This window comes from Rhododendron vialii, chromosome 7a, assembly GCF_030253575.1.
Source record: "Rhododendron vialii isolate Sample 1 chromosome 7a, ASM3025357v1".
Taxonomy (NCBI): Eukaryota; Viridiplantae; Streptophyta; class Magnoliopsida; order Ericales; family Ericaceae; genus Rhododendron; species Rhododendron vialii.
In genome coordinates, this window is record NC_080563.1 from 40457149 (window position 1) to 40596670 (window position 139522).

The window sequence follows — 139522 nt, forward strand, 5'->3', positions numbered from 1 at the left end:
TAGGTCTAAAATATCAGATCATGCTTCAAAAAGTTGGTATTTGAAAGTGCACTTTGAAACCTCATTCTTCACTTGCAAGATGAGATGGCAAAATATACCCTTTTGATGATAAAATGTTGAAGTAGCTTTGTATAGTCTGTTGGCACAAAAGAAAAGCTATGGAGAATATAGTACGTGATAGTGATATGTTGAATTTGATTGATATGGCTGTACAAAAAGTTTGATTTTGTTCCTCCTTTTTCAAGGTGGGTGATATAACCTTAGAATGTGATTGATAAAGCGTCAGAGTTCACTAATACAATTGGATTTTTGGACGGTCTCATTCTAGAGTTATATTCACCCACATGTAAATTGAGTTAACAAAATCAAACTAATGAATAAACTTAGTAATGACTAATGAGTACCCTAAATATTGGTTAACAAAACTTGAAATACTTCTATATAGGTTTTACAGGCACTTACTTTTATAAATAAATAAAAAATGCAGCATTTTTTAAGGATGATTAACAATGGCCTTTGTGGCACTCAATTACCAAAATTCTTACTTCTTTTTTTTTTGGTGCTAGTTGTGATCTTGAAATTGCATTTATAATGGTTCTTTGTGAGTAGTGTGGATCAGAGATGGTTGCAGCACTTTGGATAACAGAGATATCAAGCCCATTCCTCCACTTGAGAGAGCTTCTCAAAGAGCTAGGTTACAAGGACACTGACCTCAATTTGGCAGCTGACGTATGTGTCCCATCTGTAAACTTCATACTTCTCAAAAGGCCTGTTTGTTTAACCGAATATATATGACGGATTCAGTCGAACCACTTATCTAAAAAGACCACATATTTGATGGTTGGTTAAGATTTTCACGGGCCCGATTAAGTGTACATCAGATATGCTCACAAAGTGGTGGATATATATCTCTTCTCTAATGGTCTCGTTAATCAAACAGGCTCAAACTAAACTATCTCCTTTCACTTAAATATGTAAACTTCAGGACTAGGTCTAAGCTAAATTTTGCTTTGGTTTTGCTTTTTGACAGGTATTATTTGCTATCATTTTCACATTTGCAAGGATGGTGGGTGGACCTTACGTCTCATTTGTGACTCTATCTGCTGACAATCCACTTCTAATAAAGGTAAACAGAGGTGTAGTAACATAAACACATATTTTCGCTCGGTAAAAGTCAGCTTTGTTTTGTTATTAATAGTCAGTGAGGTTTGAACCCCTGTCAAATGCATGAGAAAACACGGTGCCTACCATTTGGCTACCATTTCACTTACAATAGTAGTTCACATACTAGAATATAGATTTTGAATTTTCACCTTACGTGATAAAATCTGTGATTCGTACAGGCAATGGCACTGGGATTGCAGCTGGTGAGTGCTTTCTGGTTCTACAAGATTGCAAGGATGGTGAAGTACAAACTTGCAAAAAGGACTACATCCAAAGAGTTGGCCAAAGCTGAATAACACCAAAAATTGAACTAATATTCTGTAACATGATCAATTTAATTGAAGTATATAGCTTCATGAGGTTGTTTTTTTATTTTATCCTTCATTTTTCGGTAAATTGTACATCATATTAATGTTTCCATGAATATCCCAACGTAGGAGCTTTATTGGATGTATTGCAATGCAAGAAAACTGCCCTTGTCGAAAACAAATATCGACTCTCAAATTGAAAGCAAAAAACCAGTATAAGTTGTACATAATTCTCTTACACACAAAAGTATCTGCCAACACAATTCACAGGTTGAAAGAGCTAAGAAAATGCACTGCCCCTGCATCCATGGCTATTAGAAGAGAAAATCCTATACTCTAGTCTTTTCCAAAATCAGTATTGTAGTGAGCAGTCGATTCAAGCTTCTTTGCTTCATTCAGTTTCCGAACCGCCTAGATATGACAAGAAGAAGAAACCATGAATGTGTCAAACACCTCTTGAAATGAACGCTCAAGATAAATTAGGATTACATCGTCCTTGTTAGAGCATCTCCATTGTCAATGCCAAAGTTTAGCAGAGCAAAAGTGCAGCTCCAATGGTTGGGAAAGTTCCTTGCCAAAAATGTTTGAAAGTTCTTTTTCTAGAGCCAAATATGGGCTCTGGAAAACTTGCAAATCACCATCAATGCTTTTCAACCAACAGTAAAAAATGAGAAGTTGTGCCAAAATAGCATTGGATCAATGGAGCAGAATTCCTAACAAACAGTGTAGTGACACTGGCATAAACTAGTGGAGATTCTATCGTAGAAAAATTCCACGTGCACAGAAATAAGGACTCTACAGAGAAAGAGGAATTACCTTCATAAAGTCTTCATGAATGACATAGTCGCGTTCCGCACGGATTGCTGACATACCAGCCTCCGTGCACACATTACGAAGATCAGCACCATTGAACCCCTGATGTGAGGGAAGAAATAAGGTATGTGATGAGTGTAGGAAACTGCTAAAGCAGAAAAGCATTTTGTGACTCACCTCTGCAAGCTTTACAACGGCTTCATAGTCAATCTCACCATGCTTAGCGATTCCAGCAGCATGGATCTTGAGAATTTCCATCCTTGATTGTTCATTTGGCAATGGAATCTCTATCTTCCTGTCTAGACGACCAGGACGAAGAAGTGCAGGGTCAAGAACATCAGGTCGATTAGTTGCCATTATCATTTTCACCTATGACAGAGATTCGACACCTTCATATTGTTTTCCAGCTGATGGGAAATGTAAAATGTTCGTAGTAAAAAGATGCAAAACTAATCCAAATGCTGAATCCAAGCGAGATGACAATGGATTCTATGATTATTCTTGATGCTGGAACGTAAATGAAGGCCATCGAAAGCAGTGTTCTAAATGGCGCTTGGCGGTAGTAGGGCGGCGACCCACCTCCAAGCGCCTAGGCCGCCTAGGCGCCGCCGAGCAGTTTGGCGGTTTTTGTTTTTTATATTTTTCATGTTTTAGTGTATATTATGGTATTAATATATACTAAATAATATATACTAAAAGGACTTGGTGTGTAATTTACCATAACACACACACATATATATAATACTATATACATATTCGGTACACCATTTTCAGATCCAGAGAGGATCGAGAAACCCACCATCGTTGGTTCGCCTGCTTCACGCCGATCGTCGTCGCCGGTCACCGCCGATTGTCGTCTGGTATGTCTCGTCTCGTCTCTCTCTCTCTCTCTCTCTCTCTCTCTCTCATATCTCTCATATCTCTCTCTCTCGTCTCTCAATCACTATCTCTCTCGCGTCTCTCTCCCTCTCTTGTCTCTCTTTCTGCTCTCTCCCTCTGTCTCTCGTCTCTCGCGCTATCGTTTTGCCGCCAAGCTCCAGCTAGGCGGCTGCCAAGCTCCACCAAAGTCCGCCAAGGGTCCCTGGCTGCCGAACAAAACGCCAAGGGGGTAGTCGTGGCGCTGACCCTCCGCCTAGCGCCTAGGCAGCCGCCATTTAGAACACTGATTGAAAGAGTTCAAGAAGTAGGAAAAATTTTGCCAATTTACAGGGTCCATTCCTATCAAATGTATAGAACAACCATCAACTCATGCACACAATTTCGGAGCAGGAAAGAAAATTTAAAAATAAAAAGTTGCTTAATGAGCTTCGACCGTGAGCTACAATTAGAGCTTCTCAATTTCAATGACAGAAGGGGTGGTAAAGAAGGTTTCATATACTGGGCTCGAAGACTAGGTGAAACTGTTCATTTAACATTATCTTGCTCGGAGACCAAGTCTAGCAGCACTGCAACTTCTATGCAGATGTTATTTGGGATAGGCAAGATAAGAGACTAAACATCAGACACTTAAATGGGGAACACGACCAATTTAATTGAGAACTACTTTGATGCCAAAGTAATTGAGACTTCTACAAAGACTTTTGTGAATGAAATTCAGATTCAAGTTCTCACTATTGTTCTTCCTATTTATTTTAGGGTGTAGTTTTATTCCCATAGCTCATGACACGCAAGACTACATTTTCATTTTTTTGCCAGCTGTGAGGTGCAATAATCTGTTCTAAATTAGTAAATTTTAGATTTTTTTTGCAGGTTTCCACATTATTCTGAATATTATTTTGGTCTGGCATCAGATATCGCCGGCCAAATCCTTACCCAGCACATCTGAGAAACTTCAAACACCATAGAAAGAGAGGCACAATACCTTTCCGAGCTGATCAAATCCATCAAGCTGATTAAGTAGCTCCATCAGGGTTCTTTGAATCTCACGGTCAGCACTTGTTCCCTCACTGAAACGGCGTCCGCCAATTGCATCTATCTCATCCATGAAAATGATGCAGGGCTAAGCAAACAGAACAAACTATCAAAGTCACATTTTTTTTAAGGAATAAGATACCACAAAATGGAAATATTGTAATCATTACAGACTCTTACTTGGTGATCTCGTGCATATCCAAACATTTCTCTTATCAACCTAGCGCTTTCACCAATATATTTGTCAATTATGGCACTCGAAACAACCTAAAACCAGGTGATGTGTGAAGATACAGTTACCAAACCTAGAGGAACTAATCATATCAAATGGAAATACAACATCAATTGTCAAAGCACCATAGAAATTATCACCTTCAAAAAGTTAGCATCTATGTTGCTCGCAATAGCCCTAGCTAGTAATGTCTTGCCAGTCCCCGGGGGACCATAAAGAAGAACACCCTGGAACAGTTAAAGCTTTAAACACTTCCCAACCCAAAATTATATATCTGTGCAAGAACTAAATATCCCTCCCCTGTAGTGCTTGGGCTTAAAGTGGTGCAATGCGGGCCCTCGCAACATATATAACAAACAATAAAGAAGAATCACCTTGGGAGGTTTGATTCCAACTCTAAGGAAGAGCTCAGGATTCATGAGAGGTAACTCAATAGATTCCCTGAGTTCTCGAATTTGATCAGATAAACCACCCACGGCTGAGTAGCTGATGTTACCAGGATCTTCATGAAGCATATTATAAACAACAGGATCAACCTGCCAAGGGTAAAAAAAGATGACCACTTTCATCATAATTTGCTCAAAGAAGTGCATAACCAACTAAGTAGTACACATTGCCATAAATGACTGAAACTTCCAGGTAGCAATGCCTTTAGAAAAGATCAACCACAACTACTTACTTCTCGTGGAAGAGCACGCATGATTGTGAGTGTTGTCATATCAAGTACCACCCTTGTTCCAGAAGTCAGTTTCTCCTTGTCTACTTTACTGCGACAGCCAACTACATACCTGGGTCCACTGCTTGCTTTGACAATCACTAATCAAATCACAACCAACCAATTAATTCGCGGTCATGTTTAGATGGTTAAAGAAGTACTTTTTGAGCAGAAGTATGTAAAATTCCATCAGCATAGATGTGATGTTATCTTCGACTTTAATCAATTAAGAGCACATGAGATGATTAATGATCCCATTAATCGAGCAGCTCATACTTCAACAATAGTGTGTATATTGCTTAATGTGCACCGAGGTTAAGGTGCAATAACAATAGAAAAGTTCTCAGATGAAATCACAAGCGAATTCCAGCACAAAGAGAACTAGAATAACCAAAGAAATGCACAATTACATCGTTCATTGTCGAGAGGTCTAAGGACTTCCCCAATTATCTGCCCAACACTCTGAAGCGACTTCAAATCATCTTCTGTCTTGTTAAACTCTTTCTTCGAAGCTCTCAAGCTCTCCCTCACTGCATGTTAACCACAATTAGCAAGTTTCATAATTCTCTATGGCTGAAATCATTAAATTATCAAAGTAATATTAAGATTCTTAAACAGAGAGCAGAACTTCAAAACAACTAGGGGTATAAGCGAGCCGAGTCGAGCTTTACAATGTTCGAGCTCGGCTTGCTTAGTATTGAGGTGTTTGAGGCTGAGCTCAGTTTGTTTACCAAAAGAGCCTCTGTAAATGAGCCAAGTCGCTACAAACAAGCCAAGCTTTTAAAAACAAGCTGAGATACAACTAACTCGAGCTCGGCTTGCTCACTAAACAAGATCAAAACTCGAGCTCATTTACTAACGAGCCGAGGGGAGCCCATAACAAGTCGTGCCTCGAGCAGCTCACGAACAGCTCGGAGTAAGTGAGTGACCCTGAGAACAACAAATAATTCAAAGAATGCTGACTAACATTCTATTCACCACAAATTCGATACTAAAGACTGTATGCAAGACACAATCACTCCAACAACTTCTTCTACCCCTTTCTTTCCTTTTCTTCGAATAATTCAGTAAGAACCAAACGCAGCGTTTTAATGTGCACCAAAATTGAACAACTTTCTTTTCAATGATCGAAAGCTATATCAATTCGATCGTGTTAAAAGGCCAATGAAACCCTAGAGATGATCTTTAAAGGAAAGGTCGATTATTAAACTCGGGTTTGGCAATGGAGTAAGTGAGAAGGACCTGATTTGACTCTGGACTCGAGTTCTTTGTGCTGGAGGAGCTTCTTGCGATACTCTGCCACCGCTGCACGGCGGCGCACGGCGTCGTCCTCCGCTTCGCTCATCTGTGCAGGCTCGAAAAGAGTCAGAAATCAACTAACCATGGGTTTTTAACCGGGCGATAACGGGCTGGGCTAATTGGCAGGCCCGGCTATAGGACATGGGCCCAGGCCCATTCCAAGTTCTATTTGGAGTGAAAAGCCAATTCATCCTGGGCAAAGGCTTCAGCGGGGCAAGGGCTACAAATGAACTGAGCCGTTCGTAAACTGTTCGATACTTGATTCGGTAAAGGTTTATTCGAGTTTGATTTGGCTAATAAATGAGCCAAACCTGAACTTAAATTTTAGGCTCATTAACTTGAACCTGACAGTATTTGGCTCAATTAGGCTCGCGAACCCAGAGTCAGGCCTTGTGTTCTAATCATTGGCGGAGGGACATAGAAACAAAGGTGGGCAACCGACCCCATTGGCTGCCAACTTTTGATAGAGATAGATATAATTTTTACTAATTTGATCACACTTTAAAATTCTTTTTACCCCAGCCCATATAAGGATTTTGTACTTGGGAAAAAAAGGAGCCAAAATATAATCTCCACCCACAAAAATTCTCAAACGTAGCATTAGTTTGTTTGTTCCTCAAAACAAATCAAAAGTTTCGTACGTGAATTACACAATTCAAATTTCTGACCTTATTTATCAAAAATCTTGACTCCGTTGCTACAGGTTCTAATGATGCATGTGTAGCAGATCAGTCACTTTTAGGCGAGGAGTTTCTTGTCTTTTTATCCATCCATAGAATGTCGGTCCCAACATTGGCCTTGCTCGGAGTGTTGTAGACGTAGGAGGCCTGCTGTGTTTGTACATATTGTATACATGGTTGTTTTGTGTTGATCCTGCTATATTCCGTATCTCTTCCGAATGTCGGCAAGAGTGTTTACAAAACATCCAACTTTGCTTCAGCATTTAGGCCTAAATTTTGAAGCAAATTAAGTTTGATGTTTCATAAGCGTCATTACCGACATCCGGTTGAGCTGACTTTTTGTAGGGACGATAAACTAAATATTTAGAACAAAATGAGTGGCTCCGATCATCTTTTTAGGACTTGAGATGGATGCAAAACCCTATTGTGTGCATGTTTGTCTGTACTGAATACTGATATGCTTTCTGCTGGGAAAAAAACAAAACAAAACAATCCTAGGGCACGAAGCTACGTGACCCCCCCGTACAAAGACAAAGGAATATTCCATTGAATACAAGTAAAGCCTGGCTGTTCCCATGATCAGTCTTCTTGATATATATGCCTAGCTCCATGAACAGAACAGAACAGAACAGAACAGAAGAGAAGCAAGCCCTTAAATCAGATTCGACTTTGCCAATATAACACGTCCTCAAAGCTACAGTAATAGATTTGCGTTGAAAAACTCTTTGTTTGTGTTCGTTTTTTATTTTTAGTTTTGTTTTCTAATCATTATCCTATTTCTCTTTCAAATCATTACCTTATTTATCCAATTATTACTTTCTCGTCTCTTTCTATCTCTCTCTATTCATTACCTTATTTCTTTCTCTAACAACTATCAAAATTAAACTAAACTAAACTGCCAACAAAACAAAGCTTTATGTTTCTCTCTCCTCACACAAAATCCTGTAGTATATGCATGGCAAACAGCAAAAGGAGATTTTGATTGAAATTAAAGGCAAACATGGAGTTGTAAAAGACATACCACTACTCTCAATTATATAAATGTTGATCGGGAATTATTGGAGTACGGATGCATAATGCACAAAGGAAAGATTCTAGATTCTTTCTTTTTCACTCATGAATGAGATGACACCGTCATTTTTTGTATCTCTATAAGAGTTACTATACACGGCCAAAATTTTCTCCTCTTTTCCATAGACTGATGATCTATAGCTGTTCTCCTCTTCTCTCTCTCTAGATCTCTCTCTCTCTCTGATGATGATGATGATGATGATGTGTTCGTCCGGTCCTCCTCATTGGAGGCCAAAAAATTAAAGCACCTTTGTTTTTTTCATGATCGGCAAGAAAAGCACCTTTGTTGTTGTCGTGATACACGCCATGTTATTTATTCGCGAGATTACACCTAATCATGAGCAATATGGAGACACACTTTAATTTTGGAGACCAAATATCTATAAAAAAAGATGGCTCTCTCCAAACATACTCCCAAAAAATACAAAAAAATAAAAAATAGAAAGAATAAATTATAAAATCTCTCGTTAATATATGACATTCATTCTCCATTTTAGAGTTTTGGAGGTGGGTTAGAGTTGCTTTTAAACTTCTATAAATTCATGCTGCATTATTAGTGGTTTTCTAGACCTGATGATCATTTGTTCTCTTCCTCTTTTTTTCTTTTTTGGTAAAAGCACTCTCTCTCTCTCTCTCTCTCATCGGAGGCCGAGGTTCCTGTATTTGGCCCGGGCGGTTGAAAGAGTAAAGAATCTCCCTGGTTCAGATTCCTAATCTTTTAAGCTAGGGTTCTTGCTAATGCTAGTTATGATATTGTTTTAATTTTATAGTGTTATATTAAAGGGTGTTTACCGTGTTTTGGACTAATAATTAAGCCGGCTTATTTGATTTAACTTGGAATTGAGGATGGTGTTGTGCAGTAGTGTGCGCAGTACCGTGCTGCGCACCTTCAAGCCGTCAGATCTCATCTCGGCAATGAACGACTCTCAATCGTTGGTTGCTGAGATAAGATCCGAGCCATCAATTGCACGATCCGACGACTTAGAGGTACGCAATACGATGCTGTGCACCTCACTACACAGCACCAACCTGAAGTTCTTTGAGTCGTTACGTGGATGGATTATTTGTCTTCTTGTTTCCCTCTAATTTGGTCACACTTTTAAATCATAATGGTTTGTGACATTTTAAAATATTCGTTTGATAGAATTAATTGATATATCTATCATATGAGATTTGAATGCACATAAAATGAATTACTTTCTCCGTTCCAATTTGCTTGCATAGTATTTTATTTTGAGTTATTTCAAAATGTTCGTTCGCTTTCTAAAATTAGCCACAAAGCCAGACTTGGCAAAATACAAAATTTACCCTCTTCACTCCATTTTCAGTTTTGAAGTTGAATAAGTACTCATTTTCATTGTTAAAGGTTAGGCTTGAAAATTCGTACACCTTCAAAGGCTTTGACTCATTAAATTGGGGGGATTCTTCGTAGTGAGCAAACAACCTAAGTTAAATTGGGGGGATTCTTCGTAGTGAGCGAACAACCTAAGTTAAATTGGGGGGATTCTTCATAGTGAGCAAACAACCTAAGTTAAATTGGGGAGATTCTTCGTAGTGAGCAAGCAAATTAGGTTGGAGGGACGAATACTTAAAAATATAAACGTTTTTTATGCAGTTAGGGTAGAATGAGTAACAAACAATTACTAGAAAGTATGGAGTAAATATTAGGGTGAGTTTGGCCTAACTTTTTAGGGGTTTTTTGGAATGATTTTTTGTTGCTTTCTCTTAGCTTTTATAAGATTCGGATCAAATTTGTACACCGTATTTTTCATTTCGGCAAGAGGAATCAGGAAAGCATAAAAACACAGACAAAAGTTTAAAAAGTTCACATAATTGGGTCTTTTTTGTCGTCATATATAAACTGTTTTCAAAATATTATCTGTGTTTTTATACTTTCCAATTTGTCTCATTGAGATGAAAAATATGGTGTAAAAATCTAATCTGAATCTTACAAATATCAAAAAAAAAAACCAAAAAAACCGTGTCAAAAAAACTCTTGAAAAAGTAGATCAAACTCATCATTAACCTACTTTGTCAACAAAAATAAAAACAAGTGACATCAGTTTCATCCCCCCCTAATTCTTTGAGCTAATATAACTCAATCGTGGCAGGATCCCCAAGTTAAGGCCTACAGCCTACCTCTATATGTGGTTCTTAGCCCATTTAATTGTATCTCTTGCCTTTCAAGCTTAGAGGAGGTCTAGGGTTCGAGTCTATAGAGTAAGGTGTTGGTCCTCTTAGGTTTTTTGGGTTTCATCCATTTGTTCCTCTTAGATTTTTGGCCAAAAGTTTACTTGTTTCTCTTATTAAACCTAGGAAGTCAAAAATTACAAGAAGCCCAAAAAACCTAAGAGGAACAACTTGTCTATAACTTGTAGACAAACAAAGCCGAAAATTCCAAAAAAAAAAAAAAAAGCCCAACAAGCTCCTATGCTCCGCTAAGGAAATTTTGGGCTTCTTTAATTTTTTTTTTTTTTGGGTGATCGGAAATTATTAGGGCTTCTTTTGTTTTGTCGCAAAACGAACAAATCCGAAAAAAATTTAATCAGCCCAAAATCCCAAAAAGAAAAACCCTTAGCAAAACTTAACCTAAGTCCATTCATAGCCATTTGTAATCCTATTGTTATAGGAATTTGGTATACGTTTAGGCAAAATCTAGTTTCACCACTTGCTATTTCTTGATGACATAAAATGACAATGTTGATGGTAAATTTGGCACCAAAGACAGCATCGCCATTTTCCCACTATATTTCGAGCCATTTGATTTGCGTCAAAAAATTAGATGATGTTAATTAAATGGCCTGGATTTGAGATCGTGCCAAAATGGCAGTGAACTGGTGCACGACGTTGCTATTTTTTTAAAAAAAAAAATACCTTTCATACTGCTATTTTTGCACCGACAGATGAACTTAATCGTATATTGTACAAGAGAAACACTAATTAAAGAATTTAAAGTTAATCGTAATAGGAAATTCAATTCTAATGTGGGTGCGAAATGATACAAAAAATAATGAGTTTTCTGAAACTAGATTTCCGTCGATGGATACTTCAAGCAAACCCACTTCTCGAGTGATCAGCAGCGCGTACCCATACCCTAAAGATTTGAAGGTGGAGGAATTGGTTCCCGACAAGCTTCAATCGAATTTGAGCAACTACGTGGTGTGGAAGAAACAAATGTTGGACGACGTCATCGCCCATAGCGGCTTGCTCGGTTTCATCGACGGCACCGTTAGATGCCCGCCCGAGACCCACCCGGTGATCGCCGGTAACGTTCCAAACGCCGGCGGCACAATTCACAAATCTTCCATCGAAAGCAAACCCCCAAAACAAGGATCAACGGGGCACACCCGCGAAAAGAACAAACGACTCCCGAGGTACGTGGCATGGAAAAGGACGGACGAGCTGGTGCGGAAATGGATCATGAGTAGGCTCGCGAAGAGTATAAAGAACAAGCTTGGGCGATTCGAAACTGCTAAAGAGCTTTGGAAAGCTTTTCTACAACTGGGTACGCAAGATATATACTATCATGTTTTATTATGCAGGCAAAATGTAGAGCAAAATAAAATGAGATAGACTTTTTTACGGAGTAGCGCAATCTCAGTCATCCATTCACGCAATCAATGACTGCGATTCGTTTTCAATCATGACCGATTACAATTAACTTTTCCTCAGAAAAAATTTATTAAAATTTGGACCACTTAAAACACTTTTGGACAGTAGCGATTCACTTCCGTAAACTTTCTTTACAGAAAAGGATTAGCAGCATTCAAACTCCATTTTGCTTATTTCTAACGACATCTGCTTTCTTCTTCATTTTTTTGTTTATATAATTGGTAACAAACGAAAGTTGAAGACATGGAGATGGCGGAGCGAAAGAAGAGGATGAACAGTTATGGGTCACTTTACAAAGCCACAATCGAAGGCGATTGGGAAGCCGCCGACAAATTCCTAGAAAAAGAGCCGAATGCAGTGACGGCCCGCATTACATTCGGCTCGGAGACGCCGCTCATCGTGGCCGTTAAAGTTAAAGTGGCTAGCAGAATGCGTTTTGCGGAGAAATTAGTGGAGAGGATGTCGCCCGATGACCTCGCCCTCAGCGACCACAAAGGCCGGACGGCCCTGCACAGGGCCGCCGGAGCCGGCAACATCGAGGTGGCGAAGTTGCTAGTGGGGAAGAACTCACGTTTGCCCTATCTGGAGACCCATGTGAAAGATATGCCTCTATTCTACGCTGCTGGGCGTGGGGACAAGGAGATGGTTCGTTTTTTGATGCATGCCATGGATCTCAAACGGCTTAAGGGTGAACCAGGGTTCAGAGTTTTGTTCCAGCTCACAATTAATCAACTATACGGTGAGTCATTCATTTTACTGAGAAACTTTTGGGTACCGGGTGGATACCACGTGGCACCGTGCCCACGTGGTGCCCGAACAGTTTATTCAGATCTTTCAAAAGTGTGTTGGACGTTCCAGATTGAAACTTTTTGTCTCTTTTAACTCCATTGCTCTCTCTCCTCTTTCCCTTGCCAAATTCAGAGCCGTCCAAAACCGAAATAAACGACTCAGATGAGCCGAACGGGTATCACGTGGTACCCACCCGGCACCCAAAATTTCTCCATTTTACTAGCTAGTGTTTCATGTTTGGTGGTTAATTCAGTACTCATGACGAACTAAACTAAATGATGCTATTCTCTCAAATACTATATGGATTTTCTTAATACTTAAGTAGTTAAAAAACGAGTGAACATCACTGACACTCCCGAGGTTTCCCTCAAGTATAGTTGTCCCCTCCACGTTTGGGACATGATTTTTGACACCCTGAAGTTTGGTGCTGCATTTCAATTATACCCATCCGTAAGTCAATAGTTAGGCCAATTGTTAAAACTTATGTACTGCCCATTTCAACGATAAAAAACAAATGTGATTACACCATTTGGTGTACAACACACTGGATTGCATGGGACCTACTTTGGAGTCTCACTTAAATTATTGGAGTTGTTCAGTTTGTTTAAAATATATTTTTAAAAGCCATTGGAGAAGATTTGCTTAGTCGGATATCGGCAAGGGCTTTGACCAAAAATTGAATGACATACTTTGATTAAGTTTTTATCGATATCCGACTGATATCCGACTGAATTGATTTTTTACGAGGATTCCTAACAAAATATTGTAAAGAAATGGAAAAGTTTCGACTGAGCTAATTTCCCTAACAATATTTTGTTTAAAATATTTTATTTACACACAAAACGAAAAAATAAGTTAAGTTCACCATTTTAAGATGTGGAAGAAATTGAGTCATGAAATTGGTCTTTCGGTATGGAAGGAACCGCCCGTCTCGCTCGGGCTCGGGCTTTGATTGAATAAATTGAGCTTGGTTTGCTTGGGCCAAAGTTATTTTAATCTAGCCCAATTTAATTTTAGACGAACTGGCGTGGCTGTTTGGTTTAGAACCAAAAATCAGTGCGTGACTATTCGTGTGAACCAGTGTGTGATTCCGAACCATTGCATCAGTTTGTTTGGAACCGACACAACCCATTTCTTTTGTGACGCTTTGAACAAGTTTCGTACCCCTTGGGACAGATTCTTGGTTGCCTATAATACTTAGGCTGAGTTCTTCTGAACTTAACTTATTTCTTCGTTTTGTGTGTTTTGCTTGTTTTTTCAAAAATTTTGTTAGATTTACGTGATTTTTTTTAGATTAATAATCCGTCTCGACAAGAAGAATCTAAAAAGTATAAAATTATAACCGGAAAAAAAAAAAGTTGACTAAAGACCAAAAAAAAAAAGTACTACTAATTTACAAAATTGAATGACAGCAGTACACTATTCCCTTGGCTAACTCTTACTACTATTATCCCGAGTCCTACAGACATTGCTCTAGAAGTGCTTCAGAACAACCCTGCGTTGGCATCCTTCATTCCGAAGAAGGAAGAAGATCTCAAATTTCATGCTTTGACTGCATTGGCTGACAAGCCTTCTTCATTCGAAAGTGGAAACAACTACAACTTCTTGAAGAGATTCATCTATTCCCGTACGTTTGTCTCCTTCATCTCCTCTCTATATATCTACTTTCTCTGTGGCTGATTAATTTACAGAAATCCTATGTGTACCGACCAAAGTGTAGGGAAACCGTACCGACCGCCGCGCGCGGCCGTCTCCGGCCACCGGACGGCCGATCCGAGCCGTCCAAAAATTTTAAAAAAAAAAACCGAGGGGCCCAACGCGGGAATCAACGGCATCCGAGGTGTGTAAGGTGCTTGATCCGAGCACCCTTTTTTCGTGTATATACGCGAATATACATATATACACGAAAAAAGGGTGCTCGGATCAAGCACCTTACACACCTCGGATGCCGTTGATTCTTGCGCTGGGCCCCTCGGTTTTTTTTTTTAAAGTTTTTGGACGGCTCGGATCGGCCGTCCGGTGGCCGGAGACGGCCGTCCGGTGGCCGTCGGTACGGTTTCCCTACACTTTGGTCGGTGCAGCTAGCACTACTCATTAATTTATGTGTTTATATCTATTGCTGGCTCAAGTAGAGAGGAAAAAGCCCTGAAAAAACCACAGTAGGAGAACCAGCTCACGTGCGTCTCGACTTAGTGCGGATTGATCACCCCTTTATAACGTTTGGAAACTAGCACCTAACCTCCATTTGGAAAGTATTGGGAATTCGATCGGTCAAACCAACAACCACCCAACGCGCATGAAAGAATAATCCAGAACAAAAAAATAAGAACGCTTTTTAGCATACACAGTCCACACCAGTTTTCACTATGTATCGAATGAAGAAAGAGTATAAGTTACATTGGATACTGCGTATAGTAAGTGTTTATAACCAGAGTTTAAACCAAACCAAGCCAAGCCTTATGTCCTAATCAATTGAGGTTGGCTACATAAATCATTTTTCTCCGCTCTGTCAAGGGTCACCGAGCCTTATAACATAGGGTTTACATCACCAAATTTCTAATTACCGTAATACCCCTATTTAGCATTCGAGAGTGCAACCCCGAACCCTCAGCGAAGCACCACCGGAATTGAATTAGGCTTCACAAGCCCAAAAGAAATTGCAATAATTATGTTTCCAAAGTGCTCTTTTCTTCAACCAACTCTTTCAAAACCCTTCAACTATTGGAATTGTACTTGACTAGGATGTAACGTATTCTTGATCAAACCAAGCTAATTTGCAGTTGATAAATGATTAGTCTTTTACTCAGAAGTAAATGACTAATTCATCTTTGAACAATGTATTTACCATTTTTGCGCAAGATCTTGCAGCTGAACTTGGCACCAATAAGGTTATTAAGTTCAATGCGCTTCTGTGCATGGTCCTAAGTATTACGCTTACAGGAATGTCCACTGGCATGATTCGCCTAACAATTTTCGCTTTGCCATGAAGGTATGGAGCCGGAAGACATTGCAGATTACCGTCGTAGAGATCTGGATATAGAGGCTCCTACTAGCAACAATTTTGTTGCGGATAATGGTAAAGGGCTTGAGCTTCTAATCTCACTCCGTTCCTTTGAACTTTAGTTTTGTTATTCTTGAAATTAACATTAACCCATATGACAAAAATATGAGAATACAAAAATATCAAATCGGAAGACTAGAGGAGGAAGATCGCTTCGGTACAAAACGTGAAGGAATGGAAAATAGATTTCATGTTGTAGCATTTCCGATCGTAGAATGTTCAAGGAAAATTATTAGAAATCAAGAAAAAGATAAAAATGAAACAGCATGCTTAACAGAGCGTCCCTAGTCCCATATATACTTCTCAAGTTCTTTCCATTCCAACCTTCTTGCTTTCCATGGTTGTCATCAAAGAAGCTAAATTTAAATTCAGTCGTGCCATCATTCCTTTCAGGATTCATTTCCTTTGCATACTGCTTAATTATCCTCCTTTTACTTGTACGTTTTTTTATGATTTTGTTGTACAACAATAAGATTACGCTTTGTTCGCTTTTAAAAGAAGTTGTTTAACGCCATGTCAATCCCTCTGTCGTTATAGGAGGCTGGGGTTATGCAGTGAAGAAGAGATTGCATGGTATGTTTTGGAAAGTTGCTGGAAAAATCGGTAAGGATTCTTGATGAATTGCACGTATTCTACTTTGAGTAAGGCTTTCCTTAACCCGGAAGGGATCAACCTCGTAAGATATTGATCCGTGTGTCTTATAATGACATGCTTTCTTTAGCTCCTACCCGTTCAGTCGTAGCTGTCTGCCCTTGCTTGGCTTGCCTGCCTGGGAATTCCAGTTGATTAGAGTTCCCACTGGCTGGACGGGGAAATCGTTATTCATACGCTAGACTAGTATGCATTGTTTTGCTTACATTATAGTTAAACGATTTTGACAGACATCACAGGGCGATTGATCGAGCCCATCCGGGAGAAGAAATTGCTACACAGTCAAGCACTTGAACTTCTTCGATACCTTTGTGAGCAAGCTATAAAGTTAGATTTCTCAAACGCAAGCCGGATATTCCGGCTACCATTAGAACAAGCAACGTCGGTTGGAATTCATGAAATCGTTGAAGAGATTTTGAGATTGCACCCTTACGCAGTTTCTCTTGAAAACCATAAGAAGCAATTGATTTTCCAGCAGGCCATTGTGTACCGCCAAGAAAAGGTGTTCAATATCATATACCAACTTAAAGAGTACAGCGCCATCGTTCTATCGAAATGGGACACTGATGACAACAATGCTCTTCATTTGGCTGGGTATGTGGCGCCTCCACAACTACTCTACCGCAGAGCCGGTGCAGCTCTACAGATGCAGAGAGAATTGCAGTGGTTCAAGGTATTCTTTCTTTTCAAATGATGTAAAGATGACAAATCAAGGTATTCAAGGTATACTCTTGAGACAATATTCTACCGCGAAGGCTAGTTACGGATACTGGGTTTAAGATTAAAACTTTTCATTCAAGAAAATAGATGAGATTTTGTAACTTTAGGCTACCTGATTCATGCAGGAAGTTGAAACACTTGTCCTTTCAAAAACCAAAGAAGAGAGGAACAAGGAGGAAAAGACACCCGCGCAAGTGTTTAGCGATACGCACAAGGAGTTGGTGAAAGAAGGAGAGCGGTGGATGAAAGACAATGCAAGTTCATGCACAATCATAGCATCTCTCATTGCCACCGTGGTGTTTGCGGCTGCCATACAAGTACCGGGGGGAAACAACGACAACGGCCTCCCAATATTCAACCAAGAGGGAGCCTTCATAATCTTTGGCATAGCCAATGCGCTCGCTCTTTTCTCGTCCATTTCCTCCGTGATCATGTTCTTGTCCATCCTCACTTCTCCCTGCGCAGAAAGAGACTTTCTCTTCTCTTTACCCCATAAACTTATTATCGGCCTGATCACCCTCTTCCTCTCCATATTATTCACGATGGCGGCCTTCGGCGCCACACTCTATCTTGTGTTTGGAGGAAACAAGGGATGGATTCTTATTCCAGTAGTCGCATTGGGTTGTTTGCCTGTGACCTTGTTTGGGGCTTTGCAATTTCCTCTCCTTGTGGAGATGATGAAGTCCACGTACAGTTCAAGTATTTTTGATAAGCGAACTGGTCGTTTGCTCCTATAGCTAGGTTAGATATCAAAACTTGAGACTCTATAAACAAGTTAAGAATTTGGTGGCCTGAAGCAGCTGCAGTAACACTGAAAGAGGGCTTTTTACATTACTAGTGTAAAGCAATATCATGACCCGGAGGTCGCAGGTTTGAGTTGCGGAAACAGCCTATCCGATTGCCGGGATAAGATTGCGTACATCAACTCTTCCCCAGATTCCCGCAGTGACGGAAGCCTCGTGCACTGGGTTTATCCTTTTTAGTGTAAAGCAATATTATGATCGTGTTGTGTAATTGAGTACCTCAACCTTTAAGTGCTTTATTCTATTTGTATAATAATGCAGTTGGTTTTACGGCCCAATAAAGAAGATGCGGGCTTATAAGAATTGGGGAAGGCAAAAGCACTGTATAATTTTCCTCCCCTCACGTTTTCCACTTTTCCTCCTCCTGCCTTGGCCGCGTGTAACTTAGCCCCAAAACAACGTCATTTAGGGGCTGTAGTTTCCAGCCCTTTTTGGGCACTGCAGGGACTTGGCGTCCAATAACTAAAGCATCAACTGAATAACTCAATTGTCCATCGTTACTATCTGAGTCGAAATGCAGATTAACCCTTGCAACAAATAAGATTTTTCAACAAGAAGATATGCTACTTGCAACAAGAACCGGTAAGTCATAGAACACTTGATATAATTCACTTCATCCTCTATCTCTTGAACACTTATGTTTTTATCCTCTATCTTTTTTAATCTCAAAAATACCCTTATATGTCCCTATATATATTATATTGCACCGAAATTTGGGATTGAAAAATAAAACTTTCCGTCCCTGCGAAAGAACCGACGATCGGTCCCCACTGATTTCGCCATTGAATCCCAAAAAAATCGCTAATCAATCCCTAAAATTTCTCCACTCAATCCATTTGTAACCGATACCCCTTCCATTTGTAATTGATTTGGTCTCCATATTTTCCTAAAAACTCATAGAAAATCCAAACCATGTTCATCCTCCATTGGTGCGAATTCCCTCGCTGCTGCTCGCCGTCGCCTCTCTACTCGTCGCTCGCTGCAGCCTTTATTTTTCTCTTCTCGCGATCTGTTCTCGTCTTCACAATTTGTTCTTCTTTGATCCGACACATCTGCGAGCTCCTCCGCAGCTGGGGAAATGGTCTCTGACTTGGGATGCATGCTTCTGTGTATCAATTCTTATGTTTTCATGGATAAGAATTGTATTACGTGCTTCTGTGTTGGTGATAAAGTGGCCATGCATGTTTTATGAAATTGACATGATAAGTTGACCACGTTTTAGCTTTGTGGATTATAGGTATTGGCCAACCTGACATGGTAAAGTGACCATATTTTATGAAATTAACATGATAAATTGACCACATTTTTGAATGTATTGATCATATTAAAAGGCTCACATATTAACCAAAAAGGTTATATTTTTAATTGATCTTATTCCATGAAATATAGTTAAATTACCATCAAAATAGGTGTTATCGTGATCAGCGTTTTATGGTTAAATTACCATGTTGATTTCAATGTTTCATGACCATTCGTAATCTAGCTTGAAACCGATTTAATGAACATAACATAATCAATCATGTTAGAATTACCCAAAAAACATGAATTATGATTGTTTCGATGTGATTTAATTTGAAATATAAAAGTAATAGGATAAAAAAATAGAAGTAATCAATCATATTTAAATTTATCAAATCCTACTTAATTAGGAAAACAATCTAATCCAATCCCACTAAATTGGAAAAATAATCCATTTCAATCCCACTAAATTAGGAAAGCAATAAACATACTCCGTAATATATTTATATCGTAGTGAAAAGGGTAAGAAATGTAATTCACACACTAAGAGGATGAAAACATAAGCATAAAAAAAATAGTGAGATAAATTTTTACATGACATAGATAAAGAAGATAGATATTTAAATATTCCTAGTTTCAATTCGTCTTTAAACTCTGTATTTGCGCCCGATATTGCGGCCGAACTTGCCACCATGGTTGGTAGAATGAGGTTATTATATAAGTTCAATGCGCTAAAGTTCAATCCGTGTCGAATTCATGGATTAACCAATATCCGCTCTAATCTTGATATTAGAGCTGAATTCGCCACTCTATTTAGGAGATTTACGTACGTTACTAAGGTCAAATCAGTTATGCACCCACCTAGGCATGCATGATTAACCTTACAATTTTCGCTTTGCCGCAAAGGAATGGAGACAGAAAACATTGCAGGCTACCGTACTAGAGGGGATATAGATCAAGCTTCTCCTGCTCTACTGCTAGCAACAATTTTTGTGCTTGAGCAGCTAATGGTAAAGGCCCTCTACTAAAATACTTCCCAACCTAAGGATAGGAATAGCACCTGAACTTAAAAGCCTAAAGTTTCTGATACGAAAACAACTACTATTCATCTTTGAGCAATACCATACCATGGACACAACTTTATCCAGACACAAACTCCATTCAAAGCCGTTGGATGCACATGGGCCCGTGTATATCAAATGGCTTCAAGCACATTTGTGCTTTCAAGTTGTGTTTCTGGACTTCTTCTTTTTTTTTTTTATTGGAAGAAAACAACTGCTATTTCACCAACTCATTTTTAGAACAAGAGAGAGATTCTGGGATACATTGTACTAAAGAGTTGAAAAAATTGGACAAAATTTTCAAAAGAATGAATTACTAATGAACCACCATTGATGAAACATTGCACATGACACAATCAGTTCGATGCAAGCCCCAGCGCTAGCGCTGATAGAAGTTCCTTCCATGCCAACAAAGCAGAAGTAGAATCAGAAGATCGTGATAGCTGTTCCTTCCATGCCAACAAAGCAGAAGTAGAATCGAATGATCATAATATACGTGATCCGCAAGTTAGGGAAGGTTAAGAGTTGCTGTTTGACTTGCGCAAAACCTCTTTTAGAACCAATGCAATTCTATGCGACATGTGGTGTTCCACAAACCTTTCTTTCACCCTCTCATACCCCTTCTTTCCCATGGTCAGCCGCCTCTCAACATGGGTGGCCATTTTCACGATATTTTCTGCTAGTGGCGTTACACCCTCTTTCCCGGCTGGATGTAACCACCCGGTTGTTCCATTAACCACGATTTCCATTGTGCCTCCAGCAGCTGTACCCTGGTATGATCAGTATTTGCCAAATTAGTATTGCCATTGGGAAAATGAAAATGTCAAGTCAAAGAATATGCATGTGCTCTTGTGACTCCACACTAGTGGACCATACTTGTGCCTCTACGAAAGGATCAAACTGTTTCAGTGTGAAAACTTTTTTTGAACATCACAAGAGTTTAGAACATACCTCCATTGTAGGCTGAGGATTTCAGTAGACATTATTTGTAATCTTGTGACACTTACTGCACTTTATTATAAAAACTTTTTCTTTTTAGTGGAACTTACAAAATTCTCAAAAGTAACATGAAATGCTCATTGAGTCGGTGCCACCTTGTAATTAACACCATCATAACCTAGTACATTAAAAAAATACCACGAAAGTAAGTTTTTTGCCCTGTCGCATGCCATTAGACATGGAATAGACAAAATGCAGAACTAGATGTATAACCAACACCCATAACCGAGTTCATATGACCTAGTTCACATACTATGAAACATAAAATGTCAAGACCCTGGTCCCGTGAGGAATAAAACTACACAATACTAGACAAATCTATGTGGCCAACTCTCATCAAAATCAGTCCCCTCGTCAAGAAGCAATTTGAATTTAGGACCAACTGTATTGATGATTTGCCCTTTTTTCCCTTGGTCGTTCTATTGTCTCTTTTGTATTGGTCTAATTAATAACTCCAGAATTTATCAGAAATTTTGTAAAGGACTCACCAATACAGGCAGTTGAAAGGCCATAGCTTCAATGGTTATCCTCCCAAAGCACTCTCCCCGAGCCTAAACACAATTAAAGAGTTAAGCGTCGGCAGTGAAAAATGAACTGAAACATCTAAAGACTAAACTGGCGGCATGATTGCAAATATGCTTAAATATGGTTCCCAAATGCAGCACTTTATCATGCAAGAAACACATCTTACAAAAGATGAATATAGTTGCATTACAAATTTACTACATTAGAAAAAGTTGCAAGGTTTAAAGCACAAGTTCAACATCTCAACGGGTTTTCACCGTTTACATAGAAATAGAATAGCCCTTATATCAGGCTGGATTCCACGCTTTTAAACAAATCTCGTATTTTCAACAAGAAAATGGTAGAACTACCATGACTCAGATGACTCACATAACACAATGACCCTTTTGTCCTTAACAAATTCATCAAAGTTTTCAAATGAATGTAATTACTTCTGCCGGTTTATAGATCAAATCTCATTCTAAGAGCAGGCATGAGTAGATGACAGTATGACTTGAAGAGAAAGGCCAAGCAGTAATATAAGTTAAAAGGTAGATCACCCCTTCGGGATTAAGAGCTAGAAGTAAATGAAAATGAAAGAAAAGATTTACTGGTACTTATCAAAAAACACAGAAAGCATAACTAAGATAATACTCTCTATTGAATGCGAATTGATACCCTATATCAGCAGAAGTACCTGGGAGTTCTGGACAAGGACATCAATTGAAGCCAGATAAGGAGCTACATTTAGGGTTTTGTTGACAAAGTGAACACGATCTTGAATTTTCTTCTCTTCCACAAAGTTACGCAGTTCTGTTTCAAACTTGGTTTGAGCATTCATGTCACTTCCCACCACTATTGCATGCATTGATGGCACTTGTAGCTTCTTCTCTTGGATTAGCTGTAAGCTTTCATGGAAGGATCGGAGAAATAAATCCTGACCTTTCCCACGGGAAACACCTGCATTTACAAGGTGCCTAGGGTTTAGAAACCTCAAGACTCACATGAATTTTAAGCTCAATTGAGTTGGATTCATGGCACGGGTTTATCAAGATACAGAGACACAGAGTTGTAATACGAGCAGGATATAAACATGGCAAACAAGTAACCCTACTGTTCTACGCTTTCCTTCCATCACATCCAATTTAACCTTACTTAAATCAGAAAGCACTTCTGAAAACGTGTGTATTTTAAGAGAAAGATGGGTGCGGGACAATGAATAACACTTGCCTCACCAGATATACAAGGGCAGATATACGATGCAAACCAAATTGTAGAAGCTTCCTCTTGAAGGAAACTAGTTGAATTTTAGCCCAAACAAGCAATTGCAAAAAAGCAGGTCCTCGTAATTAGGTTTGAACTCGAACTAGCACAACTACCATGGCTACCCAAGACCAATTCAGTGAAAAGTGCAACACATTTCAGTAGTTAAGTGTGGCATACTATATTAGCTTAAAAATAGATGTAACATGTGAATGGACGAAAAATATCCTCTGATCAATAGGAAAAGCATACTATTGATGATTGCAAAGAGCAGATCTTCATTTCGCACTCCAAGGAATTCCCGGACATGCTCACGAAGAACACGTTTTGCCACGCTGGCTTCAGCTACTTCCATTAGTTCTTGGCTATTTCCAAGGTGCACAACATAGGTCTCAGGCATTTTAATCCTGCACCATGTAAAAGTGATGAAAATATTACGCACAGAGGATAGCCGGATGCTGCAATTAAGCAGTAAATAGCAACATAAACTCCCAGTAACTAAATTTAGGCTTCTGTCTTTCCTAATCTCCTAATAGAACTAAGGTTCATATATCGAAAAGCATAAAAGAGTTTGTTCCTTGGCAATCGGATAAAACTTCAGGAAATGTGGTCTGGAGTTCATATATCCAAGAGTCCGTCGGTTTCCAATGCGCCAACCTTCCTCATTACGGGTGGTGACAAAATTTGAGATTCAATAGCTATCTAACACCTAAAAATATCTTCGAAGTGGGGTGTGCCCCTTACAACTTCAAGCAGTAAAGTTTATTACAAGACACAACTGGAGCACCAATAGCTGTAGCTGCACTACACAAAGAATGCTTGTAAAAATACTAAATGGAAGACCATGAAAAACATACTGGCAAGTGGCACGTGCGACATGTTTAAGTTTGAACTTCATTTAACTTAAATGCACAATACATCATTGACAAGCTTGTGTTGAAGATTCTTCAGCAACATCACGTGCCTATCATCTTGTTCATTTATTATTCTAATTATCGTTTTCTTTATAAGTATATCATCTCATCTGGTTCATTTATATGCTCACCCAAAAGATGGGAAAAGCAAAAATTATTAGACATGTAGGATAGAAGCACTACACGCAGCTCTGATGCTGCAATTGGAGAATAGATTGTACGGAACACCTTTTTTTTGCACTAAATACAAGCAAATGAGGGTGGGGAAATAATCACAGGACCAGTCAGAAAACCCACAATGGCCAAGCACTACACATACATGATAAACCATAAAATTATCCATTCATGCAGCACACATCAAACAAAGTAACCTGAGGAAAACATGCACGATAATTCATCCAATTTTTGAGTGTCTTGGACATAATGCTGATAGAGAAAATCATGCCAACAGAGTAAACAACATGCCAGCATAGAAGGTATTATATCTAAAGGTGTAACAAGGATACCCTAAACGCTCCCAAGTCCGGTTCTTCCAATATTCTGCAGTGGTGTGTGAGTCAATCATGGCACCTGCAACAAAAGGGAGGTGCTTAACATACTCCGCTTTAAAGTAATGCCCTCGCATTTCATGAATCCACCATAAAACCTTGGGAAGGACACGAGGTACATTGTCCTTCAGAACCGCATCCAGCCATTTCCCAGCAACAGCAGTATTTAAAATGACCAAATCAGCTTTAAGAGATGTATCTATAGCTTTTTGACCCTTTGCAGAGATGACCTGAAAGAGGTTGGAACTTAAAATTAAAAGATTGATGCCTTAGCCGATGTGATGATTTTGCATGACTGCAGTTCATGGACAAACTTCTGCTCTCAATAATGTACATAATGTTGCAAGGACAAACATCTCCACATAACATTATCTGTAATCCTGGTTAGATTGTTAGAATTTGATTAATTTGGACAATATATTTAAAGAGCATTTGCTTCTATATCTTGTGAAAGGTTATAACTCGATTCGCTTTTTTTTTTTTTTGGAAATCGAATGCATTCTGGTATGACTTATGACTACCATTTGAAAAAATGAACATACAGTACCTGTACACCTCGGTCCAACATCTTATGCTCCAAATTGTAAACCACATCATCTGGTTCTGTTGGTTTCTGGTTAGTAATCCAAACAACTTCTGCACCAACACCTCGTAACAAGAATGCTAGCTCCATTAGTAATAAAGGTCCACCTGTGCAAAGATGCTTTCTGGTTAGAGCCTATTTCATATTTCAAATAAGTAAATGACATTATTGGGCTTTAGTCTAAACAGTAAAAGGATGTGAAAGGGGGCTGAGAGGACAGTTTATTTTTCAATCCACATTGGCCACAAATAGGAAGAGCTAAAATAATATGCTCACTTGGAAAACAACGCCTCATATGCCATCATGATTAGCATATGATAATGGACGAGAACTACTACTTATCTCCACCATTAATGCTTTGTAATAGTTTTAGAGAGAGATTTATAGGCAATCCCTGATAATAATAATAATAATAATAACAACAACAACAACAACAAAAACATAAATAACTTTGCTAGGAGTAGCCTGGCAAAGTCTCATTCTCGACATAACAACATGTTTCTCCCCACTGCATAGCCTCTATTGAACATGCGGAGAGATGTATGGACCCAGGATTCAACCTTGGGGATGGGAACGTATATAAGGTGCCGGTTTGTACTTTTCAAGTTAAATTTGGGGCGGTGGACATGTGGATAGCCCGTACAACTTCGTATGTGGAATGCTATTATAATGATATGTTTTACTAGAAATATCGTAGCATGATCAATTCTTGCAACAGAAAGCTCATGCATGGAGCACTCAAAGAATCAAAAAAAAATAGAAGAGTTATTACACAACTTACTTGGCCCCTTTTGCTTCTTGGAAAAATCAAAGAAAAGACTAGCAAAAATAAGAGGAAAAAATTACTGGTAGAACGTCTTTTTCACAAATGCAGAAAATCTTCCTAACATTTTCTCCTCCTCTCTCTTTCCTTCTTCCCTTTTTCACACAACTCTGAAACACAAAGACAACAATTAAGCAGATCCAAACTGCTTTAATGTAGGGCTGCAAACAAACCGAGCTGTTAGCGAGCAGCATGGAGCACGGCTCAGTAATTAACGAGCTGAGTTCGACCTCAAGTTATAAGAGCTCATTTATTAAACCATAGAGCTCGAACCGAAGATCATAATTGGCCTCAAGTTGGCCAAAGATCATAATTGGCAAAGTGTTCAAATCAGTGTAGATGCAAAGTTTGTTGCTACAGGATCATTTTAACACAGGCTCCCATCCTTCGAGCAATTTGATCTATGACTGCAGGTACCTGATGTATTACAATGGTGTCGTTCAACCGTGATTTTTGAGAGGCGAACAAATGGGCAGACATTTTCGCCAGGACAGCTCTTACCCGGCCATTCGGTTTTATTTTATTTAGTTCATCACCTTTCGGACCAAAGAAAAACTAGTTTATTTAGTTCAAAAGGAGAACTCAAATCGAACTAGTTTTGAACGAGCCCAACTCGACTAGTTTTGAATGAGCCCAACTCGGACAGTTTAAAGCTCGGCTCTTTTCACCTATTTGACCAAAGAAAGAAGAAAGCTCAAATCGAGCTCGAACTCAGCTGGTTTTGAACAAGCCCAACTCGGACAATTAAAAGCTCGGCTCTTTGTAGCCCTACTTTTAATCCCAAGATCCAAAAAAAAGGCGTGACCACAAGATCGTAATCCCCATTCAGTTAGCCCAGTTGGGCCACGTGAATAACTGTGCAATTGGCCGAGTCCGCTCGGCTCTTTGCAGCCCTACTTTTAATGCCAAGATCCAAAACAAAAGGGCGTGACCACAAGATCGTAATCCCCGTTCAGTTAGCCCAGTTGGGCCACGTGAATAACTGTGAAATTGGCCAAGACCACTTCGGTAGTGAATCCATAAGGGCTCCACACGCGTCTCAGCCCGTTCACACAAGTGTGAATCGGAATCACGCTCGAAGCTCACTCGTTTCCGAGCCCGCATCTCTGCGGATAAAGGCCCAGGGACTTTCCTGGGTCTGGTCCTAACCTAAGCCAGGCCATGACCCACTCACGTCGTCTTGTGGTCTGAGTTGTACATAACTCCTCCAACATCTCGTTTATAAAGAACACATCCTTGGCTTACGTTTCCGATGTGGGATACTAAACTGAGGGTTACTTTGGCCTTTTCTTTTTCTTTTTTTTTTCCCCTATTGGTTACTATTTGTTAAGCTTTTTTGGAATTACTTATCGTCTCGACGAAACAAAAGGTAAAAATTTGTGACTAAAGGTTCAAAAAAAGAATCTATAAAAGTATCAATAATCCAAAACAAACAGATTTTTTGGAATCCTTTTTGTTTTTTCAGAGTAGTAAAATACTGAATAATAGCAAATAAATTTCTATAATAACCAAATAAAAGGAATTTCTGTAATCAGATTAAGTTAAAAACTTTAACAATTTATTTGTCGCAGTTCTGTGGTTTATTTTACTTATTTTTATCTGGTTCATGACTAAAAAATAACCAAACAAAAAAAAAATGAAAATTCTACAAAGTTAAGAAAAAAAAATTTGAATAGTGACAAAACAAATATAATTTAATTAAAAATGTACGCCAAATCAGCGACGCGACGAGTGAAGTCGGTTTTTCACTTCTCCAACTCAATTTCTCTTCCCAAAAACAAAAATTCTACAACCACACTCAAAATCACACATCCAAATGCACATTCTCTCACAAAACACAAAGGTCCCACACACACTATGTGTGCAGTTTGTATGGAACCCTTATGTTTTGTAAGAGGGTTTGTATTTGGATGTGTAAATTTGGGTGTGGTTGATTATAGTAAGATTGATCAGAATATGTACTTACCAGAAAGGGAGAGCTCGTGAGAGACGAGAAGAACGAGCTTCGACTTCATGAAACCGAGCGGATTCGCGATTCTTTCCCCGACTCGATCGGCGACGCGAATCTGGTTTTTTTCGAGCGGAATGTGTGATGGATCAGAAGAGGATCTGACGAAGAAGACAATGGCGGTGGAGAGAGAGAAGAACATCAGTAACAGAAGAATCATGAGAGGCCATCTCTTCTTGTTCTTCTGGAACGGGATCGAGTTCGAGTGCTTCCCCATTGCTTTTTCTTCTTTCAATTATTGGTAACGATTCTTTGTTCTTGTTTACGAGCAACGGATTCGCCGACGAATTGCTGGTTGTACGAAGGGTTTTTTGGATCTGCAATTTGGAGCTAAATCTTACTTACAAGTTCGGAACAACTGTGAAAGTGGAATCCAAAGGAGCAATACGAAGACAAAAACAAACAAAAAACAACCGTCAACGTGTTTACCAGATATGCGTTTATTAAAAGGGAAATGATTTAAGTACAGATTTTTTTTTTCCGGTTAATGGACGGAAGAAATCATTTACATCATATATGAAATACTACAAAGTGTTGGTGCAAAAATCGTTGTAGCTGATGAAAGTGAATAAACAGAGATGCTTAAAGTAACATTTTATTATGTCGCTGTCCTCGTTGTAGCTGATGAAAGTATGCTTAAAGTAACATTTTACTATGTCGCTGTCCTCGTTGTAGCTGATGAAAGTGAATAAACAGAGATACTTAAAGTAACATTTTACTATGTCGCTGTCCTTAAGACGATATTTGCCCCCACCAATTCGATAGAATTCGGTGTGCACCGAGTTACAGAGAAGTCGCCTCTAAGATAAAATGCATAGATCGTGACCGTTGGCTAAAGATTACACCTCTTTGATTAAATGCAATAGTCATGTCTATTCATTCCACCCCAATGGTCACACCTTTTGGTCTGGTAATATCTATTCATTTAACTTGAATAGACACACTTTTTATGTTTAAATCCAATGTTCACGTCTATTCATTTAATCTGAATAGTCACGCCTCTTGGATTAAAACCGTTCACCAATATTTACATTTAATATCCATTAAATATTTTGAAAATGTTCCAACAATCCCCCACCATTTTCAAAATATTGACATTATATCATCAATGTGAGAGTACACGAGACAACCAAGCCTGACAACTCAACCAATACGAGAAATAAGCCTATTATAGGATAGAAATAAAGAATGAAATGAAAAGCTCATAGAGAAGAACACTCACACGCATGTGAGGGAAATCGAACTCCTTATGGGATGTTTCTTCTAACAAAAAAAGTTATGGATTACTTATTTTAATCTAAAAATGTCAAGTTATTTCTACTAAAAGGTTAAGATTTTTATGATTTCTAGGAAAAATGTTATGAACTCTATTATAAAAGTTACGAGTTTTTAGTATAAACGTTACGGTACACACTAAAATGTTATAAATGACCGATTCTCCAGGTAACTTTTTATGTGGTGGCACAATATAGACCACACAATAAATGTATATAATACACATTTTAAAAAACACCTACTTAAGGTGGTGTGTATTGAAGACTTCTCAGTTGTTGTTCTTGGGGAACAATGAATTTCATTCCTCGAAAGTTATACTACACTTACAGAATATCTATCCTATATTGGTTTAGAAAAATATACCCAATCCATGACACACAAAAATATGGTATTCTGTCATAAATTTTGATTAACTAAAAATTGACCCATCAAATAATAGGCTATGCTTTACTATATCTGTCTTTTTTATAATGAAAATATTATTTCCTAAATTGTTGGGACTTTCATCATTACTTGTTTACTACTACTATTTGTATTTTTCTCTAAAAGAAAACAGTTATTAGTAAAGACCAATGCGATACGCAAAAAATCGCATAGACGCACAAGCATCTAAATTCATGAATGACCCCATCAATATAACTTAACTTTCTAAAATCGCCACTACTTATTGGTAAGATACTATTAACAAATTCAAACCATTGCTTATCTAGATGTAGGACCAAGATTTTGAATTGTTTGGTCCGATCCAAATCCAAGACCGTAGAGGATCCAATCCCGAACCCAAATAACACTTCCAAGTTTAAATTTTATTTGCTCCCAAATTAAAGTACCAGGCTCACACCACACCAACTACAGGAAATACAAAATACCCACATAAAATTCACCTAATCTCCCCTCTTATCTAGCCAAATTATATCAGTTATTAATCTGACGACAATTCTTCCTAATTTCCCCATTAGAACCAGTGAGAGGGCTGATGTTCCCCATTTTAACCATAGAGTTAGCAAACTGCTCAAAGAAAACCCCCCCATTTCCTGCATACTCCTTCACCAGTTCCATGGTCTTTCCCACATTTCCAGTCAGAAGCACTTCATCTGAATTCAAGAGCCCTTGTCCCTGCAGTATGAGCTTGAAGTACGTGTTGTCGAATCTGATCGGAGAGGCGAGATCCAGGGGAGAGATGTTGTTGTCGCCGCCGATTCTTGGACAGGTGTTTTTCAGGCCATTGTAGTAGGTTCTCTCCAGCGTCGCGTCCGGTTGGTTGTTTCCGTTTTGGTTGTATAGCCTCTGCCTGAATGTCACACACCTTGCCACCCCTATGGTATGACTTCCTGCAATGAACAAAGTTTGAGCTGATTAAAAACCTTGTTTTTGTTTTCTGTGTTCTGTTTTTTTATTTCAAGAACGCGTTTAATAAAAAAATGTGCTTTCATTTCCAACAATCTGGAAACACATTCTCAAGATTATCAGATTTTAGGAAACAAGGAAAAAATGTTTTTTTACTGTTTTTGCTCTTCATGCATGGTTTAGACCCGGGGACCCTGTTGTCCCTTGCCGAAATGGACGACCCGGATAGGACAACAGGGTTGCTGAGTTCTTTAGACTAGAACTGTGTTTTCGTTTCCGAAAATAAGGCCACACCCCTGCTGAGATTGACAGGAAAATGTGTCTTGTTTCCGAAAATATGTTAACAGTTCTTAGAATCTCCAAAAGTGCAGTTTAAGTATGATAGTGCTTGTTTTGAAACCAAGTTTTGAGTTTTCATTCTCTACCCCTCCCCCAACCACCTCTGTTCGCCCACGCGAGCCAACGAAAACATCGAACCAAACGAACCCCTCGCTTATTTCCAAAACAAGTTCTCGAAAACCATTTGTTTCGCGATCCATACCAAACATCTCTTGCGTCTTTGTGGCACTGTTTTTGGAAACCTTGATGAAAACGAGTTTCTGTTTCTCGTAAACTGACAACGTTACCCATACTCACCTGAAAGTGCAACGAGGTCTGCTTCATTGAGGCCTTGGCGGTTGAAGAGTGCTATGAGGGTTTGTATGGTGGAATTAGGTGCAGGAATGTTAGCGTTTGAGGCACTCAGGCTCGCGGTTTTCGAATCCCTCCTTCCCAACGGCAGTTCCCAACTCGGACCGCCACTCTGTTCCACCAAATGTCAGACCATTTCAGCCATGAAAACATCAAAAATGTCTTGCAAAACAAATTAGTAAACAACCACCAAACAGAGCTGTTGTGAGTTGCTTACTAGCACGGTGGAACCTCGAGCGGACAGGGCCAGAACGTCGGCACAAGAGACTGTTTGAGGGCACGCTTGTTCGAGCTTGGCTTTGATATCATCAATCACGTCGAATCCTCTGACGGAATTGTTGTTTGGTCCTGATTTCTTTTCGCTCGCTATTGTCGCGCTATCGTCCAGCAAGATTGACGCGTCACAGCCCTGTAAAAACCAGAAATTGCATAGCCACATTTACTTAGAGCAACATGACTCATCCTCAAGAAAAGAAGAAGAAGAAATTCACTATATATGAATGAAGCTTTTTATTTAAACAAACTTCTCTTCTGATGGCAGTTTTAAAATTATGAGGCATGATAATAGCTGTTTGTGGGTTGAAATGAAAAGATTATTATTCACAAAATTTTCGTGTTCCGTATCCATGCACTTACTACTTTACGATCATGACTCGAAATTGTGTATTTTGAAATTTTCACCGCATCGGTGCGGTGGAAAATCCGTTAGCAATATTTATCACCCAAAAGACTTATTTTTGAGGGACCCTAAACCTATGTAATAATGTAAATGGACACTGTTTGTTATCCAAATTGATCCACTACCCCGAAATAATTAGTGTCAATTAAGCAACCTTGCCTACCAAAACATCTTGATCATGAAAAACACTTTTTGCAGTTTTAAAAAAAAGAAAAAGAAGAGAGAATGAAATGCACTTTTTGAAAAAGAGTTTTACTTCTTGTAATGAGAAAGAACATCTTTCGATAGTCCTTAATTAGTAGCATGAACAAGTGAAGTACTCCTACAAGAAAATTTTCAAGATTAATGAAATTTTTTTGCCGTTCAAAAAAAAAAAGAAAAATACAAAACCCCTTTATGTGTGTGTATAGATATAGTCTATAGATATATATAAGTTGTAGGACCTGCACAAAGCAGTCATGGAAGTGAAGCCTAAGCAAGGAGGCAGCCATTCTAGGCTCTCTACCAATGGCCTTCTCCAAAACAGACATGACAATGTCATTAGCTTGAGGGCAAGAGAACTCATAAAACTCTGGACAAAGACCGGAATACCCTCCCCCAAAACCGCCACCATGACTGGAGCCAGGATTGGGGCCAGGGAAAGCGAGGGTGGAAGTGGAAGAGAGAAAGGAAACAACCAAAATGACAGAAGAAACAACTTTGGAAAAAGCCATAGGTAGCTCGGAGAAGCTTTGGAATTTGGAACTTAGTCTTGTGATTGATTGGTCTATAGCTTGCCTCTTGCTTTTTATAAACAGAAAAAGGCACACATGTGTGTAAAGACTAAAAAGCCCATGTTATCTGAATCAACCACTCTCCCCACCAAATCCCCTTGGAAAGTGGTAACACCCAAAAAATGGAATATGAAAAGTTTTCTTGATAATGTAGATTATTCGGGCCAGCTCACGTGCATCTCGACAAATTTTTGAGAGACATTGACTAATTTTAAGGGACTAATGTCACCGTCTACTAGCGAAAACTCGATCAAATTCAAGACAAAACCTCTTAGAGACTGGTCCGCTAAATTGATATTATCGGAAAGGTTTCGAACCTAAAACCTTCGAAAAAAACAAAACTCCTACGTCTAGCATTGACCTCCACGTGAACCTTTGGGTTCATACTTCATATGGAACACCTAGAGCCATGACCATTTCCATTTCTAGTTTCATACACCCTTTTTGGAGAGAGAGAGAGAGAGAGAGAGATGTTTTGTGTTAGGTTTTCAACTGCTCCATGAGCAAATATGGGTGGGGATTGGTACATGTTGTTAACCATTTTCCTCTTTGCTTTTATTGCCTTTCTAAAAATTCGTTCTTCAAAAAACGCGTAATAAAGGTTTTGGGAAAGAAGTAAAAAAATCTCTAGGACTCTAGAATTTCTGGGTGATGTCTGATAATTGACACCTTCAAGAAGTTTAGGTAATGTTGTATGCAAAAATGACAATTTAGAAAGAGAAGTTTCCTAGGTGTACTGAAGGTCTAGGTAAGGTACACACAGTCTTAGGTAATTCGTGATTTAACTGGAAACACCTCAAAAGGTACACACAGTCTCGTTTTAATACGATAACCGACTATCTGCATTTGGTTTCTAGAAGGGGTGAAAAAGTCAATTTGTAGTAGTGAATAATTTGAGCTTGGCTTGAAAATATGACCGAGCTTTGTAAATATGCATTAACTTGGCCGAGATTATAGACTGTTCGGAGGTACTCTCATGTTTATACAATAACCAGCCGTATTCTACAAGTGGTGTAATAGTCAATTTGAGTAGTCAATAATTTAGTCTTAGCTTGAAATACAAATATACACTAGCTTGGCTTGGTTATCACTTGAGACAATTCGAAAGAAACTTTACTCAAGTTGATCAACCTGACCTAGCTTAATTTCTCTAACGATATCAAAGCAAGGAGTGAATACTGAATTAATCAAGCATAGTTTGAAAACTTAGAAAGCTTCAAAACAACGCGTCCGCTTGGTTTATTAATCAAACGAATGAAGGTCGAATGGGTTTTTATGAGCCGAACAAGAGTCAACCTTTAGCTTGGTTCGTTCAACTATGCTATTTTTCACTCAATTCTCCCACATGTCTCATTAGTAATCTATAACATTTGCACAAAATCATAAGCGTTCGATTCATCCTCAGGCCCCGTTCCGCTAAGGTGCTTATTTTAAATACTTATTTTCCGCTTTACAAGACAGATCATTCTCTCACAATACATCACATTTAATTCAAAAAATAAGTACTTATTTTTAGTTAGTGTTAAAAAAAACCCTGTTTAATTAAGAGAACTATGCCAAAAGGGAACAACAAAACTAGAGCGTGTCACTGGCTACAAGCCTACAACTCTCTGACATAACTTGAACAAATGACAAATGCTTAAATAGAAAGCCCATTGGGCAGACTGGTGATTTAAGGTCATTGGATTATGTATGCAACAAGAACTTGTTCTGAATTTCTCCCTCTGCCCTTTAAAAACAAGAAGAAGAAGAAGAAGAAGAATAGCTACCATTTTTGACCCAGCAGATGAAACGTCAAGAGGTTTAATGCTCATCCTATTGAAGCCTTTGAGAAAATGATCTTACTCCTTTATAGGAACTACTTTTTGCTTATTTCTTTAGCCTTTTTATTGGAGGGGGTTTTTGCTTTGTTGATCAAACACCAATAGTTTGTGTAGCGGACCGAATGATCGGACATGGGACGAGCCGGTGAAGAGGTTCATGTCGTCACAAGTCATGGGCCGAATGACCATCAATTGGGTTGGCACTGTCCCGCGTGCAAGGCTAGGCCGGGGATGTGAGCCAAGTCTGTGGAATTGCAGGCAGGAAGGCTGTCGTGGCACTCGGCAACGTCACGCGTGACGTCACACCCGCAAAGCCATTATGAGGACACGAGGTTAGCTTAGGCACAACGTGCTTGGAGACCAAGTAACTTTCTTTCTACAGCTATAAGCTGAAACCCTAAAAAGTTATAGTACGCCGCCAAATACATTGTCAAGTACTTTCTCGAAGAGACGAAGAGAGATTTATTTGGGTATCGGAGTGCCATCCTGCCAACTTCCGGCCTGTTAGCACTAACGAGTTGTTCGTTTTGCAATTAGCTCTCATGAAGAAACAAACCGACATAGCGTCCTAATCCTCACAACAGTGAACGGAAGAACGAACAACCTTTCACTTTGTTAACAATTTTCTTGTGGTGATGTTAATGCCGCGAACAAATTCATAATCGGTTCCACGCAAAAATCGAAAGATACAAAGTTAAGATTAAAAATAAATAAAAAAAAATTGCCTGTGAGAGAGAAAAGTGAAAGAAGTTTGAAGCACATTACTCAAACCCCTTAAAAAGATTAACATCAATTACTAGCATCATTTCAGCACAGATGGTTGATATCTAAATAAATTTGCTAAAACAGTTTCCTTTTGATGTGTACATAGACCAAGAAACAAGCAGCACCAATCACCATCTAGTCCATTCCTTGAAATTTTACTCTTCTCCATCCCCTTGGAGAGAACTGCTTGCTAACATTGGATCCGAGTCAGCCGAATCGTTGTCTGCAAACTCCTCCTTGTACATGTCTTCGATCATAGGCTTCCACAGCCGCACTCGAGCATTTATGAACCAATTTGAAACCTAAAAGACCCAGATCAAAGTCAAGCAAATTTTTGCCAAGAGAATCATATCAGAGCAGAGAATATATGAAGGGAATAGGAACTTTACTTGGTTCTTTGTTAGGCCTGTTTGTGATGCCAACATTAGCTTCTCAGAGTCGTTTGGATAACTGTTCAAATAACGGTCAATGAGTATAACCAATTAATGAGAAGAGAATTCCATACGCACCTCATATGGTTGAGGTTTAAGTGTCTTTGTGGAATCCATTTTGCAAATAAAGAGGACATTCAGATATATGAAACAAAAGATCATGTGGGTACATAATGGACTAATTAATTATGCCATTATAAAGAATAGAAACATAGTATAGAAATGATGCGCGTAATTCCTAATTCATCAGGGAATGCCTAAACAACCGTCTACTGGAAAGAGTATGCAGATGATATAGTACCGATACATAAATCAATTTCTGCAAACCGGTTAGCATTTGGTAACCAGTTGATACTATCAGATTATTTATTTGGATTCAATGACTAAGGAACAAGGTGCATATGATTTTTTTGCACCTTTTAAGTGTGGATTGACTATTCACTGAAATTCGACTATGGTGCTACAGACATCTCGAAAAGAAATGGTGTTGTAGAGCCATATTTGTGAGTATGCAGTGATTTTATGAGACGTCTGTATCTTCATTTGAGATTGTAATATGCGCATTCCATTAAATAGGTTTGAAGCACTTACGGGTGGAGAAAGTGTTCGAAAAGCCAAGACCGAAGGATAGTCACAGAAGTCTCAGGCAATCCCCTAATCGGTCTCCAGGCCTGCCTTTGGCCTTGCACCATTCCAAGCTGTTGAAGCGACAACCGGTTCTGTCTGGCTTCTTTGTCAAACAAGCTAAGTTGCGAAAAACCCGAATTGATTTTCGGAGAATCTTGGCAAAGTTTTTCCTTTGCAGCAATGATTTGAGATGTTATAGCATCCCTTAAGCTGCAGAAATGCCTGGACATGGCTTGAAGTGCTAGAGCAGTGTAAGACTTCCCTGCTCCTGCACCTGCTATCATCTCAAATGATGAAACCACTTCTTCCAATTGGTGATAATATTGCTCATATCTCCTCTCCACCTACAATTACACCCCCCATAAAAAGGGCATTCAACTAAGATATATTCAAAAGGTATCAAATTGACAACCAGAAATAAACCTTTTAAGAAATATGTTTGATTGACTTCTTTTGAAACTTGTTTTCAAGATTTTTTTTACGTAGTAGTAACTAATTTTTGGAGAACATTGTAAGATGAGATCTTTAAATTTTAAAAAACATGTCCACCAAATAATGAATGGATAAGAAAATGTCGATTGTTTTGGTTTTCAAAGACAGCTTCTGAGAGGTGTACTGCAAAACTAATTCTGAAAACTGAAACCACATTAGATAAATTTTCCTGGACCCACCTCCTCAAGCAAGGAAATAAGCTTCACAATTTTAGCTTTAAGTTCATGTCTGTCGCCAGACAACCCATCGCTGCACAACTCAGCTTTTAGTTCAGAACAAAGGCCGACTGAACCTCTCCTGCTATTTCGTGACAATCTTCTGATACATCTCTCATTCCTTAACTCTACCGCTTTCCCACCCACATTAGCTATTTCTTCAAGAAGAAACTGTGCTGGTTTTAGATACTTGGAGTTACCCACGAAAAATTCTGTTCCATAAGAGGCAGCTGAACAAGACTGATTCAATGAGGCCGAGGATGAAGCAAAAGGACTATTGTTACCCACAAAAGAAAAATCATCCGAAATTCGCTCCACTCTTGGATTACAAGCTTCCCGTGCTTCAGAAATGAAATAGCTTGGGCTTATGAGATTTGGATTTAAGGGTCTTTGTCTGAATTGGACTGAAGGGACAAGCATATCTGAATTGAGAGATAGGGAGAGCCTTTGGGCTTGTTGGTGATTAGTCTCATTGGATGCACCGAGAAGATCCATTAGGTGTCTAGTGTGGTCAAAATGTTGGTTTTCGAATTGGTTTTGACCAGTAATGGAATCGGAGATGATGAATTGGTGCAGCATACTTGAAGAATTAGGGGGTGAGTCCTTCGAAACCATAGTACTCAAAAAGTGTAAACTTGGAGTTTGTGTGAGAGGAGGCAAGAATTGGAGTTTTTAAGAAACAGGTATTTTGGAAAATGATCAATGGGCATGGGAATTATTACCTGAAATTATAAGCGAAACAAACAAGTATTGATGTTCAACCGAGGAAACTTTGGAGGGCTTCTAGAGATCGGAGGGAGAAACAAAAGGTGGAAAATGAAAATTGCAGTTAAGGGGTAGGGTGAAGAAATTAGAAAGGCGCAGAAAATGGGTTATTTTGGTAAGTAATCAAAGGGCTTCAAAAGCATTTAGCGAGAACTTGTAATGAGACAAACAAGCAATGATCTTCATCTAAAGAGGAGGGAAGGAGAAAGTAGAACAGAGCAAAATGGGTATTTTGGTAACTAGTGAAACAAACAAGGACTGATCTTCATCTAAAGAGGAGGAAGAAGGAAGGAAGCAAGAAAAAATGGGTATTTTGGCAAGTGGATTCAAAGGGCAAATAAACTTGAATTACTGAAGACTAGAAGGGAAGCAAAAGTACTGATGTGCAACTAATGCAACTGGAGTTGAAAGAAGTAGAGATTAGGGGAGGAAATGGTGAAAATGAATGCTTCAGTTATCAGATAAGGAACTGGAACCTGGAAATAAGACAATAGAGTTCTGCAAGTATTCAGGTATTCATTAGAAAGAAACAACGATCAGAACTAAAGATGTTTAATGTGTCAAATCATCATGTGCATTAAAGAGTCCAATGATAAGTCCATATCCAAATAATAAAACTCTTTGGCAACTAAGTACAAACACCTGATTGGTTTTAAGAACTTACAGAGATAGAGCAAAGCAAGCAAATCGCCCAATCTTTGTGTCTAAACAAACATACCTCAGCTTGATAACTACCCATGTGAAGAAGAAAGCTAAGTTTCTCTCTCTTTTTCTCTCTCTCTATCTCTATCTCTATCTCTATCTCTGTCTCTGTCTCTATATCGATCTCTATCTGGGCCTGGTGTGCATAAGCAGCAGGAAGCTATGAATCCTACAATCATAGGCCTCTGAAAACTCTTCATAGAAGCAAAAGGCCAAATTAAAATGCTTGAAAATGAAAGGGAAAAGAAATGGTCCCCCTTTTCACTCAGTACAAAAAAACAAGCAAAAGCATCAGCCCTTCAGCTTTAATGCCTACTGTTACTAATCTTTGGGACACTCAAAAAAGTACTCTCATCTCCTCTCTCTCTCTCTCTCTCTCTCTCTCTCTCTCTCTCCAATATCTATGCTAAATTGTTCTGCTGAAATGGGGTTTCCTGTAATCTGTAAAAGAAATGGAAAAGTGGCCTATCTTTTGCACACTCTCAGTTTTAAAGATTGTCTGGGAATATCCAACTTTTACCCTGATAGTTGGTGAAATTATACAAAATAGAAGTTGAAAGGACACTGAAACCACAATCTCTCAAGGGCAAGCATACATACACCAACTTATGAAATGGATTCTTTGGGTCATGCATGAGAGAGGGAATGGTTTTAAATCGTGGTACTATCAGACAATGAGAATAAGGTGTCGCGGTCATGAATTACTGAAAAATTTAACGATGATCCCATTAATTGTAACCCGAGCAGTGAATTGGATACGAAGCCATACGTGTATGGACATCAATGATGCATGTGGAATGTACGCACTTGTACATCAAGTCATAGAGATCACAAATTTTGTGTAGTGATTGCGAAATCCTTAAAATTATAACCCGCGAACAAGTTCTCTCTAATGCAGTTGATTTAGCCCTATATATTGCATGGGCTAGGTGTGGAGCCAAGATGTGTGACTAGTAGGGTCAAATATCTATAGCGGCCGGTGGGATTAGGTCTGTCTTGGCAACGTAAAGAACTAAATATTGTTGTTGTTATGGAATTTTGGGGGCTACGATTCACCTTGTTTGGTTTAAATTTTTGAAAATTATTTTTGATGTAATGAGTGAAGAGAGATAGAGAGAAAAAGGTATATCAAGTTTTTGAAAGTTATTTTTGATGTAATGAGTGAAGAGAGATAAAGAGAAAAAGGGTATTAAGAAACGTGTAGAGAGAAAAATGAGATGAAAATTGAACCAAACAAGGTGAATAAATTTAAAATTTTGAAACCTAAATGAAATTCCTCCCATGCCCATGGTGTGGAACTAATTGACCCCACATGGAGGAAACAAAACAGTTATATCGGAAGTTGACGGTTTTGGGTAGGGCTAAAAATTAGATATGGACTATAGAAGAATAGTACTATACTGCATTGTAGCAAAAGGATATTTGAAACTAGGAAAATGAGCATAGATATTACTCCTAGTATTGAACACATGGAGATATGTACGTAGCCGTTTGATGTTTGTGAGTCTCCTGTTCATTACGGCTGCAAATGATCCGAGCAGCTTGGCTCCATAAAAGAGCCAAGCTTGAGTTTTCGGCTCGTTCGGTAAATGAGCCGAGTGGAGCTTGGCTCTGCTCATTCGAAAAAAGCTCGGCTCGTTAAGGGAGGCTCGACTTGATAAAAATGGCTCGTTTAGTAAATAACTAAGTTCGGCTTGTTAAGGACACAGTTTCGAGCCGAGCTTTAGCTCAAGTTTTTAAATCGTTCGCAGCCCAAACATTCACTACGCGAGCTCATGCATCAAATGATTCCAAACACAATCATACCCATATATCTGTATTCGAGGGCTCTTAAAACATTGGCAATTTCTATGATTTTGTGTGCTGATGAGATTGATGTATTGATCCTGGGTGAGATTTGGGTAGGTTCGTTAAGATGCTTTAGTAATGATTACAGTACTATCTTTGTTCCTTTTGGCTCTCCTCCCCATTTCACACTCTGTTTTTTTGAACAGTTTCGTTGTCCTGGGCCCCCTCACTGATTAAAGTTACCTGCACTTCTGCACTGTGTGTACAGTTCCAGTAAATTTCAAACCGGAATTCTGTTTTTCTGAGGCCCCAAAGTCCCACGTCGGGAATTTGTGGAAGTAGTGAATAGTATATTAGGATTCGTGAACAATTACTGTCCGATCGTTACAATTTGTATCAGAGTATACGAGCCCGATGACGCGGTACAAAGTTAAATGCTACACTATGACCACCAAAGAAAAGTTGTTGGAACAATGCAACAAAGACCTTACATCATAAGGTGGGAAGGTGGGAAGATTGCGAGGCCCCAAAATCCCACATCGGGAATTTGTGAAAGTATTGAACAGTACTATTATATATAAAGATTCGTGAACTATCGTAAGAGTTAACAAATCAGCTGGCGCAAGTCGTTACAATTTTTCCCTTGCTCTCTCTTGTACTATTGCCTTTTGTACATTCACTTTCCCTCCCCATGAATCAAGAATATGGATGAAATTCGTACTCAAGAACATCTTGCTCAATCTTAAACGTGTAAACAAATACATTATTCATCCAAAAGGAGCATAGAAACGGCAGGCAAAGACTCGCATCACTTCAACAAAAACAGGTCCCACGACACGAAAATTAATTGTTACCAAATACGCGTTTTTTTGTCATAGCGGATGAAATTTTGTCATCGCGTGTTCCTTGATCATTGTTTTGCGCTAATTGCAATTTTAATCTGTAGCAAAAGTTTCCCATTTTGTCATAAATAATCACCAGGAAAAATTTCGCAAGGCGATGAAATAGTCAATCATCAAATACATTGCCAAATAGCACTATTTCTTTAAGTAGTTCAAGAACTCTCTTAGAACTCAATGATAAACCTTCATATTTCCAAACACCAACAAAGTAACACAGGAATCAAAACATGAAGTAATTGTCGACGAACTGTTTTAACAAAATACTGATAATAATAGAAGAGATGTAAATGAGTCATGACAGCGAAAGACCGAAAAAGGAAGTTGATTTATGACCTCATTACAAAAGAAAGTATCGACACAAAAAGATCTTGCCATTCTCCGGGCCACCAACCTCGTACACAAGAAATCTGCAAACAAAATGGAAGAAAAGCATCACCATGTTGTCAATATCAGTTTCCCAGCAGATGGTTAGTATCGAAGTCAAGTGCATAAACCAAGCTACCCCAATTCAGGAGGAAAAAAATGACTAATGAGGTACTATACTCGTATCTAAACTGAATTGGACCACAAATAAACACTAAGGAATAACCATGGGTTACCATTGACCACCTACCAAAACCAACCTCCCTCTTCCTAAAAACTCCCTTCCTAAAGAGCAATTTCGCACATCCAATTGGTTAATCCAATCCAAGCAATACAGGGCAAAAAACACAAAGCAATTCCAAAAGTCAACAATCAATTCCTGCCAGTGTTGAAGATTGGAGTTTTCTCATGTTTTTCACAAGAGGGAGGATTTTGGTCAAAGATCTTCAGAGGATTGGCTCAAAATCCCCTCCATCAGCTATGTTTGACGAAAGGAAGCTCTGGGATAAAGCTGCATTAATGAGGAAGAGTCTCAACGGGAATTCTCTTCTCTGGAGTGGCTGTGAACATGGGTTTTCTCCTCCCTATATTTACCCTAGTAGTTTGCTATTGTAAAGTAACACAGAGATCTGAGAGTTTGTGAGTTTGGGTGGGTATACACTGGGATTGGGTGAGAGTTTGTATATCCTCCAAATACAAATCAGCTGTCCGTGGAGTAGGCGATTTGCCGAACCACGTAAATCCGTTGTCTCTGTGTTCAATTGGGTGTGTGTGTTTCTTTGTGTGTTTTTGGTTTGATCCTTACGGCACAACAGCAAGAAATTTGCACAGCTCCTCATTCATAGTGTAATTGAGATGCAACATGCATCAGTCAAGCAACTAAACATTCGTGATCAAACGAACTTCATAATCAATTATTTACCAAAAAACTACAGAACAAATCAGTACTAAATCTTTTCGATCTAGACGCTACAAGAATTCGGGAAGACAAAACAAATAATAATAAAACAAAGTGGAATAATGCAAGAAACCCCGTGTTTTTTGCTTCAATCCTTCCCTTAACAACCCTCCTGTGGCTTTTGCTCTGAATCAAACTACAAGCAACTACATCAAAAACCTGACTCTCCCAGGGACAGTTGAATGAGCAACTGTCGCTCTTAATCAAAAGGATGGTCAGCTGAAACCTATTTCATGAAGTATGGAGGCATGCTATTGTTGGGGTATACACCCTTAGTGGGTGGGTGTAACCACAGGGGATCACTCCCCTTTGTGGTGTAAAAGTGCAAGTGTGCACTGTGTGTGTGTGCTGAGTGAGACAGTGAGAGAGCAGAGAGAGTTGAGCGGAGAGCTCCCCCAACGGGGGGGAGCGGGGCTCCTAGGAGATGCTCGGATATTCTGTCGGAGAGCACCGGAGTGAGGGAGAGAGAGGAGTGGGGAAGCCGGATTGTGGCTATCCCGGTGAGGTTTTTCATACTTGTATTTATGTGATTTATGTACATAGTGGAGTTTTCCTCGGATTTCTCGTTTGGGCTTGGTTTATTTTCGTGCTTGTGCTAGGAGGTGTGAATCGGGGTCGGGGTCTCGACCCAACAGCTATCTACTCAACTAATGCACACTCCAGAAGAGGGGAGGGATTTGTCTGCTTCTTGTCTAATGAAACTTGGTCACCCCAAAAAACTTCTTTTGAACGGCCTATTACAGTTTTTTCATCATGGTTAGTTGCTTGCAGCAGGAATACCAAAGGTCACCAAGGAATTGAGCTTCATCTATGTCAACTACATCCAACTTCCTACTATAGTCAGTACTTAGAGTTGGTGAATTATAGAAGATAGAACTACAAAGATACCATCACAGAAGAAACCGAAATTCTAGAAGAAAATTATGTTCATCTGACTGTCTAATACTATATTGATCGCACGACCACTTCTCCCTTTTTCTTCCGTGGAACTTTCTGTAATAAGAGACTGATAGGATGCAAGAGAAAAAGAATGCCTTCATGAAGGTACCTTTTACAGTCCAAAGAGGATATGGCTCTTTTGGCATTCAGGGCATAACATCCGAATATGGCTCTATCCTAACCATTAATTCGTGTCAAAAAATTCCTGGCCCTTGGGTTTAGAAGACATTTTTTAAAACCGTCCATCCTTATTATATAAGTGTTTATCTATAGTATCCAACTAGATCTAGTATTGATGAGGGAATTAAGCTTCATCAGTTTCTACTCAAGTCAAGATTAGCGCAAAAAGTTCCACTTATCCTTCTTCCCCTATATTTTACCAACCACCAAGTTAAAAAGGAATTCTAAGGAACAAAAAATAGATAACGTGATATGAAACGACAAGCTGTTCCTTGTGGTGCAATTTGTGGAGCCAATGAAAACAACAGGAATAATATAAAACTCAGTAGACTAACCAGCCCAGCAAGCTCTCCTTGAACTCTGAAAATGTTCAGTGTATCCATGATCCTAGCTGTCATTATTTACAGTTGCTTGTTAGACGCCAAAAGCTCATCTATCCAATTCTTTTGAGCTTGCCCTTTTCCTCTTTTTGTTCTTTCCAGGAAGCTGTAAGAAATGAAAATGCAGTCTTACAAATGTGAACTCATTCTTCATTGTAAATCAAACAACTCATTATAATCGAGAAGTAGAAGTGTTGAAGAGAAATTGAGGGAAAAAGAGAATTTATATGCTACTTGATTTCTAATCATTTCACAAAACCATTCATGGCATATGGTTAAGTAACACGGGGAACCACGTAAATACTGTCTTTTTGTGATTGTGGGCATACCTAGTAGATTACCTAGGGCACAACATCATCAACATAGAACAATTGGAGGCATTTTAGATAAGTACCTCTTTTGCATCATCTGATAAATAACCACCATCCTCAAATCTCCTTTTTTCCGGTAATGCATCCAGCAAGTCTGATATCCACAGAAGATGAAATACAAAATGAGATCAGCAATAGAAAAATATTTCAACGTCACTAATGCTGATTACTAATCAAGAAATTGCTATGAAAAAAAACAACGTAAATGGCATGGATAAACAATGCAACATGTTCAGCAAAGAAGGTATGATACGCCAATAGGCAATAACAATGAGATGTTACCTCTGTTGCCTTTCACTTCCCTTGGATCTTTCTTTTCCCTTGATATCCCAAACACATCATAGCAAAGGTCCCTCATGGAGGTAGCCACCTGCAATTTTTGTTGGATAAGTTCAGTTCTTACACAAAAGAAATCTTGGTGGGCAACAAATGACAATGCTCATAACGAAAGAGCATTTCTTACACTTGAAAATTCACATTCTGATGTACCACATAGCTCAATTAACTTCATCTTATCAACCTTGAGCTGTGAAAGAAGATAACAACTTAAGGTAAGTGCACTGCGTACAAAACTGAAACAATTCATTTCCCCCACAGCCCACATTTTGAGTCCCATGTGCAAGCACATTTGTGTGTGAGATAGAGAGAAGAAAGAGGTTTAGGCACCTTATGCTTCTTTGCACACAAGTAAAATGCCACAGCAGTAAATACAGGGCGAGTGAAGTCAGCACTAGCCCGACGGGTAGCTGGTAATGACTTAAGAAACTGGTCCTTGTACCTAGCAGATAAAATTTCATGATTTTTTTAACCACTGCAAGTAGCTGAGAAATCAAATTCCTAGAACAATAACACGATATTACACAACAAAAGGAGTTTTTTTATTTATCAGCAAAAAAAAAAAAAAGATTTCATTAATCTTTGAAAGAGATTACAAAGATAGCACACCAGCATACGCTACCCGAGACCCACACCCAAAGGAAAAGCAAGAAGCCAACCAAAACATCACACCCGAAAAAACAAGAAAACGCCAAAACAAAACACCAAGAACAAAGCACCCAGAGTCCAAGCACCCAGAGTCCAGACACCCCCTAAGCCCCAAAAACACCACACGAAATTAAAATTCCAAGGATAGAGATTCATCATCCACGAAGTCCTCATCATTCTCCCATTCCAACAACAAAAGAAGTTAAGGCCTATTGTTGAGTCTATGATTAAACATCCCCCGTGTTGTTTTGAATGCACAGTCGAATGCTTGTCTATAAAAGGCTAAACATAAGCAGCGATTGTTCTCATATGCAATTTGACAAACATAAACCAAGCATACATAAGAATGTGCATGACAACATTATCCGCATCAAATCAAAGTGCTCATTAAGCTCAAGGACAATGTGTCTTACTGAGATAAACCTCTCTGGACAAAAGGAATGAGTCGAACACATCCGAACCGAATGGCTAGTTCTCTGATATCAAGCTTGTTCCTACATAGTACGTCTCATCTTAGTCAAAAGGAAATAAGATCAACAAAATAAGACTAATTGAGATGATAAAGAACCTACTTGACACCAAGGCCATTCTGCATTGCATTGAAGGACCTGTTGTAGGCCTTCTCAGACATCCCACTTAACTTTATCGCGCTTTGTCGATCGACCATTACATCAAACCTTCAATCATCAGAACCAATTTCTCTTTAGTTATATACCATTTGTATTTACATAACCATATGTAATCGCCAGTGGTGGACACAAGGGGGTGCAAGGGTGCCCGGCCACAGCACAACTCTAAATACTCCAACTAATTATACTAATTTTTAAGGTTAATTTAGGATAGAATTTTCCCCTGCAAGTCCTTGGATTATAAAAAAAAACTCAAAAAAATATGAGTAATGGTACATATATGTTAGCTCCTAAAATTTCAAGCTATCAACCATTTTTCAGTTTGCGCGAATAGAATTAATCGCCGGCGACGAACATACATGCAATCTCATCTCTCCTCTAAATGTAGCAACTAATAATATACTGGTACACGGGTGTGGAATCTATTTTCTATTTGTTTTTGTTTTCTGACATACTTGTATGTCTTATCTTAAAGTATAAGGATGAGACTTTTGCAATCAATATAGAAATACATATGGTTTGAGCCCGCTAATTAAAAAATTTGTGTCCGTCACGAGTAACCGTAGTAATACAAGAAACGCGAATTTTATGAAAACATTGATTTGATACCTGGTAGCAGCGATTTCCAAGCAAATAACGGCCTTACAAATCTCTCCCTGCAAAATCACGAGCAACAATTTCACAATGAGAAATTCAGAATTGTTTACATAAAGCATTGCAAATTGTGAGAGAAGTAGAAAAGAGACGTACGATTCCGATGACGGAACAGTCGAATTGGATGTCGCAGAGGCGGCGGAGCTCGGCGGCCTTACGGATCACGGGCTTCGATTCCGAGAGGCCTAGCTTCTTGGCTATGTCTGTGACGTCCATGTTTTGGGGATCTCGGAATTGTCGTGTGGAGAGAGAGAGAGAGAGAGAGAGAGAGAGGTGGTTTGCATTTTAATGGCCTGAGAAAATGCGGGAAGTGTTGGCGGGAAGACGAAATGGAGTTTGGGTTTCCATTTCAGCTTTCATTTGCCGGGAAATTTTTTGGCGGCAAATAAAATGGTTAAACTTAAATTAAAAGGGTTTGACTTTTCCTTAAGAATATTTCTTTTCATAGAACTAATTACTGAGTTGCTTACAAAATATCATAGTGTATGTTTCAAATATTTTTACGGACGCTACGCCATTTTTCAGCGCATTGAGCAAATTTGTGCGGACTCCTCAAAATTTACGAGTGTCTGAGCACACGCGTGTAAAAATGTATTTCTTTAGAAATTTTCTTCTTCGATTGTGCTAAGCACCTAGATGGACTCACCAACACCATTTTGGTCTGACCTAACAATGATTCGGAAACCCAAAACACATTGGGAATGACTTGTTCGTTTTGGGTCTCAAAATCCATATGCACGATTCCCAATAAATTTTCTCTACATATCTCTCTCTACTCATTACTCACAAAATCCAAACCGAACAGGGTTGTTATTCTTGTAATGGAAGGATATCTAGTTTATTGGGTGGATAAATCCTGAATTCTCAGTGTATTTAACAAAAAAAAGTTTCATTCTCTTGGTATTATCTAGCTCTTTGGCTCAACTAGTCATTGTTATGGACAATCTCTCAATACGCATATAGTTGCAAACGAGTCGAGTCAAATCAAGTTTTAAAACATTCAAGGTTATTTATTAAGTTTTAGCTCGAGTTTCCAAAAGAAGTTTGATAAATTGAACTCGAGCTTGTTCACAAACTATAACGAGTCAAAATGTCATACATTTCTGCTTGCATACTGGTCAAAAACTGCAAATATTTTTAAAAAAAATCTCTATTCCCAAGAAATTTAAAAGTTTAGATTGTAAAACCGAAACATTAATACTGGTTACTCGAGCCTTTATCGAGTTTGGCTCAACGCCAGTTACCTCGTGCCTATATTTTCTGAAGCTGGTTGCTTATCGAGTAACGGATGGATACAAAAGCATGAGAACCTTAATACAAAAGAACACTAGTATTTTCTGAAGCTGGTTGCTTATCGAGTAACAGATGGCTCAATCCTAGGTTTGCGTATCTTCTGTACTTCATCCTTATTCTCCAGTCTTCGATTTCTAATTAGTACTAGTAGTTATAATGGTATCGGTGAAAGGCTGTGATCTGGCTACACTCTAATCTAACGGTCCACAATTCAGGGGGCATCGATGCTCCAAAACCAACGAGGGGCAACATAGAAAAACAGCATAATTTTGTTCTGCTTCTCCCCTTGGCATTTAAGTGCAACAATCCATGCTTTACTTCTCTATAGTGTCGACACCCCATTCTTTGCTGACGTGTATAAATCTGGATGAAAATGGACTGAAAAGGAGGGGGAATCCAAGGAGTTAGCAATAAATCAACTGGACCATGTCTAAATCCCACTTGCTCTGGGGTACCGCAACTCAAATCCATGTCAACTGTACAACCTGAAACAGATGAAACTATGCCTTAAACAAGCAGATAAATATATGGTTTTTCTCCACCAATGCCATCTGATAACAAAAGGGGTAGCATCGGAAAAAGAGAAAACGTAAAAACAGAAATTTGCTAACTTCGAACGAAAGTTCGTGAGACAAAAAATAAATGCATCAGAATTGGTTGCAATAATAAAAAGTCATACCAGCAACGAGTAATTACAGGATAATCTGCATCAATCTTCCTCCACATCAACTTGCTTCCCAAATTTCCGTAGTGCAAGTGAATATACCACTTTTCTTCTCACAGATGTTCCACTGGCTACCAACTTGACTGCCTTCAAGCACAATTAGGTTGCAGTCAACAATTATCAACGTTCATTAAGAAACTACAGAAAGATACAGTTACAATAAGCCCCAGTGACTTCTAAAGTTCTAATGATTGAGGCTTCACAAAAATGTGCTTTTGAAACAATAGCGCATAATACAATGAGTGCTAATGAGATCAAATTTCCCAAGTACTGCAGATTGTCTTTCATTTCAACACAAACTTTGTTCTAAAAAACAAACAAATTGTCAAAAATACATTTATTGAAAGTGTAAAAAGAAGCATGTATTGATGCATACCAAAAAACCAAACTATTTGCCCCTTGACGCATTTTTTCAATTGACAAGGTGGAATTAATCTTGTACTATATTCCCAGGAAACCGGTGAAGCTTGATGACACTATTAAGTTGAACACTGGAACAGCCCAGTGCCAGAGCTCAAGATCTCATTTCGTGTTGCCAGTAAAATATAACAAGAGGCCGACGTAAGGTTTGGCAAGAATGTCTTATCATTCTCCATTGGTTAATTGCTAAGCAGACCCAAAAGAAGAAAGTGAAAAGGATGCTGCATACAAGTAGACTAAACTAGCAGAGTCAAAAAGGGATTCTAACTCAACAAGCTTGATGAACCAATCCAATAAACCCATTTCCGATAAATTCCCATACGATTTCAACTCAGGAAAGGTTAAGCATGAGTACAGTCCGAGTAATAAATGCCCAACTTGAAGTACTAATTAAAAAACCTAATAGAACTCAGACTGTAATGGGGGTCAGTACCTTTTGAGATTCAAACCCAGTAGCTGCAAAGAAATCTCACATGCCCAAGTTTTTTTTAGACTGTACTGAGCTAAGTATCAGAAGTTGCTGGTGCCCCATGGGAACGTGAGACGGTAGTTACAGATATTTGAGCCAAGACTTTGGAGACTACCCTTTTGTTTGCGTGGTGTGTTCCTAGGACGTTTTGGTCCCTTAAAAGAGACATTTTGAAGCAGCTAATTGGGTTGCAAGGCTCTCAACAGAGGCAATTTGAACCCTTCCTGGGTTTCTTGCCCACCTGTGGATTTACTTTCTTTTCTTGATTGTTGCTCCCTTTGTGGGGTTGCAGCCTCTTGGCATATTTTCGAAATTCAAAAAAAGGCGATAACTTCCCGACCATTTTCATGATAAATCCTAACTGGACAGGCTGGAATGAAACTAGAATCAAATTTACATCAATTCCAATTCAGATTCACTAAAAGCTAAAACCACTTTTCCCGTCCCTTTCAAGCCTTCAGAGAATTATGCAAAAGATTGAAGATGGTAGTTACATTACATGCCAACCTAACCTCGTGAATACCCAACATGTAAGTTGCACGCACAGGCTGAATTGGAAGGAAAAAAAACTTTGTAAAGCAAAAAGAGAAGTTCGCTACCTCAGATAAGCTATGCCCTACAGAGATCAACTCTCTCAGTTCGTTCTCAAGTTGTGATTCAGATGGAGTTTCAACCACATTTGCTTTTCCTTCAATTAAGAAAGTGATTTCACCCTTTGGTTGGCGAGTTGAGAATGCCTCTTTTGCTCCTCCCAAAGTACCACGCCAAAACTAATGAGGCATCATCATCCACATTAGTAAACTGAAAATCATAAGAGAACAACTCCAGATATGCTACCAAAAACTACAGTCAAATATCTTGGAAATTCGAAATTGTGACAACCATAATATGAGGTAATGACTAACGGGGAAATTTTTAATGGAAAAGTGGGTATGAGTGGTGAGTGGGAGCACCCAACAACTGGGAAAGTGCACTCTCAATCAATGAGACATAACAGGCATGATAGCTGAATTTCTTAAAAAAAAAAGGTGAAGTACCAGGATTTGGAAGGCATAGAATAGAACACATCGAACCTCAAAGAAAAGGTAGGTATTGTCTATTGTGAGTTAATGCAAACCTACCTCTTCATGTATTTTTGTCATCTCTCGAGCAATAACGCATTGTCTGAAAATCAGAATAAACAGTCATAATTAGTCCAGTCTGTATGGAAATATAGGCAAGGAATAACTAATTCATTATGCTCTCCTATTTAAAATTCTCAGATGTGCAGGAAAAAAGGAAAAAAGAGAGCACATTGCATAAACTAAGTCATGACTGGAAATCACCAACGTGAAAAATCTTTATGACTGATTATTTTTCCTTATGAAAAGTAGGAAGGATTATTGTAAGAGGAGGCGACACAAGGATGCGAAGGACACCAAGATGAATGTCATGCAAAATGGTAAGAGTTAAGAAACAACATTGTAGCCTGTATAACACACAAGAACATAGCCTAGATAGACACATAGAAATCAATGTCAACATGACGCACATGGTTGACCACAGCTTCTGGTTCAAGCTTAACTCAAAAGGGTAGATACATCATATCTAACTTTAGGCATGTACATTTCTCACAGTACCAAGAGCTGTCATCATTTGCCAGTTTTCCGAGGGAACTAAAACCTTTTTCCATGTAACTAGAAGATGAAATACAACAGAATCAGTGAAAGAAGTCAATAAGATGAAAAACTCATAAGTTGACCAATCGACAAGATATAAACCCGAGTAATTACAGTATTATTGAAGTGATGTGTATATGCAAAGACAGTTTTGCTTCCAACAGTCCATAAAATTGAATGATACTAGGCTTAGCTCTATTTGCATCCGAAAATGGTAAATGCCTCTCAGCAAGGTATACCATTCTGTGGGTTAGACGGGAGGATGGATTCCTCCTCATCCAGGGGGGTCAATGTAACATGGAACACTCGGAAGATGCTCAAAATTACTATTTTAGGGGTTAATGTCTCAAACCTTTTGTGGGGTAATATCAGGTCAAGAAAGAATTATGGTGCAGAGAGTGTACTTTGGAAGACGTATTCGATACAACAGTAATCAAAAGGACTGCCATTCACTCACCCTATAACAAATTAACTGAGTTGAAGATATCATTAATCGTTACATGTTTTAGGAGACCATTTCAAGTTGAGATACCATAAAACATGATAACTCTAAACTACATATAGGAGGTTGCCTTTCTTTTCAGTTGACATATCACATGCATACACAAAAGGTACTCTTCTTATCATATGGAAACCACAAAACTTACCTCTGCTCACCGAAAGAAGAAGAAGCATCTTCAATGAATTGGCACAGCTTATGTGGAGGAACAAAGAATATCTGCGTTGCTGTTTCATTTGCGGCAACAATCAGCCTCTCTCTTCTTGATCCGGCGTGTTTAGGCAGAAACCCAACTGTACACAGCGAGCGAAACACATGATAGTAGGTACAAGTATACCATCTTATTGCAAGTACACTTCACAAACTTCCACAATAACGGTGGTGTATTCATGAGAAACTTACCGAATGTGAATTCATCAGTGGCCAAACCTGAGGCAGAAAGTCCCGCTACCAAAGCAGAAGGTCCAGGAATAGGAATAACAGGAATCTTTTCATTTACACATAGTTTTACCTGCATCAACATACCAAAGATATCATTCTTGCGTTCACCATAGCAGAAGGGCCAGGGATATGAAAACACGAACTTCACCTGCGATGAGATTCTATTGATATAATGCTCAACTACAAATCAAACAAATGTGAAAAATGAATTCATTCTTAATTAATATGTGCCCCTTTTGGACCTTTAGTGGATAATTAGTAAGCCATGTTGAGGTACTAGCACACTCTTAAGGCAAGAACTAGGCTAAGTACTTCCTTTTTCTTTCGATCTACATTACTAACTGGTGTAATTGTTACCCAATATGCAGACTACATAGTATTATGAGGTTTTCTATTTTTCAAACAACATGGTTAAGACCTAAACCAACGCAACATGAGAAAAAATCAGTCTGAACCAGCTTAGATTGAATTTGTTACTATATAGTATGTTCCTTTTGATTAACTTACAAGATCCTTTAAACAAAGAGTTTAGTTTTAAACAGAGCAGGCCATTCATAGGAGAGAGCCATACAAATGAACATTACACAGAACTTAACATGTGGAAAAAGGAGGAGATAAATAGAAAATTGAACTATGATTAAAAAATAATAATAACAGATTTAACTGATTAGGTAAATCAGTCCTATTTGTATGCCAGCTTAGTAGAGGATGAGGACCACACTTCTGTTCTTTTATTTTCAAACAACGAGAAAACTCAATACAATGACAGCAGGATGCATAAAATGCTCACCAATGCCATACCCGGATCACTGATGCCCGGAGTGCCTGCATCACTGATTTGAGCCACAATTTCCCCTTCTCTTAATTTCTTTAGAACTGCATGTTCTCTTTGCGACTCATTGAATTTATGAAAACTCAGCTGCATTATTTAAAGCATAAAATTATAAAGGATAGAGAAACAAGAATCAATTGTTTAATTACATCCCTAAAAGCTACCGCATGCTTACAAGTGGAGTTTTGATATTGTAATGCTGAAGCAAATTCCCTGAATGCCTTGTATCTTCAGAGAGTATCACATCGGCAGATTTTAACACACGCAGCGCTCTGCATAAATGAGTAAATGAAAGTTAGGAAAAATGAGCTTTCATTTTATATTTCAAATAATGAAAACATATTATTATGCACATATTGAGGTTCAACAATAAGTCAGTCTTGGTCTTAGTCAGGTACCGTAACGTAATGTCTTCAAGGTTTCCAATTGGAGTTCCCACCAGATACAAGCCAGGTTTCAAAGGGCTCTGCATATCAAGCGCGACACATATCAAAATAATATCCGTATAACCAGTACCAGTACAGCCAGAAGTTATCTAAAGTTGGATTCAATGGAACAGATTCCCCTGGGGACAAAATACTACCAAAAGGAAGTAAAGAACCGCATAAGTGACAAAAAGAAAAGAATCCCAATGTCTCTCTGATCCCACTACAGCTATGAACAAAGTAGAAGCTATGATCAAATTTTGACCAATATTACTGCAACCTATCCAAAATAATTTGTGAACCAAATATTTTCATAACTAGCCAAAATATAGTAACATGTCTTTGCGTCCGCAAACACCCATTTTAAGTACAAATACCACAAAGAAAACACACATTACACATCGAAGTATCGTCGAACCATAAAGATGATAGTACGTTAAGCATAAAATTCGAGACTACCCACAGGTCCGTAACTATACAAAATTTTACTTGTGGATGGTACAGAATTATTCGTAACTTCGTCAACAAAATTACTAAACATAAACAAACAGAAAAAAATACAGAACATAACTACGGTTCACACTGTGTATACCACAGCTTTCTCCTTATAATCATTGCAGAGCCAAATAAATACTTCTAAATCGAGTCCCACTAATGCTCTACGCTTCGAATCCATATTAACTACTTCGGCTTGTCTGTCTTGTGTTGACTTCTTCTTCTTCTTCTTCTTCTTCTTCTTCTTTTTGGTTTGGTTGTCATGAATGAACTGATGAATAATAACGTACAGGTAAATCGAGGCTCAGGTACGGTTCGAACTCGAACCAGCCTTTACCGAGCCTCGAGAACGCTCGGTTCATTTCTTTCAATCTTTTTTCCAGGAAATTAAAATCGGTGAATGTTAGTACCTGTTTTGAGGAATACTGGGGAACCGCTGGGTCAGTGAAATCGGTAGAGCTCTGAGAATTGGAACGGAAAGAGAGACAAGAAGTTCTAGGGTAAAGAAGAGTAGAGGCGGGGGTAGTGAAGACTGTGTTTGAGCGTTTGAACCGCCGTGGATGCGCTGTGGAGAGACAGAGAGAGAGCGACGATGCCATTGATGAGTGGAAGCGGCGTATCGTTAACATTGCTTCGCTCTTTTCGCGCTCTGGTTTGCGTCTGTTATTTTCTTTTTCTTTTCTTTTTTTGGGCAATAAGAATTTCATCAATCAGTTTCTGTAAATTCTACTGTATATTTTGCGAGATTGGTCCTTCAAACTTCAATAGGAAAGCATCTCCCCGTAGAGACTGCAGAGTGCGGAGCGGCCGGATCGGATCTTAATCGAATAATAGACGGTTCGGATTTATTTACATTCAAATTCGATCCGAACTATTTGTGCTGAGATGAAAGGTCAAATCGGTCGATCCGAACTATCTGTGCTGAGATGAAAGGTCAAATCGGTCGTTACGCATCCACTCGATAGCATCCCTAGAACTCACTCCTCAGTGTTAAGAGATAGAAAGAGATTAGATGTACCCTTGTCACATATGTTCTCAGTACACGATCCATCACTTTTCGCATAGATGTCCATGTTGTTTTACACACAAACTTGTAATATAAACCTCGAATTCATAATATTAGACTCCCTTTGGAACCCATGGAAATGAAAATTAAAAGAGAAAGAAAATGAGAGGAAAAATTTACTATTCACTACACTTAAAATTCTAATTTTCTTCACTCTTTCTCTTCCAACCAAACAATGAAAGGGAAAAAATTTTAATTTTCTTTTATTTTCCTTTCCTTTCCATGGGTTTGTTATGGAATTTTATCTTGATGTTATAAAATTTTCACCGAATGTTCATTCAAAGGGATTCTATGGGTGCCCGGCGTACACACCCAAATAGGGATGGTATCCTAGTACTGTCCTGTGTTTTTAACGAGTGATGATGAAGTAATATCTGGACCGTGAACATTAAAAATCGAAGCAAAAAAACTCTAGATGGATTAAACACAAAACACAGAATTTGATAGCACGTGAATGAGAGTGAACTAAAAGCTTCAGTTGTTACATGCTTGAGCAAGGGTCATGTAATGTTACGTGAAAGAGGGGGCATCACCACATTGAAGAAGGCTAGTGAATACACACTTTGTACCGGGCCTCACGCTGATGAGTGGTGAAAAAGAAGCATGTGGCAACGCAACAGTTGCCGAGGGGCATATAATTTTATGACCTGAGACTTCAAATGAAAAATGCACCATGCCAATGGTATCAAAAAAGAAAGAGGGAAAACAAGGCACCAGGGCTCAAACTTAACCATACTAACATAAATAGCAGTACACCAGTGACCAGCCTGATTTGGTGCTCATACATGTCCTCGGAAACATAATTTCCTAAATTTACAAATTACAAGTACACAAAGCAGGGCCACCGGCATTCCCGCCGTACGACAGCCACTGGATTTCTTAAAATGTTTTTTTTTTTTAACCAACAATAGTTAGGCCATTTGAAATGGAAACCTACTCTTCAAGTCCTATTTCTATGGAAATGAAAAGCAAGTTACACCCTTGTTGACAACCCACGCAGGAGGAGGTGTTTCAGGGTCTTGTGGCCATCATACATTCTCATAGCTAAACTTTATCATCATGGAACCACCATCTTGTCTCCTTGGGAGATCTGCCGTTCTTGCAGTTCTTCACATAGCGGTCATTGTCCGCAGGTCGTTGCTGCACAAGGATAGATGCCAAAAGCCATTGAGAAAACAACTTTTCCACAATTAGGTTGTGCTTAGATCATCGTTTTGTAGAGGGGTCGAAGAGGAAAACGAAAATGTAAAGGAGAAGACAAGAAAATAATGAACAGAGATGGCTAGAATTTATTATTTGGTTGCATACCGTCTTCCTTTTCCCCGGTAAATCTCTCCCAAGATCCAAAATCCAAACACAGCCGTGACTAAAAATTATCCATACACATATACACCACCTCCAGGCATTCACATTTATGATATCAAAGCATTAAACTGCAGTAACACAAAACATACCTTAACGGGGGAGCTTGACAACATGGAGAGAATGCTGATGCATATGGAACTTACAGTCATGGCTGGGGACCATGAATCGTACAAGATATCTGCAAAAGAACAGCCAGTGAAGTCAGTTCGAGCAATAGTGTCTATATTGCCTGATACCCTTGCTCTACTTAGGCAATGGAAAGACAAAAAATTGCACTCCAAGCCTCAACTAACACTGGTCCTGAAGTTTCTATTTCTTCTTCATTTCCTTTTTATTAACTTCTATGACAAATAACCAGTTTCAACAACTCCTTTCCTCCAGAATCAGGCAATCAACATGGAAGTTAAGTGGAAGGGCAGGGAAGAGAAGTTAAAGACAACCCTTGTAACCTGAATTAGCGACAAGCTTCATACATATGGGACTACGTAAGTCTATCTTTTTTTCCATTTCAAATAGAAGTTACTTATTGTTTAGAAAAATAGCATAATCTTAAAACATGTTCGCTTACCATAAATACACAGATAAATGGGTATCCAAGACAACCTAATGCTAAATGCAAATATCTACAACCAATGAGTTATTTAACAGATCGACTACGAGTTAATGGGTGAAACTGGTGTTCAAGCTTCATATAAGCACAAGGGTGTCTTCAACCACGAAGTCCCTAGTTGTTTGCCATTAAAAGGTTGACTTTCATTTATGTTGCACAGTTAATGGAAATTTGAATTAGTATACAGATGGCAAGAGCAAATGTCACATCAAATGAAGAAATGGAAGGGACCTAAAGAAAAACTTGATGAATGGTAGCTATTCTCCTTAATGAATTAGCCGCAACAAAAAAATATGGAACAGTACGGCAAGAAACGACAAAGGAGGAACAAAGAGAGAGAGAGAGAGAGAGAGCAATGTCCTTTCTAGGCCTTAATTCAAATAAAGGCTCCTGATATGCACTGCCATCAATAAACATTCAGAAATCTCTCGACAGACCCATCTCAATCTAAACATTCAACCTTTTAGCCAAGTAGCAGCAGTCAGCAAGGGATTCTACTGAGCCTTTTTTCATCAATAAAAGAAATGCTATGTGCCATTAATTTATCCTTCCCAATTTATTTCTATCAGGGACTAGTTGTTGTACCGTTGTAGTTGGTTGTCAACAAAGTCTAAGCAGATACCTTATGGCTTGCAATATGAAACTTTTTTAAAAGCTGAATAGCTCATATGAAATTTGCACCCCCATTGAAGCTAGTATTTCTCCCCTCTCTTCCTGCTCCTTGTATGTACTAGCATCCAAATAGATTATGTTTCTTTTGGGGTTTCACTTTTGACTTCTTTTGAATTTTAATATGAGGCGATAGCATTTCTCCCCTCTAATCTCTTCCTCACCATTGATACGTATTGGCAACTAACCAGATAAATTCTAGTTTGGGTTTCATTGTCCAGATTTTTAATAAACTGAGATTTTACCATAAAGTTGAGCTCCGGTTTGGGGCATAGAGAAAGAGTTCATGAAGCAAAAATTGGCCAGGAAATCTGGACGTCAGTGGGCCTGTGGCGTGGAAATGAGACATTCCAAAGCAAATAACGAGTATGGAAGGCATTGGAAAGTATGAAGCGAATCAAATGAACAAGTACACAAGGGGCTAACACTTTTGTGGGCTTGTAAACGTCCTACACATCAGTTAATACTAAAATTATTCCTGTATCTAACGTTTATCCTTTTTCCATAGAAAAGTTGTCTTTTTTTTTTTTTTAAAGAAAACAGAAGTATTCTTATTCTTCGGGATATCATAGATCTATAAGGTAAGTTGTGGAGAAGAAAAGAAGAACTTACAATATCCTAGATTCCAATATTCAAAAGAGAAAATAGTTCGGAATTTTGGCATTAGAGTATCTCTATTGCAGAATTTAAGGATGCAGTGTATCTTGAATGCCTCGTGTGGTTATCTATTACAGAGTATGCTATACTATAGAGCAGTGAAAGAACTGTCAGTAAATAAGGAAGAAAATACAATTCAATTTCTTCAACATAGCCATAACGATATGGAGAATAAGGGCATAACTCATCCAACATATCAGATTGGTAATGGAGAAATATCAGATTGGTAATGGAGAAAGGACCTTCTTGTGGTGGGATAATTGGCACCCTCTTGGTCCCTTATATGATCGATTTGGGGCTAGAGTGGTGCATAATGTTGGCAGATCTTTAAGGGCTAAGGTGGCTTCAATAGTGGAAAATGGGGCTTGGAGATGGCCCAGATTAAGAAACCCCCTTATTCAGACCATCATCTCTCACACTCAGAATTTGGTTCCACACCCTGAGATGGTGGATTCAGTAATTTGGGTGCCTCATCCTAGTGGTATTTTCACTATTAAGTCTGCTTCGGAAGCTATTCGGGAGAAATTCCCTATTCAGCCTCAGTTCAAGGTTATTTGGGGTAGTCATAATGTCCCTAGATGGTCTTTTATACTTTGGTTGGCAGCTCTTCACAGACTGAGTACTAAGGATAGATTGAGAAACTGGGGTATGGCTGTGGATGCTCTTTGCTGCCTCTGCCAGGATGAGGAGGAATCACATCATCATTTGTTCTTTGATTGTTCATATTCTACACGCGTTTGGCAGTACTTGGTGTCAAAGAATAGAGTGGCTGGCATTCCTAATAATATGGGAGATGTTCTTGATTGGTTGCAGGGCAATGTATCTTGGGATAGTTTCAGATTTGTTAGTTTGAAGTGTACATTGGCAGCTACTATTTATGGTCTTTGGCAGGAAAGAAACTTTCGTATTTTCTGTGCAAAGATGAAGGATCATACTCAGGTGGCAACAGATATAGCCAATGGGATTCGTACCTTTCCTTAGCTCCAGAAGGAATGTAAAACAATCCTCGCAAAATCGGAGTATTTGTGAGATATGGGGCTTGCCTCATAGGATCATGCAATCTGTATAGTTTTTTACAGTGTCTTCTTTGTTTTTGTTTTCTTGTTTAGAGCTGTTAAGTATGGTTGCCTGTATTGTTGTTTCTTGTAAGGAGATTCTATCCCTTATACTTTGTTTCTTGGTTTGAGCCTAATAAAATTTTGTGCACTTATCAAAAAAAAAAAACTCATCCAACATAACAGGATGATAGCATAAAGCTCATCCAACATAACAGGGTGATAGCATAAGCCTCATTCAACACGACCCATTTTAATTTACTTTCGATATCATTATAATCAATTATTATGTCAGTGCCAACCTGGAAAAGGTCCAACCTAAGTAACAGTAAGTAGACGGCAAAGCTTGGAGATAAAACTCTCATCCGCAAAGGCAGGCTTCTCATGCCAGGAAACCAAACTTCAACTGTTGGATGAACTTTTGCATGTAAGAAGATCTATGCTATTTGAATTCCTAACTCGCAATGGTCAACGTCCCATAGGCATCACTTATATGATATAAGCTCACCACAAAGGTAGGAACTTCTTCCACCACAACTATATATCTCAGCCCTCCCTTTTTCCTTCTTTGTGCGTTCAACTTAAAACAAATGGTTACACTCGTACTCTGTTGAACTTCTCCATCCCCTCATAAGTGCAAGAGTATTCTTTAATCCCATCACCTCACAAATGCGTGAGTACTCTTCAATCCTCAAGGTGTAAGGTGCTCATCCAGACCTATGCAGTAAAATATGCTGAGACACAACAGTGCACAACTTGTAAGTGCAGTGCTCTCTATTGATTTCCACACCGTGCACACTGAACCATTTGCCACAAAGTTAATAGCCATGTGATAATCGCTTAAGGCATTCAGAAGAGAAGGGCCATCAGTAGCAAATTACATGCCTATAGTCGTGCCTTTGACACAGACAGGAGGCTTGGGACAGTTGGACCAAAGAGTTTTAAGCACAACATATCATTTGATTCACATACTCCGAAGGAAAGTCAACGATCAATAACTTAAATTGATATGACAACCACAATTTGTAACTTTCATCAACAAAAAAGTATACACACGACTCGATTTCCAAGTAACTTGAAATGAGTGTTAGGTACTGAGACAAACCTAAACAAATATGTCCATTGCTATAAATGTGCGGGTGAAGTGGCGCCGGAGGAACAAAAATAACCTGCACAAAAAATGCAAAAGATCCCAAAATTAAGACCACAACATTTCGGAAACAATTTCGAACAACACATTAATGATCATAGCCAAGAAAATACAAACCAACAATGCAATCTAAAGAATTTACTTATTGCGATATTCGTAATGCAGAACCCCAATGGCAACCAGATACCTTAGCATATAAGTGCATTCATTCTTCCACTTTTTTGGAATATAACATAACATTCTGAAACTTTCCTTAATTTTTTCCTCATCAGAAGCCAAACCAAACTATGCCTCTGTCACAACCAATTGGGTCGGCGCCTCAGCCACATACATACATTTTCGCTGTTCTGCAACATCTAGGGCTATATAATCACTCACATTCACTAACAGCACCTAACTTAGTCACATAATCCTTCACTAGGACCCTCCATTTCCGCGCTCAATACTCACTCTGCGAGAGCGACGTGCTCTCAGTCATTGCTCTTGCGAATTTTAGTAATCTGGGATGTTTTCACAAGACACTTTCACACTCGCACTCATGCACTCGTGTTATGTGACTTAGGCACCAAACACAAGGACAAATAATAATAACCAAAAAGCACAAAAGTAATACCTGTGGGGCTTCCATAGGGTAATGCTCGGGAAAATCAACCTGAAGCTGATACGTCTCACCCGCATACAACGTCCCCGGCGCACCGTTGACTTCAATTACCCATCTATTACACCCAAAATCGAATTGAATAAAAACCAATCGGACAAAAATAATCTCCTAAATTGAAAAGAAAGGTCAAATCAATCGAAAGATTAAAAAATCGAGAAGACAAATTGAGAGTCTACCTTTGTAGATTATCAGTGACTTTGTGTTTGAAACCTGAGGGCGGATTCACCTGCCATTCCACGAGCTCCTTCTGGAGTCGATTGCAGGCGATCTTGCTCAGTGCCTGCACAGAATCTAGGGATTGTAAACGACGTCGCGTTCGTATGTGCACAAACAAACATCCAGATATACATATAGATAAAGCAGACACATATATATGGAGAGAGAGAGAGAGAGAGAGAGAGAGAGAGGAACCTTGCGAGAAGAAGCGGAGGAGCTGGTCATGGCAGAGAGAGAGAGAGAGAGAGAGAGAGAGATGTTTGAGAGAGCACCGACGGCGTTTGTCTGGTTTTAATACAGAGAATAATTCTTTACGCCGGAGAACATTTGTTTCTTCCAAATTAATTGTATTGCGTCCCGTTGTCATATTTTATTAATTAAGATAAGATTACTGTTTTGACACGTGTTGCAATGTAATTAATTTAAAGAAAATAAATATTTATACCGGCGGTATAAAGAATTTATTCTCTTTAATACAATGTGATGAATTACCACCCAAAAAAAACTATGGGTACGCGATTTAGTATACACCAAATGTAAATCGCATTGTGTGGGATCCATCTCGAGATTCTATATAAATTTTATGCAATTATTATTCAACCACAAATATTGTACACACTCACATCTTTTGGTGGGGCTCACACATACTGATATATGTGAACCCCGATATGAATAAGTTTGTGTAAATATTTATGATTATATAATGATTGAATTTCATATCCTCTAAATTTTTTTAAAATGTATTTTCAAAAATCTACGTAAAATATCAATTCAATCGGATAAATGGTTTAATAAATTTTTTGCCCAATTTTTTTCTCTTACAAGTATCCGGTTTCCGACTTAGCTAATTTTTTATAAAAAAAAATCATGTTAAGTGACTCCCATAATTTTTTTGAAACCCGACGTAAGTCCCACGCAATGCAGTGTGCAAATGGTGTATCCATGGAATTACTCTTTATTTTATTGGATGGGGGCAAATCTTTATTAATCCCCCAACCAGATACTTGCGTTTAGTCAAAGCAGGAAATGATCGGACGGTTTCTATTGCTTCGATTGGTGGTGGAGAGATGGCGCTGATATCGCGACACGCAGCGAATTTTCTAGGTTGTTCAACGCTACAATATGCGGCCACGTGTACAGCATATAGCACTCCCTTTAATGAATAATTAGAAGATGGAGTTTTTTGTTTTTCTTTTTTTTTAGGTATCCGGAAATTAATGCGAGTAATAAATAGGAAAAAAAATTGAGTAGAGAAGGTGCCCAATAACTCTTTTAACAAAAAAATGACCCAGGGCCTAGGGGCAAGCCACCCTCCAAAGTAAAATCAAGTGAGGCTTTTTATTCGTTTTTTATTTTTGTTCTATTTTGCTCCAAATCTTAACAATAATTGTAGAGCACACTATAATAGTACTAATGTAACACTAATACTTTGGCGATCATGTTGGATACCATGTAATGTATTGATTGAATGCGCCACATTTTGCGATGTAGAAACACATACTACTACCAATGTAACGTTGACGTTAATCAAAAAATATATATATGTAACGATGACGTATCACATGATATTTAAAACAATTGTCACCAAGCTTCAATTCCAGAGCCAAAGATCGTAGTTCTCGAACGAGCAATTGAAAAAATTCTAGAGCCCCCTTGTGGTCTCTATAACGTTACCCATAATATAAATCCAATTGGGGAATGGCGTTGTATAGTGGTGTGGGCAGCACCGTACTACGCACTTTCGAGCCGTTGAATCGTGCATCCGATAGCTCGAATCTCATCTCTGCAATAAAACGGCTTTTGATCGTTGGTTGGCGAGATGAGATCCGAGCCGTCAGATGCACGATCCGACGGTTTGGAGGTGTGCAGCACGGTGATGTGCACCTCACTGCACAGTACTAACCCGAAGATGCTCTGTTTGATTGCCAAAAGAGCTCAGGAAGGCCTGGGCTAAGGGGGCGTTTTCGGTAGTGAAAAGCTTGTAGATTTTTATTTGTAGTCAAGTAGTTATTAGGTGTTTCTGATAGTGAATAAAGTTATTGAGAAATGTAAAATTGTTTCCGGCGGTGAATAAATTGTTAATGGATTTGTAAGTAGAGTTACTGTAGCAAATTTTTTTTTTCTGACAACCTTTTTGTTAGTGAAAATGAGATTGTAAAATACTGAAACTTTTTTGTTAATAAAAACAAGATGGTAAAATGCATTAAGTTTTTAGCGTCTTTTGTTAGTGAAAACACTCCTAATTGTGGTTATGTATTCATTTGATTTCACAAATTAAAATATACGGAATTAGTAATCCTGGTAATTCCGAATATTTTAATCTGTGAAATCAAATGAATACATAACCAATCCTGGTAATCCTGTACATTCATGTGATTCTGTTGGACTATTTGTTCCGTCACTAAATTATATCCAATCCCATGTGTTTGACTAACGTAGGATTACCCGGACGCGGGGGCTCTGCTGCCCACCATGGGCAGCAGCTAAGGGTGATACCGGTCTGGTTTCGACCGGTTTGAGTGTATTTTTCGGTCGAAACCGAATATCCGGTTTGAAATTTTTTAAAACCGGAACCGGTTGAGATAAAACCAGTCCGGTTTCGACCGGCTCAACCGGTTTCGGTCCGGTTTATCCGGTTTTCATTCATGGGCCATATTTTTTGCTCAACACATCAAAAAATTCACAATTCAACTCATAAAATATCAACCAAAAATCTATAATTTAACCCCTTTTTTTGGGCCCAACAAAAAAGAATCAATTTTGAGCCCAATACATAAAAAAAAAATCCATAAAAACATAATTAAGCCCATAAAAATAGTTTTTATCTAATAAATATATTTATTAAACCAATATACACCACAAAATATCAACCAAAAACCCATAATTCAACTCCTCCCCTATGTTTTCATATATATATATATATATATATATATATATATATATATTATACATATATATAACGGTTTCGGTTTCAACCAGTTTTTAAAACACATAAACCGGATCGAAATTATTTTTCCGGTTTTTAAAATTTTATAAACCGGAACCGGATCGAAATTATTCAACCGGTTTAAAAAATCCGGTCCGGTCCGGTTTTTCCGGTTTCGATCGATTTTCCGGTTTCGAGTAACAGCCCTAGCAGCAGCCCCTACCCACACTCACACACGGCACCGTTTTATAAAGGAAAAAAAACCAACTCTTCCGCTTGCAATCTTATGGAGCAGAAACGTGATTATGAGAGTCCTAGAGTTAAAATTTAATTATGTCTCTTTAGAATAATATGATCAGAATAATAAGATCTTCACGTCAATTCAAACGGATTGAAAATTGGAGCACTTAATTTTTTAATTATATTTTTTAATATATAAATGATCTAAAAAATTAAGTGTGCCACTTTTTAATTCGTTTGAACAAGTACGAATATCTTATTATTCTAATCATATTATTCTAAAGAGATATAATTAACTTTTGTCTATAGAACTCTCATAATCACGTTTTTGATCTATAGGATCCTAAATAAAGAGCAGATACTTAATTATGAGAGTCTTAGAGACAAAAATTAATTATGATGCTTTAGAATAATATGATTAGAATAATAAGATATTCGTACTTGTTTAAACGAATTAAAAAGTGGCACACTTAATTTTTTAGACCGTTTATATATTAGTAAAAAATATGATTAAAAAATTAAGTGCTCCAATTTTCAATCTGTTTAAATTGACGTGAATATCTTATTATTCTGATCATATTATTCTAAAGAGACATAATTAAAATTTAACTCTAGGGCTCTCATAATCACGTTTCTGCTCTATAGGATTGCAAGTAGAAGAAATTTTTTTTTTTTTTCATTTGATAAAACGGTGCCGTGTGTGAGTGTGGGTAGGGGCTGTTGTCCACCAACGGTGCCGTGTGTGAGTGTGGGTAGGGGCTGCTGCCCATGATGGGCAGCAGAGCCCCGCGTCCCCATCTACCGTACTCCACCGCCTATTGATACATACATTAATCACGTCGATATGTCAAACATCAGAAAACACATCATCGCTATCTATTTCTCTTGGGTGAAATGAATATCAATCCATTGTGAGAAATTATTTTTCCAAATAAATGTGTTCCAATGTCATAGTAACCAAAATCCAAGTGACATGATTTGTAACGTGATGGACATTGTCGACAACCAAAACCCTTTTAGGAATTGGAGAGGATGCTCTCCCTTCTAGAGAGAGAGAGAGAGAGAGAGAGAGAGAGAGAGAGACCCAACACACTTGAGAAGATTTCATAAACCAGCATCAAGATAAAGTCAACACAACAATCTTCATACACGCCTTCAACCTTCATTTTATTAAAAGCCTGCTACTAAAACCATCCAGTGGTTCATGAACACAACTAAGATAAGGTAACACCAGCGGTTCATCTCTTCTCTAAAAGCATAAACAAAATCTAAGCAGTAGCAGTAACGGCAACCGGAGCAGCAGCGTGCTTGGCTACAGCCATCTGCAGTTCATCTTTCTTCGCACCCACAACCCTGTCCACTATCGTTCCTTCTTTCAGGAACACGAAAGTCGGCATGGCCTCCACCGCCCAATCCTCGGCAACAGACTACAGAGAGAAGATCAGTTTCTTGTCAGAAATTAAGATATGCATTTGTCAAACTACTCATTGCAATGGGAATGAAACCGAAGGAAGTAGCTTATATTTGATTACCTTCAATTCATCAACATCGATCTTGACGAACATGACATCAGGCATCTTCCTGGCCATCTCAGCCAGAATTGGAGCTATGAAGCGGCATGGTCCACACCATGAAGCTGTGAAATCCACCACCACCTGTCATCAAGAAGTTGGCAATTTCTTAGCGAAAAGCCGAATACATGTATGAAAGCATCACAGCATGTGTAATCTGGAAACTACAGTACATGAACAAAACGGAGCATAAACACATTCAAGTTCACAAAAACCACATCAAGCATCAACAAATGATAACCACGTTACTTCTCCAAATCCAAAAACAGAATAGCTGCATATTGTCTACAAGGTAAGGTAGCCAGTTGACAGAATACTAATCAAATTGCATTAGGATGCGAGTTCATTAAGTAAATCATGTTTGATTTCGCGAAATGCTGTAATCCACAACTTGCTCCATTTCAAATTAAATTCATGAGAGACGAAATGACTAAGAAGAGGAGGAAAAAACAAGTGTGAGAAGATTTTCCCAAGAGTATAACCCGTTCTTGTAGGAGGGAATGGCCAGCCGCAACAATCCTACCTCGGAAGGACCATAAGAGAACCTAGTCACCCTACCCGCCGGGACCAAAACTAGAACTAGAACCACCACAAGCTCTTGAACTTGGAATCCGCTTATCAGCCAATCCCACAGAGACTAGTGAGCCCCCTACGCTAAGCCACCACTCTTGGGGGTAAAACTAACCAACTCAAAACAGGTGAAATCACGCTTACCCGTACAAGGGACCTAGATTTGCATTGGCATCAAACTAAAACGATGTCGATGTCCATACAAAACTTTGTCCAGCTTTAATCGGCCCCCACTATTGGTTGGCTCCACAGATCAGCCAAGGTGTGCGCAAGCTGAATCCCAATCATTTACCAACAATAAAAAACAAAAGTTCGAGTCTTATACTCCTATATTTTCCAAAATCGAGAAGGATCCCACGAGTTTTCCCCCAACTCAACAAATTCACAATATTCCGGGCGTAATTCCATAAGGGTGACTAATTCGCAGGAACTCAGTTATAACGGAGGAAGAAACGAGATGGCAATCATTGGAGGTAAGGCCATAGTGAGCTCTGCTAGTAAGGTCGGCTGGCCTCCGCGGAATCTAAATAGGTGTTCCAATCACTCATATGCGTACAAAATCCCCAGATCCATATGTGCAAACACAACCAAACCCAACACCCAAATTTCTAAAACCCACAGAAGTATGACCATCTATTATTCCAATGAATCACACAGGCGACAGAACTAGAAATCCGATTGATAAGACCATATATAAACACAAATTATCGAGATAAACCCACAAAGAGATGAAAACAATCCATTATTATCACATGGAAAAACTAACGAAAGAACAATAGAAAATCGCAAACAAAAGACCATTAAATACAGAAAAAAAATTGACGAAACTGTTCAGAAATAAATAATTACCAATTGCTTGGATTCGTTTGCCTTCTGGAGCACTTCGTTCCACGCATCGACGGTGTGGCAACTGATTACCTCTCCCCCTGCTGAATCCATTTCTTGCAAATATTCTTAACCTTCGTTTCAAGATATACAAAAACCAAAACGATACTATCACAGAATAACGCTTGGAGAGAAATCCAACCCCATATTTATACCCGAACCTGGCGCGTCGGTTTACCCAAATGCACCGGCGTTTGCGGGATAATTACGAAAGCCAGCGCCAGCCATTTTGACTTTTGAGGACGTGGTTTTTGCTTTGGTTTCGTGGAACAAAAAACTTTAGCGTAATTGTAACGCGGCTTGGATACGGTGCGATGGGTTAGCATATGCCAAATGGTTGGGAAATAGAATTTCGGCTTTGGCACTTTCTTACTTTAGGATCGGATTCTCTCCGGTTGAAATTTGGATGGTCACTTTACTCTCGGTCACCTTCAGTGCTTTTACCGGTAAAAGTATGAAAACAAATTCGAATAATTTATCCGAGCAATGGATGGTTTGGATATGGATTGTCTCGTTCAGTCCAAATTAGAGACTCGAGAGGATCTAATTTCTTTATATTTATTCTCTCACTCAAAAATTATTTACTCTCTTCGTTCCATATTGAGATTTCACCATGAAAAGTCGTGTCATTTTTCAAATCAACTACTTCTGTGTATAATTTTTTGATTTTTTTTGCACTGTATTAAAGATTTACGGTGCGAAAATTTTTGAAAAATTATGTATGAAAGTAGTTAATTTTTTTATTTGAAAAGAGGTAAGAGAGAGAGAAAGTGAGACTGTCATTGTGGGACGGAAGTAGTAATAATTTATCCTTCAAATAACTAAACTTATACAATAGAACTCTTATATTGTTTTTTTTTTCCAATATATATTGTATACATTAGCGGGTGTCAGTGGAGGTATTAGTGGAGGTATTAGAGTTAGCATAGGAAAGTCCAGAGACTATACATGGCCCTGGCCCTTAAAGCCCCGCCCCTCGTGGGACTCGAACCTTGGTCACCACTAGGGGAGGGAGATGAGTTACCAACTTTATTAGAAGTGGTTCTTGAACTCTTATTTTGTTTGATCATGTGTTAAAACGACGATATGGGGCAACATCTCAAATATATTTTGAAAAAAAAAAGAAGAAGGTAGAACTATTATAATGATCCTATCATATGATGTGAGATCTACACGTACATAAAACTCAGTCGAATATGAGAGGAGGTCACAAATGACTGTTGCACCCAATTTTTTGTATGCTCGTCTCTTTTCGTATTTATTAGGCAGTGTTGCCTTTTTGGAGTAATTCATTGCATACCAAAATTGGTAGCATAATCCAAATGCATTTGCCTTTATTCCTTTTCAGCCAATATTCAAAGCAGCAAGCAAATAATCAAATTCAATAGCCAAATAATCTTGTTTATTCTTGATTTTAAAAGCAAATAAAATTATACGAACCTAACCTAAAGAGTAAAGAGTTAAGCAGTAAGGAGAGCGGAGGTAAGTGTCTTGTGCAAAAATGAATATTAGTAGTTCGACTCTAACTAAAAGCAAATTTGTCACGTCAACTTTCCTGTAACGAAAGCTTGTGCAATATAATAAAGGGCCGCAAACTTCTGTAGGTGGCCACAAACTATTGTTTTTGGCAGTAAATTATTGCTATTGGTCGCAAATTTTTGAACGTGGCCGTAGATTATTGTTCTTCGCCGCAAACTATGGCACATCTGGCCTCAAACTATTAATCTTGGCCGCAAGCTTTTGCACGTTGCTGCAAGCTATTGTTCTTGGCCGCAAATTTTTGCACGTGGCGGCAAACTATTGCTCTTGACCACAAACTTGTGCATGTGAATTTCGGGATACAATGCGGCCGCGCAACCTAACTATCTGTAGTTGTACCTGTTTTTTTTGCTATACGATATACATCGGCGAGGAATTATTGGGAAAGTTAGTGGGTTTGCAACTAAAAAGAGTTAAAGTCTATTCATAGAGTATAGGCTCGAGCCTCAAATTTTCCTGTTGAAAGCCAAAAGATACGGCCAGATGGTCTAGTTGCACATAATTTACAAAGGCATTTCCTGGAAAACGTCCTCAAACAAGGAACGTGTTATAATTGCACTAACGCTCCATTTAGTTTGCATTTTTTAATTGTGTTTTTTTTAATGTGGATTTCGACTAATGCATGTGTTAGAATCTGGACAAAGGATCCATTTAGTTTGCAACGTTTGATTAATTATTTATTATTTTGATAATTTCAGTAAACTCGTGCAAATCTCAACTATTCTTTCCAATTAATTAGTTGTTAGCATTTATTCATTGCAAATAAAAATACTAAATCCATAAAATAAAAAAAACTAATTATCAAAACAAGTTGTTTTAAGATGAATAAAATTAAGTTAAAAAAACAAAAACAAAGGTGAGTAAAATTGTTCACAAATTCTACAAACACACAACTTAAGACACAGCTCTAGGCACAACTGTGTCTGCGAAACTGTATTTTAAGTTGTGTTTGCAATTAATTGGATTAGCTCAGTTGGCCATGACTCTTGCATCTCATCAAGAAGTCAAGAGTTCGAATCTCCTCACCTCCTTGTGGATATTTTCTCCTTAGATGGACTTTCTTTTCTTTATTTGTTTCTTCGTTATAATGAACTTCATTTCTTGTATTGGTTAAGTTTTTGGGCTTCGTTGTCTCGTAGATTTTTCAGAATTAATGTAGTATCCCGGGTCGGTATTTTGTAATTTATAAAAACAATCACTTCTATCGATTGACCATTTTATTTTATTTTTTTTGTGTTTGTAGCATACTTGTTTTTTTTTTTTTAACAAAAGAGAGAAGATTTTATTAATCTGAAAGGCGGAAAAACGCCTAACCATCAGAGAGAGAGGAGCCCCAAAGGGGCAAGGTAGTTGTCCACAAACCGGACAAACTACAACAAGAAAGGGCTTTCTTTGCACAAGCATGTGCAGCCCTATTACAATCACATTTGACAAAACTTAAAATCACACAATTGAAATGAATCCTTCAAAGCTAAACAATCTTGTACCAAAACTGCAATATCAGAGGGTGGATTTTTTGACATGGAACAGCTTCGGACAATCGATTCCGCATCCGATTCAATAAGAACACGTCCTACATTCAGAGCAACACCCAAATTCATTCCATTTCTAATTGCCATAGCCTTCGCAAGCCGTGGAGAGGTGAGACCTTCATATGACTTAATAAAGATTCCCAAAATGGAGCCGCTCGCATTCCGAGCAATTGCTCCTGTGCCAATAGTGCTCGTTGCCTTTGATACCGCTGCATCAACATTAATTTTTATCATGCCTTCCTCGGGTCTCTTCCAAACCAAAGTCTCAGGATTAGAAGAAGCCACTTGAGTAGGGGAAGGCTTGACATTAGCCTCTAGAAACTCAAAAAAATCAGCTTGTGCCTTTCCATTAATTGCCTCCGCAGGCCAACTTGTACCATTAAACACCAAATCGTTTCGAGTTTTCTAGATCCACCAGCAATATGAAAGGCCAAGACCCAATGTTGAAAAGGGGAGATGAGCTAAACGGATACGATCGCAAATACAATGCCACCAGTCAGACATATGTCTACAGTTTTCAAGCTCCTCAGGTCTAAGACGAAAAGGTGAAAGAATCCACACTTTTGAAGCAAGATCACATCGGAACAACAAATGACAAATAGATTCCTCCGCATTTCCACACAGTGAGCAAATTGGATCAGAACGTACCTTCTTAGCGGTTAGGGCTGAGTTGGTTGCTAGAGCTTCATTGAAACACTTCCAAGCAAAAAATTTGATCTTTGGGTGGATAGGCAAGCCCCGTAACTTCTTCCAAATCAGTGCCATCACATTAGCAGAACTAGTTTGAGCTCCGTGATTATCCAGCTCATTGATCAAGCTCTCTTTTTCCAAGCAATAAGCAGATTTTACAGTGAATACACCATTTGGGGAGTAGTGCCATACTTTGCGATCCCTTCTTTGCGTGGTACTAATAGGCAAGGAAAGAATAACAGTTGCCTCTTCTTCATTGAAACTTTCTTTGATCAGCTGCATCTTCCAAGTCTTTGTGGAATTGTCAATAAGATCAGAAACATAAGTTATGGTGCTACTTCTTACCGAACTTGGGCTGACCTTGAAAGCTGGTGGTTTTGGTAGCCAAGGGTCCTCCCAAATTCGAATGTCTTTTCCTGAACAAACCTGCCACCTCCAACCTTTATTGAGTAACTCTCTAGCCCAACAAATGCTTCTCCAAGCCCACGATGCCTGGCTGCTTACACTTGCATTGCTCAAAATTGTTTGTTTCTTGCGTGAAAGCGGTGGGGCTCTAAACAGACCATGCCTACCGTGGATGGGCCTCCAACAAATTTTTGCGTTTGAAATCGTTTTGTTTTCTGAAGCCCGTAAAGCCAACTTAAGCCCCCGCCTAAATCCCACCTCTTTCCCCTCCACCCGTCGCGCGCGCGCTCTCTCTCTCTCTCTCTGATACTAAAAATGCTCGCTGTGGCATTTCCACAGTCAACTTGCACGCATCTCAATTTCAACCTCCAAAACGAGTCCTTAGCGTCGGTCTCATATCAATTACCCAACTGTCTTCTTCCCCAAAGGTACCAGTTTCCTATCCTGTTAATTTCTTCTGAATTCACTACCCCTTCTTTCTTTCAACTCGCTAATGAAATGATACTAGCCTCTGTTTGGATATACATGGATTGTCAGTCTCTATGTTTTCAATTTCAGCAAATAGATATGTTTAGAGCGGAAGATGAATTGGAGGTAGAAGACAGGGGTTGCTCCAGAATTTTAATTCAGCTGTGGCAAGAATGCGAAGAGATTTTTTTTAATATAAGAGCTATATGTAAAATGAACATATTTATTTTGGTTGAAAATTTATTGGGTATGGTTTATTTTATTCCCACAAATTTAACTATTTAAGCGACTTTTTATTTACTCTTGCTAAGCATGAATAATTCAGTGCCGACAATGTTAAAGTAAAATTAAATTATAGGTAATTAAAAAATTACATAATGTTACTGCATTTTTTTGAACCCAAGGGTTTGCTTGGACTGCCTCAAGCCATACTGCAGCCACCTCTGGTGGAAGAGATGTATTTTTTTAGGACCTTGTATAGGATTTCAAGTCACTATTATTAGATAGTTATTCTGGTTTCAGCTCCATCATGATAACACTACTGAATTCAATGTCGAAATTCGTATGTAAGCTATCAAATCTAAAATTAAGCTGTTCTCATTGGATAATAGTGTCAAATCCCTTATTTGAAATCCACAACTATTCAAACGGAGCCTTATACTTCTAATTGAAATGATGTTGAGAAGAATGTTATGTTGGGGACAGCTTGTTTGCAGTCCAAAGGTCGTGTGACCCCAACTGTCAAAAGTGTTTTCAATGGACCAGATTTGCTAAAAGTATCCTACAGGTGATAGACAAGTAGGATATTTATCTTACCTGTAGGGTACTTCCGCAGATCAAGACCATTGATTGTCAAGATTAATGACCGTGATTGAACAGAGACTTCTCTGCAGTGGGATTGGAGAGAAGCCGCGCCTTATTATGTTCTCCTATTTAGCATTTGAAGATGGAAATTTGTTTGCTGAAAAGGGCTAGTGCCAATAATTGTAGCTTTTTTTAGAAGAACGGTTTAGAATTTAACAGGAATGCTTTTGTAACTACATCCTTTTTTTTTTGAGAAACTTCTGTTACAACATCCGTAACATGTAGGATTTCAAATTACTCCTAATGTATATAACGTATGCATATATTCCACACCCATCGTGCTAAAGCTCTTAAACTCAATATCAAAATCCATATGTAAGCTATTCAAATTTAAATTTGCAATTTCCCAAACAATAATGATGCCTAATCCCTTCATCTAAACTCCACACGTAAAATTGAAACCCTCTAATGAACTTTTAATGTGGTGGAAGTAGAACGCCGTGGTTAATTCTTAATTCTTAAAGAAGCCCTTGTGTTTTATGCCACATTGTTTTCACGGTAATTTGTGATGTTTATGTTCTTGCTTTTTATGGTCAATCGAAAGAAGGATAATCCTACTTTGAGACATCTCATTATTTCAGGGTAATTCATAATGTTTATGTTCTTGTTTTCATAGTCCATCGAAAGAAGGATAATCTTTTACTTTCAGACATCTTTCCTCGACTATTTTGTTTGTGTGGTGTATGTTGTATTCATATTTGTAGTAATTTAACGTCGAAGCAATAGCTAATGTTATCTGGCATTGTTGTTTGACTCCTGTGATTGCATTTGCATTAACAGTCGGCCTTCTTCCTTACAGGTTTGATCAACATAGAGGCAGTTCCGGACGTTTCCAACTCTATACGCTCAAGTGCAAATTTGCCAGGGTCAAAGAACCTCCTTCCCCCAGCCTAGATACAGTGAAAAGGGAACCTCATAAGTATTTTGATCAAGTCACTATCACAGTTCGTTCTGGAGATGGAGGTCATGGCACCGTTCTTAGTTTGCCTAACCAAAAAACAACTTCAAAACCCCGAGGAAAGCTTGAAAAAGAAAAAGCAAGGAGGAAAAGTTTGTTCAAAAGGGATTTTGATGGGTCTCTTATCCTACCTATGGGTGGGCATGGGGGGGATGTTGTAATTTATGCAGATGAGGGGAAAGACACATTGTTGGAGTTTCACAAGAACAGCCGCTATAATGCAAAGCGTGGGGGAAACGTTAGTGCAATGGGAGTTTTAACATCCCAATTACAAAATGGGCTTGCAGCTCTGACACTGCGTATTCCAGTGCCTCTAGGTTTGTATGTTACAGACGTGAGTTATATAGATGCATCTTCCAGGATTCTGATCCATTTTGCAAGCAAACGAATAGATTGAGTACTGAAAATATTTATGGATGGGTGTTTCTTAAAGATAGGGGCGGAGCCAATATGTTGGCTTAGTAGGGTCAAAGTAACTGTTGTTTGACTCTTCCGCGTCTCTTTATTTTCTCTATTTTGTCCCTCTTTTTTTTTTCTTCTCCTTTTTTTTTTTCTTCATGCGTTCTTATTTGTAAAAGGTCAGAAAATATTGAAAATATGCAAAACATACATGCAGTCAGTGACTCTATTAACAGACAATGTAGACCTGGGAGAGGCAAACGTTAAAAATTTAGGATATAATTATGTTTTAAGAGTTAGACTATAGATAGAAATAGGACCTCTGCTAAGATTTTTCTCGGGCAAATTAGGAGGAGTTCTAACATCAGAGGTGAGCATATTTTTTAAAAGTTCCAAGTGAGGCAAAATTTTCAAATGAACTACAAACGACCTATAAAGTTATAATTTCATAGAGTTTAGTGGTCAATTGACCCCACTGGACATGTTTTAAAGATCTACTGATAGAAAGAACATTATCGGATGATCAAACTCAAGGTTGGATAGATTGGCAGGTACTGTTGTAAGACGTAAGCGTGGAAGCTTTATGGCTGACTTGGCACGCCCAGGTGACGAGATTCTTGTTGCAAGAGGCGGACAAGGAGGGGTGAGACATCTGTCTTCTTGAAAGTAGTGAAATGCTCTACATGTATCAACTATCTGCACTTTTACCTAATGAGTGGTGTTAGATAGGTCAAGGGTGTATTAGTGGTTTTTTTTTTGTCAAGAAAAGGTCAATTATTTGTTTACAAGGTTATTTTTGCTTGATTAAGAGGTGCTATTCACTATAAACTTTGGCAGGATTAGTATTACAGTTACTGCTTGTGGTTGGACCTGCATACTCAACGTTGAGCTTTTATTAGGTTAATCTTTTGCATGTTGCAGATTAGCTTGATAGAAATGCCAGTGCATGGAAGGAAACGAGTAACGAACTTAACCACAAATGTGATGAGAGATGAAAGTGACAAGGTAAGTGTAGATAATTGTTTCCAGCGAATGGTGGGGATTTTGCAATTCAAGTTTCATTTTCATTTGTTGATTTTGTTCGATTTATTATTGACAAATAGAACTTGGATTCCTGTCGTGGAGCCGAAAAATATTCTGCAAGTTGCTATTGATTGTGCGCGGCGTGCAATATAATGACCACATCTGAAATCAAATGATGAAGTAATCTACTATGGCATAATAATTCTTCTATTTACTTCATTTCCAAGTGTTCTTGAAACAACGACTTGGGGCTCTCAAACGCACATGATAATGATAGCAAAAAAGATTCTACATTTTCAATAATCAAATCATGAAGAACTGTATATTCCTGGGAAACGAAGAATGGGTTGGAAAATTTTCGCTATATAGCTTTAGAAACGACCGATGTTGGTCTGTGCCAGTTACTGGGGCAAGTAAACTGGATATGGACCAGTCTTTTCAATAATTTTCGCAAGGTGTCCTATGCCTTTCCCCACTGCACGAGGTGATGGCAGCGTGCCTAATTAAGGTGGTCTGATGGAGGTTTTTTTGCCATTCACAGTATTTTTATCGTTTGAGTGGTGTTATAGGATTGACAATCTATATTTCATGAGTTAGCAATGCACTTCCAATATGTTTCACGCACAGCTTGCTAGTTGAACAGTTCACATTCTCACTAAAAATGTTTTAAACGCTCTTGTACTCCTGTTCAACCTCCGTATAGATGTATATTTAGTGATACATATTTGTGCATTTATATACAAGGAAGATTGTCACTGATATAACAGTTTACCCATGCAAGTTAGCAATTGAATGTCAGATAAGATGGTGATTCATTGCAGGTTCTAACTTTTGGCCAGCAAGGGGAGGAGGTTAATTTGGAGTTAATCCTAAGAGTTGTTGCTGATGTTGGTCTAATTGTAAGTGTTTATTTCCTGTTCTCCTTTTCCTTTGCACATGTAGGTAAGTATTATCCAAATGTGTTCTATTAGTAATTGGTCTCGTAAAGAATCTTCATTTTCCTTTATATTGAATTGCTCAATTGCATTTTGTGGTGGAGGTATATTACCATTACTTAAGTTGCCTTCTTTTGACTTAGACGGTCTCTAATAGTAGTTATGCTTTCATACCTATGAGCAGTCCAAATTTCACTTGATGCCAACCTGCTTAAAGTGAACCTATCAGTCAACCTTTACTTTTGGATGTAAAGCCCTGGATTTGATTTGGGCCAAAAAGTTGGATGTTGTAGCCTTATAGCTTGCAAAACCTTGTGGTCAGGCCCCTTTAATGGACTCGTTAGAATCCCTAAAATGCCAGGGATAGTCTGATGTTTTTTCTTTCTCAATGAGCAAAAACTCTTCCCATGATACTTGTGTTGTCATTCAAGTAGAAGTTACCATTTTTTGATAGACTGGAAAACTATTACACAAGTTTGACTACTCGAGAGTTCTGGACCTTTATGTACTGTTTTCCCAGGGACTCCCAAATGCTGGGAAATCTACGTTATTGGCAGCAATAACGCTTGCAAAGCCTGATATTGCTGATTATCCCTTCACAACATTAATGCCAAACCTTGGACGCCTTGATGGTGACCCTAGTTTAGGGGCAGGGAAGTATTTTTCTGAAGCAACATTGGCAGATTTACCTGGTCTTATTGAAGGTGCTCATCTGGGGAAGGTATTGCAGATTTTGCATTATGCTCTGGCACTTATTTTAAGTATCTGATGCCTAACTTTGTCATCTACAGGGTCTTGGTCGCAATTTTTTGCGGCACTTGAGGAGGACTCGCTTGTTGGTGCATGTTGTTGATGCGGCTGCTGAGAATCCTATTGGTGACTACAGAACAGTAAGAGAAGTATGTTTTCTCCTGGCCACAAAACTTAATTCATGGTCTACACAAATATGTACTTTCTTATCAGAAAAAAGAAAGAAAAAGAAAAAAGGAAAGAGAGGCAACTCATTGGTCCCTTGCATAATTGGCCACATTGGGTTGTTCATGTCCTTTATGCTATCGAATTAGATTAAGACAAAAGTTAGGACCAGTGCTGAATGAATGTAGGTCTTCAGTTACACTGTCTTATTGTATGCATGCCTGGTATTTTCCGAATGTGAACTCTAGTTGTACAAAACTCTTTTTTTCATTGTTAATGTGTTTGAACTTTTAAAGCATTTTTGCCCCATTATGTCTGATTGATATAAAATTTCGGATCCCGCCGTTATCAAGTACTGAAATTTCGGATCCCGCCATTACCTTCTATGATCAACAAAAAGTCTTCTTCTAGTTTTTATTTTTTTGGGTTTAATTGCATGCAGATTTTTCTTTGCTATCCTTTAGGTTTCATCTCTCAAGGTGTATGAATTTTGATGTTGCAGGAATTGAGAATGTATAATCCTGAATATCTAGAACGACCATACATAGTTGTGCTAAATAAGATTGACATTCCTGAGGTGAGGTTTTAATTTCTTTTCGAGTCAAATGTTTTGGATTTGTGTTAATGTACTCAAACCTATCTAGAATTGTGTTCGTTCTGCGTTTTCATGGTAATCATGGTTGTAGGCAACAGATAGGCTTCCATCTTTGATTCAAGAAATATCAATAATTGGAACAGATGAGACAAGCTCTGGAGATGCAGTTCAAGCAGTATCAGCTGATGGGGATCATGCAGATGGTTCAGGATTCTCCGAGGAGGATAAGAAGGTAAAAGAAATTGAGGACTATCCACGCCCCTTTGCTGTTGTGGGTGCCAGTGTTTTGTAAGTTCCCTACTATCTTTTTATTCCTCGTGGTCCTTATTTACACTTTGGCATTTGTGTCTTCTTGAATTCAACTTTATAAAACCTGGATGGTGTTAAATTCCTTTGAAATATTTATTATTATTTTTTCTCGATTGATTGCTCTTACTATCCAAAATGGACATGTGTCCTTCGTGTCCTAAACCACCGATTTAATTATTTGGAGTAAAAAGCTAGAGCTTGTTTCTAATTATCAGCCGCTTGTTCAGACAAGCCTTCTCAACTTTAAGGTCTACCTGTTCAGCGATTGGTTTTACTACATTGAGTATGTGGGTCAAATGAATGCCCGAGTTGATTATATTTAGGTTCTGGTTTTGGAACCCAAATTCCGTTTAGTTTAATACGGTGATTTTTTGATGTTTTCTTTGCCAGAATCCATACATCCTTGTTTACCAACGGCACTATGTCTAACCAAATCCAATTCCCACCTGCTACAATTCTCAAAATATCTGATTTGCGTCTTTTCCTCTCAACTTAGTGAACACATCTTGGCACATTTAGCCAATTTCCACAACAGTTGCATGTTTTTTTTCTGGAAACAATGGTTGTTTATCCAAGCAATAAGTGAGAGTTCTATTATGACGTTTCTTGCAGGAAGGGTATCGGAACAAAAGAGATGTTGGAGGAAATACGGGCAGCCTTAAGAAAGTGTCGAGATTCCAATGAATGACTAGTACCATGAGAATTTTCAACAGTCATGATGATTAAAATACCTCTACTGAATCAAAATAGCAAGACCGTACAAAACTGAACTTACCATGTCATGATTTTGGAAGCATCGCTTCAACAATTTGCTGCGACAGTAGTGTCTACTCACTTGCCACTCCAGAGTTGCCGGATGGCTGAGCTAAACACAATGTTTGAGTTGTCGACAGGTTCCCTTCTCCATCTTATCTTGGCTCCTTGCTAATTTGATCTTTAATTTACCAGTTGGCTCCATTGAAAGTGTGATTTTGGCAGCCATGTGTAAAGCTGTTTTGTTTGATAATGAAAGGTTTGTTTATTTTCTTGTGACTGCATGTGCATAAGTGCAAAGTCTACATACGTGCATTTTTTTTTCCTGATCCACCCATGATGGCATACCTCCGTGCTAGTTTTTTGTCCAACGATAAGCATATTTGGCCGCATATCGACTCTTTTCCCTGAGTCATTTCCAATGGCCTCTCTAAATAGACTCCTATTGTGTGTCTTGGAAGTGAACACATAAGCATAAGTGGGGTCCTTTTCACGTGTTAGGACTTTGTTAATTTACAAGCAGGTGGGTACCCAATGCCTACATAAAATCTCAGTTCACTTTGCCAATTGCTTTATGACAAGGTAGAGGGCGGCTTAGAATTAACAAAGTACTTACCAAATGGACAAAGGTGAGAAAAGGCTATCATCATAGATAATGTATATTTTCTAGTTGAGCTAATTTTAGGAAAGAGAGCTTAAATCTAAGATGAACAGGGATGGATTGAAGGGAGGGAATTAGTTACAATATTTTTTTTTGGTGAGCAAAATAGAAATGCAGGCATGGTACTCGTTGCCTCTGCTAGCCCGTCATACCACGTCACTATTACCCCACCGCAAATGCGTCGGACTGAAGCTAATGTCTCACCATGGGTAGATGGTGTTGGGACTTAGGAATATGTTTAGCCGTCTATGAGAACTCGAATCTGGGCATTGTCTAATGAGTTACAGTGTTGGGTCAAGTTCGAGTTACACACACAACTTGAACAGGTTAGATTTTTCATGGTTTGGGCTGGAATGGTCAACCCAGGCCCAGAAAAGTAATGGCAAAGTTAATTTGGGCTTTAATTGGTAGTCTGTAGCGAGAATGAGACAATTTCTGGATCTGACTCGTGAGTTGCCACACCCCGAGTTGGCTGAAATCATGAGCTCACTGTTCTGTTCTGTTCTTTTCTGGTCTATTCTGTTCTCTCTCTCTCTCTATCTCTCAATTATTCAGTAGTCTTGGTGCACTGCCATGTGGTGTTCCACCCCCTTTTTCACCACACATTTGTAGGGGTTCAGTTAGTTGGGATCCGGATGGTGGTGGGGCTCTGGTTCCTTCATCCGTGGTTCCTAGCTCCGTCCGCTTGACCTGCAACAAGTCACTAGGGCTCAATGCAGCATAGTGACCCTCCGACGATCAAGTTAGATCTAGGGAAGATAATGTAGGTTTAGGGTTATGGTAGAATGATATACCTCTTTAGGTTAGAGTCTCTTTGCTTTCATAGACCTTGTTTTACTTGGTTCCCAAGTAGGCGCGTGAAGGGTATGCTCAGGTAACCGTCTCAGGTGACGTAAGAGATAAGACAGTTATGCAGCACATGGCTAGGTCACAGCTCAATGATTATCCTTTTGCAACCGTTTGGGATCCGTCGCAATATCTCCCTGGATGCGCCCTCGGGCTCCCCGGGACAGGGCTGCTCCCGAACCCTCCTCTGACAGGATGGAACCTGGCTTGATTATGCTCACTGAGCGATTCACCGAGGAGGCCTCAGGACGTCCGCGGGCTTCACTCTCATCATGGGCTCGGGGGGCCTGCCGGATCGCGCCTGGTGGCTTGCACCCTGGTGAATGGTCCGAGCCCCATTTCCGTGGCCACTACAATATTCATGTGGGGGTCCGTGTAATTTGTTCTGGTCTCCTGATAATGGGTGGTCAAAAAGAGTGTTGAGATGCCGCATGACGGTGCCTCAGGAGCACCCAATAAGTTTTCCCCTCTATCTCACACACTCACACCAGTGGTGTAGCTAGGAATATACATCAGTGGGGGCATTATAAAAACAAAATCTCCGACGATAGCCAACTCCCGACAGCATCCCACTGACCCATGACTTGATGGTCGTTAGTGATGCGGCGTGATTTTCGTGTTAGTTGTTACATCATGTTACAATGGAGAGTTTTCAAGTTTTGTAGTACTATTTTGTTCACCCATGCACTTAAACACTAGGTGAACATGTGCGTATTACTCTTCAATAAATTCACCGAATCTTTACTTTGATATGATTGCATACATTGATTTTGTGGAGCTTATTTGTGCAACAATTCAAACAAGTCATTCATATTTTAACAAGTATTTAATCTAATAACATGTGTCTTGCTTTAAATATTTGGTAAATTTAAATCACCAATTTCAAAAAAAGAAAAAAAAGAAAAGAGGTGCAGTGGGGGCAGGTGCCCTCAGTGGGAATAGGGTGGCTCCGCCACTGACTCCCACAGTGGAAGCCACAGTTCCGTTGTGTTCTGGTTTGGTCTATTCTGCTCTCTCTCTCTCTCTCTCTCTCTGTGAATTGTGGTAGCATGCAAAACCGTTCTGTCTGGACGTTACTAAATTCCAGGTATCCTAACCAAACTCAAATCAACGGACTTGGGAATTCCACGTACCAAGGAGGGAGCCTTGCAATCTGTGAAAGTGCGGACTTCTGGGAAGTCCCCAGTGTGAACGCTTATCCAGATTTCTCTCTCTGCCCCCACACTATGACATCACACATTCAGATAATCCGTCAGGTAGTCCAAAATTCAGGAGAGATATCATTCATTCCCCCTGGGATACTGCTCTAACCTTCATTTCTTGCCATCTAAGTTTGTGCAACCCTGCGGATCAAAAAAAAAAAAAAAAAGTTTGTGCAACCCGGGCCACGGGTTGGAAGTCACTGCGTCGTGTCGTATTCGAGTCGTCTCGTTTTGGACTAACTAGTCGACATGGAGAATCAAATGGTTGTCCTTCTTGTCTATCTCGAATTACGCGAGTTTAACTTGTATTCAATCTCGTTTAACTTGTGTTGTTAGGTCGTGTCATATTCACAGGTCTGGCCTAATATATTTGGGGCCCTAGGCCAAATCATTAAGTGAGGCCCTATGGCTTAGTTAAATAATGGGTAGTTGGCGGGAGGAATTGAACTCAGCCACATAATGTGGACTGAAGGTTCCTTGTCCACTAAACCAACTATAGTATTTGCACTAGTATTGTGAAATACTAATATATATATACACACACCTACCTACTCCTAATGGGACCTCTCTTTTTGGGGGCTCAGGCCCGGGCCTCTTGCTCAAAGGCCGGCCCTGCATATTAAGATTCATGTTCGTGCATGTGCAATCTCAAAAGTGTTTTAAAAAACATTCCAAACTATTCTAATGCGCGAGAGCGAGAATTGAAAAGCACGAAGGCAAAGCGAAAATTGAGAACGGGAGCGGAGAATGCGGCTAAGGATTAACGGATTATGTGACCAGCTAATTTGAACTTGTCCTTTCTTCCACCTGAGCTTCGCTTAAAAAAGTAAACAAGAAAACAAAAGGCGGCCTTAGGCAAGTGTGCATGGGGAGAAGACAACATAAAAGCCTTACCCCTTTGACACGATTAACAGGGTGGTTTTGCCAAGTAGATTCGAACCAACCCCCCCCAACGGACACGTATCCCCCCCCCCCCCCCCCCCGGTGAATTTGCTAAATAAAACCCCTTTCTCCTCCTCAATCCTCATGCTATAAAACTCAAAAACTGTTCATATTTCCTGGGGCTTATCACTATCTTAACCATTCCAAATTTCCAATCTCTCTTCCCCTGAAAAATCCAAAAAACAAAAAAAAAAAAAAACCAGAAACAGAAATGTTGAAATCTATGAAGAAACCAGCGCAGGCAACGTCGAGGAAAGGGTGCATGAGGGGGAAGGGGGGGCCGGAGAACTCTGCGTGCACTTTCAAGGGCGTCCGGCAGCGGACGTGGGGGAAGTGGGTGGCCGAGATCCGCGAGCCGAACCGGGGAGCCCGCCTCTGGCTCGGCACCTTCTACACGTCCCACGAGGCCGCCGTGGCCTACGACGCGGCCGCGCGCAAGCTGTACGGCCCCGACGCGAAGCTCAACCTGCCGGAGCTGTGCGGGAACCATCCCCAGTTCTCGATCCCTTCCGCGAATTTCCCCGTCAGCCACGTGAAGAAAGAATCGGGCGGGGACTCGCCGGAGAACCCCAGAAACGACCCTTTACTGGGGTTTTCCGACGAATCCGGCATGGAGAGAGTCGGGGAGAATGACGTGGGAATAATGGAGGGGTTGTGGGGGAACCTGAATGCGAATCTGCCGGAGTTCGACGATTCCTCTCTCTGGGCGGAGGCTATGGCGACGATGGATTTTCAGGCGGTGGACCCCGGGATCTTCGCCGGTAATTGCGAAGACGGCAAGGGGTTGGAAGCCATGCAGGACCCTTGGTGCTACTGAAGCTAGCTTTCCCATCATATCAGTGAATGGAAAAGGTATATATGTGTATTGTGTATATATATGTTGTGAATAATACACATATATATAGATAGATGCATATAGAATTAGAGTGAGTAGGGAAAAATAGGAAAAAAAGAGAGTAGGAGCAGAGATGATACCATATATAGCCTATGTGAAAGTGTATAAATATGTGGGTTTTGGCCACAAACGGAGGTGGGTTCTTTCTGGACTTCTGTTGTGGCTTTTGTTTCAATTTGGTGTGCTACTGCTAGTTGTTTTTTTTTTCTTTCAATTTTTCTCCTCTTATACTAGTATAAAATTCGAACTAATTAACCTAGAATGCATATGATTGATAGTATTTTTAGATTCCCCATGGCGGGCCCGATTGAAATCAGAGCAAGGCTGCGTTCCCCTAAACTTTTTTGTCTAAAGATTTTTTTTCTCGGTATTACTTACATTTCATGACTTTTTTTGAGCTTTTCGCTGTAATTTTTGGGATTATAATCATTTTTCTCGACGAGAGGAATTAGAAAAGAATAAAAACGTGGACCGATGTTGAAAAAAGTTCATATAAGACAAACACTTCAGGCAGAAAAGACAGCTATTTGGTATTCTTTTCTTCTTTAGTTGCTTTTGATCATATATTTTTTTATTTTTTAGACTCCTCTCGGTGAGACTACTGAGACAGATAATAAATCCAAAACATAAGACACGAATTTAACAAAAATTCAGAAAAATCGAACGAAACACAAAAAAACGTAAAAGAAAAAGGAAAAATCTAAAATCAGTTCACTGGGCTGACAATAAGAAGCGTGAATGTATATTAAAAAGTGTAAAAAAATATATAAAAATGTGTTTTTTTATTCTCTTATGTACTTATTGTCAACTCACTCGACTAACAATAGTAAGACGGAACGAAAAATTATGTTACAAGAATGCAACTTTAAGTCCAGTATGGAAACGTCTCACACTGTTACGGCGCATGCCATGAAATTCTGGAGATTGCGACAGACTTCACTGTCCACATCTAATATGAACCGTTCTACTCACACATACTACTTTTACACATACATTGCAAAGATTTTTTGTGGGGTTCATTATGGGGTCCCATAAAATGATCTGAGCCGTTCATTAATTTTAAAATATTTTTTTAAGAAACTTCGTGAAAAATCAGCTCAATCGGATACATGTGAGTGCTTGAACCAATCTTACAACTTTCATTCTCGGGAATTCTGAATGAAAAGTTGTAAGATTGGTTTAAGCATTTACCTGTATTCAATTGATCTAATTTTTTACGAGATTCCTTAAAAAAATATTTTAAAATTAATGAACGACTCGGATCATTTTGTAGGACCCCATAGTGGGTCCCACAAAAAAATCTGTCAGGAAGTGTTTATTTGGATGTTAGGGAAAATGGTCCCCATCCTTCCTTTTTTTGGATATATAGAAGAAAGTCAACCCGGCAATAAAGAGAGTGAGTTGGAAGCTAAAATCGAGTATGGCTTATTTACGGAGGTTCCGTGAATTCATTATTCACGGAGCTGCGTAATCTCGCTTATCTATTTTGGCTTTAGACGGTTCGGATTTAGATGAAGTTTTTTTGGGAACTCATTCCCGAAAATTTTTCAATAACATTTGAACAGTCCAAAACACTTTTGAATGATTGTGATACACTTTCGTAAACAACTGTTCACGGAACCCTCTGTTAAAAAGATTTTCTCAGCAAAAATCTCTCCCCAAGCGGGAAAACTAGCAAGTGTATGTGCATGTGTGTGTGAGAGAACATTTTCATGTGATTTCTTCGTTCATCGACGCTTTGTTCGAGTGTAGTAGCGGCCGGCTGCAGCATCGGAGACGTGGGTGTGCACTTTTAGTAGTAGTAGTATAAGATGGGTCTAAATGGGTATTATGGTCATTTTAGTGTACATATGTATTTTAATCATTTTAGTATATGCTAGTATGAATTGGGTTCATGGGCGGGTTGGGTTTGCTTTTAAATAAATGGGTTGAGTTGGGTATGGGTAATTAGACTCATAATTAATGGGTCTAAATGGGTCAATGACCCATTAAAGACCTAACCCATTTGCAACTAACCCATTTTGGCCTAAATCCGCCCATTTGACATCCCTAGATATGACGTCAAGTTCGATTATTTTTATGCATGTTTCTGTTCAAATTAACGTTCTCAGTTTAATTTGGTGGTTGATAATCACAACATCTCGACTCTTTTTTTGTCACAGCGAACGTTTCTCCCGTTTGCAACTCCACCAACTCCAAACCCGCCCAATTCAACCTTTGGAGAGTGTTTAACATCCACCGGTCTTAATGTTATAGTTTATGGCCCAGCGCTTCCTCAAACGAGGATGAGATGTCTCCTGCTAAGAGAAATCTTATAGTTTAGGGCCCAGCGCTTTGTCAAGCGAGGATGAGACGACTCCTGCTAGGAGAAATCTTGTAGTTTAGGGCCTAGCACTTTGTCAAGCGAGGATGAGATGACTCCCACATCACGCATGGATGCCAACCAAATAGTACTTGACACCTCCCAAGTCTGATGAGACGACTCCCTCTAAGAGAGTCCCGCATCACGCGCGGATGCCAACCAAATAGTACTTGACACGTCCTTGCACCAAGCTTGCTCAAGAAGCTAGCAAGGCAGACTTGCCCAACCCAGGTCCTTTGTCCAAGCCACACAACCGTGCATAGCAAAGCTGCCCGACTAAAGCGAACAAGCTTCCAATGATTACTGAGTCATTAAGGGTATCTCATACCATCGCGGGGTCTTACCTTGCCCTGCCTATTTTCGGGGGCATTCTTGATATCCACAATCAAATTCTTAGAAAGTGCGGTGGACGCCTATATATAAGAGTTTTCTCGTGTGTCTAAACTGATCTTTTCCAACTTTCGGTCCACAAAAGACTTGCAGTATCAATTATCAAATACGAAAGCACTTTCCTATTATTATTATTTTTTTGACGAACAAGATCATCGTATTTATATATATACGTATACATATATAAGAAAACATAGTAAAAGAAAACACACATTTAGTGCATAAATGTATACGATGAAAAACTAGATGGTGCATAAATGTGCTCCAGTACTATGCCGTATAATTGAGTATGTGACTGTCATCTATTTTGCCCTAGAAACCACTGGTCCACTAACCAGAGTCAACTCCATGTTTTCTATGTGAGCAGTTCTCTTAATTTATACGTAGTTACTGTAGTTCATAGTTAGATGTCGACCCTTGAACAGAATTTGGATACCCAAAATGAATATGCAGATAGACTACTATACATATTCTGTCGGGAATTGTTTTCAGCACGACATAGCTAGCCATTTGCAGATGAATCCATTGTACCTAGCTAGGAGCGTGAACGAGCCAAAACAGCTTTGTAGAGTTCGAACTCAACTTCTTTGTAAACGAGCCGAGCTCTTAACTAACCGAGCCTATACAAATTAGCCTAAAACTCGTGAGCAACTGAATAATTTCAAAACCTATTGGTATCTGGATCTATGCTTTGAATGACCGTGCAAATAGAATTATTCACGTTTTTATTACTACTAGTGGAAAAATTGAAAAAGTGTCACATTGTGGGTTCCATAACCATTCACATCATTTAAAAATGTAAAAAAAAAAAAAAAAAAGAAATTTATAAAGGAAAGGGCTTTACGGAAAGTGTAGTTGTTAATGATCATGTGGATATTTTATGGATCCTGAATGATTGATGCTAATATTCAACTATGGCATTTCGGGATCCGTTATAATTTTATTTGAAGCGAATTGATTTTTGCACTTCTGTTTTGCAGTATCATTTAATACTCTCTTTTTTTTCGTTTTTATTCATGGGAATTATTACATTATCCCTTGATATGTGAAAAAGTGAATTAATGATAGGGCTGGTAAGATGGTAATTTCACGTGAATAAAAACAACAAGAGGAGTGCTAATGGTAAAAAGAAGAGTGCGAAAATCACTACCCTATTTTAAAATTACCTAATTCTGCAAGTGTTCATGCATTTCGGATATCTCATGTACTCCCTTTTACTTTTCATATATGCTTAAATGTGCTTTTATAAATTTCAAATGACATCATGATTATCAACATCCAATTGCTAAGATTTAGGTCCCTTCTAGAGCACCGGTACACCCAACAATAATCGAAACCATTTATCTTATCAACCTCGGAAAGGAGGTCATCTGAATAAAAATCAGTTCAATTGGTTTTTCATAGCTCCATCAATGAATCATATTTGTAGTTATCGAGATATTAGTTTGTTATTTGTAAAAGTTTCTATCAACAGATGTTCGAAGAATACCTAGAGCTAGGGCGAAAGACGGCTTGAAGACTAATTTTGAATTTTTTTTTTTAAAGCTTTTGGTACAAGATTTTGAATTCTCTAAATAATGCAAAATTTGATTTTCAACGAGGCTCGCTCGATCGGGAAAAATTCCTTGCAAAGACATCAACGTACTCTGTGCAATGCAATACGATTATTCTCTGTGGGGCTGAGCTTTGCTTTCACTTACGACGCTTTCGCTTATGCCTATGAATCTTCTTTATGTAACAGTCGAACTTTTACATGTAGCAGTCGGACTTCTACATGACATTTTTAGGTTAATTTTCACAATAAATACATTCATGTTTTCTATAGATTAGTCACATTTTCACAATTATAATCACATCAGCTTTATGATAATACACATATTTTCTAGTGAAAAAACCCATCAAATTACCATATAAGAAAATTTAAAACCATAAGCAACATCCATTCCCCACCACTCAAATCAAAAGATAGTAAATATCATCACCATCTCATTCATCCCTCCCCCCATCTCTCTCTCTCATAACGCCCATTTCCTAGTGAGAGAAAGCCATTAAGAAAACCTAAAAAATGAACCTAGAAGATGAACTTAATTGATACAAACAAGCACTTATAGTCTTTTGGTATGCCAGCAAGCACTTATAGTTAAAAGTGGAATTTCAAAGGATTTGGTGGTCAAACATTTTCCGTTGACTGAGGGAGGAGAGGCTGAGCAAGGGACGACTTGATGTGGCTTGGTGCATGGTTGTTGCCGTGGTCCGAGGGGGACGGAATCGCAGCCTTCTGTGTTGCTGCCGCAAACTTTCTCTCTTCGTTTTTGCCCCAGAGGACGAAGTACAACCCAGTTATGATCAACACCGCGCCAATGATCCTGTGCATCGCAACACCAAACGATGATTCAATAAACTTTTTTTTTTTTTCCTGATCCGCAAATAATCCATTCAAATTACACACATCTATTTGTGTTTTGCCAAGTAAAAGAGTGAAGAAGGGGGCGATTAGGCGTAGACCGTAGCAACCATCCTCTTGGCATAACCATAGGGATTTTTGCCCCACAACGAAAACTCCCCGAAAGGCTGATACCCACAAGTACTCTGCCGCCCCTCCCGAGGTCGGAATAGGCAATAGGCGGATTATGGAATTAAAACGGGAGTGAGTGGGCGTCGGCACGCATTTGACTCAGAAGCTGCAGATTTTCCCACTCCCACCCTCATGAAGGAACTCTTCCAAAACTAACTCTTTGCTACCCTTTGCAAAGTGGGTTATTTGGATGAGGTCCTTGAACAAAAAATTGGTAAAGCATTTTTACAGGTAACGATGTAGCTATTGTGACTACGTGCAGAAACTCATGATTGATGAGAGAGAGAGAGAGAGAGAGAGAGAGAGAGAGAGAGAGAGTATATACATACCCCCCCAAGTAGAACTCTTCACCCAAAGCAAGGGAAGCCATAATGGCAACAACAAGGGTCTGAACAGGTTGATAAACAGCCACGAACACAGGGCCACCCCTGTCAATGCACCATATCTGTACAGCAAATGCTATCCCTGATGCCACCACTCCCTGCCATTTCATTTAATTCATTTTTATAAAATTGCATTAATGCATTATAATTATATTCCTTCCCCAAACATATACTATAATTCTCCATTATTATTAAGTAACAACAATTCATTATACACATGTACACATATATAGGAGTTACATATAGATGAACTTGTGAAAAAAGAAAAGAAAAAAGGAGCATATATGTGCATAGTTTTGTGGTCATAGATCTGACCGAACACAGATGTGTCAGTCTAACATAGTCTGATGTAAATAGACGGTACAAAAATAACGAGAGGCTCACGTGCATTAGACTGTTGAATAACACATGCGCATAAGTTTGTATATCCATATATCGTTGCTCAAAAGAATTTAAGAGGCGACTCGACTCTGTTATTATGTTAGTAGTCCCACTGCACCTTTTGGATAGATATATAAATCAGGTCTATTGTTTTTTTCCCTTTCAATTATAGAGATGTATAGTTGTGCTCCTGTATTTTGATTTTAATGGAGCTTTTTAAGCAGTTTTAAAATCCTGTTTACCTGTAAAGCAAAAGACACAGTATTGAGACCTCAAAATCTAGAACTACCCTAAAAAACTTTTGGAAGCACCACTATGAATCACATGATTCATGAACTGGCATGAACTCTCTCTCTCTCTCTCTCTCTCTCTCTCTCTCTCTCTCTCTCCAATCTGGCAATAGATCAAGTCCACTGGATTGGGAATACATCTAGGTCTTTCAAAGGTGATTGTCCATTCCGGACAAGAATGCCCTTGGAAAGTAGTATAGTCTATTGTTAATTTGGGCTAGACGTGTGACTTATCATGTCACCTTCGACAAAAGACTACCCTACGAGAGTTCAACCCCCCCAACACTTACCTATTAGGAGTATTTGTTTAATAATTGGAGTACTACACTACGTACACATTGGTTACTTACCTAACTTCTTTCCGTATATTCTGACTTCCTTTCAAATTTCTCCGCTCCATTTTTTTTTTTTTAAACAACCCTCCCATATTAGCTAGTTGGACAGAGGATGTTGCTGAGTAGCATTTCTACAAAGCGATCGATCCGGCTATTCATCTCGGATCGGATTAGTCATACACTTTGCTAATGTCGCTTATGAAATAACTCGTTGTGACAAATTTTAAAGAGTGCAATCCCTCACTTCACTTAGGATTGGCTAAAATTCAAGTTTTTAAAATGGGGTCCGTGCTTTTAAAATCGGCAGATTCACGTATTGTGTTAACCAATCACATATTATAGTAACAAAATTGCACTCAGTGTAAGGGTGAATCAGTAAATTAACACGGAAGAACGGGTTAACACTGAGTCCACTCACCGCGTAGAAGACACTCAAGAGCTCACCACCAGAGTGAATAAGCCAAGCCTGAGGGTCCCTCTCGAGGAACGCAGCTATAACCAGGAACTGTAGGACACCAAAGAAGCACTGGTAAGAGGTGAAAGAGAGCCGGGCCGGGTACTTCTTCAGGATCGGGGACTGCAAAACGAGCCACGCGGCCCACGACAAGCAGTGCCCGATCAAGAAGATGCAGCCCAGGGTCCAGTTCTTCCCACTGGCGTCTCCGAGTGAGAGCAGGATCGGTGAGTTGACTCGCTGTGACGGCGGGGTCGGGCTGTATATGGTGGGACCCTTGTAGAGGGTGATCACTGATGCTCCTACGACGCACAGGATCGTTCCCATTACTTTGGAAATCCCGTCTTTTCTATTTAATCGTACTTGTTCAATCCTGAAAAATGATAAGTTCACAAATAAGCATCCAATTTTTTGGCAATGGATGGAAAATGATTTGTAAAACGAAATATAATTATCGAAAATTATCCCTTCCGTTTTAGTAATTCTTTTGTTTATTTTTTTAGAATCGAATCAACAATCAGTTTTTCTTCATGAATAACTTTTAATGTTTTTTATCAACTAAAAGATGCCAATTAGTTTTTGAATATGAAAATTTTGAAATCATCTCGAGAACGAATAGAATGGAAAATATAGACAAGTTGTTAAGATGGACGGAACAATTAAATGAACAAATAATGTACAACGAAGGGTGTAAATCAGGAGAATCATCCAGGTACATATTAAAGGATCAATTCTTTAATTTGTTGCTTCTCACACAGATGATTCGAGCCGTTTATTAAATAGTGATGTTTTAGTTAGAAACAAAGACTAATCAAACGGCTACATTATTCCCTGTGAAAATTCGGTAGAAATATTCTGACTTTAAACATATATCTTTCATAAAAATATCCTTATTTCATAATTTTTTTTTTTAATATATAAAGAACCATTCAATAGAGTAATAATTAAAATACTATCTTGGCAGATTTTTTGATTATAAAATAAAAAAGTAAGGGCTGACAACCTAGCCACGTGATTCTAATTTCTAGTACAAAAACTGTCCATATCAAAAAATATAGTCCTAAGGTATTTTTGTACGGAATAATAAGATCTTTAGTGATCCTTTTGTTTCAAACTGATTGCGAACTACTAGTAGTATTTTTTGATAACCCAGTATCCGACCCAATAAACCGACTGATAGGAGGACTATCTCACCGAACCAATTGAGCCATGGTAAATTATAATTTCCAAAAAACCGTTATGCGTTTTCATTTTGCATGCGTTCTCAGTAAAAACTCAGATTATTTTTCATGAGGAGTAGGGCTTGCCTGAGTACTGCTGCCATGATAAAAGTGATAGCCGGAACAGAGTTCTGTATAGCTGAAGCAAAAGTTGGGGATGTGTGGTCTAATCCCAGCAAGTAGAATCCTTGATTTGCAGTTATTCTGTAGTTAATTCCCATAAAACCAAAATTAAAATTAGTTCCTATATAGTGAGAGATGAAATTACACCCGATTTTTCCTTGTCACTGTATCGGCCAATACTCTCCAGTATCACTGCATGACCGGGATTTTGAACTTCTGATACTGTTATTTGTCAATATATCGGCCAATACCCCTCGATATTGCCGCATCATTACCCATATGATAATACATATATACAAATATAGATGAGAACATACCCAACAACAGCAAGGAGGAAGAACTGGACAAGAAGAGAGAGCGTGAGCGGCGGCCTCTCCTTCCTGATCAAATAAGAACGAGAGACAACATAATGAGATTAGATGTTTGGGTCAAGAAACAGAGGATTCTATGTGCCTAATTTCTGATAGAATTGAGTACTATACTTTCTACAGCTCAACCAATGTGGGTAGTTCACTTAAAAACAGAAGAAAACTGAATATGGCTCTTTTGGAGCTGAGTGTCCTCTGATTTATTGCATTTTTGGACTTACTTTTCGAGGAAATAGGCAAAAGGCAAGAGGAGAAGCAGAGCAAGAATGTTTCTGTAGACAGGGAAAACAATCTTGCTAATGCCCATGTTAAGGGCGGCTCTGGAAACCACATGGAAACCAGCATAGCCAAATTGCAAGGCCAACATGGCTATGTGAAGCTGAAACCTTTCCGGGATCGAACACCACATTCTTCCGGTGTTAGGATCTGCCATTGATGAAGTAGAGATTTAAGCTCAGGTTTTCAGGGAGACTGTTATAGGAAAGAGATATGGGGATGGAGAAGAAGGAGAGGTGAAGGGAAAGTGAAGTGGTGAGGCTTCAGTTGGGGAGGTATAAATACAGTTGGGAGAGTGGGAGGACTAAGGGGCGAGGGATACTAGATCAGCAATGCTATGGACACGGAGTTCGGACATACAGATATGTTTGGATCCGTTCAATGCACGTGAATCTCATACGATAAACGTAGAACCCACACACACTAAATGGCTATAAATACATTTGTGTCCGGATCTGAATCCTAACACCTATACACTATCAAGCGTCCCCTGCCAAGCGGCAAAACGACACCGTTTGACCATGCTAAAGGGACGCTGGGGGCTGCTGTTGTGTCGGTTTTATTCCTTGTTTGGTTTGCTTTAACACATGTTATTTATTTTTTATTTTTGTGGAACCAATTACGGATCTTATAAAAATGATTCAAATCGCAAGTTATTCTTAACTTTTTTTAATGGATTCCTGAAAAAAATTAGCTCAATCCAATATCAATAAGGATTGTTTCAGAATTTGAAGGGTGACCTATGAAATTCAGAAACCTATGAAATTCTGAAACAGCCCTTATCAATATTAGATTGTGCTAATTTTTTTCAAAAACACCTAAAAAATATTTTAAGAATAATTTGCGGTTTGAATTATCTTTGTAAAACACGTAATGAGCCACACAAAAATAAAAAATAAATAACAAGTGTTGCGGCCATTAAAACTTGTTTGGTCATTTTTAATAGGCCCATTTAATTTCTTGCCCATTAAAACTTGTTTGGTTGGTACCAATGGGCAAGAAGTTAATATTTTTTATTTTTTATTTTTTACTATGCTCGAAAATAATCAAAGAATACAATAAAGTTTATCTATCAACGGAGTAGTTAATAGCTAAATTCACGATTAAAAAATTAACCATTTCATCATTTCAAAACTTTTTTAAGATTAATAAGACACATGACTTGATAAACAAGATTTCTCCCGTCCTGATGATTCAAACATGTTTTTTTTTGGCAGTGCAATATATACCCTTCTCCTCTCATAATGCAAACGGCATCGTTTGAGGACGGCGGGGATAGATACCAAATACCCCCTCATGTCCCACAGGTGGCCCTGAAAGGAGGTTATATCAATTGTCAACTGTTATAATTTCCTTTAAAATGTTTTTAGCTTGTCTCCCACATTCTTCTCTTTTCCAACCGGCTCTTAGCTGACAAGACTACCCCGGCCATCGCACTAATGAAGAAAAAAACAAGAGAGAGAAAGCTAGAGAGAGAGAGAAGGGTGCACTGCATGGTGTGTGTCTTATTTTTTTTAATCGGTAAAAATAAAATTGTTAAAAAACGGGAAAAGAGAAAGAAAATCCAACAACGAGTTGATCGAACAATACACCTCTAGGACAAAGATCGGAACACCCAAAGGTCAACAAAGGTCCAAAACAGATAATAAAAAAAGCTCAACCCTATACCCAAAACATGGTGTGTGTCTTGTTAACGGGTTCTGTTTTGGAAGCATGCCATTAATGATTATAATTGATGAGAGAGAGAGAGAGAGAGGTGGTGGTGACTGGCTGCTGTGTCGCCATCGATAGATAGAGCGCACGAGGGGTGGTGGGTCGCTCCCATGCGTCCTCAACCACTTTGCTAAGCCCACCACCTCACTCACTTGCTAGCCTTTACACTTCTTGTATTTTATTACACATATACTCTAGAAAAAATCATAGTAATAATCATACAAAAGGCGGTTAAGACCTAATAAATATCGGGGCGGTTCCGAGAACCCTTAAAAAAACCTCTCAAATCTTAATCTCATAGTTTCTGATCAAATTTTGATGATCCGAGCCGCTTTATGTGTTCAGAACGTGATTTTAAGGGTGCCCGCGAGAAATTGGCAAAAAAAAAAAAACCAGGAAGGGCTTGATTTGAGCAGTTTTTTATTGAACTGTTATATAAAAAACTATTCGGATGAAACCCTTCTCGGTCTGATTACATTGAGCGGCTCGGATCATCAAAATTCGATCGGAAACTTGGGGTTTTTTTTTAAGGGTCCCCGAAATCGCCCCGAATAAATATATATATTTTTTGGTTCGACGTACGGTGAGGAGTGTTTGGGCTAACTTATGCATATTTCAACTAATTTCCTTCTCGTTTTGGTCAAAGGCAGATTTTTTACAATAAGAAATTTCTTTCTTGCGGTGTGACTTCAAGAATAGAACACTGAGACCTATGTATCTCATCAATTTTGGGCTTTGTAAATTAATGACTATAGAATGCAGATAATTTAGTTTATGAAGGCCGTACAGGTACCACATATTCACAAAGAGTCCCAACCATTCCTATTGCTAAATTATTGGAGGGCATAGCATAGTACTATATTAAAGCAAAACATGATTCCCAAAGGGATTAGTCAGGTAATTAACTAGATCATTAGAACTATTTTAATTAATACTACAATGCAAATTAAAAGAAACATAATTAATAAGCTAAAATCTTTGTAACTCGTTGAGAGTTAAGGGTTGTTTAACTTTTGCAACATCATCCGATCCCTTGGGTTACGGCCTCCCAATGTGTCGAAATAAAATAAAGTAATTCAGAGTCTCAGAATCAATTGAGATATCAGAATCTGAACACCCAATTATCTAAGAGACGAACACATGCGTAAAGATCATTCGAAAGATATTATATAAATGATCACAACAAGCAGTGGATTGAGAAAAAGTTAGAGAAAATTGTACACCAACTGAGTTGGTGCAGGACCATAGTGTAAATACTTTCTAAAAAGTACTCTAGCATCCAACATGAGGATCTTACAAAATCTAGTAGTATGAAAAACACCTTAATTACATCAGCTAAAACCTTAATCAATATGTTGTAGTAATTGGTCCATTTCCTTACTTTAACCAGATAGTACTAATCCTTTTTCTTAGGCATACCTAATGAAGTGTTCCCACTAAGGTTCCCACTCCCAAATTTTTCCCCATTGTCTGAATACTGATAACAGATTCCTTTACTTTAGGAGACACGTTGTCCCCCCAATTAACAGAGATCACAATCATTTCCAAAATATTTTTGAAAAACTTTCGAGGTAAGAAAATTACAGTAACTTTTTCTGCCCAAAGCCTGCACAGGGAGAATATTTATTTTAGCCTTTTGATCTCCACAAGTACTTCCATCCGACTGCCATGCTTTTTGTGAGAAATAAAAGCTCTAATTAAAGGAAATGAGACCTGTGCGATGGACGACTCAGATTTTACCTTGACTGAACGGTTGAGATTTGTTCGACCGAGATAAAATTTGAGCTGTCAATTGCCGAATATGGATGGCTCGAATGGGGCCAACGCCCATTTCGTCCAGTTGTACCTATATAACCATGCAGGCTCGTGAGGCTCACCTAGGTCTCCCTTCGAAGATATGATTTGTTCACCTTGGAACATCTCCCATGCATATTCCATAACTCTAAATCTCTCTTCATTCCTCCATTTTAGAGGAATTATGCACTACAACCCATCTTCTATATCTGCCTCCATTTTTGAAGGATTGATTTTCATCATCTATATTTGAAGTATAAGGAAAGAAAATGAAAGATCCTTCAAAACCATTTTTTGAATATAAAACTATAGAAATAATTGAAGTTGACATTGAAGTATACAATTATTGGATTCAAAGTGACATAAAATTTGAAATGAAGATGAAAAATAGAGATATAGAGATTTATGGTTGGAGTGAACAATTACAAATTTTCTTTCCTCGTCACGTTTGGTTCCCACTCCGAAATCTAAAAAAATTCTCCCAAATTTCCCTCCTAATAATCAATCACTTTCTCTTTTGGCTGAGATCTGTTCGGCCGAAATGAAATCTGAGCAGTTCATTGCCGAGCATGGATGACCCAAATGAGGCCAACACCCATTTCGTCCAATTGTACCTAACCATGCAGGCTCGTGAGGCTCACCCAGGTCTCCTTTCGAAGATCTGATTTGTTCACCTTAGAGCATCTCCCATGCATATTCCATAACTCCAAATCTCTCTTCATTCCTCTATTTTGGAGGAATTATGTATTACAACCCATCTTCTATATCTGCCTCCATTTTTGGAGGATTGATTTTCATCATCTATATTTGGAGTATAAGGAAAGAAAATGAAAGATCCTTCAAAACCATTTTTTGAATATAAAACTATAGAAATAATTGAAGTTAACATTGAAGTATACAATTATTGGATTCAAAGTGACATAAAATTTGAAATGAAGATGAAAAATAGAGATTTATGGTTGGAGTGAACAATTATAAATTTTCTTTCCTCATCACGTTTGGTTTCCACTCCAAAATCTGAAAAAATTCTCCCAAATTTCCTAATCAATCACTTTCTCTTTCTTTTTCTTTTCACAATCTCCAAAACTGGATCGGAGATGCTGTAATGCACTCTCGCACTACACATGTAGAGCGGCCGATCCGGCCAGGATGAACCCAGATGGAAGAAGATTTTGAATGGAATAGAGACTGACCGAACCCGGCCAGCATTCATGAACCGGTCGGGCACCACCCAGACCAAGACAGGGTGTAATAAGGGTTAGTACGGAGTAAGCATTTGATTACCAACTGCCAATAGTTATCCTCTTTTTGGTCACAATAAGTACACTCCTGACAGCTAAAATTAGATTTGGTTTCCCACGGGAGAATCTTCTTTTTCTCATGGAACCAGACCCCATTTCAGATCCGACTCACTTGACCAAGTTTGACCCACTGCACCCAGCTCATAGCTCTGCCATTATGGAGAGTTTTGGCATGCTCTATTGCTATGCGATCCGGGGATTCTGCCGGGAGGGCGTCTTATAGGGCACATTCTATCAGTCCAAACGTGCTTTCAACAGTCCGAATTTAAAATAAACTTTTTCTAGTGGACTCCGGACAATTGAAAATACTCATAGATGGCTGGGATGTGCCCTGCAGGCCCTGTAGTGCACGCTTGCACTATAGAATTTCCGAATCCATTGCTATACTACCAAATTTCGAAATGTTGTTATTTTCAAGGTGCCATCAGATGATAACGTCTTGATAATGAAAAATAAAATTAAAAACTTATTCTTGATCTTCATCGGCTTCTCAACGGCCATCGATATATTTCATTTCATCGGTTTTGTGAGTAAGCCAAGCCGCCCGATCAACTAAGGTAGCTCAATTGACAATATGTGCACACCCTTATTAGAAGACCGAGGATTTGTCCTTGCTAAAGACCGAAAGTCCGATTATTTTCCCACCCGAAATCAAGGTAATTTTAGTTGTATTTCGTTTTTACCCTTCAGTTCAAACTTAAAGTCTTCTTGCCTGCGGGCCTTGTTAAATGATCAAAAAAAAAACTTAAAGTCTTTTTGTTCTTTTTTTTTTCAAAACAATTCTTAACCTAAAGACGTAAGAATTTGATAATTGTTGGGCTTGTTAGAGCATCCACACTAGGCTCGTTTCTGCTCCTGTTAAACTATAATGACGAGTAAAAGGAGGAAAAAAGAGGTGCATCAGTCTCGCTGCTTGTTCATGAGTTAAAGAAACAAATGCTATAGTTGCTCGGCTCTTGTAGTGAGTGAGCAACTGTTCATAGGTTAACCAATATTTTATTAAAATTTAAGATGTTTGTCTTCGTTTCCCCACATGGCTCTAGCCCCACATCTCAATAGGAGTATATTGGAAGAAGGAAAAAATAATATAGTTATAGATTACATGTTAAAATAGAGAGTCTAATGCATATTATGCATTTTAAAAGTGAGTAGCTAAAGTAATAAAGTAGTCTTTTAACGTGTAATTTGGTCTGAAATTTAAAGAGTTTGATGCGGATGCTTTTAGTATTGTTAAGGGGAGGAGGGGGTAGGAGAGGGAGAAAAAAAGACCGAATTACCCCTCAAACCTCTTTTTGTAATCTCAATGCGCTGATTTAATAGGAGCAAGTAATTTTTTTTTACATTATCCACTCATATTTACTACCACTTAAATCAAGTATACCTAGTCCCCCTCAACTAATCCCCTCGTATACCATATCCACATTTCATCTCGTTTTCCTTATCCACCAAGAACCTTATACCCCGCGAAACGAGCCATTACTTTTTAGCTAGATAGAGAGCAGTTTAAGAGGAAACTAGTAAGAGCCGAGCCCATTACCCAGTGGAGATAAACTTTCCAAGCATAAAATAAAGAAAAGAAAAGAGGAGATAAAGATAAGGAAACAAAAATTGTTTCTTTTCCGTCAACTTTTCAAACTTTTATTTGGATTTTGGAGCGGAAAGAAGAGGTCGCTATATCATTGAAAATAGTACTCCGTTGGGCATGCAAGTGTCTACAAATATACATGTAAAGCAAAAGGGATTCCATTGAGTAGGAATCGAATCAAGTACCTTGCCTATAAAATTCAGAGAAATAGTGAATACTATTTAGCTTGTGTACCTCTCTCTCTCTCTCTCTCTCTCTCTCTCTCTCTCTCTCTCTCTGTATTTTGTGAGTAAAAGCTCAGATTATTATGTATGGAATGCGTCACCAACACGACATGTGCATATAAGCATGTCTACCTACAGCTGAATTAAGACCCAACTCATAAGGCATCATGGGTAGGGATGGGAGCGCGAATGTGAAAGCGTCTTTCGAACAACTAAAAATCCGTGAGTGCGAGGAATGAGAGCGCGAGTGCAGAACGAGAACTGAGAAAGCGAGCATAGAACGAGGATTGAGAGCGCGTGCGAATGCTATTTTGAAGGATTATGTGACTAAGATTAAGACCCGATGCAAGCATTTTCCAGTGGAAATCAATCTGTTATTTCACCATAGGCAATCTAAAAGGCAATGGAAAATATTGATTTGCTCATTTGATAAAATTTTAGTATGCTCCTTTTAAATCCTACTAATTTGAAAGGGTAAGGATTCATATGAACTCAGTCTCTAGATATACTTCAGTGGGGCTGTGATCGACGTTCACCGATTGTGTTCTCTGGTATGACTGTTTATCAGAAGTCATGGTATTTGAAGCTTAAGAAATAGACGAATCTTTCATTTTTCATTTCACTACAACGGTTACAAAATCCCATATACTTCTTAGCCTTGTTCATTTTGGGGTCTCAAAACTCAATCTCCAATAAACTTTCTCTATCTATCTCTCTTCACTCATTCCTCTCCAATAAATTTTCCGATTAACTCGACCATGTTGTGGTTCCTATCCTTTGACTGTACGTTCATCCCATCACGAGTCAAGAGATGGATGCATAGACGGACAACATTGTACGAAGGCGTTCGTAGTGACTTGAGGGACTAATGGTTGGTTGGAATTCGTTCAAATAAATCGGCTTGAAACTAACGTAACCCCCAACCCTCCTCTTTTCTCCGAACTTGAGACTCTTGAAAGATAAAATACAAAACATGGTATATTGCGGAGTTAACTTGTACATTTAACAAGGACTACCAAATTCACCAAAACATGATATAAAGTCTCAAGATCAAGCAGGAATTCTCAATTCCCAGAGCTACGTTTGGCGTTGTCGTTTTGACAAAAACAGCATAAGAAACTCGATCTGGACAAACATGGGATGAAGCTTTATGTTTCCAACCCTCAAATTTGGGGAGACAAATACTGGGTTGGATCACATTGGCTGCCCCCAGATCAGTCATTTTCCGTGCTGGAGCCTGGAGATTCTCCAAATGAAAAGGGACTCTGGAAAAAAGCTTGGAACGACTTACCCAAAAATAAATAAAAAAGCTTGGAACTAGTTAATGAACAAAGGTAACGTAACACTCACTGTCTCGTATCTTCGTAGCTTCTGCGTTTATTTATTGAGCTTTCCGCCGTAGTTGGAGGGTATGACTCTCTTCTTGTCTTGGTGTGTCGACCATCATGAGTAACAAACAAAACAAACAAACGAATACGCCAAACTCCATTAGTTTGATGGTTTTTTGAAGGGCAGATTGGGAAACAAATTTAAAAATCTGACATTTTCTTTTTGCTAAGAAAAAAGGGTGGCTGAGGGGGCAACCGACATAGCTACTTTCACCGGGCATGACCATTAGTGGCTCCAGAACCGCTATGGTTCAAAAGGGATGAGTCGCCCAAAGGCTTCTACCGCCCCACCAAGGGCCGAGCAAAACAAAGTCTCTCTCTCTCACACGACATATGGATCACAAGACTACTACCGCAACTCTGCAAGCAGGTTGGATGCTGCGATCGTGTGACAATGAGAGGACACTTAAAAGTCCAGCTATTTTGCCAACTCGCTTACCACCAATGCGGTCCTTGATACACAAAGTGGCTGCTGTCAAGTTTGAAGTCATAACCTCAATAGCCAAGTTTACCTCCCCAAATCAGTTATACGAATTGTGCTTTGCTAAACTGAACATGAGTCGGTGCGCATTACAATAATTTCGTCTTTCGTCTATTGGTTTTGTTTTACAATAATACATGGTCCCTCCCAACATAGAGAGAACCAACCCTAGTGCATAATTCACTAAGGGCACTTTTGTGCAGCATATTAAGGGGTTAATATTTTTTGGGCTGATATGACGTGTACACCATACCCAACCTTGGCACCATGTTTCCTCCCACTGAAATCGCATGGAAGGTACCCTACACGAACATGGTTAGAAAGTGTGTGTGTATATATATATATCCTTTAAAATTGTGTACGGTATGCACCCTTAAATAAAACCGTTTTGGATTGTATCCATGGGGTGGTAATCGTAACAAGACTCTTAACTTTAACCACATTGTCTCGTTACCAAGACTAGTTTTTCATTCCAAAAAGAAACCCACGCCTTTACCTCAAACCTAACCAACACACAAGTCATAACCGCACTCCAAGACAATGTATTCAAAAATAGCTAGGCCCTAGTCAGGGGAAGAGGGTGCCTAGCACCTAGGCCGATTAGTCGCCGACTAGTCAGTGCCTAAAGATTAGTCAGTTTTTTCGTTGTTTAAAAAACTCTCCCTCCCCCAAAGTTTTTTATGTATTATGTATATATTCTGTTAGCCGATTTAGAGCTACGATATTTATTACGTATATATGGTATATATTTTGTTAAAGTAACACTTAACGTCCTATACTTCTTACTATTACACATACTTTTTACTAGTACACTTAACGTCCTATACTTCTTACTATTACACATTTGAACCTAAAATACTGTTAACTTTTTACGATTGGAAATTGATATTCGCGCTCCACTTTTTACTGATGGTGCTCCACTCTGTTCATGAAGTTACGAGTAACTTCATGTTAAAATTGGAGCACCATTAGTAAAAAGTAGAGCATGAAAATCAGTTGCCTTTACTATTATCCCGTCGACTTGTGTAAAAATACCTAACTACCGCCTGAACCCTAAAATCTACGCGTTGGGGGTCCGCCTAGTGCTGCCTAGGACGACTTTTAGAACATTTCACTTAGACAACAATAATATAGAGAAAGAGTACCACGGAGTGTTTTTTTTAATACGATCATACCACCATTGAGTGATTGCTTTGATGGGTAAGTACTTCGAGTTCTCACTTAATACTTAAGTTCAAATCTCCATAGCCGCTTCTGTCCCCACATAAAAGCAGTGAGGTCCCATGTGGATGGTTGTGTATGGTGCTGAGGGGCAATTCTTCGTATCTATAATATTCATTTCAATCCCAACTCCCCCCCACCAAAAAAAAAAAAAAAGTAAAAAAAGAAGAAGAAGAAGTACAGCCGGTTGACTAGCATTAATCGGTGTTTGGGAAGGGTATAACCAAGACAATCAACACCACTTTATTTCATAAGCAAGACAACTTCGAATCATGACAGTGTATAAGGTTCACACTCCTTTGGATGTACATGGTATTGAATATCCCAGAGTCAAGTCATATATGAGAATAGTGCAACTAAATCATAAGGTGCATCACTAAGGGAAGAATCCCTAATGCCCATTTTCATGATGTTTCACTTCCCTAACGGGTTCACGGTGATTCCTTCTTTCATTTGTATCTCATTTTGAAAGTCCCATTTACAGCTTTGACATAGATGAAAATGGTACTTAAAAGATTTTTTCTTTGACATACACAAGCATCCTCCTTTGGGAAGATCCTCCTAGCTTTATGTGTTTTGGCTTCTTTTCCTCCTCCAACAGCTAGTGGAGAAACGCACTAGCTATTCTTTACTGCTTTTTTTTGTCTTGGATCTTTTGGCCAATAAAGTGCATTCCACCCCACCCCACCCCACCCCACACACTAGAGTAGAAGAAGAGACTGAGAGAACAAGTCCATAGATATTTGGTGAAAGCAGTCCCATGTACGTTCTTTAAGAGGTCCCAACCCGATAAGATAGGTTCATGTGGTCTACAATTCAAAATCTGGAACAAGTTGCGTAGCGTGTGAAATTATCGAAACGTTAAAGGATTGATCAAGTCATGATTATGATCCTCTATCTCGACCCATCAACGCTAATCTGTTTTCCTCTTTTTTGACTGGAACTGTTATTTAGGATTTTCCCACCGGTAGTTATCAGAGTTTGACTGAGTCAAATACTATGTGCACAATGCCGAATACAATGGGTACGAGAGTAGTAGGCGGGCAGTTTTCCGTGTACCTTTTTGTGAAGAGACTAATTCACGTGACCTGGACCAGCACCACAGTACCGGAGACGGATAGCACTTGCTCTGTTTAATTCCAGCATCCATCTTCTTTACACGATCTCATTTACAACTACAAAATTTCCATATTAAGACATTAATGGTATAAAAATAGCTTCAAATTTGCAGTTCATGTATAATTCTCAAGCATATAGAACTCCTTGTTAATAAGGAGTTGTTCAAAGTGAAATATCAGGTATCCAGTCCATTTCTTTCCATTATATCAAACTGATTCCAAGATGACAGAGGTCTAATATGATTCAGTTGTGAACGTGTTCAAGTCCCTACAGATGCTGACATAAAGTTACATATGAACCTACCTTAAAAGATATTTGCAGATAGTGGTAAGCAGTCAAATTGCAATCATTTCATATGCGCAAAATTCTTCTGATTAATGGCACACCAGCAGTAATTATTAAGAACTTGCATATGCAAAGAATCCCCATACGGCTCAATACTACTATACCAGCATGCAGAAATCATGTACAAGAGAGTATAGTGTGACAATAAATAAAGCAAGGAATCGAATAGATATGAGAACAGATCCGCATTCTTGATTATGTAGCAGAAATTCACCACATTTACTAAAAATCATCCTAGAAATGAATAGATGTTTGATCCAGGGATAACCTTATGCCAGACATGGGTAGTTTAATTCCCTCATTCATCAGTACAATCTTGACAAATTTTCTCTCCCTTCATTTATTGGGAAGCCAAATTTGACATCCATGTCCATGGGTGACATAGTCTCCACTATCACTTCCTATAACAAGCACTATACAGAGAGAAGGGTCCCATAACTGGGGTACCCAGCCACACTTACAAATAAAGTTCGAGTCAAATTGATCTATTTCCCAATGGCTCAGTTTTGAAGATGGTGCTGGAATCTCTTGGCAAAAGATGCCTTGAAAATCTTCCAAACCGACAGAAAAGATTCCTCGTTGGTCATTTTCAAAATCCTCATCACCATTCGCGTGCATCTAATAATAGGAATAGTGGGCGACACAATGGTGGCCTCTCTTGTTATCAACAAGAGCTCATTCTGGGCATCTGTTCAACTTCTACACAAGTAAGGCGCATTCCCAATATGGTTATAAAGACACGTTAAAATTATCAATTAGAACTTGAAGCAGTTAGAATTTTATTAGTCCCATCAAGAAAAAAGCTGGGACATCAAAGGCAATAAAGAGATAAATCATGTTATATTGTTATTAGGTTTTAAATCAAAGCAAATATAAAAGTAAATCATGCATCAAGGCCATATTCACACAACACTGTTATAGGCTTTTTTTTAATCTCAAAGTGGATCTTAACTATTGCGGCAAAGTGCTCTAAGAAACAAACATTTTGAGCATGCGTGCAGGCTGCAGCACATCTGAAGGGGGAGACAAACGAAATCTATAAAGAAGCATGTTTTTATTTCGAAATAAAATAATGAAGCATGTTGCAATTAGAACCTTCTTCTTCACTAAGTAGTCTCCTCTTGCTAAGGCAATAACTAAAAAATAAGGAAGATCACTGCTTTCACGTTGAGGCAAATGCTGTTTGAATCAGCTATCAAAATTGTCCTTTTGCCCAGAAAAATAAGGTCAAATACCATCACCTTTTGGAGAAACAAAGAGATCACTGTAAGAGTTTCAAGCATGTATCTCTCCAAAGCTAAAAGTCTGCAATTTTTTTTTGACACATAGGGGTATCCCCACACCTAAACGGGATGAGACCAATCCATCCAGGGCCAGCCGCAAGGAACCAACACCCACGGAAAACAGTTAGCAACTGGGGGGGGGGGGACGCACTAGATTGGTCCATGAGGCTACCCACATGTATGGCTGCAAACGAACCGAGCCACTTGGCTCGTTCAAGCTCGGCTCGGAAGTTAAACGAACGAGCTCGAGCCAATTTTTTCTGCTCGTTTTGTAAACGAGCTGAGCTCGAGCTAGGATAAGCTGGCTCGAGTCAGCTTGCGAGCCGGGGTATATATACTTAAGTTTAGGATATCTATTGTTATTTCATAATTTGTTCTTTCTGTTTTCACTTTCCAGTCAACCAAGGGAGGTGAAAGCACACACACACACACCAGTACACCTCCGCTCCATTGGAAAAATGAAAGATATATATCTTCACAATCAAAATATTTTTGGTTGTATTAGGCCTATGCGAGGATATATATACATTTTTCGTTGGTCCATTGAGGCTTATGAACAAGCTCGAGCTTGAGTCAAGCCAAGGCCCGCTCGGCTCAAGCTCGACTCGTTAAGTTTTCACTAAGCTTGAGCTCGGGTTCGTTAAAAACTTAATAAACAAGCTTGAACACTATAAAGCTCGGCTCGTTTGCAGCCCTACCCACATGCACTTCCACCTCCCAACTGGTTGGCTTACTCATGAGAATCAAATCACACTGCCAAGGTGGGAGCGAACCCATTGCCAGTGGATACAACACTCGTCGGGTAAATGTCTGCAATTAAGGTCTCTAGTTCATTACACAGTCAAGAATGCTCAAAATATGCCTCTCAAAACGTCAAAGCCACGCGCAGCTTCAGCATTCTCCATTTTTTCCCTTGCGTCAAGTAACAAGTTAGACCTCATACGCATGCTGATTGGACTACACAAGACAAATAGCAGTACCAAAGATTTATCCATGGGGAAATTCCTGTTCTGAGATTCCAAGGCAGAATATAGCATAATAGAACGACCTGGAATAATCAAGCAATTCGGCTGACGTACACGACGCACTCACGTGGAGTGCGCAAAATGATGATATGTAAGAAATGGACAGCAGTGGCATCATAAGCTTTAGAATAGGGAGTGACTATGTTGGTCAAGTGGCTGTCTCTGGAATTTCAATCAACCAGGTTCATTACCTAGTCAGAATGACACATAATGTATAACTTGAAAGGGTACAAGGCAAGAGGATCACAAAATGCTGAAACATCTTATAGTCACATTAAATTTGCAATCACAGTCAGTTGAAACTAGCATCAATGTCCTCGAATGAATCTAACCTTCGAAGGCATGATTTAATATCCATCTAAACAGCATGGACACTTCTAAGAAGGTGGCGTGCCTGCTAGACAATGAACTCGTCAGACACTCCTGGTCGGACACTTGTCCAAATGTGTGCCTAATTATGATTTAGTCTTCTTTTTTTCTTTTGAATTGGACACTCTTCGGATCCTTGGTACTCATGTTACACATTACTAGTTATTCAATATCTAGATACTCATTACTAGTTCGACAAAAGAATTTGTGATTAAGAACCATGTAGGTCTTGTTAATTTGAAAAGTGTTGAGTTAGAGGATACGTGCTAGTTTTATATGGTTTATAGAACAGCTACTACTTTAGTGATATACATGGTTTACTTTACAAGTTTTGGTGAAATGCACTAAATATTTGGATGATGCATTTTTCATTTGAGTTTAAGAGTTAAATATTCTTTTGTAATTTCCTGAAATTTAGTAGTTCTCTTAATTGACATATACAGAACCCAAATATCTCTCTCTTTCAACCCAATCTATAACGGTTTTTTAACTGGATATTAAGTATGGAAAATTATAAGATGCCCAAAGGAATGGAGAGGCATTCATCTCTAAGCGTACAACGACAATTTTGCATGATAGTATAAGGGATGCCCTATAGAAAACAACTGTATGGCTGTACTTCACGTCTAAAATGGTGTATCCTGTGGATGGATAGAGTAGATAGAGGACTTCAGATGGAAAGCATTCCTCAACAGTAACCTTAAAAAGAATAGTGCTGGCATGTATATAGTGGGCTTAAGATGATTTCCTTTTCTTTCATAGATGTTTCATGGGGGTCTGTACATCCCTCTAGATACATAGGAGGTTCATTCGTATTGTCTTTCCATGAACTCCGTGTCTATGGGGGTGTGCCACTTCTGCCACTCTTCCTTAACATCCTCACTTACAAGTACAAGGGTAATCAAACCTAGCAGCCAAAGTTCAACAAAAATAAACAACCTTCTAGCAAGGGTGATCTTGGAGACATTCCACATTTCCACCAGAGAGTTTAGTTGAGGTGTCAAGAATCAACCATTTCACATCTACGACTATGTTTATCTGACAACACTCAATATCCATTAGATTTCTGGTCATATGGCACTCAAATTCTGAGGTTAAGTTGTTGATTCCATGTCCACAAGGCTCTCCAGCCATCAACGTAGTGAAACTTCTCATCAATGTCTAAACGCACTTTGGGGGCACTATCCTTCAAGAGTTATCTCGAAATAAGGATCCACCTCGACAATAAAAATTAACGAGTAAAATTTTTAGAACGTAGATCACCAAGAACCTTGGCTTTTGGCCATGCCGGTTTAACCCAATTTTTCTGATCCATGATGTTCACCAAACACTAGCATAGTGGCATCCAATAAGTTGCACTAACATCGTCTCACATGAGTTCCCATGCACCTTCTTTCAGGTATAGACAAGACCATGTGCACTTAAGGCTCTTATTCTACAAGCTTTATACAATCCGGCACAGACCCCAGTTAGGAACCATAAGCAAAATTACTAGGAAAGTAGTTATTCAATGCACCAGAATAATTCTCTGAACAACTACAAAAATACAAACAAGAAAAACAATCAAAGGAAAACAAAATTATTGAGGCTCCTAGTATTGGTGTATGCAAGAATACTTTTTCAGATAGAAAAGAGAAAGCAGATAATAGATCAAATCGCTGCCAAAGAAGCAAATTCTTCCTATTGAGGTCAATTAGAACCTAACACGTGTCCTTGACACATCGACTTCTACATTCCTAGATGCACTACCACATGGTCAAGTTGATCTTTGTCCAGTGGTTCATCGGAGAAGTATAGGAGTCTCCTGGTAAAGGACGCCTCAAAAAATCTTGGAAAGACGACAAAGAAGATACTAGCCCATCATTTTTGAGAACATCATCATCATTTGCATGTTTTTTTACGAAATAAACAGCGGTCCACGCATTGATGGCTTTTCACACTCAGCAAGAGCTCATTCTGAACAGTGAACATGTTCATTAAACATACTATACACAATGCCAATAATATGCTTTGAATACTAAACGCTAATTAGAAGTTCAAACTGAAAGCATTCAGGTATGTGGAACAGGAAGATCACATGTTGCATGCTCTAAAATATGGTACCATTGGGATGGACTTGAGATTATTCTAATTTAAGGTACTTCAAGAGCTATTTCTCGTGACAAATAGACATTCAATGTCATGTATTCTAGGTTTGTAACTCAAACATGTAAAAACACATTTCTATGAGCATTATCGACCCCCACCCCTCCCCCGCACTTTCCCGTCAGAACTCTATTTTCCCTAACTTTCAGTGCACTCTAATAGAAACCATTAAAGGATATAAACAATAACAATCTTTTGGGCCGCTCAATATATCATAATTTAGAATGAAAATTTTCCAGTATGGGCGCATGCGTAAAATTGCTACTGTAGTAGCGTTTCAAGCAAAATGATTTTGTCATAAAATAACCAAACCAAATGTAAAGTTGAGAGACGACAGTATCGATTTGTGGAAAACCCAAAATTAGGGTAACTTTCATTAAACTGGGTATATATACAACGCAAGATACAACAATTACAATGAGGTCCTAACTAATTAACTATTTACATACTAAGGATAAATAATGAAACTCCGTACAACGAACTAATTCAATAATCTAACACTCCCCCTCAAGTTGGTGCGAAGATATCAATCAAGCCCAACTTGAATGCAATTGGGTGGAAACTCTTGCTGCCAAGTCCCTTTGTGAATATATCAGCCAACTGATCTCCAGATCTCACAAAAGGCATACATATCGAACCCTCGCTCAGTTTCTCCTTGATGAAGTGTCTGTCAATCTCAATATGCTTCGTTCTATCATGTTGAACAGGATTATGAGCAATGTTTATAGCAGCCTTATTATCACAGTAGAGTTTCATGGGACCACTGTCAATGAAACCCAAATCACGCAACAAGGTTTGGAGCCACAAGAGCTCGCAAACACCATGAGCCATGGCTCTATACTCTGCCTCTGCGCTAGATCTAGCAACTACTGATTGCTTTTTACTTCGCCAAGTAACCAAATTCCCTCCAATAAAGGTACAATAGCCAGAGGTAGAGCGTCTATCATCCACAGAACCAGCCCAGTCAGCATCAGTAAAAGCCTCCAACCGCAAATGACCATGATTAGAGAACAGAATTCCTCTTCCTGGAGCTGATTTGAGATACCTCAAAATACGATAAACTGCATCCAGGTGTGAAATACGAGGATCGTGCATAAACTGGCTAACTACACCCACTGCATAGGTAATGTCCGGCCGGGTGTGAGCTAAATATATCAGTCGCCCAACAAGTCGCTGATACCTCTCTTTATCAGTACGTTCGCCCATATCTCCACTCAAGTGATGATTTAGCTCAATAGGAGAATCTGCAGGTTTACAACCCAACATGCCTGTTTCTTCCAAAAGATCAAGAATATATTTTCGTTGAGAGATAAAAATACCTCTATCAGATCTTGCCACTTCCATTCCAAGGAAGTATCTCATCGCTCCCAAGTCCTTAATCTCGAATTCTTGGGCAAGTCGAGACTTCAAATTATGAATTTCATTCATATCGTCACCTGTCATTATTATATCATCAACATAAACAATAAGGACAGCAATCTTACCATCACTCCTCTTAATGAATAGAGTATGGTCAGCATGGCTCTGTTTGTAGCCGAAACTCAGCATGGCCTTTGAGAATCTGCCAAACCAAGCCCTAGGTGACTGCTTCAAACCATACAATGCCTTCTTCAATTTGCACACCTTTCCCTCACTTGCAGAGGAAGAAAAACCTGGTGGAATATCCATATACACTTCCTCATCCAGATCACCATGGAGGAATGCATTTTTTACATCAAACTGTTGAAGTGGCCAATTCAGGTTAGCTGCACAGGAAAGTAGAGTTCGCACAGAATTCATCTTTGCTACTGGAGCAAATGTCTCCTCATAGTCAATACCGTAGGTTTGAGTGAACCCTCTGGCGACCAATCTAGCTTTGTATCTATCAACTGTACCATCTGCATTCTGTTTAATAGTAAATACCCACTTACATCCCACTGATTTCTTTCCTCTAGGAAGTGGTACTAGCTCCCAAGTGCCATTCTTTTTTAAAGCTGTCATCTCCTCTACCATAGCTCTTTTCCATTTGGGTATGACAAACGCATCCTTCCAATTCTGTGGAATAGATATAGAGGAAAGCGACGAAACAAAGGCATAATATGAAGGAGATAAACGATCATAAGACACAAATTGAGAGATAGGATGTAGAGTACATGATCTTTTCTCTTTTCGAATAGCAATAGGAAGATCATCAATAACAGGAGGTTCAATAAGAGAAGAATCACTACTAGATAAGTCAGTTGAGAGAGGAGAATCATTAACAGGAGGAGAATCATTACCAGATGAGTCAGCTGAGGAGTCTGGAACTGGAGTAGGCAACGGTGATTGACAGAGCGGTATCACATGGGAGGACTTCCTATCTTTCTGTCTAGCATAGGTCTTCAAGTTACCTTGCAACCGTGCTGGAAGTCCATTAGTGTCATCGCCCATGCCATGTGTTGCCTTTTCAGCAGATACTGTTTCTTTCTCTCCCTCAACATGATTATTAAATAGGTGCTCCCCCTCACCATGATTATACATAGTAAACATCTCTTCTTCCTGATTAGACTCCTCCTGAAGAGATGACTTGGAGAGGGGATAAAAAGACTCTCTTTCCCAAAAAGTGACATCCATGGAGACTAAAAACTTTCTGGAATGTGAATCATAACACTTGTAGCCCTTCTGAGTAGGAGAGTATCCAACAAAAATACATTTATGGGCTTTATGACCCAACTTACCCCCGGAGGGGTGGGGTGTATGGACAAAGCACACACAACCAAAAACTCTAGGAGGAATAGTGATAGCATGATAACTGCTAGGAAGACACTCTATAGGAGTCCTGAAGTTGAGAACACTGGATGGCATACGATTGATAAGATAAGCGGCAGTTAAAATGGCTTCTCCCCATAAGAATTTTGGAACATTCATGGTAAACAAAAGAGACCGAGCAACCTCAGCCAAATGACGATTCTTGCGTTCAGCAACTCCATTTTGTTGTGGAGTGTCAACACAAGTCGTCTGAAACAGAATACCACGCTCATCAAGAAAAGCCCTAAAACCTTTATCAATATACTCAGTGCCATTATCACTACGGAGAATTTTAATTTTTGCATCAAACTGAGTACTCACCATCGCATGAAAAGATCGAAAACAAGAAAAAACTTCACTCTTTGATTTAAGTAAAAACACCCAAGTAGCACGAGAATAACAGTCAATAAAAGTGACAAACCAACGATACCCCTTAAGAGAAGTAACAGGAGAGGGCCCCCAGACATCAGTGTGAATAATCATAAACGGGGACTCACTTCTTTTGTTAATAGGTGCATAAAAAGAACGCTTATGTTTTCCAAGCTCACAGGCTTCACAAAAAAACTGACTCCGATGACAATGTTTAGTTAGATTAGGAAAAAGTTTTTCTAAAATCCCATAAGATGGATGACCCAATCTACGGTGCCACTGATGTAACATGGAGAGACTTGGACTCGTATCTACATGCAGAGTCAGACCACTTGGCATGGGTGAAGGAGACGGACGAGGAGCAGACTCCAGATAATAAAGGCCATCACATGATCTACCACTGCCAATCACCTTTCCTGTACCCAGTTCCTGAAAGACACAATGTGTAGGAAAAAAGGTTACTGAGCAATTTAAGGATTGTGTAAGACTACTAACAGAGAGAAGATTAGTAGGAAAATTTGGCACATGAAGAACTGAAGAAAGAGGAAGAGTTGGAGAGCAGCGAATGGAACCTTTCCCTGAAATAACACCAGATAGGGATCCATCTGCCACTCGAACCTTATCCTTACCGGAATATGTAGAGTAGGAGTCAAAAAATGAAGAACGACCTGTCATATGATCTGTGGCACCAGAATCTATGATCCACGGAAAAGAAGATGCATTAGCTGGAATACTTGTAGAGAAAGCTGCAGTGGAGGTAGAAGCTATAGTGGATGGAGTATCAAGCCTAGCCAGTAAGCGCCTGAGAGCTTGTATTTCCTCCCAAGAAAGAGGGCCAGTTGGAACATGGTTGGGATTACCCGCCATATCAACAGAAGGTAGTGAAAAAATATCAGACAATAACAATTCCCAAAAACAACTCCAATCAAGGGAATCAACTCAAAATAAGCAATACCCAATCAATTGGGGCCCCAAACTTCAACAATCTACGAACAATTAACCACCAATAACCAGAGATAGTAGTAACAATCGACTAAAAAATGCCAAAACGCTACAACCAGTAGCAAACAAGAGAAGACTAACCCAGAAATTGCAGAAAAGGTGCCCAAACTCACTGGGTCAACTCAAACTGACTCAGTCGAACTCAAATAGCAGCAGCGGAAGCCTCAAAATACCTGACCTGAACGTGAAACGACTTGGAAAACTCCGGCGAGCTCTGGTGAGGGAAGGCGACGCCGGAAAGTAGTGGTCGAAGGTCCGAACAGGGCCAGAAGACTGTCGGTGAACCCTAGGTTTCAAATCTAAGTGGCAAATAGGGCTAAAACTGGTTGATATAGCAGAATGCACTGTTCATCGGTACTGTTCACGCGACACTGTTCACCGACTGTTCACCGTACTGTTCACGCGACACTGTTCACCGCTACTGTTCACGCGGCACTGTTCATCAGTTGGTGCAAGGGAAATCCCATGTTAGGGTTAGGATCTCATCCAACTCCAAACCAATTGGCAAAGAGTGGAGAGGCCGCCCAGGCTCATATACTAGTATTGGAGGAGATAATTAACCAATGTGGGACAAATCCCAACACTCCCCCGCACGTGCAACCCCTGACTCGCACGTGGAGAGGTAAACAAAGGATCCGGAACACACGGATCGCAATGAAAGAAAGTGCAACTATGGCACAGACAAAGGGGAAAAGCCTCCGAAACTCTAGCTTTGATACCATGTAAAGTTGAGAGACGACAGTATCGATTTGTGGAAAACCCAAAATTAGGGTAACTTTCATTAAACTGGGTATATATACAACGCAAGATACAACAATTACAATGAGGTCCTAACTAATTAACTATTTACATACTAAGGATAAATAATGAAACTCCGTACAACGAACTAATTCAATAATCTAACACCAAACTAAACCGAGCCTTAAGTCCCAATCACTTGGGGTCGGCTACATAAATACTTTTCCTCCATTGAGCTCTGTCAAGGGCCACTTGTTCACACAAACCTACTATACTCATATCGTTGCGCACCACAGCATCTAATGTCAATTTAGGTCTACCCCTCCCCGTATCATTGCAATTCAAAGCTATCTTATCTGCTCTCTTAACTACTGCATCTCCTGGTCTACGGTAGACATGCCCAAACCATCTTAGCCTATTTTCCCTCAACTTCTCTTCTATGGGTGATACACCTACCATCTCACGAACCGTTTCATTTCCAATCTTGTCTCTTTTAGTCTTACCACACATCCACCTCAACATTCTCATTTCTGCTACACTCATCTTGTTCACCTGTTGTTTCTTAATAGGCCAACCTTCTGTCCCGTAAAGCATCGTTGGTCTGATGGCAGTTCCATAGAATTTTTTCTTCAATTTTATGGGTACCCTCTTGTCACACAGTACACCAGTAGTGCTCCTCCATTTGAGCCACCCCACTTGGATCCTATGGGTCACATCATCGGCAATCTCTCCATCTCGACTAATGATTGAGCCTAAGTATCTAAAATGATCACTCTTAGGTATCTCCTGGTCTTGGATCATCACTCTTTCTTCGTGCGCACTGCTGGTACCACTAAACTTGCACATCATATACTCAATTTTACTCCTACTTATTCGAAAACCCTTTGACTCTAATGCTTCCCTCCAAATTTCTAGTTTCGTATTAACACTTCTAACGGTTTCATTTACGAGAACAATGTCATCTGCAAACATCATATACCATGGGATATCCTCCTGAAATTGTCTAGTCAATTCATCCATAACTAAGGCAAAAAGGTACGAGCTCAAGGCTGACCCTTGATGCAATCCTACAGTGGTTGGGAATTCACTCGTTTCCCCTACTGGTGATCGAATGGTAGTGACGGCACCTTCATATATGTCTCTAATCACCTCAATATACCCTTTGGTCACTCCCTTTCTCTCCAGAACCCACCATATGATGTCTCTAGGCACCCTATCATAAGGCTTTTCTAAGTCTATGAAAACCATATGGAGATTTTTCTTCTTTGCTTTATGTTTTTCTATCATTCTCCTTAATAAGTAGATAGCTTCCATGGTTGATCTTCTAGGCATGAACCCAAACTGTTTCTCAGACACTGTAGTCACCATCCTCAAGCAATGCTCAATAACTCTTTCTCACAACTTCATCGTATGACTCATCAATTTACTACCTCTATAGTTGTTGCAGTTTTGGATATCCCCTTTATTCTTATAGATAGGTATTAGAGTGCTCTTTCTCCATTTGTCGGGCATCTTCCTAGTCATAATAATCTTGTTAAACAACTTCGTCAACCAAGTCAACTCCAAGTCACCTAGACTTTTCCACACTTCAATAGGGATACCATCTGGTCCTAAGGCCTTACCCGGTTTCATCCTTTTCAAAGCTTTGACCACTTCGAACTTTTGTATTCTCCTATAAAATTCATATTCTATGTTCTCGCTAGGTACATACTCTTCCTCCCCACCAAAGCCTCCTTCATGTTTCTCATTTAACAACTTCTCGAAATACGACTTCCATCTATCCCTGATCGCCTCGTCTTTTACCAACACCACCGAATCAATATCTTTTATACACTTAACTTAAGAAACGTCTTTAGCTCTCCTTTCTCGCAACTTGGCAAGTTTATAAATAATCTTTTCTCCGTCTTTACTATCGAGTCTAGAGTAGAAATTCTTGTAGGCTTTCAACTTAGCATCCCTAACGGTTTTCTTAGCTTCTTTGTTAGCTTGCTTATAACTGATAAGCACCCAATATCAATTATATTTGATGCGCTAAGTCCCGGTTTTGTTGGTTAATTCGTGTTAATTAGTAGCTTGTATATAAGTTTGCTCGTAAGGTGTTTTCTTAAGCATTTCAGGTAATCCGGCATGTTTTGCTGCCTTTTGAAGCCATTTTGAAGCCAAGAATTTTCCCAAGCGCTGGATGCGGCACGGGGCAAGGCTGGCATTGTTTAGAAGGCACCCGGAGGGCCGTCATTGTCAGGGGATTGTCTGGTGCCAAGCTAAGTCCACAGCCTGGGATGCTGGCAGAAAAGCAGTCGGTATCGATGGGAGGAAAAAGGCCGTATCGATACATAATTGGATCAGAGTCAGGGGAATCCGTAAAGAACTGGTACCCGTATCGATACGGGTGTTTTTCTGCAGATATTTTCTGCTTGTTGGACTTTCTACTTTTGGGATTTTTTTTTTCCACTTTTAAGATATTTTTTTTCGGATTTTCAGAGAGAGTGGGAAGCTACTTTGTATAAATACCTCCCTTCTCTCTCTTCCTAAGGGGCTCTTGTCATTTTTCACTTTAAGTCATTTTTTTTTCCCTAGATCTCCATTAAAGCTTCTAAGCTTTTTCTTGCAAATTTCTTAAAGAAAACCTTAAGGTATTTGTTGTTTGTTAATTTCTCGTTTATTAAAGTTGCTTGTACGGATTAGATCCTTGGTAATATCAAGTTTGTTTTTTATTTCTTCGGTTAAAAGTAATGTCTCGTTTTTATGCTTGGGTCTATGCTCTAGCCATGTGTGAGTAGTTACTTGGTTAAGTCTCGGGGTAATCTTTCCCGAGAACTTAGGTTGTTATTCGGTTCCCAAACCATCGGGCTTAAAATCATGGTTTTTGGAATAGGGCTTAACTTGCATTTTTGATCTAAACAAGGGGTGTTAACTCCTTGGTAAGATGTTTAGTCAAGCGGTCTTGGCAAGCAGCTTACCGAGGGCTCGTGGCCTCCTATGTGTTCGATAAATATTAAAAACAAGTTGGTTAGCCTCCGTTTAATCACATCTTTCGTTAAACGTAGTCATTAAAGCTAAATTCCCCGAGCGTGAGCATGCGGTCGTGACTCTCACCTGAGTTATAATCGAGAACCAGTAACGGCCTTTGTCAAGGGTTAGACGATCCCTAGACTTGCCTTCTTTTTAGTTTACAAAGCTCTTTTCTAGTCTGTTGCCTTAGTTTTCCACCGTTTAAAGCAAAACCGAAAGTTGGCCGTCTTAAATGCCAGAATCCATCGTATAAAACCTTCAATCCGATTAAGCTATATTCGATTATCTATGGGAACGATTCTGGACTTCCGGATAATATGCTATCGACGACTTAGCCCTACGCTTGGGGTTTTTCTCAACCTTATTTGAAGGCGAGGTTCGGAGGTTAAGCAATAACCCTGAAAAGTTTCCTCATTCCGATCCTTTTGCCACTTTTTAAAGCACTCCTTCTTGGCTTTTACCTTGGTTTGAACCTCGTTATTCCACCACAATGTCTCCTTAGAAATTGGACATTTTCCCTTCGACTCCCCGAGAACTTCTCTTGATATTCTTCTAATACCGTCAGCTATAGTATTCCACATATTGTCACCATCTCCTTCCACTCCCCACCGTACTTCTTGAGACATTCTTTCCTTGAATACATCTAGTTTCTCCCTTCTTAGGCCCCACCATTTAGTCCGTGGGCATCTAGTTTCCTTTCTCCTTCTAATATTCCCTTTGAGACAAATATCTAACACCAAAAGTCTATGCTGTGCCACTAGACACTCTCCGGGAATACCCTTACAATCCTTACATGTCAAGCGGTCCGCACCTCTAGTAAGAAAGTAGTCAATTTGGCTTCTATTGGCTCTGCTCTTAAAAGTAATTAAATGCTCTTCTTGCTTCCTATAGAGAGTATTCCCCACTATAAGGTCAAAAGCTACTGCAAAATCTAAAATCCTCCGACCACCTTCGTTAAGGTCACCAAACCAAAGCCACCATGCACCTTCTCATACCCTTGCTTATGCACTCCCACATGGCCATTGAAATCGCCTCCTATAAATAGCTTCTCCCCAAAAGGTATATCTTGAACCACGTCATCCATCTGCTCCCAGAATTGCTCTTTAGTAAGATCATCCAAACCAACTTGGGGTGCGTAAATACTAATAATATTAACTATGCTCCCTTCGATCACAAGCTTAACTAAAATAATCCGATCTCCTTTCCTCGTGACTGTAACTACCGAATCTTTCAGGTGTTTATCTACTACGATACCTACTCCATTTCTATGTCTATCCTTACCCGTATAGTAGAGCTTATAACCTGTGTTCTCTATTTCTCTAGCTTTCTCTCCTACCCACTTAGTTTCCTGAAGACAAGCTATACTAATCTTCCTCCTAAGCATGGTGTCAACTAGCTCCCTAGTCTTACCCGTTAATGTCCCTATATTCTAAGTTGCTAAACGAATCCTGTAATCCTGGGCTAGCTTCTTTACCCGCGCGTCGTCTAGGTACGCGCGGGAACCCTTGCTCATTTATCACCACTTGGGCGCCGGTGTGGCACCCCTTGCTCATTTTTCGAAGCACCTGAAGGCAGGCACAACGCGTCGCTTAAAGGGAATGCCCTAGCATGTTTCATTATCATATTTGGATTCATGTCATAGAGATCTAACGGGTTTTTTACATGCTGGCTGTCAGCTACCTAACGCACAACTCTCCTCCTTTATCCGGGCTTGGGACCGGTTGGGGAATAAAGATAAGGCTCTAAGCACAAACCAGGCGGAGTTTTTTGTCATAAAATAACATTGACATCAAAAGCCCACATCAGATATAAGCTATTTAGCCTTACTCAACTGCTCAACTATCTCTTCTACTCCACATCTCATCATAGGTGAATACTGAATAGCTTAAAACCCCTCATCCTCTATATAGACAAACTAGTATATGCATATAGGTACATAAATATGTCACTATAGATGGATTTTGTTCTCTTGCATAAAGATGACGTTAGACTTGGTATAGGATCTCTCTCCATATGTAGGATACAAGTATATGTTATATGTACAACTACAACTACAATGAAAGGACAAAACTAAAACGCAATGCTGATTAAATGGCCAAGCTGGTACTTTGCCATCACTCATCATCAGATCGAACAGGAAGATTCACTTTCACTAAGAATAGTAATTTCAACAAAATTGCAGAAAGTATTGTTTTTTTGCAAATAGTTCCAACAATGTCTTATTAATGTCTATAACAGTCTCTATCAACTACCTTGGTTTTCATTGTTAGGCCCATTTCCTAATAACTTAAGCTTTTGGGACATTTGGTGACAACAATTAACATGCTGTTGAGGTTTTGATTCTTGAAGGTCTGGGCTTCAAGTTTCTCTGTCAGTTGGTTCAATATTATATTCTACTTCTCTCAATTGCCACGTTTGACTTGATTGGAGATAATAAAAAACACAGATACTGACTAGAGCAATTTGCATGACATGACTGTCATGACATAAACGCTGCACCAACATACAGTGTGCTTAATGATGATACAAGAGAAAAGAACAACTGTCGTCACAAGTTTTAGAACAATGGATGTACAGGATCAACTGGCTATCTCTGTGTATTGTCTATGAATGTCAATCACCCTAGATCAAACCCTTAATCAGCTGTGACACATTCTGTATCTTTGGGAAGGGGTTCAAGGCATGAGGGTTCCTACACCTTGTAACAATAAACTCAATTTCCACATATGAATCTTATTTTGAAAGGGAAAATTTTCAAGTCTATGAATGGTGATACAACCTTGTAACGAGCGATATATTTGAGGTTAATTCTTCACCTATAATGGGCCCTATCATAGAATGGCCTAGTGCACCATTCTTGGATTGGACCAGTATGGAATTATGAGTGCTAGCATAACAACTTGTGAAAGCATTCAGTCGACTAGCTGTATGCCTGTATGCAAATCCAATTTCAGGACAAGAAATAATAAACCAAGTAGTTGAACCATCACACAGTTCCTAAGTAATTTAAGTTTCTGCTAAGAGGCTTAAGAAGGCATCACCAGTGACAATACATGTGGCTAGAGATGCAATTCATGTTACGTGGGTCAACAGAATACCAATTTAAGTTTTCTGTTGATGAGTCGGGCCATAAGCACTTTTGTGTCAAAAAATAGCTGAACATATCCCTCTAACTTTTTCATCAGTCAGTTCCGTGTTATAAACAAATGGTATCCCATTCTACGAAACGATAACTGAACATACTACCACCCCATAAAAGATCCTCACAACTCCTCGCATCTCCTAGCCACCATACAAGGGCGCCAAGTAGACTTGTGAGCGCTCAAAATAAGATTAACACTACACCCTTTGGCATGTATTGCCTCTTTCACTCTACCAACTGCTTTCGGAATCCTTCAACTGCACCATCCACACCGCTGTCGAATGAGGAAAAATGACCCCGATAGTGAACCAAGATACATGATTGGAAAGGTACCTATTATAGTCCAAGAGAGGAGGTCAACTCTCCAATATTTGGAACTCCTCCAACAGAAATAAACTCGGATTTAGCCAAATCAACATTTTGACTCAAAACAGCTCAAAACATAAATGGCTTGACAGCTTAGGATAGGCCATACATTACTTATGAAGGACCGAGACTCCTAGAGGCTGGCATGTCCCCGTGTCCAACACGGGGATACGCCAGGGAAAGGGCAAAAAACGTATGGGACATGTCACTTGGCGTATCCATTAAATTTAATTAATATTTTTAGGGGGACATAGTGGGGATATAGGAGGTACACGGTGGGGACACGTATAGGGACATGGCAGGGGTTAAACATGCAATTTTTTAAACTTTTTTGGGGTAAATGTGTATTACTTCAATTATTTTGGGTTAAAAGTGTAATATGATGCATATATGATGCTTGTTTATATTTATTGACGCTTCATGCTTCTAATATAACTATATTTTCACTGCTATAAAATATTTTAGTCATGTTGCCGTGTTTGTATCCCCAATTTTTTTTGGAAATCCCTCGTCCCGTGCCCGTGTCCGTATCTGTGCTACATCATATCTAACTATTAGCAACAACTTGAGGAAGGCGGCATCACATGAGAAAAAAAATCCTATGATTGTGGGTGTGACCATTCACTAATTAGCATTGGTCTCCAAAGTCTCATTTGGTTAGTTAACTACTTATACAACATGACAAGGCACAAAGGTAGGCCAAACAAAGATGAGCTAGCATACATGATACAACTGTCTAGGCTTGGGTCAAGCATAAATGCACATCCAGACAATCATAATTCAACGATTGCTTGATTAAACTAGCTGATCTTCTTTCATGCCAGCTTGAGTCAAATACACCCCTAAACATAGATCACATACTTTGGAAGGCATGGTATGAGGTGAAAAATATCAAGCATAACTCGAATTCGGAAAGAAAATGGGTCGCTGTAGTTTTCAGATGTTGTCCTTTCAAATCCAATAGCAGCATTTACCCAAGCTTACACAATTTCATCCAAGGATACCTATTCCGACCAAGGGCAAGGATGACGTATCCTGGTTGTCTAGCTATGACCTAAAAACCTTCCTGTGACAACTTGACACAACAACCTTTCTATGAAACTCTTTTGGCCGGCACATGACCATGAGCTAATAAGGAAGCTACCAAACTTGAACCACCCGCATGAAGTGCGTTATAAACAAAAGGCAGAAAGCTTTTTGGGATCCTCCCATTCTTCATTGCCCTCTTCATCCTAGCTCCCAGTACTCCCTCTTTTTGTACCGGCATATGTAGTTTATAGTGTTTTACTTGATTTGGTCTCATTGTCACAGCACTGAAACAGTACTTAGTCCTGTACCCTTTCATGGAGATGTAACGTGCTAGAGGAATCACATCTACATTTAGCAAAAAACCTAATATATATGCAAGCTAAACAACATAGTACTAAGCAAACCCAAAATAAGAGGAATAGAGTTGATAACATTGAAGTGTATGCATCTTTTATCTGTCTCCAACCTTTTTTTTTTTTTTTTTGCCACGGCGATATACATCAGCGGGGGTTAGTGGGGGTGTTAGAGTTAGCACGGGGAGACCAGAAGCTATCCATAGCCCTGGTCCCCTAAAGGGCCTGCCCTCTGTGGGACTCGAACCCAAGACCTTCCATCTTTCTTCCCTAAGCTAAATCCTAACGTACACAGACAAATGCAAGGTCAGATAAAAAACAAATTTATTGAGCACCTGTTAACATCAACAGATTACTTTTATACTGGCTTAAGCTCGCAAGTTCGTTAGTTTGTTCTCCTCTGGTTAGAGAACAAAGCTCGTTAAGAATCTTCTCTAGCAATTGCAGCAGAAAAAGGTAAAAGACGAAAAAGTTCTAAACAAGTTAAAATCCATCCAACGGTTTAAGAACATATGCAAAGCCACGATGGCATGTACATTATTTACCCGTACAATTATCAGAGCTATATTCATGTACCTGTCCATCAAAAGTTAATACGTTGCCTTCTTATATGTAAGATGGTATTAGAGTATTACATATACAACAGCAGACAATGCTACTGCTAGGTTTAACCAAATAAGACCATCGTGGCCTCAAGTATGCGGTATCTTACACTTCTACTTGCAACTCAGTGCACGAAAATTCAATCTCAGAGGGTGTGGCATTCCAGTAAAAGAGGACCTAGCTAAACACATTAAAATGTGAAATATAAGTAGCTAAACGTACTGCAGGTTTCTCTGTATCTTGGACTAGCTGCTTCAAGGTCAAATTAGCTTGTCTTTCAAAAAGCTTAAATATAGTATGGTATCCTCTAGTTCCCCACAATCCCTTCATTCCTTTTCACGCCTGGTTCTTTAACAGGGGTTGTTTTCTTCTCTGTCCTGCACGCAGATGTCGATGGCAAAAGTTTGTTAATCCACAGCCCATGAACATACTAACAAAAATTTTAGGACTCATACGACCTATTGAAAGCTTGAACCAGAAAATATCTAACCAGGATGCCAACTACTATCCTTCTAGGACATGTTAGGTGGTTCCCTTACAGCACCAAGAAAGAAAAGTTGAAAAGTGTGCAAGAAGATGTCATTCGAAAAGCAACAGAAAAATATAGAAGCGTGCTTAATGGAAGAACCTATATCTTGATCTACTGAGGGACAAAGTAATAAATAATATTCACATGAATAAAGTTAAGAAGATTCCGGTCTTCAGCCATCCAGTATTCTAAAAATCTCAAAGCAAACTAGGAGACCCCTCTCTTTGCCAATGACCACTAGCTGGAGTTCAGTAACCGCTCTTCAAAGTCAAGGAAGATACTTTTTCCATAATTCCAATGACATTCCTAGCAATATACTTCCATATCTCAGTCTAAAATTTACAGTTGAATTACTTTTAACGAGCTAGCAAATTACACTTGACACAGTGGGATGGGGAGAAGGATTGGTCTCAAATGTTTATGACCTTATGGCTAAGTTTGGCTTGGTTTGGGTTGTAGTTTTTCCTGCGTCCCCGACACAGTCAATAATACTTCTTCAGCAGGGCACATGGCAGACACGGTCTTGGGTAGACAGTAGACCTCAACCCCAAAAGCTAGCTATTGAAGTACAACAATATCAACCTCTTAGAAAGTGTAAACATTTTAACAGAGTACTTGACAACCTCAACCCCCTGATACCCAGTTATTTGTGCAAATATAACAGTTATCATAGCATGTCAAATACCTGGTAAAGGTAAGGCACCACTTCCAATTCCTTTTGCTCAACAAATTTTTTTAGCAAGTGCACTTACAACCTCTCAGGACTGAACACGTTTCAAGTAAATAATTACCAATGCCATGCTGTGTCAGATAGTATAAGAGCTAAGTAACATTTCACATAGCCATTGAACTAGGCTGCGCATCCAATCCGTTTCAGTTAAACAGTTTCAACAAGTGTACTTTTGTCCTTTCATTTCATAGGATGTACAGAATGGCATGAACTCCAATGCCATGTCTGTTATAGCAGGTATCAAGCAAATATAGCATCTATCATATTTTTGTTAAAGCATCCAAATCAAAACCAATTGGCAATGAGTGGAGAGGCCACCCAAGTTTATATACAAGTTTTCGAGTAGATAATTAGCCAATGTGGGACAAACTCCAACACTCCCCCGCACGTGCGATCCCCGACTTGCATGTGGAGGAGTTAACAAACGATCCATAACACTTGGATCGGAACAAACAACGGTGCACTTATGGCACAAACAAGGGGAACAAATTCTCCGAAACCCTAGCTCTAATACCATGTTAAAGCATCCAACTCAAAACCAATTGGCAATGAGTGGAGAGGCCGCCTAGGTTTATATACTAGTTTTGGAGGAGATAATTAACCAATGTGGGACAAACTCCAACAAATTTCAAAATGATAAAAAGAAAAAGAAAAACTCAATAAGGCAAAATCCTAGATCCCAGAAAAAATTGTTGAGAATCCTTTTCGTATCAGAGAACAAGTCTTTAAACATGTTCAATAAGTCGTTTTTTTCCATGTTCAATGAGTCGCTTTTTTCCATGTTCCCAATGCCATTTCCAGCCATCTCCATGGTGAACTGATCGTCATTCCAGATCAATCAACAGTGTAAGAACAAAGTAAATTTTCACCATGAACATACCAAGATAACAAAGAAACCACATAATTATGCTTTAACTGATAGCTTCAATAGACATATCAGAATCAGCAATGCTTTAACTGATAGCTTCAATATACATATCAGAATCAGCAATGATAACCTTAACCTCTTTAGTCTCCTAACTAGGAGTAGCTTATCGAAATTGGACGAGAACTATTGAAATTGACTGCCTACAAGCCATCAGCATTACAAACCATTTGTGGCTTTTTCAAAAGAAGGATTGGGAAATAGATACATAAAAGGAGATGTAGCAACGGTCCTTACAATCAACTAACAGACTGTTTTGGCATTGGCTCAATGTCTGCATGAACTCTCCACACTCGAAAGTTACAACCAACAGAAATAACAGCCCAAAATACACATTGAATCCTTTTGAAAAAGGGAAGGGTGGACAAATCACCACAAAAATTTCACACAAGATTGCAATGGGAAAAAACACCACCAAATCAGGCTTACGAAGATTGCAATGGGAAATATTCACATTATGTCGACCTAAACCAGTAAACCACGAAGTAAGACGAAGTTATCATAACACAAAGCTCCCGGAATCAATACGAATTGCATGGAAGAGTCATTTATATGTGAATTGAGCCCAAGTAACACGCATAACACAATTGAGATTGAGCAACAAAACAACACTCACTAGCTTCTCTGATCGTGTTTCAAATGACACTAGAACAATAATTCAATCAACCTAGTAACCTACAGCGATGAAAAAGCAATCTGTATCAGCTAACTCAAAGCTCCAATTATACTGAGTAAGCAAACGAGAGTATCCTCAACACACAGTTATGATACCCGTTAAAAAACAATCAACAAACTACGTATCGACCAGCACCGTATAGGAGATTTAAACCATAACGTAACATTCAAAAATTAAACAAGCAGACATAGGAGACGAAGGGGAGCTACCTGATAGTTTCCGTAACTTTTGAAACGACCAGTGGGCATTTCGTCAGAGCCACTCAGCTCTGCCCGTATGCTGCCATTGTTTTTACTTCTACTGCTGTTGCTCCGCTCTTCTTCCATTACTCTCACTCTCAGTCTCCCTCTCTCTGATTCCTATTTTCGCTCACGGGTTTTTTCTCTCTATACAACTCGGTAATTTTCCGCGGCCAACGGTAATTTTTGGCGGCCAGAAGTAATTATAGGTGGCTAACGGTAATTCTTGGCGGTCAGGCCTAATTATAGGCGGCCAGCGGTAATTCTTGACGGTCATTCTTGACGGTCATGAGTAATTCTTCGTGGCTAATAATAATTATAACCGGCCAGAAGTAATTTTATGCGGCCAGCCAACAGTAATTATTCGTGGCCAAAATAATTCTTGGTGGGCAAGAGTAATTCTTCATGGCCAAGGGTAATTATTGACAGCTGAGAGTAGTTATTCGCGGTCATGCAGCCAATTGTAATTATTCATAGCGAAGAGTAATTTTTTGCGGCTTTGCTATGAACCGGCCAAGTATACATCAAGAAAGGAGACAGGGGGAGGGGGAAAGAAAATTCAACTAAGGGTTGGATGAAAAAAAAGATCTGTTTGAACAAGGCCAAAACACACCCAAACGGGCCAAGCCCAAGAAATTACATCTCTTAAACAACACATGGGCTTGATCGAAAAGGCTCCGCCCACAAACAATGGACTAAGCCTGCCAAGAACCGAAACCTAAACCCTAAAATAGATAAGAAACAACCACCGTTAGGCCTGTAAACGAACCGAGCAGCTCGCGAGCTAGGTTCGGCTTGTTAAGGCTTGTTTGACAAAAGCTCGGTTCATTAAGGATGGCTTGGCTCGATTAAAGAGGCTCATTTAGTAAATGACTCAGCTCAGCTCGATAAGGGCTCGGCTCATTTCAGCTCGAGTTCGACAAAGCTCGACTCGGCTTGGCTCGTTTACAGTCCTGACCACCGTCACTACAATCAGATCTAGCATCGCCGCCACCACCAGAAGCCCCACCACCACCACGCGATCCGCCACAACCCCACCTCCACCAGTTGAACCGGCACAACAGCCACCATCAGACCCACCAGACACCACCACAACGCACCTGTAGATGACGATGAGAAATAGTGATCCTCGGGGGTGCCATAAGAACATCCAATAAATTTTTCCTTACCATGCTCACTTTTCAATTCCCCCTCCCTCCCCTGTTTTTTCTCCCCAATCTCCCAATTTAAAAAATGAAAAAAAAATATTGTGAGAAATTTGGATTGGGGGTTAAAATTTACGACTCTACGGGTGCGTTTCAGAACGCAAAAAAAAAAAAAACCCTTATTTTTAAAAAGATAATTTTAACCTCAAAAATTATAGATTTATTGAAATCTAAAAATATACAATATGGATCTTGTTTGAAAAAATCCACCGAGATCTTTTATACGATGCAAAAAAATTTTGAAAATTTATTTTTCATTTACATTATTTTTGAGTTTGAAAATGTGAAATAAACTGCTTATTTTTTAAGAAGATTATTTCTGAAACGGGGTCTAACTACATTTGTGCATAATATAGACTAGAGGCTGGGGCACACGCGATGCGTATGTAAGTCGGATTTTCACAACGTTTTTGTAAAAATATACTTCTCAATTATTGTTTGATCAAATTTTCATAAATATTGTGAAAATCCGACTTCCACACGCATCGCGTGTGCTCCAGCCTCTAGTATTAACCTATTGTGATGGTAAACAACAATTAAATTCTCGAAAAATCGATCATATACTATAGTGAAAATTAATATGTACTACATATCTATACATTACCATGCTAATCGCCACTGTTTTGCTAACGTCGTCTGTCTTTCTTGCGCAGCTTGTTGAGGATTGAGACGTTGTTGACGGCGTCATTGACTGTCACGATTTGTTCTCTTACACGTTGTAGCCATTCCGTAGATATTTGCTCTGATCTATCCTCCATTGTGGTGTTCCTTTTAAGCATTGAAAGTGTTACAACAACAATCTATTCTAATAAGCACGAAGCTATAAACTGGCTCTAACTTTTTTATGCATTCAAATGCCCATAAAGCACCATAAACAATGCACTCTCGGGCAAAATTCTAAAATCATCACCATATGTATACCACCTATGTGGCAACTGACATGATACAATAATGGGCCCCATCTCTTATATTTTTCAATTCAAAATTTCACCATTTTGCCCAACACTTCATACCAAATTTCAGTAACTCAATTTCAAACCAAACACCCTCTCAAGTTGACTCACTTTTACTCCCATCATCGATCCCATTTTCACCTCCCACCGTCGACGCCGCCGAGCACCATCACCATTGACGCCGATTGTTTTATTTGTCCAACAAAATTGAATGAAACTTGGAAGAGATTAAAAACTGAAATCACTTATTTTTTCCAACTAATCTTCCCCATTTTCTGTTTCTTCCTTAAATTTCTTTATTCTAATACAAAACAGTTTGCTACAAAATATCAACAGTTTGCTATAAAATTGGGACGAAAGTTTCTCATGCTAATGAAGGAAAAGTTTCCTCTGATTTTTTGCTGCTATTTTGTATTGAAGAACAGAAGAGGTGGGCCATAGCACTTTAGCATTCAAAACTGTTGGAATGTAACAAAAGAAAAACAAAAACAGTGATGCAGAACCGTACTACTTTTGAGAGGGAGAGAGAAAGTACCTTAAAATTGGAACAGCCGAAAGAGTGCTGGAATGAATGGAAACTGCTGAAAGTTTTTGTGTATAGCACAAAAACCCACTTCAGATTTGGCATGCAATGGAGCAAGAAATTTCTCTCTGTCGCATATTACAATGGAGTGAGAATTCGGGTCATTTTCTACTGGAATTTCTGTGTCGCAGATTACAATGGAGCAGTTAATGGGAAAAGGGGTAGTAACTGTTTTTGGTAGTTTATTTTTTTGTGTTAAAATGTCTAATATATCCCAAAAACTAACTATTTTATTTTGTGTGTTTTTTCTCTTTAGAGAGCATTTAGGAAAGGAAAATACATGACACAAAAGGGGAGACACCAAATTGGTGCTCTCTCTTTATATATTAGAATAGATTTATTGATTGATGAACCGGACCTAGTTTTGAATCGGGTCAAATAGAAGAAGGAGATCGCAAACTTTCTGTGGTCATTCATAAAAAATCAGGTTAATCGTATATTTTGTATCCGAACCAAGCATAACCGCAAATCAAATGCAATTTACTGCCCGCTCCAAAATGCTAGCCCAATGTACCGAGAACTCCCCCATTCAAAATGCATGCGTAATCTGTTTGTAACCTAAGGAAAAGAAATGAAATGAAAGAAAAAGAAAATGGGTGAAAAAATAGAATAAATTTACTATTCACTGAAAACTTGAAATTTTTGTTTTCTTCCCTTTTTTCTTTTCTAACCATCCAACCAAACAATATAAGGATTTTTTTTTTAATTTTCCTTTCTTTTCTACGTTCAAAACAAAGTCCGTTCGTTTAAGGGTTTTGGATTTTAGATTCTAATTATTAGCTTATTTTTTTTCAACTATTACTCTCATTTTTCTCTTTATCTCTCCCCAATTATTATTTCTATTTTTAATCATTATTAGGGGGTGTTTGGATGGTGTCTTTTCCCATTTTCCACTTCTGATTTTTGGCTTTTGGCTGTTTGGAAAGTAGAGGGAAAATGGGTTTATCGAAAAATGGGTTTTCCATTTTTCAGGTTTCTAAAATAAAAAGGCAGAAAGAGCTTAGGAAGAGCTTTTCCAATTTTCATTTTCTCATTTTGTTTTCCGGTCATGCCAAAAAGACATCCCTACCCTCGTTGTTTTGGGATAATTCCACAAAACCCTAATCAGTCTTGAGCACCATTAACGGAATCCGCCATTGACGTTCACTCTTCGTTTTGGTCAGATTTTCGAAAAAGTTCAAAATTTGATTTGCAGCACGAAGTGTAACGCCCCGATTTTTCAAGAAATTTCGGAAGTATTAATCCTAAAATACACTGAATTTTATAAACTACTAGGCCCCTATTTGTCGTTATACAAAATGTACATTAAAAAATATATACAAAAAAAAAATCTAACATTTTATTTAAACATCTTCAGAGCAACTCTAGTCTTGATTCAGATCTCAAGCATACTCGGTCTCCACTTTTGGTATTCCTCATGTGTCAAACAGCTCCACCATTGAACCCTGCACCCTCTGGCAAATTGATCGCCGAAGCAAATGATTTACCAGGATACAAACGTTCCACTCAGTAGAATAATCTCAATCCTACCAACCCCTTAGAGCATCCACATTGTAATAAGCAAATGAGTTTGGATAATCAAACTTAACAACAATGTTCAAAAAATACCCCACATTGTAATAAGCAAAGTTACAAGTCTTTTAGTAAATAATCAAATTTCACCCATTCCATAACCAAACTTAACAACTTTTATCAATAATCAAAACTCAATAACCAAACTTAATAACCAAACTCAAAACTCAATAACTCAAAAACACCACATGTTGGAATCGTCTCATCGAGACAAATAATTTAGTGTAGTCAAGTGCGTAATTGAAATTCGTTTGTAATTAGACAAATGTGTATTTTGTATTGTGAGGAATTTTTTGGTTAGGGATGCAAAAAACCAATGTGGAGATAGAGGTTGTTAAGTTTGATTATGAACTAAATGGATAATCAAATGCTGACATGACACATTTTGATTATTGGTTTTGATTATTACCATTGCGGATGCTCTTACTTTATATTTGCAGATCAACAATATATCAATTCACATGAGGTACAAAATAATAATACATCGCATATTCCTTTACTATCCATTATCTTACATGAAATCTAAGGATTCTCTTCACAAGATCTTTTCCTCCCACATCCACCAACTTTGATCGTCTCATGGAATAACTCTCCATTTATTTGTCCTGTACCAGGGTTCTAAGCGAATACTGCTAAATTATGAATCTAGTATGGATTCGCTTATAACCATAATAAGGAACAGTTCACCATGACAACTCAGCATTAGAGGTCGCACTATCTCATTGTCAGGATTCTTTACCGTCTCTCAACTCTACAAACTGGGTACTGTACCGTATTCAAGGATCCTTTACCGTTTTTCAAAATACTGTACCCGGAGTCCTTTACCGTCCTCCACACACACTGGGTACTGTACCGTATTTAGGATCATTTACTGTATCCCAAATACTGTACCTGGAGTCCTTTACCGTCGGAGTCCTTTACCGTCCTCCACACACACACTGGGTACTGTACCGTATCCCAAATATTGTACCCGGAGTCCTTTACCGTCCTCTACACACACACTGGGTACTGTACCATATTTAGGATCCTTTACCGTATCCCAAATACTGTACCCGGAGTCCTTTACCGTCCTCCACACACTCTGAATACTTTACCGTACTTGGGGTCTTTTACTGTTCCCCAACTCAACTAAAGGTACTTTACCGTACCAGGGTCCTTTACCGGCACCCAACATCCTCAATCAATTTTACCATTTTATCCTTTACTTAACCACGTCTGCTTGTTCACTACTCGAAACCACCCATGAACCCAAGTCCATTCCAGTACGTTCAATATGATACAATCAATCAACAGCTCAAACATGATACATTTCAATGAGATAAAAAGTACATATCAAATAATATTGTGCGAGTAAATAAACACATAATATTTTATGATTGGGCCGATACCCTTAAGGTTCGTTAAACAAGTAAATTAATTATAGTTTTTATTAATTAACACATCTATTAATTTATTTGATCTAATATTGTCTTACTTAGTAGCATCACCATATATCTATAATTATAGTAAACTATTCAAACAATTTTAGTAAAGGTATTTTGGGTCTTCTATAATTAATAGACAAAAATTTATTCTACAATGTACTTGTTAATTACATTAAATATCTTTTAAAATAATCTTATAACTATCTAAAGTAATTAAACAAATTGCTTTATTTTTGCATACAATTAGGACTGATCATTATTTATAGTAATGATCATATTACTAATAGGACTTATACAAAAGTAATGTCATCAAGAAATCCTTTTTTTTTTTTTTATCATTTCTTATAGGACATTAAAACAAGAAAAAGACAAAACAAACTAGTTTGGCTGAAATTAATAACAAAACAACTCAGGGGGTTAAGTGTAATTTCTATATAAATGATTCAATATCATAAAGTTCAAGAACAGTGACTTGCGGCAAAACTGAGTTTCAGTTTCGAACGAATCGATTCCGTTCCTTTTCGATTTCGAGCATAAAAACTACCATTTAGAACAATAATATACTTAGGAGAAAGTAGAAAAGCGATTAATCTACCTTAAATCCGGCCGAAAAAGCGGGTACTAGTTTGTGGACGATTTCGGTAAAATGAAAAAGATGGCGGCAGCAGAGGGGGACTCGGGGCTAACTCGAAATGATTGGAAGGTGGTTTGTGGATGCTTGGTGATGTAGTAGTTGATTGAGAAGCTAAATATGATATACGGATGGATTTTATGTAGAAATCCGTCTCTCCCCCTCTCTCTCTCTCTCTCTCTCTCTCTCTCTTCTAGATTCAATAATAGAATTTGGAGTGAAATAATATACTGGTGTTCAATTTTCGAATTTATATGGGTATCTATAATGAGAGAGAATAAGTTAGTGAAAATGTGAGAGGATAAGTGTGGAAGTGGTAGAATGGAGAAGGAGAGTGAATGAGAGAGATACTGATAATGATAAGAGGGATATGGGACAAGTGTCACATTTGGTGGGATTTTTTTTAATTCTAATGTATGTGGACGCGTGTATGTATGGGGTGAAAATGTATGTGGACACATGTATGTATAGGGTGAGAATGTATGTGAACGCGTGTATGTATAGGATGAGAGAGAGGGAGAAGTGGAGAGTTAGTTTGAATAGAGTTCTAGTTAGAATTTAAATAGAAAAGATAAGAGATGAATATGGATCCCTAATTCTCTGTATATCTAAAGTTTAAATATATATTTTATACAATAGTACAAATAATATCAATTGTATACATAATAATATATTTTAATTATTCAATCTAATTAATTATTGAATTAGAAATTTAACAATATAAATTTGTATTAAAAAAAATTGGGTCAAAAATCCGAATCGTTACACGAAGTCTTGTTCGTCTCTCCTTGACGATCTCAGAACAGCAATCGCAGTCGCCGTCCGACCAAGGAATGGTCCACAGACTCCGTAGGGTCGTTGAAACATTGATTTTGTTCAACTCTACCGAGAACGAAGCTGCTCAAAAATCAGTTTTGAGCGTTGGGTTTTGTGCGCATCGAGGAGACAATGTCAGTGGTGCAAATGCGGTTGTGTTCTATTGCCGGAGGAAGTTGCACGCACGGTTTGAAGTTTGCGTGTGAGAATGTGGTGAAACGGTAGGAAGAAAGGTGGAAGAAGAACAGTGAAAAAAAAAAACAGTGTATCTGTTTTGTTTCTTTACACTTAAAGAAGATATTGCTAAAAAAAGAAGAAGAAGAAGATATTGCAAAGTCTAGTAAGCATTCCATTATTAATAACCAAGGTCAAGATAGTAAAAAATCAATCCATAATTCATTTTCATCCATATCTCCCAAACACTATTTCTGTTGCAAAATACATTCTGTACATATCATCTAAATATTCTACCAGATTCAAAATACATTCTGACCATTAATCCAAAAAGTTAAAAAGTTGAAAATGAAAAGTCAAAAAGTAAGCTCTCAAACACCCTCTAACTCTATTTATCTTTACACTCATTACCTGCAAATGCAAATTCAAAATCCCAAAACCAACGCAGTCTTACGATGGAAAATTTTTCCAGTGCCGAGCGGATACCATGTGGTGCTCGCTCGCGCATCCGAGTCGTCCATTACTTGTTTGAACGGTTCAGATTTTGAGAGAGAAAAATGACAAAAAGTGTTGGGGTGAGAGGAGAGAGAGAGTTTCAATCCAAACTGTCTAAAATGTATTGGACGGTCCAAATGCGCCGAACGCGCTTGGCACTGAAAAATCACTCCTTAAGACTGGGGGAAGATTTCGAAGAGGAGCGCAAGATTGTTATTGCTCTTTCTCTCCCCATGCGACTACCACGAAGATCCCGTTCGTAACATTCGCGCGCAGGTCTGCGTCCTCGATTCCGCCTTCTCGCCGATCGAGGGTCCGCCTCACTGCTGAGATTGCCATTCATGTCCTCTGCGAACTCACCGAGAACGGTTGAGCAGCTGGTGAGGCATCTGCAGGCACCGCCGTCGTGCGCCAGTTCGAAGCTGTACCAACACGAAGTTGAGAAAGGAAGCGCTTTCACACTTGGTCTTCTCGCTGTGATGGACTTACAGGGCCGGCCCTTGGGCAAGGCCCAAGAGGCCCGAGCCTTGGGCCTCCAAAAGAAGATCGAAAATGGGGGCCCCTTTTAGGATTAAGTTTGTATATATAAATATAGTTAGTGGGATTTGTATAGCACAATCTAAATGGTCTAGTGGCAATTCTTTCATCATTAAGTGTTTGTGGTCTATGGTTCAAACCTCCATACGTGCATTTTTAAATTTCGCCCAAACCTTTTTTTCTTGTGAATGTGAATGGGTTTCTCTCGCATCATATTAAAATTTTTTTTTATTTCAAACCTTAATTATTTTTCCTTCTAACTCTACAAAAGTTTCTCTTAGTCCTACTGTTAACTTGAATTACATCAAGAAAATTAATTTTTTGAGCTTTCAAAAAATTCTTTTCGTTGGCAAGAACAATTATAATTTTTTTGGAGCTTTCAAACAATACTTTTTGTTGGTAAGTATGTTATTTATTTGAGAGTACAATAGATATTTGATTAGTTTGATTACCCATTTAATCAATAAGTTTCAATTAAATAACAAATATGACAACCTCTTTGTCAGATATATTTCATGTGATGAGTTTACATTTTTCCACCATGATAAATTAAATCAAAAAACACGGCAAGCTATCATTGTTTAAAATTGTCCCCTTTCATAAATCGGAAAAAAGATCGTACAATTATTTTCAAAATTCCTGTATGTAATACCTCTTAAAAAAATTACAACAAAATTATAAAGGACCCCAAAATCTGAGCCGGCCTAGGGCCCCAAAAAGTGTAGGGCCGGCCCTATGGACTTATTAATTATTATCAGAGCAACGGACCCAATGTTGGGCCATCCAGGTTACTATTAACGTCGTGGGGCTGTTTGGAGTTTCTTTTTTATTATGATGATAGTTTCCTCGTGGTTGTTCAGCTCGAGGTAATATGGTCTAGTACTTTGGCAGTTTGCAGATGGAGAATGAATTTTGATCCAATGATGGTTTTGGTTGTTTTAGTTTTTTTGTATGTGCTCTCTCTGTTATATAATTCTCAATTTTTTTGTTGTTGTAGTGACAAGACTGAAACCATAATGAAAGGTAGCATTCATCGCAAAATTCATGACAAAACCGTAATCAGGGGTAACAAGATTTTTTTTAGGGTATGGACATAAACCATGATGAGACATAATATTCACCCCTCTAGTGTGCTAGTTGGAAGCAATAGGAGCCAAAGTTGAGCAAATTTTACCTCAGGGGCTTACATCATAAACATCGTCAATCAGACAGCAAAGGAAGCACCACATCTTCACACAGCAATCCATTACGAGATGATAGAATAATCCGGCATGTTCAAAGGGGCAGGAGCCAGCTTCTGGAGACCCATCTAGCGAAGTTGTTTAATCAAAAAATGGAAATTTTCACAAAAGTTGCACATACACAGGTATAGAACTTGCAGCTGGTTTAAAATGTAGTTGGTTCTGGTATTTGAATAATCTCAAATGCGAGTGCTTGCAAATTGCAGGAGTCAGTGGTAACAAAAATCGTAAAATTTTGCCCGAAGAGTTTGCAAGAGTTTGTCTGTCTCCAGAACTTTAACCGTAGTGGATTCCAGCAAATACAGTTGGACATTCAGTTCCTGAGGACTACTTTGAAGGAAACTGCTGAAGACGAAGCTGCCATCGATTTCCTACTCGATGAGGTACTAGGATTAATTTTACAATTGCACACCATATAAAAATGCTTTATCTTGGAGTTCAATTTGGTTGAATATGACATCTAGTTTTATGAATCGAGATCCTCTACATCTCCTATAAGGCTTGCAATTAGCAAAAAAGAAGTTCAAGTGTGACAGTTAATTTCTCGGAACCTTTAGTGTCCTTGAACTACATTTTGCTCTAATTTGTTTGATGTTCAATAGGATAGGAACTGCATATTTGTGTCGAGTTTGTGACCAGGTGATGTGGAACATTTGTGCCCCTGCGCAACAACTTTCACTTGGTGTCTTAATACATACTCCCTGCGTTTCATATTGAGAGTCCACTACGAAAAGTCGTGTCATTTTTCAAATCAACTACTTCCGTGTATAATTTTTTGAATTTTTTCGCACCAAATTAAAGTACTAATCGAAATCTTTAATACGGTGCGAAAAAATTCGAAAAATTATGCACGGAAGTAGTTGATTTTTTATTTGAACAATGGCAAGAGAGAGAGTATGGGACTCTCAATATGGAACGGGGGGAGTATTGAGTTACTACAGTCCTGTATTTCCTTTGATTATGATTTATGAGTTGATTCCGTGTAGTATTAAGTTCCTTACTGTTGTTGTTCCTATATGTGTTAACGTGTCTAGTTTCCTATTTTATTAGGTTATTAGCCAATAAACAAGAGTCTTTGACAGTGTGTAATAGTCGGCCTGGAATTAATATAACTGACAGTTTATGAAGCATTTTAGTCATTGGGGTTGCCCTCATAGGCTTCCTCTTTCCCCTTCTCCCTCATAGTACGGCACCACAAAGGATTGATAAGCATGGGATATTTTGTTGAGCAGGTGATTGTTGCTTGCTGCGGAACGATGTCTGGATCCAATTCCCTTGGAACCCTCCATCTTGGACAAGCTCATACAAGCAAGTTGGCCAAGACCTCTGAACAGAGCCCAGCTTCTTCGTGACAACATGGATTTTCAAGTCAGTTATTCTAATGCTGTGTTGTTGGGGCAACATATTGACCATAGCAGTTGTGTTTGACGATCCAAATTAGACCTACGGGCATCTCAAGTAAACTATAATGTCTTGAAAGCTAGAGAAACTAGGTTTTATTTGGATTCACTGGAGGTAGCAAAGTTTTGAAATCTACCACTTTTAAGTATGATTGAGAAAGTGGCTCTGGGTGATGTAGCATTCACAGTCTGGATTTGCACCCAAAAGTTCTTGGAACTTTGATGCCTTGTTATGTTGAAGCTTATGATGCGTTATAATTGTAGCCTTACCGGAAACATGATGTCCCTGTTGTGATCTAATTTTCCCTGATATCTCATGCTTACAGCCTAGTATCATGATTCTAAATATTAGGCTCGAGGAAGCATGGGAAAGATATCTGCAAATTCATCGATATCTTCAAAATATCAAGCAGTGACCGATTGCGTGCAAGGATCACATGTATTCGAGACAATAGTAAGAGATATTTGTGCCAAAGCCCAAAACTGTACATGCTCGTTGTGATGACATGGGTTTTCAACATGATTTGCATGCATTTGACGAACAAGGGTGGTAGCCGAGTTGGCAAAGGTGCATGGTGAAACTCCCTACGTCTCAACGCATTCGCGAGTTCAAATTAGCTTGTGGTAGTGGTTCTTGTGAATCAGGTGTCGTGTGATAGAGGCACTTTTTGCAACTCGCGTCCTAGTGAATTGTGGTGACGGGTTGTTTTCCTTGGGTTAAGTGGCTATCTCGCAAAAATACAGTCTCACAAAAACATGCTCAGCCTGACATTTCACAGCGGGTATAAAACTCTTACGGCCATGTCCAATGGGAAGGTTGTCCCTTCCTATCATTTTATTGAGGGAAAGAAAAGAGAGAGATCGCATGGATTTGAGTTCATTGTAAGGGATGCTCATATGCCAAAGACCCATAAGCTGACCTGCTGGGGTATTAACTGGTAAATTAGTTTGGACATCTAGTAAAATAATGGACAACCTACCTACGTGGGTGTTTGAGAGCCTTATTTTTAGTTATTGTTTTGATTATACATTTTTGCATTCTAGCTATTTGAGAGCCAAGTAGAAGAATGCATTTTATCAGAATCAATTCTCGAAATTATATAAATGATAGAACCACAATCCGAGAATCATTCCCAGATGAGCTTTTTTAATTTTTCCATTTTGCATTCTTCAATGACCCTCAAACAGAAAAATACTAGGAGTACTCCATAAATCAACTGTACAAGCATTCCATAAAAACAGTTTTAACAGTAGAGGAGTGTACAATGCTTTAGGGCATGTTTGGCTTCTCTACATACAATTCTATTTTCATTAATATACTACAGACTCCGGAGTATATGAGTCCGATTCCACTCCGATAATTGGAGAGAACACTCTCTCCAATTTCGGTTTGTAATTTTTTTGGGAAATAATTTTGCCATTCATTGTTTTTTTTGTTAACACTCCTTTTTTTTAGGGTTCAACACTCTCTAGATTTTACAGCCAATTTTTTATACGATCTCACGTTAATAATCGAAATAATTCATTTTATTTTGCTCTTGAGAACATAAAGTATTCCAAAAATTAAATTTATTGAACATCATTTTAGATACGATTTTGAAACACATTTGGAACAAATTATCTTGCTCGCCGATCTCTTTCATCTCATCTCCCTCGATCTCTCTTCCTCCCTCTCTCTCTGCCTCGCCGCGTTTGTGCGTCTGTACAGGAAAGATGGAATGTCGAAACATCTCGACTTCAACAGGGACAAAGGTATTGCATTTGCTCTCTCTCTCTCTCTCTCTCTATCTCTCTCTCTCTACATTGCTAAATCTCTCCACCGACTATAATTGTTTATAATTGTTGCTGCAGATATAGCGCGAGATTTTCGTCCGAACTTTGCCGACGCCAATGGTGAACCTAAATACATGAAAACTCCGGTGAGTTCAGCACCCCTTTTATCCAACCCTCTTTCCCAGATGGGTGCTATGCGGGTTTGAATGTGTTATTAGTTTGTTCTGTTCTTGCTTCTAGGCACTAGAATTATTAGAACAAATTGAAACGTGCAGGAGAATTGCGAGGAACACAAGTTACGGAACAAAACTAATTTGTTCAGTTCTAAAGACTTTGTGACAGTTTTTTGTTTTTCTCCGGTTAGCAATGTTCTAATAGATGCTAGTTGGGCGGTCGGCCACCTTCGAGCGTTTAATCGGATTAATCGGCGATTAATTGTTGCATATTAATTAGTAATCGGCGATTCTTTGTTAGTCGGACCTAATCGGATAGCCTCGCGAGGGATTAATCGGCCGGTTAACTGCCAATTAAATCCTTGTTTTAGAACAATGCCGGTAAGTGACCCAGTATTAAATTGGTGGCTCTACTGATATAATATTTGTTCGCCCTTTTACCATGTAAATCAGTTCTATGACAAAAGAGGGAGCTCTAATTTGGCGGATAGAATCAGTCTGTTACCAGACGACATTCTTGTATCTATCTTGTCCTTCCTGACAGTTGAAGAAGCAGCAGCTACTAGCATCCTTTCAACTCGTTGGCACCAGTTGTGGAAATCAGTCAGCCTCCTTGACTTTTATGGTATGAAAGCAAAAGCCAAATTTTAGCTGCCATATGATCAAGTTCAAGTTGAAAGGCCCAAGTATGTCGAGTGGGTGTCTCAGGTCTTACGACTGAACAAGTGCTTCGCTCTAGATGAATTAAGAATTCATTTTAGTTTGGATAAGGAATTTAGTCAGGCTATTGACAAGTGGATTGATGTTGCTATAACAAAGAGAGTTCCCAAGCTAGAGCTGAATCTATCATCACTGCGTGGACATAATGTTCGGTTCCCTTATAAACGCTATACTTTTCCATCCAGGCTTCTTCTTCCCTGTACTTTAGACAGGCGTGGGGTGCTCCCTTTCAAGTTCCTCGAAACTCTGTACTTGACCTCTGTAGACGTGACCGGGGATGATCTCCACTACTTTTTAAACCACTGTCCAGTTCTTGAACGATTATCCGTGCATGGATCAGCAAGGTTAGGAAGTCTGCATGTTGTTGGCTTCACCATTCCTTTGAAGTACTTGGAGATAAAAACATGTCTCAACGTCAAGGCCATTGAGATCCGTAACACTAACGTCATTTCGTTCTGCTATTTTGGACCAAAGATTAAGTTGCTTGTCGTGAATGTTCCGCATCTTGTTGAGTTATCTTACAAAGGGGGCGTTGCCTAGTGTTTGCATGATTTTTTTAAACCAGGTTTCCTGCTATCTTCCTCAACTACGAGCTCTTACATGGTCCTTCGCTGCTCCACTCATGGTTAGTTTGTAGTTGTGATATTCTATCCCATTTGTGTTTTTCTTTTAATGGTTGGTTATGTAGGCTAACTGTCTTACTCTCGGTTTAGTTTTCGAACGAATTTTAGAGTTCGGAGCATATCCTAAATTAGTGAAACTTAATGATTTGGTGCTTAATATTTTCATTGGATGAGATGAAAGTCTCCTTGGTTGCATTTCCTTGATAGAGGCATCTCCTCACTTGGAGAGATTTGTGCTGAAG

The 139522-nt window shown here is 38.9% G+C and overlaps 17 protein-coding genes and 1 long non-coding RNA gene across 29 annotated transcripts in view; 7 read left to right on the top strand and 11 right to left on the bottom strand.

The window, feature by feature from the left end:
• LOC131332476 (uncharacterized) overlaps window positions 1-1876 on the top strand; it is a 3192-nt gene extending 1316 nt beyond the window's left edge. Inside the window, exons 3-5 of the mRNA XM_058366741.1 lie at window positions 610-729; window positions 1031-1126; window positions 1344-1876. Of these exons, the coding sequence (XP_058222724.1) occupies window positions 610-729; window positions 1031-1126; window positions 1344-1460 (333 nt within the window). The 3' untranslated portion in view covers window positions 1461-1876. The remainder of the gene's footprint in view (window positions 1-609; window positions 730-1030; window positions 1127-1343) is intronic.
• LOC131332475 (26S proteasome regulatory subunit S10B homolog B) lies at window positions 1641-6526 on the bottom strand. The gene is made up of 10 exons (XM_058366740.1): window positions 6386-6526; window positions 5554-5673; window positions 5108-5244; window positions 4803-4964; window positions 4569-4655; window positions 4377-4463; window positions 4147-4284; window positions 2463-2654; window positions 2289-2387; window positions 1641-1883 (listed from the first exon to the last, which is right to left on the bottom strand). Exons 1-10 carry the CDS (start codon window positions 6486-6488, stop codon window positions 1809-1811), a joined length of 1200 nt encoding a protein of 399 aa, XP_058222723.1. The 5' UTR covers window positions 6489-6526; the 3' UTR covers window positions 1641-1808.
• A 2253-nt stretch (window positions 6527-8779) lies between these two features.
• Window positions 8780-18130, top strand: LOC131334379 (uncharacterized). Of its 2 annotated transcripts, XM_058369356.1 has the most exons (8): window positions 8780-8877; window positions 11223-11698; window positions 12041-12544; window positions 14060-14221; window positions 15584-15670; window positions 16193-16258; window positions 16537-16979; window positions 17152-18130. In XM_058369356.1, exons 2-8 carry the CDS (start codon window positions 11233-11235, stop codon window positions 17761-17763), a joined length of 2340 nt encoding a protein of 779 aa, XP_058225339.1. In that variant the 5' UTR covers window positions 8780-8877; window positions 11223-11232; the 3' UTR covers window positions 17764-18130. The 2 variants fall into 2 exon arrangements, with proteins under 2 accessions (XP_058225339.1, XP_058225338.1); XM_058369355.1 differs by lacking the exon at window positions 8780-8877 and having other exon boundaries at window positions 11186-11698.
• Window positions 18131-20344: 2214 nt separating this feature from the next.
• On the bottom strand, window positions 20345-28184 carry LOC131333975 (uncharacterized). 4 transcript variants are annotated; one of them, XM_058368826.1, is made up of 7 exons: window positions 27730-28184; window positions 24905-25047; window positions 24316-24587; window positions 23148-23302; window positions 22330-22592; window positions 21617-21679; window positions 20345-20899 (listed from the first exon to the last, which is right to left on the bottom strand). In XM_058368826.1, the coding sequence occupies exons 1-7, from the start codon at window positions 27986-27988 to the stop codon at window positions 20648-20650; spliced, it is 1407 nt and encodes a 468-aa protein (XP_058224809.1). In that variant the 5' UTR covers window positions 27989-28184; the 3' UTR covers window positions 20345-20647. The 4 variants fall into 4 exon arrangements, with proteins under 4 accessions (XP_058224809.1, XP_058224812.1, XP_058224811.1 ...); XM_058368829.1 differs by lacking the exon at window positions 27730-28184 and adding an exon at window positions 25787-26969; XM_058368828.1 differs by lacking the exon at window positions 27730-28184 and adding an exon at window positions 26181-26489.
• Window positions 28185-29831: 1647 nt separating this feature from the next.
• On the bottom strand, window positions 29832-32532 carry LOC131334141 (peroxidase 9). The gene is made up of 4 exons (XM_058369018.1): window positions 32206-32532; window positions 31301-31492; window positions 31030-31195; window positions 29832-30377 (listed from the first exon to the last, which is right to left on the bottom strand). Exons 1-4 carry the CDS (start codon window positions 32473-32475, stop codon window positions 29962-29964), a joined length of 1044 nt encoding a protein of 347 aa, XP_058225001.1. The 5' UTR covers window positions 32476-32532; the 3' UTR covers window positions 29832-29961.
• A 2567-nt stretch (window positions 32533-35099) lies between these two features.
• Window positions 35100-38827, bottom strand: LOC131333949 (BEL1-like homeodomain protein 11). Of its 2 annotated transcripts, none has more exons than XM_058368794.1 (5): window positions 38372-38827; window positions 36853-38129; window positions 36146-36525; window positions 35513-35573; window positions 35100-35425 (listed from the first exon to the last, which is right to left on the bottom strand). In XM_058368794.1, exons 2-5 carry the CDS (start codon window positions 37501-37503, stop codon window positions 35279-35281), a joined length of 1239 nt encoding a protein of 412 aa, XP_058224777.1. In that variant the 5' UTR covers window positions 37504-38129; window positions 38372-38827; the 3' UTR covers window positions 35100-35278. The 2 variants fall into 2 exon arrangements, with proteins under 2 accessions (XP_058224777.1, XP_058224776.1); XM_058368793.1 differs by having other exon boundaries at window positions 38318-38827.
• Window positions 38828-41209: 2382 nt separating this feature from the next.
• Window positions 41210-46887, bottom strand: LOC131332340 (origin of replication complex subunit 6). The gene is made up of 10 exons (XM_058366513.1): window positions 46600-46887; window positions 46459-46505; window positions 45793-45897; window positions 45634-45714; window positions 44903-45014; window positions 44700-44762; window positions 44519-44606; window positions 44260-44330; window positions 43821-43971; window positions 41210-41452 (listed from the first exon to the last, which is right to left on the bottom strand). The coding sequence occupies exons 1-9, from the start codon at window positions 46717-46719 to the stop codon at window positions 43915-43917; spliced, it is 744 nt and encodes a 247-aa protein (XP_058222496.1). The 5' UTR covers window positions 46720-46887; the 3' UTR covers window positions 41210-41452; window positions 43821-43914.
• Window positions 46888-47636: 749 nt separating this feature from the next.
• Window positions 47637-54490, bottom strand: LOC131332338 (uncharacterized). 5 transcript variants are annotated; one of them, XR_009201647.1, is made up of 11 exons: window positions 54170-54486; window positions 53238-53305; window positions 53015-53111; window positions 52798-52926; window positions 51969-52077; window positions 51715-51859; window positions 50531-50573; window positions 50009-50179; window positions 48476-48607; window positions 48047-48281; window positions 47637-47893 (listed from the first exon to the last, which is right to left on the bottom strand). XR_009201647.1 is itself a non-coding variant. In XM_058366510.1 (10 exons), the coding sequence occupies exons 1-9, from the start codon at window positions 54464-54466 to the stop codon at window positions 48506-48508; spliced, it is 1161 nt and encodes a 386-aa protein (XP_058222493.1). In that variant the 5' UTR covers window positions 54467-54488; the 3' UTR covers window positions 47637-48281; window positions 48493-48505. The 5 variants fall into 5 exon arrangements, 4 of the variants coding, with proteins under 4 accessions (XP_058222493.1, XP_058222492.1, XP_058222495.1 ...); XM_058366510.1 differs by having other exon boundaries at window positions 47637-48281; window positions 48493-48607; window positions 54170-54488; XM_058366509.1 differs by having other exon boundaries at window positions 47637-48281.
• Window positions 54491-55545: 1055 nt separating this feature from the next.
• LOC131332342 (probable ubiquitin-conjugating enzyme E2 18) lies at window positions 55546-61526 on the bottom strand. Its single transcript, XM_058366515.1, has 6 exons — window positions 61404-61526; window positions 61169-61272; window positions 60945-61047; window positions 60287-60350; window positions 56280-56368; window positions 55546-55965 (listed from the first exon to the last, which is right to left on the bottom strand). Exons 1-6 carry the CDS (start codon window positions 61431-61433, stop codon window positions 55870-55872), a joined length of 486 nt encoding a protein of 161 aa, XP_058222498.1. The 5' UTR covers window positions 61434-61526; the 3' UTR covers window positions 55546-55869.
• LOC131332341 (uncharacterized) lies at window positions 57817-59582 on the top strand. Its single transcript, XM_058366514.1, has 2 exons — window positions 57817-58668; window positions 58705-59582. The coding sequence occupies exons 1-2, from the start codon at window positions 58334-58336 to the stop codon at window positions 59105-59107; spliced, it is 738 nt and encodes a 245-aa protein (XP_058222497.1). The 5' UTR covers window positions 57817-58333; the 3' UTR covers window positions 59108-59582.
• Window positions 61527-65453: 3927 nt separating the features above from the next.
• Window positions 65454-67692, bottom strand: LOC131334429 (thioredoxin H1-like). The gene is made up of 3 exons (XM_058369436.1): window positions 67365-67692; window positions 65907-66029; window positions 65454-65801 (listed from the first exon to the last, which is right to left on the bottom strand). Exons 1-3 carry the CDS (start codon window positions 67452-67454, stop codon window positions 65643-65645), a joined length of 372 nt encoding a protein of 123 aa, XP_058225419.1. The 5' UTR covers window positions 67455-67692; the 3' UTR covers window positions 65454-65642.
• Window positions 67693-70360: 2668 nt separating this feature from the next.
• On the bottom strand, window positions 70361-71443 carry LOC131333014 (uncharacterized). The gene is made up of 3 exons (XM_058367314.1): window positions 71120-71443; window positions 70945-71031; window positions 70361-70876 (listed from the first exon to the last, which is right to left on the bottom strand). Exons 1-3 carry the CDS (start codon window positions 71441-71443, stop codon window positions 70361-70363), a joined length of 927 nt encoding a protein of 308 aa, XP_058223297.1.
• Window positions 71444-71705: 262 nt separating this feature from the next.
• Window positions 71706-79064, top strand: LOC131334430 (probable GTP-binding protein OBGC2). The gene is made up of 10 exons (XM_058369437.1): window positions 71706-71994; window positions 73698-74173; window positions 74807-74898; window positions 75177-75260; window positions 76100-76177; window positions 76734-76934; window positions 77005-77112; window positions 77631-77705; window positions 77815-78011; window positions 78645-79064. Exons 1-10 carry the CDS (start codon window positions 71882-71884, stop codon window positions 78718-78720), a joined length of 1500 nt encoding a protein of 499 aa, XP_058225420.1. The 5' UTR covers window positions 71706-71881; the 3' UTR covers window positions 78721-79064.
• A 3163-nt stretch (window positions 79065-82227) lies between these two features.
• On the top strand, window positions 82228-83411 carry LOC131334431 (dehydration-responsive element-binding protein 2D-like). The gene has a single exon (XM_058369439.1). The coding sequence runs from the start codon at window positions 82648-82650 to the stop codon at window positions 83251-83253; it is 606 nt and encodes a 201-aa protein (XP_058225422.1). The 5' UTR covers window positions 82228-82647; the 3' UTR covers window positions 83254-83411.
• A 4550-nt stretch (window positions 83412-87961) lies between these two features.
• On the bottom strand, window positions 87962-92820 carry LOC131334432 (protein WALLS ARE THIN 1). Its single transcript, XM_058369440.1, has 6 exons — window positions 92434-92820; window positions 92162-92224; window positions 91809-91925; window positions 90466-90874; window positions 88988-89139; window positions 87962-88449 (listed from the first exon to the last, which is right to left on the bottom strand). The coding sequence occupies exons 1-6, from the start codon at window positions 92643-92645 to the stop codon at window positions 88254-88256; spliced, it is 1149 nt and encodes a 382-aa protein (XP_058225423.1). The 5' UTR covers window positions 92646-92820; the 3' UTR covers window positions 87962-88253.
• Window positions 92821-99778: 6958 nt separating this feature from the next.
• Window positions 99779-125134, bottom strand: LOC131334433 (uncharacterized). Of its 3 annotated transcripts, XR_009202161.1 has the most exons (6): window positions 124931-125134; window positions 122084-122238; window positions 103255-103370; window positions 100456-100965; window positions 100018-100342; window positions 99779-99961 (listed from the first exon to the last, which is right to left on the bottom strand). It is a non-coding gene; the product is annotated as an uncharacterized LOC131334433 (long non-coding RNA). The 3 variants fall into 3 exon arrangements; XR_009202162.1 differs by lacking the exon at window positions 99779-99961 and having other exon boundaries at window positions 100037-100342; window positions 100456-100532; XR_009202160.1 differs by lacking the exon at window positions 99779-99961 and having other exon boundaries at window positions 100037-100370; window positions 100456-100532.
• A 9337-nt stretch (window positions 125135-134471) lies between these two features.
• Window positions 134472-136627, top strand: LOC131334434 (vacuolar protein sorting-associated protein 51 homolog). Its single transcript, XM_058369441.1, has 3 exons — window positions 134472-134716; window positions 134798-134974; window positions 135824-136627. The coding sequence occupies exons 1-3, from the start codon at window positions 134684-134686 to the stop codon at window positions 135941-135943; spliced, it is 330 nt and encodes a 109-aa protein (XP_058225424.1). The 5' UTR covers window positions 134472-134683; the 3' UTR covers window positions 135944-136627.
• Window positions 136628-136792: 165 nt separating this feature from the next.
• Window positions 136793-139522, top strand: part of LOC131333015 (uncharacterized) — a 3962-nt gene continuing 1232 nt past the window's right edge. The window contains exons 1-4 of the mRNA XM_058367315.1: window positions 136793-136929; window positions 137544-137743; window positions 137843-137910; window positions 139223-139282. Coding sequence (XP_058223298.1) covers window positions 136793-136929; window positions 137544-137743; window positions 137843-137910; window positions 139223-139282 — 465 coding nt within the window. The remainder of the gene's footprint in view (window positions 136930-137543; window positions 137744-137842; window positions 137911-139222; window positions 139283-139522) is intronic.

Excerpts from the sequence above, each read along its gene's own strand:
- LOC131332475 (XM_058366740.1), bottom strand. The coding sequence starts at position 6,488 with ATGAGCGAAGCGGAGGACGACGCCGTGCGCCGCCGTGCAGCGGTGGCA. Across the intron at positions 5,674-6,385 it reads CGAGTCCAGAGTCAAATCAG|TGAGGGAGAGCTTGAGAGCT; the intron begins GTCCTTCTCACT and ends GTTAACATGCAG. Across the intron at positions 4,656-4,802 it reads TTGGAATCAAACCTCCCAAG|GGTGTTCTTCTTTATGGTCC; the intron begins GTGATTCTTCTT and ends TAACTGTTCCAG.
- LOC131334379 (XM_058369356.1), top strand. The coding sequence starts at position 11,233 with ATGGATACTTCAAGCAAACCCACTTCTCGAGTGATCAGCAGCGCGTAC. Across the intron at positions 11,699-12,040 it reads GAAAGCTTTTCTACAACTGG|TTGAAGACATGGAGATGGCG; the intron begins GTACGCAAGATA and ends AACAAACGAAAG. Across the intron at positions 12,545-14,059 it reads CACAATTAATCAACTATACG|ACATTGCTCTAGAAGTGCTT; the intron begins GTGAGTCATTCA and ends CGAGTCCTACAG.
- LOC131333975 (XM_058368826.1), bottom strand. The coding sequence starts at position 27,988 with ATGGGGAAGCACTCGAACTCGATCCCGTTCCAGAAGAACAAGAAGAGA. Across the intron at positions 25,048-27,729 it reads TCACGAGCTCTCCCTTTCTG|GTGGACCTTTATTACTAATG; the intron begins GTAAGTACATAT and ends ATCTTTGCACAG. Across the intron at positions 23,303-24,315 it reads CGGACTTGGGAGCGTTTAGG|GATTAAAATGCCTGAGACCT; the intron begins GTATCCTTGTTA and ends TACATGGTGCAG.
- LOC131334141 (XM_058369018.1), bottom strand. The coding sequence starts at position 32,475 with ATGGCTTTTTCCAAAGTTGTTTCTTCTGTCATTTTGGTTGTTTCCTTT. Across the intron at positions 31,493-32,205 it reads TCCATGACTGCTTTGTGCAG|GGCTGTGACGCGTCAATCTT; the intron begins GTCCTACAACTT and ends TGGTTTTTACAG. Across the intron at positions 31,196-31,300 it reads CTCGAGGTTCCACCGTGCTA|AGTGGCGGTCCGAGTTGGGA; the intron begins GTAAGCAACTCA and ends TTGGTGGAACAG.
- LOC131333949 (XM_058368794.1), bottom strand. The coding sequence starts at position 37,503 with ATGGTTTCGAAGGACTCACCCCCTAATTCTTCAAGTATGCTGCACCAA. Across the intron at positions 35,574-36,145 it reads TTCGAACACTTTCTCCACCC|TTATCCAAACGACTCTGAGA; the intron begins GTAAGTGCTTCA and ends TTATTTGAACAG. Across the intron at positions 35,426-35,512 it reads CAGGCCTAACAAAGAACCAA|GTTTCAAATTGGTTCATAAA; the intron begins GTAAAGTTCCTA and ends TGGGTCTTTTAG.
- LOC131332340 (XM_058366513.1), bottom strand. The coding sequence starts at position 46,719 with ATGGACGTCACAGACATAGCCAAGAAGCTAGGCCTCTCGGAATCGAAG. Across the intron at positions 46,506-46,599 it reads ACTGTTCCGTCATCGGAATC|GGAGAGATTTGTAAGGCCGT; the intron begins GTACGTCTCTTT and ends GTGATTTTGCAG. Across the intron at positions 45,898-46,458 it reads TTGGAAATCGCTGCTACCAG|GTTTGATGTAATGGTCGATC; the intron begins GTATCAAATCAA and ends TGATGATTGAAG.
- LOC131332338 (XM_058366510.1), bottom strand. The coding sequence starts at position 54,466 with ATGAAATTCTTATTGCCCAAAAAAAGAAAAGAAAAAGAAAATAACAGA. Across the intron at positions 52,927-53,014 it reads ACAATATCAAAACTCCACTT|CTGAGTTTTCATAAATTCAA; the intron begins GTAAGCATGCGG and ends TAAATAATGCAG. Across the intron at positions 50,574-51,714 it reads TCTTCTTTCGGTGAGCAGAG|ACAATGCGTTATTGCTCGAG; the intron begins GTAAGTTTTGTG and ends TCTGATTTTCAG.
- LOC131332341 (XM_058366514.1), top strand. The coding sequence starts at position 58,334 with ATGGAGAAATATCAGATTGGTAATGGAGAAAGGACCTTCTTGTGGTGG. Across the intron at positions 58,669-58,704 it reads AAATTCCCTATTCAGCCTCA|ATGGTCTTTTATACTTTGGT; the intron begins GTTCAAGGTTAT and ends TAATGTCCCTAG.
- LOC131332342 (XM_058366515.1), bottom strand. The coding sequence starts at position 61,433 with ATGACCAGCTCCTCCGCTTCTTCTCGCAAG. Across the intron at positions 61,273-61,403 it reads CCTCCGCTTCTTCTCGCAAG|GCACTGAGCAAGATCGCCTG; the intron begins GTTCCTCTCTCT and ends GATTCTGTGCAG. Across the intron at positions 55,966-56,279 it reads TGTCAAGCTCCCCCGTTAAG|CAACGACCTGCGGACAATGA; the intron begins GTATGTTTTGTG and ends ATCCTTGTGCAG.
- LOC131334429 (XM_058369436.1), bottom strand. The coding sequence starts at position 67,454 with ATGGATTCAGCAGGGGGAGAGGTAATCAGTTGCCACACCGTCGATGCG. Across the intron at positions 66,030-67,364 it reads CAAACGAATCCAAGCAATTG|GTGGTGGTGGATTTCACAGC; the intron begins GTAATTATTTAT and ends TCTTGATGACAG. Across the intron at positions 65,802-65,906 it reads TCGATGTTGATGAATTGAAG|TCTGTTGCCGAGGATTGGGC; the intron begins GTAATCAAATAT and ends TTCTCTCTGTAG.
- LOC131333014 (XM_058367314.1), bottom strand. The coding sequence starts at position 71,443 with ATGCAGCTGATCAAAGAAAGTTTCAATGAAGAAGAGGCAACTGTTATT. Across the intron at positions 71,032-71,119 it reads CAGCCCTAACCGCTAAGAAG|TGTGGATTCTTTCACCTTTT; the intron begins GTACGTTCTGAT and ends TTGCTTCAAAAG. Across the intron at positions 70,877-70,944 it reads GTGGCATTGTATTTGCGATC|AAAACTCGAAACGATTTGGT; the intron begins GTATCCGTTTAG and ends TGGTGGATCTAG.
- LOC131334430 (XM_058369437.1), top strand. The coding sequence starts at position 71,882 with ATGCTCGCTGTGGCATTTCCACAGTCAACTTGCACGCATCTCAATTTC. Across the intron at positions 75,261-76,099 it reads TGAGAGATGAAAGTGACAAG|GTTCTAACTTTTGGCCAGCA; the intron begins GTAAGTGTAGAT and ends GATTCATTGCAG. Across the intron at positions 76,178-76,733 it reads TTGCTGATGTTGGTCTAATT|GGACTCCCAAATGCTGGGAA; the intron begins GTAAGTGTTTAT and ends CTGTTTTCCCAG.
- LOC131334431 (XM_058369439.1), top strand. The coding sequence starts at position 82,648 with ATGTTGAAATCTATGAAGAAACCAGCGCAGGCAACGTCGAGGAAAGGG.
- LOC131334432 (XM_058369440.1), bottom strand. The coding sequence starts at position 92,645 with ATGGCAGATCCTAACACCGGAAGAATGTGGTGTTCGATCCCGGAAAGG. Across the intron at positions 90,875-91,808 it reads ATCATGGCAGCAGTACTCAG|GATTGAACAAGTACGATTAA; the intron begins GCAAGCCCTACT and ends ATCATTTTTCAG. Across the intron at positions 88,450-88,987 it reads GAAGAGTTCTACTTGGGGGG|GATCATTGGCGCGGTGTTGA; the intron begins GTATGTATATAC and ends TGCGATGCACAG.
- LOC131334434 (XM_058369441.1), top strand. The coding sequence starts at position 134,684 with ATGGAAATTTTCACAAAAGTTGCACATACACAG. Across the intron at positions 134,717-134,797 it reads CAAAAGTTGCACATACACAG|GAGTCAGTGGTAACAAAAAT; the intron begins GTATAGAACTTG and ends TGCAAATTGCAG. Across the intron at positions 134,975-135,823 it reads TCGATTTCCTACTCGATGAG|GTGATTGTTGCTTGCTGCGG; the intron begins GTACTAGGATTA and ends TTTGTTGAGCAG.